General features: G+C 40.4%; 1 protein-coding gene and 1 long non-coding RNA gene across 7 annotated transcripts; both read left to right on the top strand.

Moving 5' to 3' along the window:
* Positions 1-26,747: 26,747 nt before the first annotated feature.
* On the top strand, positions 26,748-142,627 carry PIP4K2A (phosphatidylinositol-5-phosphate 4-kinase type 2 alpha). Of its 6 annotated transcripts, none has more exons than XM_054189362.1 (11): positions 26,846-26,932; positions 87,250-87,401; positions 91,435-91,532; positions 92,636-92,732; positions 109,551-109,703; positions 122,390-122,536; positions 125,174-125,212; positions 134,802-134,915; positions 138,002-138,245; positions 139,188-139,291; positions 141,150-142,627. In XM_054189362.1, exons 2-11 carry the CDS (start codon positions 87,282-87,284, stop codon positions 141,228-141,230), a joined length of 1,197 nt encoding a protein of 398 aa, XP_054045337.1. In that variant the 5' UTR covers positions 26,846-26,932; positions 87,250-87,281; the 3' UTR covers positions 141,231-142,627. The 6 variants fall into 6 exon arrangements, with proteins under 6 accessions (XP_054045336.1, XP_054045337.1, XP_054045338.1 ...); XM_054189363.1 differs by lacking the exon at positions 87,250-87,401 and adding an exon at positions 49,561-49,706 and having other exon boundaries at positions 26,847-26,932; XM_054189364.1 differs by lacking the exons at positions 26,846-26,932; positions 87,250-87,401 and adding exons at positions 39,055-39,273; positions 49,561-49,706.
* Positions 49,715-51,000, top strand: LOC128904740 (uncharacterized). Its single transcript, XR_008464621.1, has 2 exons — positions 49,715-49,833; positions 50,503-51,000. It is a non-coding gene; the product is annotated as an uncharacterized LOC128904740 (long non-coding RNA).
* Positions 142,628-144,179: the final 1,552 nt, after the last annotated feature.

Below are 144,179 nucleotides of genomic sequence, written 5' to 3'. Positions count from 1 at the left end.
GTATTCCTGCAAAAAAGTTTTCTCAGTATATTCAGAAAATCTCGCTCACCCCTATAAATAACATACCAAGTCACGAGGACTTCTAAGCCTCTTCTCTTTACTCAAGGACTTCTTTCTCTCTCGGTATATCTGGTATGTTGAGGCAGCTACTGCACCTTTGGGACAAACTTAGATGCAAGAAGAATGACGGTGATTACATAAAAGCAGCTGCATTCCAGTGTGATCATGCAAATTGGTTTGGGGGGGATCCCCTAAAAATTCTCTCCTGATATAGATTATTCTATAGAATGACACTATGAACCAAAAAACCAACTGAACTTTAAGTTTACCAAAATACTGTGAGGTTCGGGGGAGGGGGGGTTTCCCCCTTGAAAAAGATGCTCTAGGTAACTCTCTAGTTGCCAGTCACTACTGGCAAGTGATCACCCACTGAAGTATAAAAATGAAGTGCATATTTTCAAAGTCATAAAATGTAAAGCATTTGAAACAGAAGTAATTAAAAAGACAGCCAGTACACTTCCTATAAGGAAATTAATTTCTCTTGGTCGTAGCATTGACCTGTCCTTACTGTTCCCTGTAATAGGAACCAAATGCCAGATACCTGATAGTGTTACTGTTTCTAGGTTGCCTCATCAGAAACAAATCTTTCTCCATGTGTTTTTTTAAGCAGGCTGTTCTTTCTTCACAGCCCAAGCTTACAGTTTCCAGTGGCTCTGTTATCGCTTCTGTGGGGATAGGGGCTTTGGGAGGGCTTCATCTCCCCTAACTTTGGATGGCAACAGCAAGAGGTCTCTGTGAGACCAAGTCATCCTAACCTCTTTTTATATTCAGTTGAGAGGAAACAGGCACTTTCAGGGCATGGTCCGCCTGTCCTGCTCTAGGATGTGATGACTGGATCTTCAGTAGTTAGAAAGGAGTTCAGATGACTAGTTCAGATGAAGAAGACAACTCTTCTGAGTTGGAAAAAACCTCTTCTGATATTAAAATATCCCTGTTCTTTGCTGTTCTACAGATTTTAGAAACAATGTTCTTCTAAGCACCGAAGTGAAGTTTTTACAGAATTACAATCTCCCAAATCAAAAAAGAAAGGAAGGAAGGAAGGAAGGAAGGAAGGAAGGAAGGAAGGAAGGAAGGAAGGAAGGAAGGAAGGAAGGAAGGAAGGAAGGAAGGAAGGAAGAAAGAAAGAAAGGAAGAAAGAAAGAAAGAAAGAAAGAAAGAAAGAAAGAAAGAAAGAAAGAAAGAAAGAAAGAAAGAAAGAAAGAAAGAAAGAAAGAAAGAAAGAAAGAAAGAAAGAAAGAAAGAAAGAAAGAAAGAAAGAAAGAAAGAAAGAAAGAAAAATAGATGAAGGAAGGAAGAAATAGAGCTTGAGGCAAGTGCTGAAGAGATATCAAGTTTCTTTAAATTATTAAAAGCGACTGCATTTCTTTAAAAGATTATAATAGTGATATATTTACCTTCCAACACTTCCAAAAGAAAAAAGAAAATAGGTATATCTGAATAAACATATTCAAGACCATAGATGTAATGACTTGTAATGCTGATGTTATCCATGCTATAACAAGAGCAAGAATGAATGACAGCAAATCATATATGTTAGGGGCGGACATGCTGGGAAGCAGCTCTGAGGAGAAGGACCTGGGGGTCCTGGTAGACAGCAAATTATCCATGAGCCAGCAGTGTGCCCTTGTCGCCAAGAAGGCCAATGGCATCCTGGGCTGCATAGGGAAGACTGTGGCCAGTAGGTCGAGGGAGGTCATTCTTCCCCTCTACTCTGCACTGGTGAGGCCACAACTGGAGTACTGTGTCCAGTTCTGGCCTCCCCAGTTCAAGAGGGACAGGGAACTACTGGAGCGAGTCCAGCGAAGGGCAACCAAGATGATTGTGGGACTGGAGCACCTCCCTTATGAGGAAAGGCTGAAAGAGCTGGGACTCTCTAGCCTGGAGAAGAGAAGGTTGAGGGGGGACCTGATTAATGTTTACAAGTACCTAAAGGGTGGGTTTAAGGAGGACAGAGCCAGGCTCTTTTCAATGGTTCCCAGCGACAGGACAAGGGGCAATGGGCACAAGCTAGAACACAGGAAGTTCCGTTCAAATACACGGAAAAACTTCTTTACAGTGAGGGTGACAGAGCACTGGAACAGGCTGCCCAGGGAGGTTGTGGAGTCCCCTTCTCTGGAGATTTTCAAGACCCGCCTGGATGCAGCCCTGAGGGATGTGCTTTAGGCAATCCTGCTCTAGCAGGGGAGTTGGACTAGATGATCTCTAGAGGTCCCTTCCAACTCTGAAGATTCCGTGATTCCGTGATTCCGTGATTGAAGTGATGTGTTTTAATTTTGCAGATCAGGACATCCTTAAAATGATACTTGCAGAGTAAGTAATAGATGAACTCATAACATTAATATAAAATATAATTGAAATTACATATTTCAGCATATGAAATATGAAATGCTTCCCTGAGCATTTATTTTCTATATCCAGCAAAAGGTAACAATGCAGAATAATTGGCATCATTTTCTGAATATAATGGGAAATTCTGAAATTGCATCAAAAGTTCCTGAAATGAGAACTTAAGTAATTGGTTTGACAACTCAAAGAAATAAGTTAGAGTTTCTTTTTTGGTATTTTTCTTTGGTACTATTTCATAATAGTTATCTTTTCCATTTCAACCAATTTCTTGAAAATGGCAATTCACTGAATTCATCCAATCTCAGGAAAGCACAATTTAATCTGGGAGCGGAGAAATCATTCAGCTTTATTATAAGCTATTAAAAAACGCTCATGATGTGAAGAACAAGATACCCCCATTCTGTAAGAAGTGAATGGTGAGCCCAAGTGCACAAATTCTATGATGATTTTATATGAATTTTCCTTTATAATTTTTGCTTTTGCAATATCAATTATCCAGTCAAGATTTAAATAGACCACAAAATTATTTAGAATCTTCAAAATTTCATAGCAATTTGCAAAATAAATGTAAGTTGAAGACGTGCTTCAGATGTTTGGGTTTGATCTCAGCTATCGGTTGATTATTCAGGTTCATTAGTTAGTCAATTTACAGAAATGTCACTGAAATCATCTTATAAATGTCAAGCTGAATGACAGCTAAAATGGTGACATTACTAACATGCTTCATATGAAGGTACTTTCTGTTACAATAAAAATTGTTTCTGTCCATGGAGATGGCTGTGACTCAATGGTACCTAATTTTACGTGTACAGGCTTCTGCTTCCAAAGGCTGCAGAGGAAACAGTTTGATGAATCTCAGTATGAAGGTCTTATGTAGAACCTCTTCAACACTTCAAGTTGCACACTTAAAAATAATTACTTCATATGCAACAATATTATGTTCGTGACTTTTGATGAAATGAGATCAATATGTTTATGTTCCAATCTCAGTGTTTCTTTTTATATATTAATATAACCCCTAATTTGGGGATGTGGGGATTAATTCCACCCTAATTACCTAATTGTCTACCCACACTGAAACAAGCAGAGCAGCAGCACGGCACTTGACTGTAAAGTGGTGGAGTTTTTGATTCTGCTGGCACATTGGAAGGTTTTTGGACCATTGTGCAAATTATAGCATAATGCAATACTCTAGAAGAAATAATTATACCCAGCCTTTGCAAGCCAGGAACCACACAAAAAACTTGGGCCTTTTAATTTGGTCACATATAATGTATGAAATGCAGTTCTTCCAAAGCTAATGGAACCAGAGGGAGCTTTATGATTAGGACTCTCTTAATATATTTTTCCATTTAAAAACTGGGGTCAGACTTGAACAGAGCAAAATGATGAAGTATAATTTAAGTGCTAGACAGTGGCATACAGGACAATGTGAAGTGAAAAACTCCTCAGTGCTATTGCGTGTCTGAATATCTGCTCTGTAAACTGCCATTTCAATAGCAATATATACATTGCGGGTATGGCAGGTAATACTGAATCATTCCCTGTTTTTTTGCAAAGCCTTCAGAAAGGGTAAAACATAATATTATTGTGTGTGTGCTGGGGAAGGGGGTCTTTGTGGTTCTCTTTACCATTTCTTTAAAATAAGACATCAAAAAGCTACTTTGTTTTGTTGTGGATAAGGAGGATTATGTTTAGTTATGTACCAGTACGGTTCTCAGGTTTTTGAGTTTCTTTTATTTTGAAATCTTTGTAGCCAGCACTGTAGCAGGTTCCTGTATTGCAAGAGGTGCAGGATAAACTCTCATTCATTTAGTAATATTAAGTTGTACTTTATTTAGCCATTAGCACTTTTTGAATTTAATAGCAATATTTGGAGAATGAGGTGTCCCAGCTTGGCGCTTTGCAAGGGAGGGAAGCATTCAAGCATCCAGAAGTGCAAAAAAGCAGCAACTTTTCAAAGAGTACAAACAGGACATGGAGGCAAAGTGACACGCTGGCCTCTGAAACTTAAAACTGTGGTATTATCATGGCATGCATGATATATGTAAGATGCCTGTAATCCCAAAAGGCAGCTGAAATTTCCACACAGTTCACGGAATCACGGAATTTTTCAGAGTTGGAAGGGACCTCTAGAGATCATTTAGTCCAACTCCCCTGCCAAAGCAGGATTGCCTAGAGCACATTACTCAGGACTGCATCCAGGTGGGTGCTGAAAGTCTCCAGAGAAGGGGACTCCACAACCTCCCTGGGCAGCCTGTTCCGGTGCTCTGTCACCCTCACTGTAATGAAGATTTTCCTCATATTTGTTTGGAACTTCCTATGTTCCAGCTTGTGCCCGTTACCCCTCGTCCTGTTACTGGGAACCACTGAAAAGAGTCTGGCTCCATCCTCCTTAAACCCACCTTTTAGACACTTGTAAATATTAATAAGGTCCCCCCTCAGCCCTCTCTTCTCCAGGCTAAAGAGTCCCAGCTCTCTCAGCCTTTCCTCATAAGGGAGATGCTCCAATCCCTCCATCATCTTTGTTGCCCTACGCTGGACTCTCTCCAGTAGTTCCCTGTCTCTCTTGAACCAGGGAGCCCAGAACTGGACACAATATTCCAGTTGTGGCCTCACCAGTGCAGAATAGAGGGGGAGAATGGCCTCCCTTGGCCTGCTGGCCACACTCTTCCCTATGCAGCCCAGAATTCCATTGCCCTTCTTGGCGACAAGGGCACATTGCTTGCTCATGGATAATTTACTGTCTGCCAAGACCCCCAGATCCTTTTCTTCAGAGCTGCTTTCCAGCAGGTCCACCCCTAACCTACACTGGTGTCTGACATTCTTCCTCCCCAGGTGCAGGACCCTACACTTGTCCTTGTTGAACCTCATTAGGTTCTTCTCTGCCCAGCTCTCCAGCCTGTCTGGGTGACGCTGGATGGCAGTACGGCCCTCTGGGGTGTCAGCCACCCCACCCAGTTTGGTATCACAGCGAACTTGCTGAGGATACACTCTGTCCCCTCGTCCAGGTCGTTGATGAATACGTTAAACAATACTGGTCCAAGTATTGACCCCTGGGGGACACCACTGGTTACAGGCCTCCAACTCGACCCTGCTCCATTAATCACAACCCTCTGAGTCCTGTCACACAGCCAGCTCTCAGTCCACCTCACTGTCCCCTCATCTAGTCCACACTTCCTCAGTTTCCTAAGGAGGATGTTATGAGAGACAGTGTCAAAAGCCTTGCTGAAGTCAAGGTGGATGACATCCGCTGCTCTGCCCTCATCTAGCCAACCAGTTATAACATCATAGAAGGCTATGAGATTGGTCAAGCATGATTTACCCTTGGTAAATCCACGTTGACCACTTCCAATAACTTCCTGCTCTTGAACGTGCTTGGATATGACATCTAGAACGAGTCGCTCCATTACCTTCCCAGGGACAGAGGTGAAACTAACCGGTCTGTAGTTCCCTGAGTCCTCCTTCCTGCCCTTTTTGAAGACTGGAGTGATATTGGCCTTCCTCCAGTCCTCGGGCACCTCTCCTGTCCTCTATGACTTTTCAAAGATGATGGAGAGTGGCCAAGCAATAACATCTGCCAGCTCTCTCAGCACTCGTGGGTGCATCTCGTCAGGGCCCAGGGACTTATGAATGTCCAGATTGGCCAAGTGGTCTCTAAACTGATCTTCCTCTACTGGGGAAAACTCTTCCTCTCTCCAGACCTTCCCCCTTGCCTCCAGGACCTCGTATTCATGAGGGACAGCTTTAACAGTGAAGACTGAAGCAAAGAAGGCATTCACTCCAGCTTCTCTGTGTCTTCCACTACTAGGGCGCCCATCTCATTCATTAGTGGGCCTACATTTTCCCTAGTCTTCCTTTTTCTATTGATATACTGAAAGAACCTCTTGTTGTTATCTTTAACTGTGGTGGCCAAGATGAGTTCTGCTTGAGCTTTGGCCCTTCTAATTTTCGCCCTGCATAGCTTCACTACATCTTGGTATTTTTCATAAGTAGCCAACCCCCTTTTCCAAAGTTCATAAACTTTCTTTTTTTTCCTGAGGTCCAGCCAAAGCTCTCTGTTTAGCCAGGCTGGTCTTCTTCCCTGTGTGCACGTTTTTTGGGACTTGGGGATGGCCTTCTCCTGAGCTTTTAAGAGTTCATCCTTGAAGTAAGACCAGCCTTCCTGGGCACCTTTGCCCCTCAGGACTGTCCCCCAAGGGACACTCTCAACCATGCTCCTAAGCAGGCCAAAGTTTGCCCTTCGGAAATCTAAGGTGGCAGTTCTGCTGGCTCCCTGCCTTGCTTCACCAAGAATCAAAAATTATATCATTTCATGGTCACCCTGCCTAAGACGACCTCCAATCTTTACATCCCCTACAAGACCTTCTCTGTTAACAAGCAGCAGGTCCAGTAGGGCACTTTCCCTAGTTGTCTCCCTCACCAGCTGTGGTAGGAAGTTGTCTTCCACATGCTCCAGGAACCTCCGGGACTGTTCCCTCTCTGCTGTGTTATATTTCCAGCAGACATCTGGGAAGTTGAAGTCTCCCACAAGAACAAGGGTAAGTGATCGCGAGACCTCTGTCAGCTGCTTATAGAATATTTCATCGGCCTCTACATCCTGGTTGGGGGGTCTATAACAAACTCCCACCACGATGTCCGGCTTATTGGCCTTCCCCTTGATTCTTATCCATAAACACTCAACAATATCGTCATGCACATTGTTAAGTTCTTGGCATTCAAGACTGCCCCTGACATAGAGGGCCACCCCACCACCTCTCCTTCCTTGCCTATCCCTTCTGAAGAGTTGGTAGCCATCAATCACCGCACCCCAGTTGTGCGTGTCTTCCCACCACGTTTCTGTGATGGCAACTATATCATAGTTTCCCTGCTGTACAATGGCCTCCAGCTCTTCCTGATTGTTGCCCATGCTGCGTGCATTCGTGTAAATGCACTTCATCTGGGCCAACTGCCTTGCCACTTTATTGGGGGGACAAGCCCTTATTCCCACCTGTCCGTGCTCAGACATTTCTGCAGTTGCCAATCCATCACTACTCCTCATGTCTTTGCTAGCACATGGGTCATCATCTCCCACCTCCACTGCAACAACAGGCTGCAAGACCTTGATAGCGCTTTTACCCACCAGCACTGGCATGCTGCTCCCAGGCACCACTTTAGTTACTCTGGTTACATCCCCATCCTCCTTCAAACCTAGTTTAAAGCCCTTTCAATGAGCCCTGCTAACTCCTGTCCCAGAATTCTTCTTCCCCTTTTGGTTAGGTTTTCCCCACCTGTTGCCAGTATGCCTGGTGTCCTGTATATCAATCCATGATCAAAGTAATCAAAGTTCTGCCGGTTATCATTTTTATGATATGTGATTCTCAAAATCAGTGAAATTGCAGTGAAATATGTCTAAATTTCAATTCCTAAGACAAAATAGGAGAAGAAACAGAACTCTGCAGTTCACAGGAGGAGCTGTCTCAAGCAAATTTCAGGTTATTCAATTTCATTCTCACAGATGCTGAGCAATTAATCCATACCTTTAATTATAGTATAATGAGAGAGGTCAGGAGATAGAGAAATACAGTGTTCCTAGAGAAACAGAGGGTTCTTAAAACATTTGTGGATGCTCTCTGTATTTCCAGTAGCAACCAGAAAACCTACAAGTTGAACATAGGTTTACTGAAAGGGAACGCACCCCTAAAGACGACATTTTAGAGGCACAGTGCTGATGAGTTGACTCCTAGCTACTGTGGCCAAAAGACACCTCAGAGCATGCGTAAGGCTGTGATTCCCAGATAAATTAACCCTGCCCGCCTCCTCTCCTCTCTCTTATGTTGGTGTTCGTGCTCATCTGATCCGCAGCGTACCAGTTTATGGATTTAAACAAGCAGAAAAAATGTCTTCTTGAACTGAACGACCCCAGGCTGAGACATGCAGCAGTGGTAGCACAAGAGAGGGAAAGGGGACAGGTGGGTAGGGGTGGAGGGTGAAGAGTTGCTAAATTGTGATGTAACTGCAGCATAAGAGAAAGTTAAGACAAAAGATTGGTAGTGACATGGTTTATACTTGCAATTACAGAATCACAGAATGGTTGAGGTTGGAAGGGACCTCTGGAGGTCATCTGGTCCAACCCCTCTGCTCAAGCAGGGCCACCTAGAGCCAGTTGCCCAGAATCATGTCCAGAAGGCTTCTGAATATTTCCAAGGAGGTTTTCCTTCTGTAATTATGTAAATAAAATTTTTGTTTTCATATTAAGCTTTCTAGGGGTAAAGTGAACTCATGTGAAGCTGACAGATAGATGGTATGTTGCTTCCCTGAAAGGAATGAGAATGGCCAAGTAGTCTTAAGAGAAATGCCTTGAATGCCTGCAAAAACAGTGCAGATTTGGGACTTGCAGAAGTTGGGTGTCTCCTCATGTGGAAAAGTACTAACAACTGAGTACTCCAATTTCAGTTCAGAAAAACTGTTTCAAAGGATCTAGATTTTAATCCAAACTTCGATGCTCAGGAACCCTAAATCAAGTCCTTTTCTACCATCAGCAATTGCCCTGTGGGTACAATTAGCCCTGCTGTTGGTTGAGCAGAAACCGAGCCCAAAGGGCTGACCTTGCAAAATTACATCCCTCCTAGTAGGTAGGGTAAGTTTTGGTGTTGGCATCTGCAGATGTCAATGAAGTGAGCATCCTCCACAGAGAAGGGGAGTCCACCAGAGAGGATTTTTTTAAACTGTCCTTCAAGGTTGTGTGTCATCCAGAGAGACATGCAAAATGGATTTTCTGATTCCAGCCTGAAAGGGGAAGACTTATAGAATCATAGAGTCATAGAAGAGTTTGGGCAGTTCTAGTTCAACCTCCCCTGCAATAAGCAGGAATGTCTTCAACTAGATCAGGTTGCTCAGAGCCCCGTCCAACCTGACCTTGAATGTTTTCAGGGATGGGGTGTCTGCCACCTCTCTGGGAAACCTGGGCCAGTGTTTCACCACCCTCAGTGTTAAAAATTTTTTCCTTCTGTCTAGCCTAAATCTTCCCTCTCTTAGTTTAAAGCCATTACCCTTTGTTCTATCGCAACAGGCCCTGCTAAAAAGTTTGTCCCACATCTTTCCTGTAGACCCTCTTAAGTACTGAAAGGCCACAATAAGGTGTCCCCAGAGCCTTCGCTTCCCCAGGCTGAACAACCCCAACTCTCTCAGCCTGTCTTCATAGGAGAGGTGTTCCATCCCTCTGATCATTTTTGTGGCCCTCCTCTAGACCCGCTCCAACAGGTCCATGTCATTCCTGTGCTGAGGGCTCCAGAGCTGGACACAGGGCTCCAGAGTTGGACACAGGACTCCAGATGGCGTCTCACCAGAGCAGAGTAGAGGGGCAGAATCACCTCCCTTGACTTGCTGGCCATGCATCTTGTGATGCAGCCTGGGATACAGTTGGCTTTCTGGGCTGTGAGCGCACATTGCTGGCTCATGTCCAGATTTTCATCCACCACTACCCACAAGTCCTTCTCGGCAGGGCTGCTCTCAATTCCTTCATCCCCCAGCTTTCACAGTTTTTCACAAAGTGACGGCAGACCAAGTCACAGATTATAAACTGTTTAAGATGGTTCTATTGAACAGTTGCCCATCATACATGAAATGACTTGGCTGAAATGCAGAGATCTCAAAAAATTAATAATTTGAATCACACAAATCAGCTTATAAACTAGATGACTTTTTAGAAAGTGACTAAAAGGGTTGAGGATTAAAATGCATTAGTAAACCTAATTGCTGTGGATCAGGTCTGCAAGGCTTTGACAATGACGTGAAGAAAGAAGCTTGAACCTAAGCCTTGAAAAGTTAACAGTTCAGGCTTTTGCGTATGGAAAAAATGGAGTCCATCATGAGTAGAGAAGGCTGGGGTAGGACAGTGACTATGGCCAGACCATACCATGTGCCAGGATGAGGACCCCCCTGGCAGGCACAATGCAGTGCCTCTTGGCAGGAGGCAAACACGGAGCGAGCAAGCGCATGATACCATATAAGCCCATATTGTCACAGTGGCACAGTTGGCAAAGGCTTGTGCCCTGTTTGCCAGAAGATACTGATTCATGTTCCTGACTGCCATTAACTTGTACGGCCAATTTATTCTAACCTCTCAATGTCTGTTTTCCCCATCTGCTGAAAATCAGTTAATTAACAAGTCAACTATAATTTGTTCCATGCTTTAAAAAGCTAATATGATATATAAATGTCAAATAATACTAGTAACTTCCTTTGGGATGCTTTATAAAACTTTTCCTAAAATAACAGGTTCTGCATGGAAAGGACAAATGTGTCCTGTCAGCTAAAACTTCAGGTTTCTCTCAGCAGAACAAAGCTTGGGAGGCAAAATGTCCATTTTGGAAAGGGCCAAAATACTGGAAATTTCTCCCTATCAGGAAGCTAAGAATTCCCAAACCAGTTGTTTCTAGCCTTAGAGGTAGGAGGTGCATGGTTTCATTTCATTTCATTTCATTTCAGACATGAAGGCTGCCTGCAGCTTGCTCCTTCTTTTCCCTCTTCCCATTGCAGCAGTTTCCCATGGTGTGGTCGTCTGCAGTGCACTGAATCTGGCTGTACCTGACTCCATACCGGTTCCAGTGCTCCCTTCCTTTTGGGCTATGGCCTTTCCTTTAAACCATTCATTTAATTTCCAAGGCAAAAATGTTTTTACCAAGGCCACTGTAAGTAGATCCCAAGTCACCCAAAGGGTCTCACACTTCTTTGGGCAAAATTCTCCTCAATTAGAGTTGTTCTCTTGAGTGAAAATAAAAAGAAACGGTCCTCAGATGTCGTTACTCACATTTTCTTCTCTCTAGGACCAGCTTGAAGTTGTTTTACCATAGGATAGCTATTTTTCAGGTAGTTCTTTTTATCTGAATGTTTTTCAAGCGCAATTCTACTCTGGTGATAAATATATCATCAATGACACTTTCCAACTCCTCAGTTCCCTCCTTTGTGTGTATTTGGTGCGATGACTCTTTACTGAAGTGGTTCAAATAGTTACAGCACTTCACTACCACACGCAGCGCAGAGCTAATCTTTCTGAAAGGGCTTTGTGCGTGACCAGAATGCTTTACTGAGGTCCAACCTGGTCAGTTTACCCTCAGATGATGCGGGTATCACTGATGTTGCTGAACTTTTAGTACCAGAGATAAGGGGGGAAAAAACCACAAATCCTCAAATTGGAGTCTGAGTTCTGAGACTGATTATTACTTTTAAACTTGACAAATTTCACCTGGAAATCCTGGAAAATATAACTGCATATTTATGCACAATTTTCAGGATGAGATTTTAAAAACCAAAATTTTCGACTCCTGTGGAAACCAGTTATGAAACTCTCCAGGGCAGTGGTGGAGCTTTTAGAAACTGAAGCTACTAACTGGTTCAGCCATCAACCTTAATCCCTTATGTTCACATTATTTACATGGCTGTAAATTTTCACCATATCCTATACTCATATTTAATGTATCTATCCACTTTTTGAGACCGTTACCTAAAATTGTTAAAGCATAGTTCTTAAAACACTTAGAAGTGGGAATAATCTCAGGGCTGCAGTACAGAGAAATTACTTACTTTCTCCTGTTAATTGCTAACTGCTTTTGTAACGTTTTTTTTTCTCTTTTCAATTTTTAATATTAACTATATTCATAATTACTATTTAAGTATTACTGCTATTATTACCTAACAAGTGGTGTGGTAGTTGGAAGAACATTGAGAATTTAGTATATAATTTCCTGGGTACCAGCTGGGATACTCTAAAGCCAGACAGCAGCTACTGTCAGGGAACAGTGCCTTGGGGATGGTGTCTGTGATATTCCTAAAATGTAATGAAGAGCTGACCAGTGTCGCTTTCTGTGCATGGAAGAGAGGGGATTGCATTTCCTGCTGCAGCTTGTTAGGGCTAACCACGGCATGGACCATTCTTTTACCATACCCTGTGGTCTCTGACGTTCAAATACTATTTTCTTCATAGAAACCGAATTAATATACAAAAATTACATGTATTTTTAAATAGTTCTTCATGCAAAAGATACTCAGACTTGGCTTTTTTCCTACTTTTCCTTGGAGACTGTTAGAAGCAACAATATTTCAGACTTACTGAAATGCCTAGAGAAATACACCTTTCTCCTTGAGAGATTTGTTTCAAGATAATACTACTTTCTGCCAGTGAACATGATGAAGGACAGAGCCAAGAGGAACCCAGTAACTGATAGAAAATATCCCAGTAATGGATGAGAAAGCAAATTAATAAAATACTGACGTGATAAGTCATACAAATTGTTTCTTTGCTCTGAGCGAAAGGGGAAACATGACTTGCTATCTGACAGAGTAGGTCACTTTGATGGCATACTTCATGAGACCTGCTGTCCCAGCAGAAGCTATTTGATTTCATTTATAAGGTAATGCTAGTTTCAAAAGATCCGTCTCATTCATGCTTTCTCTGCTATTCCTTTTTAAATATCTAATCTAATGCCTAAATCTCCAAAGTAATTTTCTTGTTGTAAAGACCATGCAGAAGAGGAAAGAAAACACCCACTGCTTACTCCCTCTTCGTTATATTATTTACTCTTCTCTCCTTCATTTCCCTTTTTGTCAGCTCTTCCTGCAACAGTCCTTCTTCTTTCTGGCTGGTGTATTTGTGTATGTGTGTCTGCATAGGTGTGCAAGCAAGAAATAACATGGAATAATCTTTTCTTGGAATTTTTTTTAAATGGTGCCTTCACATTATTCTTTGGCAGTCAGATAATGATCCAGAAAAATAGATTCTGCCTGCCAATTAGTGAAAAGAGCTGACCTGTTTGACATGTGTCAGAATGGCTAAAGCCTCTCCTTTGCAATATTCAGCAGCCAAAATAACAGGGAAAAAGGACACGCAAATATCAGGTTACATGGTTATGTTTACTGGAGTTTTCTCTGCTTTGGAAATAGAAGAGACCCCACAATCTGCCACAGGTTTTCTTTCCTCCCCCGCTTTCCCTGCAGGAACCTGAACAGAAACCATGTGGTCTGCAAACTGTGAGCTGGATGGAAATGGTTTCTTTCTCCATCACAAATATTTAAGCATGTCTGATTTTTAATTTTGTTTTCACAATTTTCTATCAGTAAATATTGGTTCTAAACTGAAAAGTAGGGTCTGCAGCAGTAAGCGTGGTGGTGTTGGTCCAGTGTCACCAGTACTTGGACTCTGTATTCAGCACAGCCTTTAGGCCTTGGAGTGGTGTAAGACATTTCTTAAGCTTGAGGTCAAATCAAAATATAGTTGTTCAAGGAGCTGAAAAAACACCACACTGGAATGTGTGACTATTTCATTCATAGACCATTATTCATCCTTGCTTCAAAGCAAAACAAAGCCCGTTGGCTTCCTTGTTGTGTTCTTCAACATCAGATGGGAACTCTGCCTTAATTTCTGCAGGACTGTGCAGTACCTGACCTCAAAGACCTGCCATTTACTTACTCTGCAGCTTGCAAGCTTCTCAGCTGGCCTTTCTGCCTGCCTTGCAGAGGAAACGTGGCTGCAACTTCATTTGCAACTGTAGAAACAGTAAGAAAGTTGAGGGCCATATTAGCTGTGGGTTGTGGTATGTATTCTTTTATTTCCATTTTCTGCCGCTCTAATCCTACCCACCTCGTACATGTAAAATCGTATACTTTAGAGAGAGCTTTGGGCATATATCAGTTGTTCACCTGTGATTTCAGTCCTTTTTACCCCCACTGATGAATTAATCACCTAGCCTACTTTAATCACAGACAAGATGCTCTCCTGGTATTAATCGTTGCAACTTCTTCGATTTTAAAAGAACTATGCCATTTTATGCGAGAAAAGGAACTAGCTGGGGTTGAGATTTGTTCAGTTCTTAGAAGAAGCATTCCTTGTTGCCTGTAGTAACTCACACAGATAATTCCATAACCCGCCTTCCTCTGTGTTATGTCAATTGTACATCTACTCTCTGCTGGATTTTGCTCTCATGCAAAATAAACACAAACTGGATTCTTGAACATTTGACATAATAACTAATAACCAATTATGAGCCATTATAAATCCGTTACCTATATTGTGTCACTTTAAGTTTCAAATAAAGCATGGCTTATATTATTTGACCATATTTTTACACCAACAAAAAATGGGGGAGGTCTACCCTCGTTTATTTGTCAAAACAATGTCTGCAATGGAAATGGTGCTGGCCATAGCCGTTGCCATATCTGCCTTCCCAAGTCCTCCACTACATATTGAATAATTTTTGGTAGCAATGTAACACAATCAAATTGGAGCAAAGAAGCTGATCAGGCTCTTGCCTAGAATGGCTCTTTTTTCACTATGGGATCACTGGCTTTCTTCAAAGCTGAATTCCTAGAAATTATTATGCTTCCCTAGTGAAACTGAGAGAACCTAAAGCCTGTCAGCTCTGATAACAAACCCTGGCGATGTGCTGCTGAAGACTGCTATGAAGTTTTTTATGACATCGTGTAATTATCAAAGCTTTGTCTGCACACAGGTCACATTGTTTGAACAACGCTAATAATGCCTACTAATTAATCTCATACCAGAACTCTGGTTACTGACACCAAGCCATATGTGCAGGCTGAGCAGTATCTTATCATGCCCGTGATCACCAGCAAGTGCCACCTCCACTGCTAAGGCTTACCAAGGAAGAAACCTTGGGCAAAGAGGCACCTCCTCAGCTCTAGAATGGCTGCAATTATTTTGTTTAACCTACTTTTTAAAACCAGAATAGGCAAAGCGCTACAATTTCTTAGGGTAGAGGATGTCATACATGTAAAAAGGTGCTCTTATGGTATAGCATCTTCTTCTAAGAACAGGAAATAACCTACCTTTGCTAGTAAAATTGTTTAGTATAAGCAGCTGCAGTCACCTCTGCACTTGTATAACTATTTACATTAGAAGTTACACTGCTCGTTTAATTACAAAACATTAACAAAAAAGAATTATGTAGATCAGGCATCATACACATGCATTTTCAAACATGTATAAAAGTGGGGAGTTTTAGTAAACTGAACTCAACCCTTACCACTGCCTTACATAAAACAGTGTTGGTCTTGTGGCTTGCAGCTGCTTAATCAGATCAAAGGTGAGTCCAATCACAGGTTTGCAACACATTACCATACACTCGAAATCCTTTCTCTTTATACAGGTCTACAGCATTTTATGCAGTTTCTTGGAGACGTCACGAGAGTCTCTTTCAGTCTTGTGCCTAAGCAGCTCTTACACCATTCTTCCTTCTGCTCTCAGGAGAAATGAGTTTCATTTTCTCTGAAGTCCTTTGAGTTTTAGGTAGTAATTACGAAGTAGTTAAGATGGACAAGTTTTTCTTCATATCATTTGTTCTTTCACCTTTCTTATGCTGGTGTTTATCAAGCTGATTATTCCCATCTATTTTATATAAAATAGTATTTTAAATGTCTATTGGCATCAGGAAAGTTTTTGAGTAATTAAAGTAGATTTAAGGAAGTGACTTTGTCTGATTTCCATTTTCTTACAGAATATTTCTTGGAAAATGTGTATTTATTATGCAAATCACAAGAACGTGAGACAAAATTGTTACCTAGGGTAAAAATTCCTCTAGCAGATACATGTCACAATTTACTGAAACCTAAATATTGCAATTTTTTTATGTTAAAATACAAAATCCCTTAAAAGGAAAGACCTGATAGATTCTAACCCTCCAATAGTATATTAGGGTCCCATTGTCTGGTTTTTGTGGTTTTTTTTAGCAATTGAAGTAATAATATATTACAAACAAGCCATTAAGAAGAAAGAATGCAAGTTCACATCCATTTTGGAGAAGGACAAGGAGAATCTGAGGAACTACAGTTGAACTGCACTCCCTGGGAATGTTACGGACTGAATTCTCCTACAAGCCATTTCCAAGCGCAGGAAAGATAAGAAAGTGATTGGGAACAGCCAGCACAGAATTATCAAGGGCAAATTATGCCTGAACAACCTGATTGCCTTCTGTGATGAGACGACTTGCTCTGAGGTGAAGGGAGGAGTGCTGAATGTTGTTTACTTTGATTCTAGCAAGGCCTTTGATACGGTCTCCCATTACCTCCTTACAGCCAAATTAGTGAGGTATGGACTCTGTAAGTGGATGATAACATGGGGAGAAAATCAGCTGGACCACTGTGCTCGAAGACTTGTAATCAACAATATGAAGCAGAACCGGTGACTGGTTGTACAAGTGGTATCCCTCAAGGATTCATAGTGGGGATAATACTGAATAATATGAATAATATCTTTATTCATGACCTGGGTGGTGGGATGGAGTGCAGTCTCAGCAAGTTTGTAGGCAATATGACATTGAAGGGAGCAGCTGTTATGCTGGGAGGACAGGGCTGTCCTCCCAGGGACCTAGATAGACTGGGGAATAATCTGACAGAAACTCATGAAGTTCAACAAGGGCAAAGGGGATCTGGGGTCTCGCATCCGGGACAGATAAATGGGCTGTATTCGCCAAAGTGTAGCCACCTGGTTGGGGAAAGTGTTTATTCCCCTCATTCATCACTTGTGAGGCTGTTTCTGGAGTGCTGTGTCCGGTTTGAGGGTACCTGGGACAAGAAAGGCATTGACATACTGGAGCGAGCCCAGTGGAGGGCCACCAGGATGGTTATGGGGCTGTATGACGTGCTATGTGAGAACAGGCTGAGAGATCTGGGCTTGTTCAGCAGTGAGAAATGAAGGCAAAGGGAAGGTCTTACTGCTGCCTCCAAATACCTAATGGGATTGGAGACAGAACCAGGCTCTTCTCAGAGGTGCCCAGTGACAGGACAAGCAGCAAGAGACACAAGATGGAGCATGGGGAATTCTTATTAGATACATGGAAAAATCTTTCCCCTATGTGGGTGGCCAAATACTGGAATCATAGAATAGTTTGGGTTTAAAGGTCATCCAGTCGGACCTCCCTGCAATGAGCAGGGACATCTTCAACTAGATCAGGTTGCTCAGAGCCCCCTCAAACCTGACCTTGAATGTGTCCAGGGATGGGGCATCTACCACCTCCCCAGGTAACGTGGGCCAGTGTTCTACCACAGTCATTGTTAAAAATTTCTTCCTTATGTCTAGTCTGAATCTACCCTCTTTTAGTTTAAAACCATCACCCCTTGTCCTGTTGCAACAGGCCCTGCTAAAAAGTCCATCCCCATCTTTCTTATAAGCCCCTTTTAAGTACGGAAAGGCTGCAATAAGGTCTCCCTGGAGCCTTCTCTTCTCCAGGCTGAACAGCCCCAAAAAAGGGAAGGTTGCGGGATTTCCTTCTTTGGAGATTTCAGAACTGAAATGGATGACGTCTGGAGCAAACTGATGTGTGATGAAATCCTGACCCTGTGAATTCTTTAAATGTATGGAGGGCCAGATGTTTTAAACGTTACTTCATTTATATGCCATATGGATACATGTGAGACCTGGTTTTCACAAGGGCTGTGCTGCTAGAGCTTCAAGATTCAGTTATTGTTGTCAGTGCTTAGGTTCTTGGTTTTCTGTCCGAAATGGAAGCATCCAAAAATAAAAGGATGTTTTTGTAAATTGAGCTTTGAAAACTCTGTCTCTTACTTTTCCATGACTTTCACGAGACTTTTCCAGGGCTAACCTAATTGGCATCAGCATAGCTTTTCACTGTCTCCAGAAGGAAAACGCTAAAAAGTCCTACAGCAACATTGAAAGAGTGCATGAACATTACCTTCTCTTAAAACAAACCCCTCAGTAACAGTGGCAACTGTCTGTGGGAACAACTGCAGTTCTCTAACAGTTCTTCAGCTATTGTAGTTCCTGCGATTAACCACACTAAGCAAGACGGGCTAAAATGGCACACGCTAAGGAAGCTGTATTGCTGGGCTACACATCAAAAAGGCTGCTGTAGCAGGAAGTAAAATTCTTCTGAATTTTTACAACTAAGAAAAATAACCCCGAGAGGAAAATGGAACTTATAGTGGTTTTTACCAAATAAGATAAGCTCCGCACCAAGCATTTTTTATTAACGTATGTGCAATTTAAGAAATTAAATACTACATTTTATTTCTTAATCTATTATTAAAATGCGTGTCCTTTTATGTTTTAAAGGTTAATAAACCCAGATACAGGAAGCTTAAAATCTTTTCAATAAGAAAAAGAGCATCTTTTGAAGAAAGATCAGCTTTTAGACAGGCACAAGTGCAATTAATAGATTATTCAAAGACAATACCACCATTTTAATAGTGAAATCTATTAATTTTTATCTATTTGCTGGGGGTAAAAAAGGCTGGTATGTTTTTTGATGTACCACCTGCTAATCCCCCAGCTGGAGCAACAGCGTACAGCAACAGCCCTGCAATTCCCTAGCTGACTACACCTGATACAACAGGAGTTTGGATCAACGGAGAGACATTGGAAAATCCCAGTTACTCTAGAAAGCGGCACACAAACAACTCACAAGTTTGAGCTACAAACCTAGAAAGGGTTAAAAGCCTTCGCTAAAGAAAAAGGAAGAGGTTAGCCCTTAAAGACTATATAAGCTGCAAAACCTGGCAGTTGTGGCTTGTTAAACTGCTGGGAGGTGGAACTGACAGCTGTGCTGCCTAAGTGGGGGAAGTCATAAAAGGGAAGCAGAGGGCCCCAGAGGGAGTGGGATGGTTGGGCTTTAGAGTTTCTCTGCTGAGGGTGAACTGACTTTGTTTGAACTAAAAGGGACGCTGCTACTGCTGGATGCTGATCGTAGGGAGACTTTTCGGGGGCTTGTTTATGGAGAGTTGAACAAGGTGAAAAGAAGCTGTCCTGGCTTCCACCGCTTTTAAGATTGTGACTAAAGGAACTGTGCCTGGCTGTACTAATTTCCCAAGCCTAGACTGGAGTGGGTTGTCTATTTTTTCACCTATTAAAAAAAAAACAAACAACAAAAAAAAGAAAGCATCACCTAGGTTAGATGCTTGATCTCTAACTGGGGCTGGTAGTCTTTGCGGGCCTTTGGTTATGTGCTGTGCTTCCTGTTGAGGAGCAAAAGGAAATTGGTAGTGCTTGAAATGAAACGTCAGAATCTTTTCTCCTTAAGACATTTTACGTTGATCTCTGTAAATTAATTTTAATAATTTTGATTTTGTATTTTAAATTTTGTTCCAGAGACTGTTTGAAATCTTCTGTAATGGTGTAAAATTCTGTGAATCCTGTAGCTCTTGATGGCACCTCTGAAAACTGGCAGGCAATGCTTTCTGCCTCTAAACATATGTAGCCAGTAATCATTCCCACATACAGATTGTATTTGTTCTTCTGAACGTAGAGCAATTAATGAGTCTGCATTTTAAACAGTTTCTAGATACTAGTTTTCTATTTCTCCTCTTCTGTTTTACAAATGAAGGAAATGCTTTGTCTTCAAAATATTTGGTCTGGTCGTTATGTATTTCCAATAAAATTGTTAAAAATTTGACATCCTTGTAGGTTTCATGCTTTTGTAGAAGATTAACTCACTTCCGATATTACTTATTTTCATCATGGCTTTAAGATGTGTTCTTTAAAATGCGGCAGTATTTTAGAACTACAGGCTAGATTTAAAGTAACCCAGCTTGGCTTGAAGTGACATGTGCCCAGACCAATTTATAGAGTAATGGAACAATTTATGAGTCTGCCTTAGCTGAAATTAGTTTCTATGGCACTTGGCCCAGGGAAACTCTGTGGGCCTTCTGTTCTTTGCAGCTGCAGAGAATAATTGTAAAGGGAAATATTACCTTCCAGTAGCTAGGCAAAGCCTCACTTACAAACTATGCGATATCCCTTTCCTTAAAATTAGAGACCTTAATACACCAGTAGAATTGCTCTTGATGACCAGTGGGGAAAAAAAAAGCGCAAGTCATTCACATACATACTGGAATACAGTAATAAATTAGAAAGTGTTATATTTAAACCATAAAGCTAAACAAAGCTTTGCTGCAAGCGTCAGAAAGAGCAAACAGATTTTTAAAATGAGCTTGCTAGTCGTGGCTAATCCCGGGAAACTCAAGGGAGCTCACACCCTTGTTTTAATTTATTCTAACTATTGATGAAGTCAAGCAAGGACAGCCATTCGTTAGCACAGTCTTGCTACATCATTCTTTCTTCTTCCCTCTCCTGCGTCCACCAGCTTCCAACTGAGAGCATCTTGCACCAGAAGCGGGACAAAGCAGAAAATTTAGTACTAACGGCAGAAAAAAACTGAAGCAGAGAGGACAAAACAAAATAAATAGTTTTCGCCAATCCTGTCTTGCAACCTGTTACCAGCTTGGCAGATCTTCCTTTCAGTCTCCGCTGGAGCTTCCAAATACAGTCAGTTCCATCAAGAATAGTAAACTACTTCGTCAGAGCATGTTTTGTGCTTGCAAAAAGATCAGCTTAGTCCAGTAGCAATATCACACCTATTTAATGAAATTTCCAAGCACTATGAATTGACCCTGAATGGGCTCCCCTATTCAGCCCTCGTGGAGGGCAAAAGCTTTACATTCAGTCATCAAAAAAGTTCTGGACACACTGAAGGAGTCTCAAACACTTGGATATCTGTGGAGAGTGGATTTCTTTAAAGTCGAGTAGGAAGTGCCAGTCAAGATTTCAAATGTGCAGTAAGTCAGAGAATGAATCTCCTCTTCTGTTCTCATAAGTGCTCTTACCAACACTGAAACCTACAGATCCTGAGTAGACTTCCAAAAGCCAGCTAAGGACCCACTGCAACCTCAGAAGAGGTTGTACTGTCATAATTTGGCCCTGTCGGTGCCTGGACCATCATCGCAGCATCTAAGTTAGTTTGCTTACAGGTTATCTGTGAAGTGAAACAAGCAGCTTTGCCTGCAGTGCAGCATGAATGCAGTTGTGGAGATACATTGATCAAGAGATGTCCCTCTGTGGGTATTACAGTCAGCACTGTACCAGGTTTGGTCTTGGCTCTGAAGTTTTTCAATACTGTCCCGGAAGGTCTTTCACCTCCCAATATTGTACATGCACCGCGACTGCTGACTGCAACATAAACTCACAGCGTCATGCTATTAAAAAACTGTTAATGGACTGAAATATAACCTTCATGTTACGCCATTACGCTGTATGAATAAAAACCTCCCTCACACGTGCACAAAGATGTCCATAAGGCACAAAGGAACAAAGAGAAGACCTGGGCTGTGAGCTCCCTCTGAACACAGTCGGCCTGTGTTGGAGTGGGGAGAGCTCCAAAGAGGCCACCAAAGGAAAGGGTAGGCTGCCAAGGTGACATGGCCATAAAGAGAAGGTTTTGGTGTCAGCATTGGAAGAGGTCTGTGTCCGAGGCACAGCCTCCAGTAAGGATTAGGGCTACAGTTAGGATTACGGTTGAGGGAAGGAGAATGTGCTGCAGCAGCTGGAATGGGGTTACAAAGGAGCTTCAGAGAGAACTTGGAAGGGGAATTTTTTCTGTGTGGGCACTGGTGGGGTGTCCTGGTCTAAGGTTCACCCTGTGGTCACAGCTAGGACTGAGAAAAAGAGAAAGCCAAGAGCTCCAGCTGGGGGGAAGACATGAAAGGGACTGCAAAAGGAAAGGGTGGGTTGCAAAGACAATGTGTCTGGGAGGAGTTCTTGGTGTGGGCACTCGCTGGGGGGCTTGGTCTCAGCATACGGTTTCACATGAGAGTTAGGGTTGAGAGAAAGGGAGAGCCTAGAGCTGCAGCTGGAGTGGGGTTTGAGAGGGCTTGGCCTTCAGTTAGTTTTATTGTTAATGTTTGTGTTGGAAGAAGGATCCTAGAGATGCAGCTGTAGAGGGGATAGAGAGGGGAAGCGTGGGCAGCAAGTAGAATTTGGCTGTAAGAACTTGGTGAATGCACTGAGGGGGGCTGGGATAGGGCTCAGCAACCTTGGGTTGAGAGAAAGAGAAAGACTACTGGTGCAGTTGGAGAGGGGCTAGAAAGGTGCTTTTGAGGGAAAAGGATAACTTATCTGAGAGAACTTTTTGTTGTGGCATCTCCTTGGGGGTTCTGGTCTGTAGCTCAGTGTACAGTTAGGTTTAGGTTTCAGAGACAGAGAGCACCAGTGGGACTGGGAAGGAATGGATAACTGGAAGTGTAGGCTGCAAGGAGAATTTAGTTGCCAGAACTTTTTGGTTTGGCCTAGAGAGTTCTACTCCAAGGCTCAAACCTTTGTTTGTGTTTGTTGATATGGCTAGGGTTAGGGTTAGGGTTGAGAGACAGAGCCCAGAGCTGCAGTGGGAGTGGGGTTAGAAAGGAGGTGGGTTGCAAGGAGAACTTGGCTGGGAGAATTTTTTGGTGTGGCCACTGAAAGGCGGGGGGCTAGGGCAAGTCTCAGCATAGGTTTACATCAGGGTGAGAGTCAGGGTTGGGAGAAAGAGAGATCCTAGCATTCCAGCTGGAGGGGAGACAGAAAGGAGCTTTGAAGGGGAAATCTAGGCTGCAAGGAGAACTTAGCAGGGCTGCCTGGTCTGAGGCTCAGCCCCCCATTAGGGTTGGAGTTACAGCTGGGGTTAAATTTGACAAGAGAGAGCCTAGCACTGCAATTACAATGGGCCTAGAAAGCGCGGGGTGCAGGAGGAACTTGGTCCCAAGAACTTTTTGTTGCTTGGCAGTCCTGGTCTGAGGCTCAGCATACAGTTAGTGTGAGGGTTAGGGTTAGCGTTGGGAGAAAGGGAGAGCCTACAGCTTCAGTTAGAGGGGGGCTTGAAGGCAGCTGGTAGCGAAAAGGCTGAGCCACAGAGATAACCTGGCTGCAAAAACTTCAAGGTGAAGGCACTGGCTGAGGGGGCTGATCTAAGGCTCAACATAACTGTCAGGTTTAGGGTGAGGTTTGAGGTTTTACTTGACAGAAAGAGCCAAGAGCTGCAGCTGGCTCGGGGCTAGAAAGTGACTGTCCCAGGCAAGCGTAGGCTGCAAGGAGAACTTGGCTGCAAGAACTTCCTGGTGTGGGCACTGGCTGAAGGCCATGTCCAAAGCCCAGCATATGGTTTGTGTGAGGGTTAAGGTTAGGGCTGAGAGAAAGAGCGGGCCTGGAGCTGCAGCTGGCATGGAGCTAGAAAGGAGCTTTGGAAAGAAAGGGTGTGGGGTAGAGAAAACGTGTCAGAGGGAACTTTTTATTGAGGACACTGTCTGGGCGTCCTGATCTAAGGGTCTGTGTTAGCGTTAAGGTGGGCGTTCGGACAGTGACAGCCTAGAGCTGCAGCTGGAGGGGAGCTTAAAAGGGAATGTGCCAAAGGAAAAAATGGACTGAGAAGAGAGCACGGCCGTGAGAATGTCTTGGAGTGGGCACTGGTAGGGGACCCTGGTCTGAGGTTTAGCGTAAGGTAAGGTTTGCTCTCAGGGTTGGCGTTAGAGCTGGGAAAGAGAGAGCCCTGGAGCTCTCACTGGAGGGGGCCGAGAAAGAGGTTCGAGAGGGAAGTCTAGGCTGCAAGAACTTGGCTGGGGAAATTTTTGCTGTGGGCACTGGTTGAGCAGCCTGGTCCCAGACTCAGCTTCTGGTTAGTTTTATTTTAAGGGGCAGAGTTAGGCTTACGGTTGAGGGAAAGGAAGAGCCTGGAGTTCTAGTTAAAGCACAGCCAGAAAGAAACTTCCCAAGAGGGGCGTAGGCTGCAAGCGTAATCAGATGGAGTCTCTCCCTGTGTCCACCTGCAGGCATATCATGGATTTGGTGGAAAACCTGTGCCCACAGCGGTTGCTACCAGACAGGCAGTTACAGGCAACCATCCTGTTCTCGGTGCTTAAAATTGGAGAGGACAAGTCTTTGCCCCAGACCTTGTCAGGGAGATAGCCCTTGATTTATTTTAATTCTACTCTAAAGGCTATGGTCAGCATCTTTTGTTCCTCTGATGAAACAACCTTCCTTGGTAAGGATTCATATTTGCAGGAGAGAGCTCCTTAGAATCTAGGCCAAGATGACAAGAAAGTCTCCTGGAAAAAAAGAGCAACTTTCTTCCTCAGCCTTGCCTTCCCTGTAATAAACCTACCAAATTGTTTGCTGTTTATTACACATTCATAAACCAAAATGCTTCAGCATATGGATTTACTCTGGAAAGAGGATGAAAGACACGTATGTGACAGGTGTTAGTCACGTCGATGTGTGCAGCATTGTACGGTGCTCAGGTGTCATGTCCTAAGCATAATGTAAGGAGTAAAACAGGTATCGAACTCTTCTGGAAGTCTGACTTCAAACCTATATTTAGGCATCTAAGTGACCTGCTTTTATTCAAAGGTGCTGACTATTCAGCTTCCATTGACTGCAGTAGAAATGTAAGGGATTTTTTTGTTGTTGAATCTATTCTCAAGACAAAAATTACAGTTTAGAGTCTCTCTGTAACTCCTAAGTAACTCCTTCCTCTAAAAAAAAGAAAAAAAAAGAATGACAGAAAATGAAATACAGCATCTCTGTTCTCTCGTGCTCCCCATAAGATGCAGAAAAGGGACGATATAATAAATCCCAGTAACTGCTTCTATGCAGGAGGGAGATTAAACACCACTGGTTTGGACTCCAGCGTGATAGATAACTTCTCTATTGAGATCACAAGGGCAAAAGAGAAATAACTGCTTGGTGCAACAAATTTTTGCAGCTGTATAGATCTGTGTCAGGGCCCTGAGAGCACCTACTGACATTAATTGCTCTGAACAGCCTCACCTGGGAGCACCCTCTGCCCACGACCTCCATTTAAGCCCAGGAAGGGCTCACTTTAGGTCTTTGCCTGAGCTATGTTGGAGGAATACCTGTCTCCAGTGCTGTCTTCTGGCTACGCCTTGGGCCTATTCTGTAGGTCGCTTGCCTGCAGTCCTCTTTCTGACCCTGTCTCTTGGATGGACCCTGTGCCTATGTTGTTGTGCCTTACTGGATGGACCTGGTCCACCACCTCGGCTTCTCTGGGACTGCTGAGGTGTTGCTTTTGCCAGCACCTGGCCCTGCCCACAGTGCGTGGACCCTGTGGGACTGGACCCCATTGCTGAGGCCACTGTCTGGACCGGGATGACCCCTGGATGCTGGTTTGTCTGCCCTCATGGAGCAGCCCTGCTCTCGCTTCTCCCTAAGGACCTGGTCACCCTGCTGAGTGATCAGCTGATGAACAAAGCGAGGTCTACAGCGGGCAGGTCAGTGTGTGTGCTTCAGGAGCTGATGGCTGACTTCCGTAAATGCACAGAAGATGTATGCTCTGCGTTACCTGTGTGTATTGACCCTGAGCAGGGACTGCAGTTGTCATTAAGGTTCCTCGTTATACAGTGGAGGGACATGTATGTTGCGTACAGTGTTTCCCAGCTGGGCAGATGTGCCTCTGCACAATGTCGTCCCTCCCTGACCACATCCTCTGTGGCCATAGAGGTAGTTAAGAAATATTTTAAATTATTTTGCTGTGGGTATGAATAGAGGAATGCAGTTCACAGGGGTGCGATACCTTTAAGGAAGTGTGAAACTTGTGCAGGTGGCTGCGTTTTCAGTATTTGCCATATCCCGGCTGAAACAAGTCACTCCTCAAGTCCTGCCTCAGAGTGTCCTTCTCCAGCACTTGTAGAACGGTTTGGGTGGAAAGGACCTTAAAGATCACCCAGATCCAAATCCCTGCCATGTTCAGGGACACCTCCCACTAGACCAGGTTGCTCAGAGCCCCATCAAAGCCTGGCCTTGGCCCCTGTCACTCCTGGAGGTCTGGAAACTTGAGTAAATATTAAAAAAAACTACAGAAAGTTAATGATGCGTGTGATGAGTTAGGTAAAGATTAGGAGGATGGTGGGTTTTATTTCCCAGAGGACTTGGAGATGAGGGTGGCCAGGGGATGACACTGGCACAGGTTGCCCAGGGAAGCTGTGGATGCCCCATCCCTGGAAGTGTTCAAGGCCAGGCTGGATGGGGCTTTGAGCAGCCTGGTCTAGTGGGAGTGTCCCTGCCCATGGCAGGGGGGTTGGAGCTGGATGATCTTTATGGTCCCTTCCAACCCGAACCACTCTATGACAACCACCTTCTCCGGGAGGGTGCCGAGCCGGGGTTGGCCTCCGCAAGCCCCTCTCCATCCCCCCGGTCCCCGCCGCCTCCCCGGCAGCGCATGCGCACCGCGAGGGAAGGGGGGGTGCGGCGGCGCACGCGCGGTGCGGCGGCAGGAACCGAAACTCCCCCGCCGTTCCCGCGCCGGCTGGGGGGGGGGGGGGGGGAGGGGCGGGGCGCGGTGCGTGGCGGGCGGTGGCTCCCCCGCGGGGGAGGGGGGGGGCGGGGCTGGGGCGCGCGCGCGCGCGAGCCGGGGCCATTTCAGCGCGCGGCACCGGCGGCCAGGCCGGGATGCGCGCGGCATCCCGCGGCTACCAGCCCGCCGCCGCCGGTCGCCGCCTGCCCGCGGGGCTGGGGCGCTGACTCGCCCCTTCCTTTCTCTCCTGCCTCCCTCCCTCCCGCCCGCCCGCCCGCCCGCCGTTTCCCCCCCCCCCATCCTCCTCCCGCCCCGCCGGCTGCGCCATGGCGGCCCCCAGCAGCATCGTGCCCGTCATGGCGAGTAAAACCAAGACCAAGAAAAAACACTTCGTGGCGCAAAAAGTGAAGTTGTTCCGGGCGAGCGACCCGCTGCTCAGCGTCCTCATGTGGGGGGTCAACCACTCGGTAAGCGCCGCGCCTGGCTCCCCGCCGGGACATCCCTCCCCGGGGGGATGCGGGGAGGAAGGGGGGGGAGGTGGCGATGCGGGGACACGGGCGGGAGCGGGGAGGCACGTGCCCCCGGGAGCCACCCGCCGGTTGTCGCCCCTCTGCCCCGGCGGGGGGGGTCGGGAGCGCCGCCACCGAGCCGGGGGGTGCCGGCGGCAGCCGGTGTCCCCTCCATCCGCCGCTCCGGAGGGTGCGCGGGTGGTGCCCGGGAGGGGACGGGGCTGGCGGCGGAGCCGGGGCCGCTCCGCCAGCGGGCGTTGCGCAAATGTACTGCGGTGAAAAGACGGCGGGGGGGGGGGGGGGAATAATAAAAATAAAAATACCCGGTCATTAGCGTTTAACCAGCGAAGTTTTTACCGTTTTCCGTGCAGTTTGCCCCAGCCGGAGTCTCCCGAGGGGTGGGGGGGGACGACAGAGTTGCGGCGTCCGGGGGCGCTGGGTCACCCTGCGGGCGGCGGGCTGCTCCGTGCCCCCGGTGCGGCGGCGACGTCCTGCCGCGGTTCAGCCTCAAAAACGAGGAGGCTGGGAGAGACGTCACATGGTTGGGGCATTATGAGGCTCAGGCGGCAGCTTTACATCTTTAAATAGCTGCGGTGGCAGGTTAAAAGTGCGGGGCCCCGAAGATCAGCTGGAATCGGGTATCGGGGCGGTTGAGCCCAAAACTTCTCTCCTCTCGGCGGTGCGGAGTCGGCACGTTTATATTGTCGCTTCTGGTTGCTCCTGGAGACCTAAGAATAACTGTCAAGGCGCAATTTGGGGTTAGACTACGAATGTTGTAACAGCTTCGTGAAACAGGCAAAGCAGTCTGTTCTATTAAGGTGATGTTCCTTTTGTTTCCTACACATACAAATCCTGTGGGGTTGGTTGTTTTTTTTATCCCCTTTGTGTACATTTTGGTAGTTTTTGCCCCAAAGCCTGGAGGGTGAGCATCAAGGCTAAGCCCTGTTATGTCACAGTGCCTGAAGTGATGGTCTGGGGGAAAAATGCTTCGGCTGTACGTACCAATGTGGTATGGATGGCAGAGAGGAAGCTCTGCTGAGGTTAAATAGTCTGCTTAAGATAGCCCCGAGTCGGTAGGAAATGGTGACAAAGGATCTCCAGCTTTCTGTAGGTCAGTTGTAAGCACTGACATCCTATGTCACGAACCGATAAGAAACGAGATATTGATCTGCCAAGCAAAAAGATGTCTAGCGGTGGAAGTGCACGCTATGCTGTTTGCCAGAATTGGGCTTAAATACATGATTTCTTCTGAGCCTTCTTTAGTGGCTAGCATTATTCATAGCAAAGTTCCCAAACAGGCCTCTTTGGTGAAAGGAAGCAAGCTGATAATTACAGGGTGAGAGACTTCCACTGAATGGCAGCGCGGTAGCTGTCGGCCGTCTCCCCGGGGAGAGGGGGAGAAGATCTCTGACGGGAGCGGAGATCTTCCTGTTGCAACAGCTTGTTGCTACATGTGCTTGTGCTGGAAATACCACCGCTTTCAGAGGAAAGACCTCTCCAGTAGCCTGCAAATGATAGCAACGTGAATAGTGACAAGCACAACGCTGTACGGGACTCCTGCGATCACATATGATGGTGTACATAGCTGTCCCCATTAGAAAATATCATAAATAAGCATACTGGTTCATGGATATACAACTAAAAATTGTAAACTAAAATACTTGGGGGGGGGGGGGGCGAGCTCACAGAGCAAGCTCAGCAGTACCACAGGCTCAGAGAAAGGTGGTTTTGTGGTCATAGAAAGATGATGGTTGTAGGCGTGAGTGTCCGCTGTGGCTTCTGCAGATATTCTTCCATTTCTCTTACCCTGCTGCAAGGTGTAGTCGTGAATTGGGTCACGTGGAAGCACAATCCCTCCGAATGAGAGAGCGTAAAAAAAAAAAAAGTTAATTTGATGTGTCCAAATCTAAACATCTCTCCTTAGCCAAGAACACAGGGTTGAAGTGTTGCAGGCTCCTCTGTTAAATGCTTGCCCTTGTTGGTTTGTAGTGTTTGATGTGACAGTCCCCAGCAAATGAATATAAGCGTTTGGTGTGGCTGGAGCAGACTCTGTTATCGCAATTAAGAATTTACCATGGGAGAAATACGAATTTTGCACGTGGATTCATTAAGAGCAGGAATTAAGGATCCTTAAGTTTCTGAGCAGAATAAAGAGAAATCCATAAGGAAAGGTTAGACTAGGAAATGAGCAGAGATTGTGGTTCGTGATGTCAGTAATTAAATAAACTTAGAACATAGTAGTCATTTGAAAAAAATCTTATTTAAGGCTACTTCCAGTGCGGTGCGTATCAGTTAACGAGATAATAGCAGTCTCTGAGTCTACTGTCTTGGGGGATAAATACGTATTGAAATGGAGAAGCTGAGATGCCATTTCCACGTTTTCTGACAGGATGCGGCATATACTGGAAGGAAGCACTCGGGGAAGACAAAAAGGGAAAAACAGATCTTTTTTTTTCTGTAGGCTTTTTAACTTTTTGATCTTAGGGCCAAAATAATTGATAACTGAGTTCTGGAGGGTTTTCAGATTTTAAATTGCATGTCTGAAGAAGCTCCATCTAAAGAAAAAAGTTACAAGAACTGTTATCTTAACGCTCCTGTCCTAGGAGGAAACGTGACTCGAGAGGGAGATCTCGAGTGTTGGTGTCCCCAAGCAGAGGGCTTGCGGCAAAGGTGTGAATTCTTAATGCAGGGAGGTGTCCGTTACCCAACGTTCTTATAAATTACACCCCCCACCCATCCAAGAAGCTGTAAGCACATTGCTTTGGTGTCTCAGTAGTTGTTTAGGTAGAAGTAGAGAGATACCTAATGCAAAATCCTCCTTGGTAATGCAGTCAAATTCAGTAATAACTTAGAACAGCATGCGAGGGGAAAGCACATAAGCATTACCCAAGTATCTTTAACAAGAAAATAGGTGCTCACATTCAGAGCTGCAAATTCGTTTCTCGGTATGCTGAAATACGCTGCTGAACGAAACTTTCTGCTAAGTGAAAGGGAAAGCAACTGTGTCCCATTTTGCAGATGAGATTATAATACTGATGACTTGTAGCAGCAAAGACTAATTGTCAGTGCGCTTGGATCTTGCAGGCATCTGCATCATTAAGAGTTGATCTTATCTCTGTCTTTTACCCTGTGTCAAAGATAATCTGGCTGTGCTGCTGAAACAAATACTTAAACTCAGTGGTTAGTATGACTTAAAGCCATATTTTTAGCTAGTTAACATAATTGTAATAATATTTCATTTACAACTGGTATGGTTAATAACATCCTTATTCTTACTTCCATATTGTCGCTGCTGCTGGATTTCCAGGAGAGGGAAGGGAAGTGGCGTGTAACTTTTTGCCTAATGCTTTTGGAAGTAATTCTTCCCTCCTTGCTTTCTGTGCCAAAAATGAAAGCCGGAGGTATTCTGTGTTTTCTGCAGCCTATGATGGTCGTCCTGGGCACAGTGATGGTGTGTCTGCTCTTGCTCGTGTCAGTTGTCTGCTTCTGTTAGAAGCTTGTTAGGAAGGCATGGAATTTGTAGGGAACTACTAAGCTTAGGTCTTTTGAAACATATCACCCCCAAAGATGGAAGAAAATTAATAGAAACGGGTTTGTTCTGTTTTTTTTTTTTTTTGTAACTAATTTTGAGGTAAAGAATGGACTGCTGGAGACCTCACCTACTGTGTCAACCATTAAATTAAATATATTTAGGAGAAGAGAGTGAATGCCTGATGCAGTTATGGACCATACTGTACAAGTCGGGGGGGGGGGGGGGGGGGCGGGAAGAGCAACCAAAACCAAACAAACCCCCCTCCCCGCCCCCAGAATCTGTAATCGCCATCTGTTTCTTGGATGATTACAAGCTGATCTAAAAATTTAGCAGCGCCTGACTTCTCAATGGCACTTGCTGCCTAATAAGCAAGTGGAACAATAAGAATACATGGATCAAATGACACCCCCCAGCCCCCCCCCCCCCGGCATATTGCAGAGTACATCAGAAAGAGCACACTTTCCGTGGGTGAAGATTTCAACAGATAATAAACTCCATGACTGCCGTCAGCTGCTCATGTGAGGCAGCGTGAGCCCGGTGCTGCTGTTGCGCTCTCGGCTCTGGCTCGATCTTTTTAACAACAGTGGAACAAGACAAGGACAGAATCATGAGAGCGAGAGCGGTGGGACTCCTCTCTCCGCCAGCGCAACTCCTGGACTCATTCACTGATACAGTTAGGAGTGGGGAGGGGGGAAAAAGGTGTGACATGTAAATGCATCTTTCCCCCTCATACGTACCAGGGTCTCTTTGGTCACGTTAGGAAATCCTCTGTATCTCTACAGAAAGCTATAAAACGTCAGTGCTTTTGTCATTTTTCAGCTAGCATGCTTGTTTTTTCTGTTACAAACTTTTATCCGGGCAAATATGCAAATAGCTCACTTATTCAAGCCTGTCCTTATGTTTTAGCATGGCTCTGGAGAGCTTGTTAGGTAAATGTGTACCTGCTCGGTTCGTGGCATAAATCAAGTTTCTTAGTATTGACTTACCTAGCCTCTCTCCGGAGAACTTCCTATCCTGAAACATTGTACATCTAGGAAAATGACACTGAAAAGTACTTATTGAGTATATCCTTAGAAAGATTAAACTCAAAATAATTAAAAACTAGGTTGTGCCTTCTGGAATATGATGTACTGACTTATGTTTATGATCAGTTTCCTTTAAAGAGGCGGGGAATCCACAAAACCAAACTCACAGCACTTACTACTAGCAATATATCTTCGTAAGTTATGGGAGCTGATAACTTCTGGGTTCATATTTTTAATATACCCATAAGCGATGATGGGACTGGTGAAACCCCGAGGACGTGGAACTATAACGTTGACTCATGGCATCAGCTGTCGGCACAACAGGTTGGTTGGGAACCATCTTGAGATGGAGAGGGCTGCTTGGACGTCGTGTTGTCAATTGTGTTCATAGTATTTGTATTTCATGCAGAATGTCATTACTGCAAGTGTGGCTTTTCAAAATGACTGAAACAAAATAAAGCTAAAGTTCCTGATCTTAGAGTTAACTCGAGATTTGTAGCAGTGAGCTTGGGAAAAAAACCCCAAACCTTATTAATTGTTTAATGGCCGTGGTGGTAGACTACATGGGAGAAGGCTCTTTCGAAGAAGCAGGAAGAAACAATGTATTAAAAAGCATTGATTACAGCAGAGCAGGTAATAAAGCAATTAAAACTATTTTAAATAAAGTCAGCTGGGCACGCAGCCCAGATGTTTGTATATAGAAGGAAGTAGAACAGGAAGAGCTATTTATTGAAAACTTGGTTCTTTTTTGGGTGTCAGGCGCTGTGTGCTGCAGAAATTAATTTGGTACTGCTTTTGCAACTGAGTGGATGGACTAGTAAAAATACAAATTGTAAATATTTATTGTGGTTCAGTTAAAGGTAGTAGACATTCCTGTATGAAATACAGATGGGAGTGATACTTCATGTCCTTCTCTGAATTATTGATAGGGACATGTGCAATAGCCCCTATTAGGGAAGAGATGGGAAGAGCTATGGAAAGAGCTCTGACAGCAGTTTCACAGCTACTTTCTGTAGTTTCTTCCGCTCCACAAGATAAGGTGCTGCAAAGGCTAGAGTTGGGGGTTTTTTTTGCCTATAGGTTTTCGAAACTGAATTTCATTAACCACGGCGGGGAGGGCTGGACAATGTTCATCAAAGCAAACAGGCGGCACAAATTTGTTTTGCTGACTCAACTTTGTCATTCTATTTGAGTGTCCTGTACCAGTTCCCTTAAGAAAGAGTCTCTAGGGGATTATTTTTTTAAATTCCTTGCTCATTAAAGCAGACACTTGTATTATGCCCATTGGCCAGAGCCTGGTAGGTGTTTATTTTCCTCCTGTAGTTTCAGGGTGACCAACCTTGTTTAATATAACTGACTCACCTCATTATGCAGTTCCTGCTGTACAGTCCTGTTTTCTGTGCTTCCTTGAAACCATCTTGTGCCGTAGGGTTCCATAGGTTAGCTGTAGGTTATGCTGCTTCATGACGTCTTTAGAGTACGGTGAAATTACCTGCTTACAGATCCTCAGTGTGATCTCGCCAATGCGAAGCGCTCAGAGTTGTAGTCATGTTGGCTTACAGATATCTTGACTTGTTGCGAGGTTAGTCATCTTTGTTGTTGAACTATGAGGTTTTAAAGGCTTGAAAGAAGTACACGTTCATCTTCATTTTCTCCTGACTTTTAAGTGATGATGACTACTGTTATGGGTAATGGACTCCAATATGAATTCATTATTTAGTGTTTACTCCCAAGGCCTATTTCCATGTTTTTCTACTTCTTGATGCTTACTATTCAGGTGTCTAACAAGTCTTGATTTCTCTTCCTCATTTCCGCTGTTGGTAAAGCACAAGTTTGCACTTGGCAAAACAGCTCAAGCAGTCTAAGAAATTGCTGCCGCCGCTCTGGGATGGTAATGACAAACCTTGTTAGTTTTCATGGTCTGCATCCTGGTATGTGCTGAAATGGGCTAGCTTTGAATTGTTGAGATGGTAACTTCTTGCATGTGGCTTGCTATGTGAACATCTGTCTTACGATCTTCCTAGAGAGCCTGGGCTGCTCTATAATAAGTTAATTAGTTTTGTGTTGAGAGATTGTTTAATAAGGGTGTTGTGAAAATTGTTTGAAGTAGCTGAATGCTGTAGTGATGGCTGTCACAAACTGAAAAGAAAACATTAGCTTTGTCTTCAAAGAGCGGGGTTGAATAGTTTGCAGTAGAAATACTTAATGGCCATACACCTTTTAGAGTACTTCTTTTTCATCAGACTTGGTGAACAACTACCTTGTGTACCAAGGCAAGGTAATTAGTCTAATCCAGCTCTTTTATGCGCACTGTAAGTTCCCAAGGCAACCTTAATATTCTTAACACAGCTGTGAGCGTATGCATGATCCTTTTAGATTGTAAGACAAAACTGAAAAAAAATCACATTCCCTTATGTGGTATTATTAGAAAGCCTGTGGAGCTCCTTGGCGAGGCTGGGACATACAGAACCACCTTGCAGCTGCTTGAGCTAATCGGTTTAATCTGTCACTTTTCCCAGTCTCTCTCTTGATGCCTTGGACATACACTGTCTCACCTCTCACGACGGTGCTATTCCTGTGTTTGCGTTTTATCAAACAAGTCTCTGCCACTCCAGTCTTCCTGGTTAACAAGTTCAGCCGTATCTCTCTTCCTTATCAGTCATTACCCAGTTCCAAAGTAATAATCCAGCAAAAATAATACATTTTGAGGAGTTTTTAATGGACCGTAATTCACTGAAGTTCGTTGTCCAACCGTGCAAACAGTTGTGCTGGCACAAAGAATGTGGAGTTGGTGGGAAAGCAGAAAAGGTGGGGCAAAATGACCTGTGTGTGAGGAAGTGCCCGTTCGTGCCGGCTGAAGGTTAGTCAAACCCCAGCCTCCACCGTGCCGAGGCCAGCTAGAGCTGGGGCTGCTGGAATTTTTTCCGCTTTCTCTCTGGCTTTGGTCTGATCCTATGGTAAGTTCCTTCAGGGAGATGCGGTAGATGAAAAACTCATGCAGAAGAGTGAATAAGTAGGGGTTTTATACCACAACAGGCCGTATCCACGAGTGTCGGCCCCAGCTCTAAAGAGGAGCCGCAAAGACGCTGCGGGGAGAGTGGAGGGAAGAGGCTGATCTATGTGTACTTTAGGGTGAGTTTTTATAGTTGCTTAGGACAGTTGAAGGGACTCAGATAGCTCTGGTGCATGCTCTTTGACCAGTGATCTATCTACACCTGAATTTTCGTATTTGGTAGCCTGGCATTATACTGTTGCCCACAGTAAAAAAAGACTCAAGTAGAGAACTCTCGCTGTGGGATTCTGCACTTTCAACACAGAGACATTTCTCAACTCTTTTAACATTTTGAAATAGTCATGTGTTTTGTAAGAGACAGAACTGTCTATATTGTACCTGTTGGTCTCTGGTCATCTCTTCAGTCTTGGTTGTTGGAACATGCTGAACCATCTAACCTCATAATTTCTCTATCAAGGTAGAGGGTAAATGTCTTTAGAAAAGTTGTAATGGCTTCCTGGGGGATGAAGTTTTTGAAGTTGCCTTTAGAGGTAAATACCAGCATTTGGAAGACCTTCTAAGCAATAGTAACTCTTGAGAATCCTACCTTAAGTGTTCTCTTGTAGGATCCCAAGCCTGTGGCTGTAGCAGTCACTGACTCTCTTTTTTTTTTTTTTTTTTTTTTTTTTTTTTTTCTCCTTTTGGGGGAGGAAGAGAGGAAAATACCCAACTTGGTTAGCCTAAGACTAGTCAAAATAAAGCAGCTTAGTAACAATTTTATTACACTGAAGGGAAACTGAGCAATATCTGATTAGCTTGTGGTGCCAAGCCTCAATAATTGTTATTAAACTAATAATTCTGATATAATGCCCTTCATCTGTGGCATGTCCTGTTGCAAAGTAGACTTGAAGCTGTTTTTCAGAGTTTAGTTCTGCGTTGGTCGTGTTGCCCTGTTTTTTGTAGACCCTTGCTAGATCGTTTGGGTACCAAAGCCACTTTTGGTACAGCTGGTTCTGGTGTCGCGGTGTTGCTGGCTGTGTTTCTATTTGTTCAGTGTACTTGTTTTCTTTTTTAGCTGTGTAAGTTGCCTGTAAATAGAGCATGTGTTACGGTGCGGTGTGACCCCCATTGTGGGTTGGGTTCTGGATGATTATGACAGAAAACTTTCTAGAAGAGCTCAGAGAGAAATACTCTTTAAGTACGTAGTTGTCAGGGCCTTTACAGTGTGCAGGCCTGTTGTATTATGCTTGCCTGGAGGTGAGCAAAAATGAGAAGACTGGCATAACAAAAGCAAGGTTGCTGATCTCTGAGCTTCCTGCTTCAGTCTTTCTGGCTTTTTGTATTTTGATCTGAATCTAGAGCTAGTTTTGGGAGCCAAATTGCAAAATACCAAAACCTGAGAAAGCAGTTGAGTTGAGGAATGGGATATCTATTTTTATTTTTGTTTTATATTTTGAAGTTATGATCCTAATACGGTGTTCTGGTTATTTTTGCTTCTATGGAATTCTGAGAACAGTGGCAGGAACACTTGCGTTCAGGGTAGTAGTTCTAAAATTTGTGCCTCTTTAATGAAGTATTGCATAATTTTGTTTTGCAAATAACGAATACAATCACTAAGATGCTGTTTGGGTAGATCTCTCTCCTCTGGAGTTTGTATTTAAGTACTATTCTGTTTATAGGGGTTTTCTGTAACCTTTCCCATCCTGAAAGAAAAATAGTGTGATCTCTTCCATGCTTACTCAAACAGCATATATAAAGATATACAACTCCAGTTTTAAAGATGATATGCAAATCTGTTCTTGATTCATAAAGTGCATATCTGAGACTGCTTGGTCCAAGTAGTGATAATATTTAATGGCTTATACTTGAATTAAAATTATTTTTACTGTAAGTCCTTGAAGAGGAAGTGTTTTATCAACACGTTCTGTCTCAGCTGGCTATTCAAAAGAGCTGGTTGTCTTTCTGGGAAAGATAGCGGTCTCAAACAAGCTGACTTCACTGGAAAGCCCTTACCCGTCCTCCTCCTCCTCAGTCACTGCAAACTTGCAGTTGGAGGACTCAGAAATGACTCACAGGAACTGAGATGCAGTGTCAGATGCTCAGCGAGGTGCAGCAGCTCGGCAGCAGCTTGGGGCTGATCAAACTAGGGTTTCCCTGCTGCTCTCGATGTTCCCCCCCCTCCCTTCTGGTGATAATACGGGTAGCAGAGGAGGACTGAAGAGAAATTTTTCTGGCATCATTATCCTTTTGGGTCAAAAGCAGAATTGTCAGACCTAGTGAGTTTTCAGTCAGACTCATGCTGTGCTTGCAGTCTGTGGCATGTAAACCAGCCTTCTCCTGTGCTTGCACAAGGGACAGGACCAAACAAACAAGAAAAGCTTTTCTGGATGTTCCCCCAGCCCACGGAAGACAAGTGGTAAGACTGACTTACAGAAACAAAATCTTAGTGCTTGCTAACAAACACACATACCTGGTAGCAGGCAAAAAAAGCACTGCAGCCACTGTTTTCAGAACCTCTTTGCTCATTTCTATGGATGCAGGGAGTTCCTGATATAGCAGTTTCTCCAGCTGTTATTTTGGGCTTCAGCTGATTCAACAATGCTGCTGTCTGTCTCCTACCTACAGCTGCAGGCGGTTGTAGCTGGTTATTTCGTTTGAGTGAGCAATGTCCTTTGGGCTATGTTGGCTCAGGGATGTTAATAGGGTTCAGATGTCTCTGGGCTCACAGAATCCTGTGCTCCTTGTCCCTCCTCAGCATGTTCTTTTGCAGTACATCAAAGCAAAACAGCACTGAAGTCTTGAGCATCTTGAATCTTGCTAGTGCTCTACACCTATTTCTTGGTTGAAGGTTTTTTCCTTTTCTACCACATGTCCCAGTTACCATTTGTCAGGATTCCTGTCCCCCCTCACCCCACCCCCAGCAATTATCTGAGGTTGGCAGTGGTGGTTTTAGTTCACTTTTCAAGCCAATTACTCTACAGATACTGTTTTGTACTTGCTGAATTTTTCAGAAAAGGTATATGGCAACTTTCTCCTTGGAAGGTGTCATATGGTAGGATATTTTTTAATATTCTTGTCTTGTTGAGGAAATCTTTCAGGCTTTCATATTTAAGTTATCAACTTTTTCATTTTCTGGTGAATGACTTCCTAAGGTTTTCTGGTTGAACATGACTTGCTTCACAATAAAGGCTGAGCACCTAAGAATTTACTGGAAAAGCCTGAAAGAAGTGGTTCTTCCTGCATGATGCGTTGATCACCTGAAAGATGAAGAAGGTCCATTGGGATGTGAACAGTGGTAACCCTTACAATGGGCTTTTCTTGCTAACTAATCTGGAGTGATGTGCCTGAGGTCTTGTTCACACCATTATGAAGGCCCTTCAAAATGCAAAGACTTTTCTTTACTGAAAAGCCATATTACTAACCATTTTACAGTAAAACGTATGTAATGACAGGTAATTTGGAGGGTGTCTTTGTGTTCCTGAAGTGGCTAAGCCATCCTTATGTTACTTGGCATGCAAAAATGCTTGTTTATCTACATATCTTAAGAGTTATTAGGGACAGGAATACATTCCTCTTGTTTGGCTTTGTCACAGGATACCATACTATTTTTGTGGCATAATGCTGAACGAAAGTTCAGAAATCAAGTTTAATTAAGAACAGAGGGAGCTGAGGGTTACAGAACTATGGCTAGCTGGCAGACAGTAACTCCGTCACTTCAGTAGCTGTTGCTATGTCTGCGTGTTTACCTCAATAGCAAGGCGGAAAGTAATTTCAAAACTGCATTCATAGCTTAAGGGAGCCCGTGTTACTCTGCTTGCAAAGTGGAATTAAAATGTGATGGTTTAAATCAATGTGTATTAACTTTCCGTAGTTGAGTTGGCTGAGGGCGTAGACATCCTTGCACTCAGCTGGGAAGTAAGACCTGAAGCTGAAGTAACTTGCTTGCTTTTATTTGGGACCCCTTTCTGAACAGAAGACATCAACCAGGAGATTTGTGTCACATATAAACACATAACTAATATTTCAGGGTTGCTTGTTCTTCAGTCAGACTTGCATTCTGACCAATATTAGCTTCTTGATAAGCAAAACCGAAAGGAACCTGAATCATCTGTGTCGTGCTGATATGTGTCTTGTGACACACGTATAGCCTGTTCCTCAAAGGAAAAAAGGGGAGGTGTTTGAAATGTTCTGTGAGGGTTGGACTTACTGGTCAAAGACTTTGAATAGGGTTAACTTGGGAGACGAACCAATTTCTGACACGGCAAGAACTGTTAAAATATAAAAAAGCCAAAGCCCTTTGTTAAAGGAAGAACATAGATTTGGTTGTGTAGAGTTCTCAAGATGGAAGTGGCGCGGCTGCTCATCAAGACAAGTGTTTTTACTGCAAAGACTTCCCTGCCTTTCTTCACCTGCTACTGAAAACTGACTCAGTGGGGCGAGCTGGCGTGCATCGCTTGGATGATGAAACTTAACACTACATCTCCAAGAAGCAACAGGGAGGGCTGAGATAGTAAGGCATGATCCTTAAGCTCCGTGTTCTCTGGTGCTTACCATTGCTACCCGAGCTGACCAGTTTGAGCTCAGAATTGGTTTGTCAGATTCATGCTGGCTATGTTTTGTGCCAGTTTTCCCCTTATTTGATAGGCTAAGGAACTGAACCCTAAAATAAGGTTTTCGCAGAAGTTACTGTTGTGTGTCACCTTCCTTGCCACCCAGCTCTGCTGAGGGATGCAAAAACTCAGCTTTCCAGGTACTACCGAATATATCCGAAGCTTTGCTCCCTGATTCTTATGCACCCCACTTTTTCCATCCCAGATTGCACTGTGGGATAATAGTAGTTGTCTAGTGTGCGGAGTTATGTTTTTCCCTCTCCTCATGTGCTTGATCTGCCAAGTATTTTAAATACAGTTCTGCAGGCTGTAACCACATAGGGTACATAGTTTATGAAAATGATCTCTTTGTTGTTGAAATGTATTTAGTCCAGGAATGCTAAACCTTGTTATAGTATTGTTGTTGATGCAGTCGTGCTATACAGTAATCTCCCTACAACTTGTGCCAAACTCGTTAACCGGTCTTTGAAAAACAGGCATGTGTCTGACAAAACTAACTTCCAGTTAGTTTTAGCCAAGTTTTCAGCTATATCTAATGGCTTAGAGCTTGAGGTAGGGTGGGCAGAAGGGGTCCAGTCCCACCTTCTGCATTTGATTTTGTTTAGGATTGTTTTACCGTAATGGCTCTTCCAAATTGAGGCTTTATAGACCACTTTTTCAACAAGCCTGACAAACCAGGAATGAAAATGCTTGGCTCTTAGACTCTGTGAACATAAAATAGTTTGTGCGGTGAGTCACAGCACTACCACTGCATAACAGAGGGGAGCTTGCAGTTTTTTAATATTTCAGGGTTTGTTTTTTTTTTTAGAAATAGACTAGGCAAAAGATTGCTATTGTTGAATTTAACTGTATCTTCCAGGACAGAACAGCTGATTTCCTGCCTAATTAACCTATTGCTTTGTGAAGTGTTCTCTAAAGCCTTGAGAATCCTGTGCATGTACATATATTTGCTGAAGTAAAGCAAGGAGGAAGGTGCTCTGGAGAATCTGACTGGGGCTTCTGGTGGAGTTGGCAGGATTCGCTGCTGCGCTAACTGCCTGTTTCACAGCTCCCTCTGTGAGCAGGCAGCTTTGCAGCTCCTTCGGGAAGGCATATCGAATAAAACAGTTATAGAAATGCAGGCAAATAAATCCAGCCTAGAGCTCTGCTCCTAGGCCAGTCACCCTGCTCTGGTTATGGGCAGCGAAATCTGTGCTTACGGGGTGGATGTCTAAAGCTTCGGAATGGTAATTGCCACCGAAAATCTGAATTAAATAAAAAATAGTGCAAGATTGCTTCAAGGCTGAGTTAAGCTTACAACCAATGGAATCTCTCCACAACATCATTAATCGTCTTTTAACTGTCCAGGCTATGACTTCAGAATTGTTGTGTTGCTTTACTGGAAATATAAAATATTTCCTGTGTATAAGCATCTTTACACAAGTGATGTTTTCTTTGTCACTTAGCTCCAGCACTCTGAAACTGAAGGCATTTAATTAATCTTGTTAACTTTGCACAGTGATTTACTAATGAACTATTTCAATTATTTATTAGCTCTTTTTTCTTTTTTTTTTTCCCCTTTCCAAGGGGTACTTAAGGTCAGGAAGCATGAAATGACTAACCTGAAGCCAGTAATGCTGCAGTGTAATGACTTTGCTCCTAAAGATTTCCAGAGATCTAAAGCTGGCATTGCACCTTCCCTCTCTCCATCTGGGAGGGGGAGAGTGTTTCCTAGGACAGAGGGGAATTTTATTTGAGGGTTTACATGTTTTTGGGTGCAGTTTTGTTTCTCCGATTTCTGGCCAAGTTTTTTTTTTCAATAAAGGCGTGGCTTTGTTGTCAGAGTGAGCAAATGGGATGGAACAGCAGGGCAGGGGGGGGGTCCTGCCTAAAATCTCTCCTTCCCGTGGTCAGGGGACAGCCCCTTGGCCAGCAGCCCAAGCGTGGCCGTGTGGCCACCAAGTCTGCCCTGGGTCCTGCTGAAAACTCATCCTCTCTGGAGGTGGGAAGAGTGGAGAGGACAGGGATGGGATGCGAGTTGCTCTTTCCTTTTTTTAAAGAAAAAAAAAAAGTACAAAATGACTCTTCATGTCCTTTTTAAGCACTGGTAGGAGCAGTTAGTGGTCAAGAGAGCACGTTGGGAGTTGGGCTGTGTGATTCCTCGCTGTAGAGGAGAAGCTGAGTCTTGCTCTAAGCCAGCTGCGAACCAGATCCTCTTCTGAGCTGTACTGGTTTCTCTCCCTGCACAGAGGCCGGTGACTTTGAAACTTGGGAAAGTGTTACTTCTGGTGATGCTCAAGAGGAGGAGCAACAGAAGAAAAAGTGAAATCTCTAAGTCAGCTGCTACTTGAAGTTTCTGCTGCTTAAGACTTTACCAACAGACTTATACTAATAAGCCAGTTTATTCTTGAGCTTGTTGTCCTCTAACAACAGACACCAGATTCTGTCTGATCAGTCTCTTCTAATTAGCTTCACTCCTCTTAACATTTAATCAATATTGCTCTTTCTCTGTCATGAAAAGAAGCAGTAAAATCTGATGACTCTGATATTGCCAGTTTAAATATCAGTTTCTTAGTGGAAATGCTTTTCAGGCATATTTGCAGCAAATGCTACTCAGCTAAAGTATAAAGGAAATTAAGGTGTAGTCTCTGTATGGGAATTTGTTTAAAAAAAACAAAACACCCCCCCCCAAGTTTTGGAATACAGATAGTCCTTATCCGTGGTAGCTTTTGGGGCTCTTGGAAGTGCTTCTGGTTGTCCCAGTGGGAGACACTGACATCAAGTCTGAGTCTGTTGCTGAACCTAAAAATGAATGTATTGGACTTAATCCATCTTGGTATTCTGGTTTTAATGCTGTGGTTTTTGCAGTAAGTGGTAAAGAAATCTCAGCAAACTGTTCTCCTGCATCTTTGTCAAGAAATGGGAAAATTATTGTGTTCTTTTTTTCAATTAGTTCTCTGATGACACTCCTTCCTGGCATTATGTGAGACTATGGAAAATCTTCTTTCTACAGAAAAAAAATTGTATCCTTTTTTCTGTGCTTAGAATCTCTTCCCTTCTATTTTTGAATGTGCATCTCTCATGCTTGTGTGGCTATGTCCCTTTCTGCTTGTGTGGCTATGTCCCTTTCAAGTCTAGTGTTGTGTCTTAGTAAATCTTTCCCCCAAGGGACAACTTATGCTTACTGTGAATAACAATTTGCCCTATAGGTAATGCTACGTTAGATTGTTTGCATCTATATGTCTTTAGGGAATGTGACTATGTGTTCCTGGTTGGATTCTTGGAAGGGATAACTTTAACCTGTGGTTCGGTTTTAAATGTTACTTCACTTTTACCTCCTTTCGGCAGCAGGAGTTGTTGGTCTTGGTCCTGTTCTTTCCTTCCTTTTTTCACTGTCCTCAGTGTTGGACCCTTGGCCAAGCTGTTTTAACTTACCAAATCAGCAGGAAAAGTATCATTTTGGGGAGGAGGAGATATTTTTAGGAAATTAAGAGGCAGTGCAAAAGGGGTAGGCAGGACTGCCCGGCAGGGAGCAGCTGGGCAATGAGTGTCCCCCTCACCATGGGAGCGAGATGTTGGGTTTGGTGTCTCGCATCCCTTCTGCCTCGTTCTTTTCAGTTTTAACTTCAGCCATGCTGGGTACACTTGCAGACTCTCACAGCGGTACTACTCTATAGCTGTCTTGAGCAAGCAGGTATAATGTTTACATGGGCAGAAAAGGTAAAAGGCCTCTACTTGAAACGACACACATCTTTTCTGTGCAGCTACAGCGTGCTGCTGTGTGTTCTATATGGTACATCTAGTAGTTAACTGGTTTACTTAAAAAAAAAAAAACAAAACAAAACAAAAACAAAACAACACTTCTCTTCTGCAGCTACTGCTGTCCAACACACCGTTTTAATTTGTGTCTTTGTTCAGACAGGCATAAGTCTCTTCTCTGTGCCACTCCAATAAAAAATGTGCTTCAAATTCAAGTGGTTTCTCCCCTCAGTGACCTATTTGTCTTTTCTTATGTGATCTTTCTACTAAACTGTGTCCCATCAGTACAAATCGCAGCAGATCAGCAGCACTACCTGTGGTATAAGATAAAGGGGTAAATAACTCTGATGAAGCCCCTTCTCAACCGTGTTTGTGGTTTTAATAAAAGGAGGCCCAGTTCCTACTGCTTAGTTCATGCTGACTCTGGTATTTGTCTGATCATCCAGTAAATCAATTCAGTTTGTTAAAAGACCAGAGATGAATCTGGCAAGAAGTCTGTGTTTTAGGCTTTTGTTTTGATCTCGTTTTTGCTGGGTTCATAAGCTGAATCGACTTGCTTTCTTATCGAAGGGGTTGGTAGAGAGGGGAAGAGGAGGTGAGACTCTTCCCGCTTGCCAAGTGGCAAACCATGTCATTTGGCTCAGCGGAGAAGCAAGAGGCTGGGAACCCGCCGCCTGAGCTGATCTGACTGCTGGGTGCTGCTTGGGGCACCCTCCACTAGCTGAGCTCCACAAAAGGTCTCTCAAATGCCAGCGGGGTGGGTGGCTGGATCTGGCTGTCAAGATGGCTCAAGTGGCCATCGAGCTACAGTCAGAGATGATGAACAAAATTAACGCCGTAGTGCAGCATTGTGTTGTACAGTAGTCTTCTGAGTTTCAAGCAGTTATTCTGACAATCAGTATTTTCACTTCCTAATGCTGATAGGCTTCCATACATCAAACCTGATACCTGGCAGTACTTGTGTATTAATGTGCTTTCAAGACCAGATTCTAGGCTATGCATGAGTTACGATGCACCCACTTTGTGCAAATATTGTAGCTCTGCCTTTTCTTTAATGATGGCAGGTCTCAGTGTGGGCTTGAGGACTCTTCAGAGTTGAGTTGACTCCGCATAGGGCATGTGCATCAAATACTTCCAGAGTATTCTGGAACCGCTACTGAACCAGAGCGTTGTGTTCTGAGTTTGTTTTTTTTTCTACTATTGTTTCCGCAAGAGTAGTTTTACTCACGGCTATCTACCTTGATCTTCTTTTTCATAACCTGGATGTTTTCTGATACCTTAGATCAATAAAATACTGTTGTCTGAAGGTCTCCGGAGAGAATTGTGACTTCATGCATGTACAGTTGTTCGTGGGAGATGTAACACTCTCCAGCTTTCTTGGTGTGTGTCTGAACTAGCTTATCTCATTTTGATGTTGTATCATAAAGACTCTTAGTTACTGTGATTGGTTTTAACACTTCCTCCTCCTTTTGGCATTTTCTGCACAATGCTATTGTAAGAGCTATGCATCAGTGTATGTCGTGACTCCAATGAGCAGTAGACTTGGATGAGGTTTTTGGACAAGCATTGTGATGGTTGGCTCTAACAGACTTATAGACAGTGCTGGTAAGTGCTTGAGAACTTTCATTTTATCCCCATAGGTTAAATTTTGTACTTGAATTCAAATCTTGGATGCTAACTGTAGTTTGTTCATGTTAGGTATCACTAGTGCCTCGCTTTCCTATGGTTGAAGAAGTCTAGAAGTGTAAAGGCTAGTAGCAGCTTTGCAAAAGGTACCAAACATTTGAAACTCAGGTGATGTTGAGCATGTCTGTGTATGTCTGTAAAATGCAAATGTATTGGTGGTGAGGTAGACAGCTACTTTTTATGTGTACAACAAAAGAAAATTGTAAATACTGTACCAAAATTGGAGAATGGGCATATTCGAATACATCCTTGTAATTTCAGGGGACTTAAAATACTATCAGTGGTCTTGGCAGATGGCCAAGGGCACAGATGGCTTCTGGAACTCTTCCAGCTGCTAATGGAGTGTGGATTCTGATTAAATTTAACTGTGGCCGCTGAGTCTTGGTCTGCATGTTTCTGTATGTGTTAAAATGTATGCTTTTCTAATGAGTAATACTTCATTTAAAAATCTATTTCAATACTCAGAACAGCTGTACAGTATGCTCATGACATGGATCTCTCATATACGTTAAGCACAGTAAAGATTGAGACACCAGCATTATATGAGTGGGAGGATGCAGTCCACCATATCGCATTTTCTAGCTTTTAGCTGTTCTAAAAGCTTTAAAGTCTTTTTGTGTTGGCAGCCTCAAATCGTCCCAAGAAACACTGCTGCGTTAACTATATGCAGTCTGTCTGTTCTATTGTTGACGTAATTAACTGGTTAAAAAAGATAAAATCTAATATAGCTGAGTTGTGGTGTTGTGGATAGGGCCCTCGACAAGACCTCAGGCTTGTAGTCTGGACACAAGCCTGGATCAGTTGCCTGCTCATCCGTTTTGCTGTGGCTGAAATGGTTGCAAAGAAAAGGAATGGTAGGATGGTAGGGTGGTCCCTCATACTTCAAGATACGTCGGTGTAGGGAAGAACACATTAAAACAAGGTGGTAGGATGAGGTTATTCTTCTAATTTGGTAGAAATGGGAAATTTTCTCAAACTTCAGACACCAAAGAGTAAATGCATAAGAATTGGTAGGCTAATGTCAAAGACCAGTGCAGTTCCGCAAGTGCATTCCTGTTAAAATACTTAAAAAATGCTTTTTACTTTGGTGCCACAACTAGTTTGGGAGAAGGGGAAAGCAGATTTCTGTAGCATTTGTGTGAGTGCTGGTATGATCCTATGGAGTAGGTGGCTATACATATTGGATTAGTTCAGCTCTCTACGTGCAAATACGTTAGGATTGTATTTTTTTTTGCATTGTGGGTTTGTCAAGTCAAGAAGTCAATCTAATTGAATTCAGGAGCAGTACAAGGTGAGGTAATACTTTTTCTGGAAAACATCTTAGACAACCAATGCTAAAACATAACTGCATAAGTGTCTATAAAAAGGAATGGCTCTGCCTCAGTAAACTTGTGAAGAATCGTTGATGAGAAGACTTCAAATAAGGCTGTATCTGTAAGAGAAACAGTCGTCCATCTGAATGATTTGAGAAACTCCTTAGGTTCTTGGCTCCTGATTGGGTGGGTTTTGTTCCAAATTATTAATATATTGTTTTACAATACAGTGATGTAATTGCAGTGATGTCATATAGATAGGTTTTAGTGTCTCTGAACTGCCCTTGTCATTCCTTCAGTGTTGTTAAATTCTGCAATAAAATTTGCAATGTTTTAGTGTGCTATTACATATGCTGTGTTATTATAGAGGTCTATGAATTTTAAATAATGGACCTTTTAACTATGAAAAAATGATGGGTCTGATCCACTGCTGCATTTTCCTCTTCGGTCTTACTTTCGGTCCTTGCACCAGTTTGTAGTTCGTTTGCAAGCAGTTGGAAGTGAACAGGCAGAAGTCTATTGATGCAGAGCCAGGCTTCCCAGCGCCTGCTAAACTGCACGGTGTTTCTCCTGAGACTCCAGCAATACTTACCACAGCATATCTTTATGCAAGACTCCTGTGTCTTTGCTGTGCATTTCTTTTTCGTGCTGAAGAGATGAACAGAGACTGTATAGTGAGGGGAGGCTATCGTGTGCAGAATGGCACCTTGACTCTTACAGAAACGGGAATGTGTGTTGTGCAGAGGAGCGCGAAAAATGAAATCATATTAAGGCTAAGGCAATTATAAAACTAATCCTAAAGCTATGGGAGGTAAAACTAGGGAGCTGTGTCCTGACCCTTACTGGAAAAAAAAGCGTAAGTGATTTCAGTTACCATGATGCGGTGATCGTTCTGGATACACTTACTTCAGTGTGCTTTAAAGCCGATATTCAACTTCCACGTATTCAGTATTTCTTCAGACTAGAAGTCAAGTGTGAATGTCAGTTGGATGTTAAATATGCTGAGTACTAAAATCCTATTATAAACGCTGAGGTTTTGGGGGAAGACTAAAAGCAAGAGGTGAAGGGGGTCTGGGGGGAAGACTAAAAAAATCAAATTTATTTTTAGTATTTCTGAACTTCCCTTGTGTCTTGTGGGTAAATCAAGATCCTGCCTTCGCATTCTGGATCTACGAGGTAAACTTTTGAAATGCATTAGCCTCATTCTAAGCACCGCTATTCTAGAAATGGATGAGAACTAATTCTATAGCTAATGCAAATTTAATGTTGTGGTGTAAACTATACTGCTCATATCTCTTTTATATAAGAAGTGATGCACAGTCTGCAGCCTGTGGGTGGGAAAATGAACAAAATTAAGACTGCATGACACTGTTCAGGTCTTTCTAGTTCTTGTAGACTTTAACTGTTGTTGTTCAGCACAAGTTTTGTTTTATAATTTGAATGTAACTTTATAGTTTTTCTTATGTAAAGGTCTTCTATACATGGGATGATAGTTACCTGTCACTACAGTGTGTGTGCATGGCGTATATGAACTAACACCCGAAATGGGGAAAGAACAGTTGTTCTTGTATGTAGCTGGATTAATTTTTTCCAGAAGAGTTTCACTTCCCTGTCAAATCAGAACTGAGTGTTTTAAAGCCGACATGGTGTGTCAGGTAAATCTAACCTGAGTTAGGGGTTAGGGCCCTGAGTAGATAACACAAAGCACTCCTCTGTGAAGCTAGTGTTGTGAAGAAGCAACAAATGTGTGTTTAATATCATTTAGTGTTTCTTAATGTAAATCTCTTAATTGCGTAAGATTTTTTTCTTCTTTCTTTTTAAATCCTGGATTTAACTCCTGTTTTGCAAAAGTGACTTGGGGAGTCTTCCCCCCTCCCCTCCTTAGAGCACAAACCTTTAAAATAAAACAGTTTGGCGCTTCTCAGAGATGGCGATCTCTCCAGCTTGTGGAGCATCTTCTGTTCCTTCATGTTCTGCCTTCAGATTATCTGTGAAGGGATATTCTCCAGCGTATGGATAGTCCGTACCTTTTGCAAAACCACTGGCTTGCATGAAGCAGGGAATTTGGCTGGTTCCACCCCTTACTCTCTCAAAAAGCACCAAAAGGAGCAGCATCGTGCCCAGCGCCTGGCCTGGCCTGGCCTCTGCTTTTCCTTACTATGGAAATCACTGCAGGGGAGTGGGGGAGAAATACCAACTTAATTGCAGTGGTAGTTGCAGGAGGCAAGCTTGCTAGAGCAATACCTCTAATGTGTGGGTATTTCCAGCTTTCTCAGCATAGTGCTTTATAATTTCAAAGGCTGAAGTTGCCTTTTGGCTGATCAGAGCATTCATGTTCTAAAGGGCTCTCACTGCAACTGTTTCCTTACTGATGGAAAATGAAAGCAAGGTGAGGTTGAGCAGGGAAAATACACCAAAGGAAGGTGATACTCTGCAGCCAGTGGTTAATGTCTGCAGTGCACTCGCGTGGGTCTGGCTGCTCTTACCCCAAATTGTGTCAACAAGCATAAATGCAACAAATAAGTGTCTGAATAACCAAACGTATGTCTTCCTATACTTACCAAAGTGAGTTCTTATGACTTTTTTTAGTAATTTTAGATAATCCATTCTCTTGTCCCATCCTATCTTTTAGCAACTATTGAAAAAGACATGCTTTATCAAAAATCAAGGACTCTAGTTAAAATTAAATTTGTGTTATGTGGCTTCCCTCTCTTTGTGGGGAGGGAAGATAGGAAGGGACCATTTAAAAGGCAAAAAACCCCACTTCAGCCATGAGGTGCAATCTCTTAGTTTTTGCAGTTGGTTTCCTCTGCACTAAGTAATTCTTGGCATTTTGAATGTTCTGTAAGGGTTGGAGTATTTTCTCTGTGCTGGGATCTGTAGGTCTTTGCAGTCATTTGATTTGTGAGAATGCTGGTGTATATAGTTGCATTGAAATAAACACTCTATTATGCATGTCAGGCTTCTACCTGCTGATCTGAAATAGCTACGATGACCCCAAAAGACATACTGAAAATACATTTCTCCATGCTGTGATGTGTGTGGAACTTGCAGTCAAAAGTAATAGTTGCTTAGTAAGGCATCTTAAATAAGACTTTTTATAAAAAAGAACTTTTTACAAGGACTACACTGGAAAATGAAATATTGAGCTGTATTCTTCTCCCTGGTATAGCTGTAAAGCTCTTCGCGTTTTGTGAGTTGTCCCAGCTGGTATACAGCAGTGCCACCGATATCCATGACACTTAACTGCCTGTTGCTCACAGCCGGTTACTCAGTGCATGTACCTGACCAAAACAAAAACATTAACTTGCAATATCATCAGTTTTAGTCATAAAACATCTTCTTTTTTTTTTTTTACCTAAATTACTGATTTGTGCAATATATCCACAGATAAATTTGAAGCAGTTAGAGTAATCCGTTTTATGTGGAGTTAGCAAAAATTCCTGAGGGGCATGGGAGCTTCCATTGCAAATTTGTGTATAACAGTACATATGAAAGGATCAGGTTAAAGACAAGCAGTTACTAATTCCTTTAGGAAACGCTTCAGTTTACAATCTGTATAAATCTGATCTGCGGACTTAAATATGGCAAATACCTGCTGAAAATGGTCTTAAGTCTGCTCCCTCCTGGACTTCCCATCTATATTTAAACCAAGACCCTGACTCACTTGATTTACTTCTTTTGTTTTAGACCAGTTGCCTGCTGTTGTACAATGCTGAGACTGAATCTTCTCAGCTTGAGGCTTGGCTAATGAATGCACGGATGCGCAACGAGAAGCAGCGCTGCCCTTCTAGGGTCTGTGGCACCCTGATCGATAGCAGGAATCCCACTAAAAGGTAGACTTATGTTGGAAAGAGAATGAGATTCTCGTACTGGCAGAGAGATGATCTGGGTCTCAGGAGCTGCGGAGCGTTGGGCACAAGTGGTTTGACAGCAGCACTTGATTATCAGCCAGTAATTAATGTAAGCAGCTCACCTCAGCTTGAGTTGCTGTGCGCTGACTGCTTGTAGTGCAAGCTATTAGTTTAGCACCAGCTCTGGTATCTCCCTGCTGTCTTGCAGCCTCTTGGGCTTTTTTGTTTGTTTTCTGTGGTGGGGGGTTTTGTTTTTGGTTTTTTTTTTTTTATGTTAGTGCTCAGACATACCCGTTACCAGAAAGGATGATGGAGGTATTTCTTGTGGTTCTTTCTGAATGAAGTTCTTTCAACCTCATTTCAGAAGGTTGAAGAGGATGGTTCTGTTCATCTGCTTTTGACTGGTATACTCAGGAATCCTTAACTCTATATTCTAAACCTTTTCTGATTGTGAAGGAACTTCTCCAACAGGCAGAAAGCAAGAGCTCAGCTGCCCCCCTCGCCCTTCTTACATGCTTTCCACATGTGAAACTTTGTGCACAAGGGTGGTTCCTCCATACATTTGTCCCTCTGTCGGCTCTGCTCTTGCTTTGCTTCTGCTGGGGAGCCTGACTTTGGCTTCCTTCAAAGCGCCATCTTTAACAGAGAGGGAAATAGGTAGCTTTATCGCTTGCTTAGGAAGTAACCTATGGGATTAAAAGAGGAGCAGGTCAGATTTTCAGTTAGTGCAACACCATGTGTGTTTATGAACTGCTGACTTAGCTATATTCTCTTCCAGGGGAATCCTTTCCATTTCCCTACAAAGGGATTTCATCTTCCTTTCCTCCCTAAACTCCTGTACTGCTCCAGATTTCGAAATCATTGCATACTTAAAATGAAAATATGTGCTGGTACTTCTGTATCTCATCCCACAACTGTAAATTCATCAGTATTTAAAAGCCGGCACATATTTAGCCTATCTGCAAAAACTTTTTAAAATAAATGTGATAGCATTGACCTAATGCTTGTAACTAATCGTATCTTGGAGCACGAATGCACTGTTCCATCCTGACACCTCTTCTTTGACAACATGTTTCCCAGATCAGTCTTCTTTCTGTATAAAGCTTTTTGAAGCCTTTTAAACCTAACCTCGATTCAGTATGTGTGCCGTGTATGATCGATGTAAAGGCGCTGTCTCTCCGTTCAGAGTGGTTCACAAGTAACAAACTACTGCCGTGTGCTTGTTTCCTGCAATAGTCTGGGTTTGTAAACGAAATAAAGTGTGCTTGTTTGTGAATGGTTTTGTCTAGTTTGTCAATAATCCACACGGACCCTGTCTATAAGGGTATGTCAGTTGGTTTGAATTTATTGACTTTCATTGAACTACTCCACAGTCTGGATTATAAAATTGTAGAGTTGGGGGGAGGGGGTGTGTGTGTTGATTTGTTTGGGGTTTTTTTAAATTCACATATAAATTACTTATGTGGAAACAGGATTTATTCCAGTGCTGGTATCTTGCAGTGAGAGAAGGAGTTGGTGAACAAATAAAGTTTTTAATATATAAAATGGTTGCTGAATAAATATATTATTAATAATAAATATATTAAAAACAAAACCCATCTAAATAAACCATTCTGGCAGTGATTTAAGAGAGCCATAAATCTAACTTTATCAAATCCGTGTTTCTGTCTTTGGATTTTTTTTGTCCTCCCTTTTTTTTAAGGCATTGAGGCCTATAATTTAAGAGTCAGTGGAAGTGTCAGCTTGTGTAACATGAGTACAGTGGTGTGCACCAGCTGTGCTTAGTACACACTTGTTCGTCACACAGCATCGCTAGAAGAAATGGTAGGTGAGAGTGGACTTTTGTATTCTTTAAAGAAAGATTTAAGCCTTTCTAACCTTTTGTACATCACCACATACTTGTGTCAAAGTCTACTTCATTCAAAGAGATGCTATAAAAAAAGAGAGAGAAAAATAAAAGCTGCTTAAAAATAAAGTAATGAGACAGTTCTTAAATCTCTCAAGGTGACATGGACCATAGTGAAGGAGACAGATACAGGACATGGAGATCGTATCTGAAGCAGAGTGCCAGTGTGTGCCACCCAGCAAGAGAATTACAAAAGGGCAGAAGAAAGCTGGAGAGGATGAAGGAGACAACTAGAAGCAGGACAACTGCCTTGAAAACAAAAAAAGCCATTTTGAGATGATCCCTCACCGAAGTCTTTAAATGAAGCTAGTTAGCCATAGCATAAAAAGGGAAGGCCTTTGCATGCATAAATAATTCCCTAAAAGATAAAGAACATAGGGCAGAAGTAAATGCTTGGCTGTATCAGTAGAAAAAGTCACTTCCAGGCAGCACAAATTACTATTGGCATCTAAGATTTTCTAAGAAAGCTTGAGGTACAACGGCAAAGAGCCACAGAAGAACTCCAGTGACTGAATTTGCAATGTTGTAATTTATCAGAGTAGCTTCCCAAAAGTCACGCCTTGAGGAGGACAGCCCCAGTTCTGCATACGGAGTGATGGATGCTAAACTGGCCATAACCATTCGGGAGTGAGGCTTTGGTAGTATGTCAGCATTCACTAGGAGCCAAACAAGCAGTAGCTGTGAGTTAGTAGAAGAGGAATAAGGAGTAAGATAGAAAAGATTGTCATGATACTTTGTAAATCCAGCTTGCAGCCACGTTTTGAATGTTATATGCAAGAGGTACAGTAGAGCTTAAAGCTCAGTTTGAGGGCAACGAGGATGATCAAAGATACGGAACAGCTTTGACGTAAAGAATTGACTAAGAGTCAAGACTTCTCAGGCTGGAAAAATGATGACTGAAGGAGATGTCAGAAATCTGAAAATTCTTAAGTTAAACTGAGGCCTGGGTAGGAAACAATTTTTGCCTTTTTTTCATGAAAGACGTAGAAACCAGGTTCAAAACAACCAAGCGGTGGTTCTTGCAGCAAGCAGCCAAAGTCATTGCTGACGGGTACTGTGGATGCTAAACATCTATGGAAGCTCAAGGCTACAGTGGATGGGTTAGTAAGACTGACCCATTGAGTGGTACTAAATGCATAGAAGCTACCTTCTGTGCTATGCGGAAGCTGACAAAAGTTTCTTGTGTGTTCAGTTCTTACACTGCTCCCTGGGGTATTTATTTCCAGTCAGTGCCATGCAAAGTCCGGGCTAGATGAACTCTCCGTTGAACCACAGTATCTGTTCTTGTGCCGTGTTCTTGTTGCAGTGTGACCTTGAGGTGTATCTCAAACAGGACTGCTAAGGAAAACTGGGAGATCAGGTCTTTGAAAGTGCAGTAACTCAAGGTTGTTACTTTGATGTTTCCACTTCACTTTAAAAGGTGGATACAGAAGACTTTTTATAGGATTTTGTGCCTTTGGACCAAACATAATTCAAGTTTATCTAACATTTGTTAACATAGGACTCTTAATGTGGTTTCAGGAGAGATGCAAATTTAAGTTTTTAGAGGATATAAGCTAACAATCTTTATTTAATCTTTGATCACAAGTCATTGTGACGTACTGCAGACTTGCTGTCTATATTGCAGGAAGAGCACTGAATTTTAAACCATCAAGGTGATAGACATCTGCTTTGTCAATGATGAGTTCCTGCTATTCCAGTTCAAAATTAATATGTTTTCTGTATTACTTCTTAAATATCTTCAGCACAGTAGAAAATATAATTCTAATGATCTTGATGTAGTGAATTTGAAACCAATCCAAATACAGTTTTACTCTTGTTTTTATTGTTCCTTCTCTTGCTTGCCTTACAGGCTTTCCTGGCTAATTCTTTGCGGTTTGGTTATGTATTTTATATTTGTTAGTACTATTTTTATTCAGACTATTTTAATGATTGAGAAATGTTGCAATAAGTAGTTACTCGTGAGAATTTGCACTCGGGATGCTACTCTGATATAACGTAATGTCCCCTTCATCAGTTCAGCCTGTGAGACTTCAATCAGTTTTGTTAAACACCATACAAAAGGCTCATCACTGTGAGTAAGGGAGGCAGCTGATAATCAAGACCCGTGTTTAGTCTTTGCTTTACCATCTAATCTTGGTGCTTTCAGTTGTCCACCTGGATAATTGAAATGATGAACCTTGCTTTCGCCTGTTAAAAGGACAGATGGAGGGAAAGCTCTGCCTAAGGAGTTTGTAAGAAGTAAATCTTGCCCTTGTCCTCGACACACCACCTCAGCTAAGATTAAAGATTGTTTCCTTGATTCAAGTAATGTAATTAGCAGCTAGGTTAATGGCTTTTTTTCAAACACAGGATTTTTACGGTTGACAAGTTTCAAACCTTTACCTCAAGTGCTGCAGATCCAGCAGTGAGTGGGTGCTTGCGGACATGGACCACTGGCTTCCTTCAGCGTATACATCTGCTGCTGTTAGCTTCATCTCATCCTCCTTTCTGAAAATGTAACTAAAAATCTGGCCTTGCATGGAATGATATCATCGTCATTTACTTTCTGTGTTGAGAGATGTGTAAGAACGAGCTGCAAATTTAATTTTTTTTTCCTATAGCTTTTAGCTGAGGAGATGAATAAAGTACAAAATTATGAAGTGACCTTTTATCAAAGTCCAAAGCTGCAGCTTGTTCCATTTGAGTCCTAATGAAAAAATGTAAGGCTGAAGTGAAATAAAGGAATTGCAATGAGTGGTCAGAGGTGGACACCGTGTAGTCTCTTAGCACTGTCTAGTGAACCCGATAAAACTGCTTTGATGCTTTTACTTAGGCCTTCACAGGATCTGAGCGGAATCACTAATCTGACTTTTATGATAAAAAGCATCAAATTATTAACAGAAAGTAATTAATGATTACTTACGTACTTCTCTATAATGTGTGATGTGTAGAGTTAAAGGCTTTCTGTTCAGTGTACTCGTTATTTATGTGAAAGTTTTTCATTATTGATATGAATATTTTAATAAATAAGAGGTTTTCATATGACAGCATGAAGTTTACATGTCTTGCATTTGTTATGTTCATGATAGAGTTGAAGTCTCTGGATAATTTGCAATCAAATTCTTGTTGCCCTCTTATCATAAAGCACATCTTATGTGCTGTGTAAGACTCATTAAAGTTGGTCAGTTAGACTGAGCTTATAGGAAAAGATAACTTGAAAAATCAGTAATTGCTATTGCTGGAAGTTAAACACACACTTCTCAATATAAAACCTGTTAACTCTCACTGGTGTTACCATGCGTGGTCTCAGTTAAAAGTCAATTTCTATGTATTCTCTACAGTCTGTCATTAGTTGCTGCACCTGAGAGAGGATGAAAATGTACTTCATTTTCCTTCGTGTGGTAACTTCTCCCTTTTTATGTGCTTCTTGGTTATTATTTTATTTGCAATTCAAACATGTTGCCTGCACACCGAGGCACTACAATCTTGTCATATACTGTCATCTTCGGTTTGCCTGTAACTTTGCTTTTTAGGCTCTGTTTCTCTGAGCAAGCATTCTGTGTCAAAAGTTGTACTGGTGGGTCTACAAATTGAAATTGAGACACGGTGCTTTTATTTTTCTTTAGTCAACTTGAATCATCTAAATGTACAAAAGGGAAACTTGACTTTATATCTTCCGTGACTACCTGTAAGTGAAGTGAGTTGTTCGTGTCACATCAGGGTGACCAAAGGCATCAGTAGCTTCTGTGAACTTCTCAGCGTCGGGCTTCACTGACGTGAACATTGTTGGTTCTGTTCCTTGACGAAGTGGCATCATAGCATATTATCAAAATGTGGAAAAACTGTTCCATTTAGTGGTCCTGAAATCAGGTTCCATTTAGTGGTCCTGCATCATCAGACTTTTAATCTGTCGCTTTATTTGAGGGTATTTAAGGTATGGTTTAGGGTTATAATAGGCTCATCCCCTTTCTCTTGCCACTTAACGTGACTTCCTAACTCTAAAGCGGTTATTTTATGGTTGCACATCACCTTTGTCTCACAGAGGGCTGCAGTGTTCTCTTGTCAGAACATGGTCATGTTCCTGATGTTTGTTTTAAATTGCTTTAAGGCATCAAAGTGTATAAAAGAACCCGGGCTACAGTTCAAACACCTGTAGTTTACTCACTCATATGCCGAAGTATCTTGTTAGGTCCAGCAACATCAGTGTTTATAACCATTTAGGGATAGTTTAAAAAAAAATGTTTTAGGGGGATAAATAAAAGCCGTATTTGTCGACCAGGGTTATTGGAAGAAGGTCAGAAGACAGAGGTATTGACTTGCAGTCAGGGAAATGAATGGTAAGTGACCTTGTTCCATTTGAAGATCTGTAACATTTTTGAAGAGGCCCTTTGATAGCTTTTGTTGCACAAATTAATTCTGTTATTCCTGAATTAAGACTCTGTCAGTTTAAAAAAAAAAAAAAATTATTGATATCTGTATATCACTAAGTCTGTAGGAGGAAAATCTTGCCCGGGAGGTGGGATAGCTAATCATCTTTTGAGTATGCACTGTGAAACAAATGGCTGTCTGGAGGTAGCTGCACAGTAGCAGCAGGAAATGAAGCTAGATTTTCTTCAGCCCCAAGTGCCAGCACGGGTGGGAGGGGAGACTGAAACTGCTATGCCCTAATACCTCCACCTTCCCTCCTACCTGCCTGTATTTATAAGTCTTTTAGTCTAGTATCGTAGAATCACGGAACGGTTTGGGTTGGAAAGGACCTTAAAGATCATCTAGTTCCACCCCCCTGCCATGGGCCGGGACACCTCCCACTAGACCAGGCTGCTCAAAGCCCCATCCGGCTGTGATGGAGGATCTGTTGCCTATTATCCTTTTCATCGCTTTAACTTGTTGTGTCTGTTCATTCCTTGACCATTCCTCTAGTGATGCTGATAAATGTGAACGCATATAGCTGCTTTTTTTTTTTCTGTCCTGAATTTTGTACTCAAAATTACTTTGCAATACTTAAATTTTAACAGAATGTAAAATACCTCAGACGTAAGAAAATTTTAATAAAATGTTTTAGGGTTTTTCTTAGGCTTCTCTTAAAATCCATCTTTTATGGAGCTGGGAGGGATCTGTCAGAGCTTTCCAGACAGACAAATATATTTTTGATTTCAAATTTGATGCGTGTGCCGTGGAAGTAATCTGCGTGCTAGTTGGGCAGAGCGCATCTCTACTATTTGCTGCGCGGGAGCTCAAAAGTGACGTCAGGCTGCGTTGCCAACCATCCTGATCGTGCTTAGAGAGAGGTAGGCTCCTATAAGCTTTTTTCACTCTTCAGAATAGCAGAAAAGTGTCCCGTTTCTCCTCCCCACTCGGAAGTTTGAGGAGCCGGCCGGCGGCCAGCGTGCGGGAGCGGGTGGGAGGAGTCAGCTGGAACTTCCCTTTCTGGCACTGCTTGAGCTGTTATATGGGCTCCATAAAAAGCAGTGAGCCATACTCGCAAAATCCTCGTGGATTTTCAAGAATTTAGCGCCTTCTGAAGTCTGAACTTAAACCATTGCTAAAATTTGAAGCCAGACAACGGTCTTTAAAATAAAGAAGTCATTACTTTCTTGTTCTTTTTCCATGCCTAAATGCGAGAGATTGGAAGAGGCAAATGGGGAATAAAATAAAGCCTTGTTGTGAGACAGTGCAATAGAGGAATACCAAGTCTCTTTTAGAAGTTAAGAATCCGTTACTTTCTCTCTGGTTAGAGAATCCTATCCATGCAAAGCTCCTCCAGTCATTCAGTAACTGTCAGCTCCTCAAGCTCTGTGTTGAACTCCTGTGTTCGACTTAATTCTGATAATTTGAAGGAAAAACATTCTAGTGCAGATTTGCTTATCATAACCAAGAAAAGGCAAGAGGAAATAGCTTGTACGTTCAATCTTATGTAGTGGCTTCTCTCTAGAAGGAACACAAGCTTAACTTGATTTGGCAGTGCTGACTGGGTGGGACACACTCGCTGGGTGGTGGCTAAAGGGAGAGGGAGGAGATTCTGCAAGGCTGATTCCCCAGCAGAACTGACCTTAATAAGGAACAAGTATTTTTGGACTTCAGAAACGTTTTGAGAAGCTTTAAAAGAAGTATAAATGTGTCTGAGTCCAGAAGAAGGCTCTGCTTGCATTCTTCAAGACTTCTTGTGCAAAATTAATTGGAGTATGTCCTCACATATTAATTATTGATTACTATGTGCTGGGGTGGGAGGGGGTGTGGAAAAATATGCCTCAGATTCAAAATGCTGTGTGTTGAAGTGAATGAGAAGGTCAAGTTAGTCCTAAATTAATGGTACCAACAAATCCTTAGAAAAAACTTCAAAATTAATTTCCTGATAATAAAGCAAGTTAAGTTACTGTCTTCTGTTCCCCCTTGACACATGTACAAACGCATGTGCAATTAAAAGTAAGTGGAATGAGAAGACACATTTAAAAGCCTCGTCTGTTCCGTCCTGCTCGTGGCTGCACCAGCAGCTGCCCAGCAGAACTGTTTGGCTGCTGATTTAAAAACAGAGGAGCAACAAACCATCCACTGCCGTCTTTCACCTGCCCTTCACTTGCTCCTCCCGTCTCTCCTACAAAAAACGGCCCCCCATATCTGTATTACTAAAGGCTGAGTTAAAGAAATCTGAGTGATTTCACATCAGGCTTGGAGGGGAGATGGGGTGGGACATTTTTCCTCTTGCAGACATCCTTTTCTCTAAAAGTGAAAAATAGTAAACATTAGTACGTACTTGTGTTGTTTTGAGGATCTGAATTAATCCTGCTGTATCCAGTTCCTGAATGCACAAGGCAAATGTGGCCAGCAGCTCAGGCCTTTTCCTAGTGGGAAAGACTGGGTTGCAAAGGATAAAAGAGACTGAAAAATAAAATGGACCATTTTTTATAAATAAGTGCTTCTTTAAAACCTGGAAGAAAATAATCCTCCTGTTTAAATTCCCTTCAGGTTCCTACTACCTACAAAGCAGCATCAATTGGCTGGTTCCAACTGGAAAATGCAAAGACTAAACATCAGTAAGAGCAACACTGTCAGTTCCCAGGTACCTGAAAATAAGGAAAAAATTGAAACTCGTTCAGAGGTTGTTTTTGGCTTCAAGCCTCTAGATTGTATACTTGGGCATCTTTCTACAAATGTGTGGGCTAGACATTTTAACATTGCTTTTATATCAAAACATATGCCAACAGTGATCCTAGAAACTGGAACTTTCCTACACGGTAAGACTTTTTATAAATTAGCAGGAGTAACTTCAAGCCAATGTTGCTGTGCTGTAAAACTCAATAGTAACGGATCTTCATACATTGTTGGAGCAAGTTAGGATTTTACGTAGCAGATATATCTGTTGTGTGTTCTTTCTTTAGACCTCTGTAATAGTGGGAACAATTTTGTTGTCTTGGGAAAAAAAAAAAAAAGACATGCCTTTACTTTTTGAAGATAGTAACTCTTTTAACCTCTTGCAACTATACCATTTCAGATATCTACCAAGAGATGATAACACAAAGCATGGTGGAGGCAAGTGCTCATGGTAAAACAACAGGAAAGCTATAGTTGTCAGTTTGTCATAGATTTGCCTCGGATTTGTTTGGCAGAAGGTGTGCGTTCGCCTGATTGCTAGTGCTGCCTGTGTCTTTCTAGCAGCAGTCGCCATCAGCTTGAAAGTGTAGGAGTAGAATCCGAGCTTTTAATATTAATGAAACATTCTTGAACACATAAATGGCTGCATAACTCATTTTGGAGTAGGAGAGTGAAGAACGTGGTAAAAGCATAAATATGTCTTATTTTCTGCAATAAATTTATATTCCCATTTGACACGTGTTCACCGTTACTGGTTGTAAATACAACGAGAACGGAAATGACAGCAAAATAGTGATTCCTATGAGAAGACGTACCACGGCTTCGATGTAGAAGAAGCCATGGTTTGACTGAAGCAGGGTAGAAAGCACTGTTATGGAATCAGATATCTAAGGCTTTATCTAGTTTCCAGTTAAATCAATAAGACTAACTGATCATAATGGAGATTTGATCCTCTCTCTGCCCATTCGCTGATGGGTATGGGAACACAAGGGACTTCTTTTCTTGTCTCAATTTCCGGCACTACCTTCTCGTCCCAGATCTGACTCTGCTGCCAAACGGACGATTAGCAGCTTTGTCTGGACCCAGAGTTTGGATTGCAAGAGCAAAGTGTGGCTGGGATGCGCGTTTGCTTTATTTAAAGCAGAAAAGTGCAGGCACGTCTCTGTGGTGCATCCCCCTTGGCTGCCACCTGCCTTTGGAAGGTGGGCTCTTCAGACGCAGTGCTCGCCAGGTCTCCCCACGTGAGGATTTCTTGTATTACTTCAGGAGGTGAAGCGTATGGTTGAAGAATAAGAAAACAAAAAAAGAACAGATTTTGCCTAGAGTTTTAAAAATAATAAATTTGTGAGATTCCTCTTTAGAAGGAGATGCCAATGCAGGCATCACCTAATGCCTTCACCCCAGTTAACTCAAGCAAGCAGTCATCTCTTATACAATATAGTTGAAAATGCATTTTAAAATGAAGTTTTTTACTGATTAATTGTCTTAATAGGGAACGCAGGCACAGTGCCTGTAGCTACAGCAGGTTGAAATTTGAAAGTATTGTATGCTTGTTTCTTCAGATTTTAAAGATCAGAGTACTAAACTTGAATAAGAGATCATTTACAATAAGAACTTTGATGCAAATTTTAGTCTGTTAAAATTACCTTTGCCTGGCAGAGGCCTGTTCTGTAGGTGTCAAGAAGACTTCCATTTCGTTTTAAATTTAATCTTATTCAGCTACATAATTTGAAGTTGCAAGAGTTTTTCCTTCTTGCTCCATATATGAATAAAAGTGAGGTATGAGAGAGTCAAATATGCTGCCTCAAAAATCTTGAAAGATGGTGATTAAAAGAAATCAGCTTGGATAGTAAAGCACGGATAATGGCTTTGCTAAAGTCATTAAAGTATAGTCAAGACTGTTTAAGGAGTTATCTTTAGCTGGTATCCACTTCTATTTTCTTTTTTAGTATATTATACAAATTCTGAATTAAACCGCTACTTTTTTGTAAATAATTGTCAACTGTAATTTTCTAATATTCTAAAAAGCCAAGGAAATCTAATTTCCCTGTCGTCCACGCACCCTGTTACACAGCAAAAAATAAAAAATAAAATTATTTAATTTAGTAAAGAGTATATTCAGTCGCTGGTAAATGAAAATAATAGTTAAATCTCAAGCATTAAGATTAATATGTATTATATAAATCAAGGGATTTTTGATGTAGGTGATGCATCCCTTCATGTTACACCTGTGACATGATTTATTTTTTTTTTTATTTTGTTTTGCTCAACGGAAGTCTTCTGTTCTGAAACAGGCTTTTCCTTTGATCTGTTGCTGTTTCGCTACCAGTTAACCAGCTTCAAATGGTTAGTTGTGACATCCCAAATACTGTTTTCAGATTGAAACAGCGTATATATACCATGGGGGATTTAGAGGCAGAGGCAAGAGCAGAAAAAACAAGGTGTTGTGTGTTTTCTGTCTCCTTTGTGTAGCAAAACTAGATCACAGAAAAGCTTGAAGACATCTTAGAGGCTTAATCCTTTAAGCTCATCGTGAACTCTGTGGTCATTTGAAAAAGCTGTGGAATTGTAGAGTTTTGTAACAGAAACATTAAGATCGATAGAAATGCAGCATGAATAGAAACGTGCATGGTAAGGATTGTAGAAACCTGCAGAATAAAGGGTTAAAAAAATGGCCGGTGTTGATAACCAAGGACACCATCCCTTGCTGTAAAATCTGAGGAATGTGTTGTTTATGTCAAGACCAACAGGCTAAAACGGCCGGCTGCCAGAAAACGCTGCGTCGTAGCACCAGGAGAAGAGTAATGAAGCTGCAGCACGTCCCACATGCTCTCCCTGTTCCTCTTAGCTTGGGAGGAAAAGCAGAAAAATGGGGATGCAGCCTGACCTAGTGCTGACAGAAACTGAAGTTAGAGTGATTTTGAGACAAAGGACCACCCAATATTAATTAGTGACTCCGAAAAATCGATCTGAAATTCAGTTTTTATCACCAGTTGGGAACCCCCAAAATTTCAGGAGGACAAGACGACGAAGTTTCCTTCTGTGGCAAAACCATGTGGTGGACACAACATCTTGGGACTTGGGATTACGTGGGAGTGAGCAAGTGAAATCTGAGAGTGTGAAGGCATAAAATCAACTTGCCTTTTTTTTTTCCCCTTTTAATCTTATCCTTCCTGTAAAACCTTGTATTGGGCTGTGTGGTGCTAATTTCCCTACAGAAGCTTTCTGGAAGATGGTGAATGTATAACTTTCTTCTCTTTTATTGTTGTTGACAACTGACGTTGTCAGGCAAATTTATTTAAGTTTGTTAAAAACGGGTTAAGAGATACCCCCCACCCTTGTGAAGGGAAAAAAAGTATCAAGTAGCTTTACTTGCAAAATCCAACTTTCTGCAAGCGGGGAGGTAGGTATACAGGAGGATAGCTAAGAACGCCGTGGGCTTTATTGCACAAAAAAGGAAATTATCTTGCATTTTGGGTTCTTTGTCGTGCTGATAGTACTTACTGCAGGGAAGTAAGTCCTGTGGGAGAGGCTAAGATTTCCTCTGGGACTTGTTAAGATACTCAAAGTGATAACACATTGTAAGTATCATGACCCTCATCCTTCACATTGCATCTTCTCTGCCGTCCTCATCTAGGGGTGGGCTTTTCTAATGCTCCTGGTGAATCTTGTTGAACTTTCAAAATTTGTCTTAGCAGCACTTATGATGATGAGCTGAGGATAAGACTGAGGTTAAGAGCATCTAAGTTGTTGCTTGAGTACGTTAGTTCTGAAAGATCTCTGGAGAACAATTTGCAGTAAAGCATTTGAGGGCTCTTGCGTCTTGTCTAAGTGGTGTATACTTCTGCCCTTGTGGTTGCAGCATTACACTGAAAGCAATGATGAACGCCAAGTGGCATAATAAAGACGTGCCAGATGTATTGGCATGTGAAGCTGCCGCATTAGACTGTAAAATAACGAAAGCGGGGACAGGAACTTCCAAAACCTTCAGCCTCCGAAAACAAAGTATGTTCTAATTTGCAGGGGAGAAGAGGAGGGCTGGTTCTTGTTGGACCAGTGAGGAAATAAGAACTGTGGACCTTCATTTCCAAGACGCTACATGGCTGAATATAAGGACAGGGAGAAGGGAAAGCTGTATCTCTTCCTAGGAAATCACCTTCTCTTTCTTGCTAAAAGCAAAGACTTGAGTCAAATCTACTAAAGCCCTGAACAATATTTAATACTTCTGTGGAACCAAAAATGCTTATATTACTATAGCAGGATTATAAGTATGCAAAGATGGTTTATGAACTCTTAAGAATAATTTGCAGCAAAGCATTTGAAGGCTCTGATATCTTCCCCAATTGTTATGCTATTGCAGTTGCTCAGAAATATTGATGAACATAACTAATTCTTATTTGTCTGTCGTCATCATGATTGAGAAAGGAGAAGAAAAAACATTCCAAAATTCTCTAATGAAACCTTCGGACGTTGTTCTGTACAGCCCTGGGGAAATTGATTAGAAAAGTTTTGCTTTCTGTTTCCTCATATTAATAAAGCGTTTTCATTAAAAAAATCTGAAAAAAGCTGGTTTATTAAACTACCTGCAGCAGGCTCAAGACTTGCTGCCTCTGTTGAAAAGAGAATTCACGGTCACGCAGCAGATACTCAGTGCAGATGTTTGGTCTACAGGCGAAGCTGGACTTCTGCTAACACCGCGCGTGAGGGCAGGTCAGCGTGCTGCTGCGTGAGCCCAAGTTTAGCCACTTTATCTCAGGGGAAGGAACTGGTGCGGACTGGTTGTTGGTGGTGAGGTATAATGTCTTAAATTCCCATAAACTGTGCATTTTAATCCACATGCATTACCTAAAAAGCAGTCGCTTTGGCAGTGCTCCTTGACCAGGTGTTTTGGGATAGAGATTTTGTACGTTGTAATGCCAGCATCGTATTCTGTTTTATTTTCTCAGCTGAGTTTTATTGCAAAATTCTTGTCCATGCAGGGTAGTTCTTGTGACAGCATCTGACTCAAAGTTTGGATTGTGGTGGGTTTTTTTCCTGTAAGTAGAAAAGGGTCAGAGTGTACCGTGGTTCTGTTTAGGATTATAATCACTTTATGCTGGAATTTGCCATCTTGGACTGGAGGATTACAGTTCTGTATGGTTGCCCTTAAAGCATTTTAATCTAATTTTATTACTGACTGTTCATAGTGCATGTTTTTTAGCCATTAAAAGGAAGTTGATCTTCACATTGTTCTTATAGGGGACAATCTGGATTAAAATAATAATGCAAGAGTTTTAAACAGATCATAAATAACATCTGTAACAACTTCATCGTGCCTACTTTTTAAATGCCTTTTGCAAGTGATGAATGTTTAGAAAAACATCATTCTGTTACAGGAGAATTGGAAGAAATCTAGTTTACAGAACAGCAATTAATTGTTTTAATGTGTAAATCAGTCTAGATCCTACAGTTGCTTCTGTAGTGAGGGAGAAAGAGCAGAAGCTGGACAAGCCTGACTCTGTTTATGCGGCCTCAGAGCGCTGTGTGTGACAGTTAATGACACCATGTTCCTCCCGAGACGGGAATGGCTAGTACAGATCCAGCCTCAATGGAAAAACATCCTTGTGTAAGGAGGCAATTGAAGCTTTTCATGAAAGAGTTCAAACTGACAATAATTTCCATTGAAATCTCATTTTAAACCCTAAATATTGAGGCCGCAGAGGAAACAATAGCGAGCCAGCTGTAACATAAGCTTTACTCAATAAGTTAATTGTTTTTTAGAATATAGTGGTTTGTTCACAAGTTTCTGTGGAAACTTAAAAACATGGGGAATGCGAAATTCAGAGTTAAATGGCTTGTAGAGACTTGAAGTCTAATGGAAATGGAATGGAACATCAGTTACTGCTTGCTTAGGGAACGGATGCTCTCCTTCAGGAGAATCTGCTCCCGTAGTAAGCGGCGCGGCTTCCTGCAGCAGGAATTGGCGCTGCTCTCACAGCACGCGTGGGGACACAGTCCAAGGTGACAGATTTGTGCAACAGGCCATCCCATCCCATCCCATCCCCACCTCCCAGTCTGCCCCTTCAGACACCTCCAGGAAGAAAAGAATGAGCTGTTGCCAGATGAGAAACTTGCTGCCCAGACCCTCCTTAATCAAACGGTCTTTACACACATGGTAATGGATTGAATTTATGCTCTCTATCCTAAATATCTGTTATAATCAAAAAAGTACGTTTATAATTGTTCTGATACCTGGTTGTGGCTACTTCTGAATTATGTCTATGAAAAGGTTTTCTCATCCTTTTTTTAAGCATCTCAGAGGTAGAGATTGCTTAGCAACCAACACCTGAGAAAAACTTACTGCGTGGCGCTCTCTTTGTGCTTGAAACAGCGTGCATTTCCCATTTTTACTGTTTCCTTAGGGGTTAAAAATGCTAATTAACCAAATGGTATATCACAGTAATGATGTTATCTGTGCTGCCTTCTCCTTCCTTATGAAGCTTTATCAGTGAAGGTTTAAAAGTTTTTCTTGCCGTGTGAAGTCAGAAAAAAAATCAGTCCGTCAGTCTGCTTGCCTGAAGTTTGCTGCTATATTAATATAACAGTTTGTACCAGAAGAAGCACAACTGGTGGGTCTTGTTCCTTCTGTAAGTAGCTCTCCTTCCTTCCTTCCTTATCCTCCTTACTCACCGTATGTCTCCTGCTAGATAATAAAATACGGGATGCAGTGAGGGAGAGAGAAGTTTGTTGACTTTGCTCCCCCTCCTTTTTCTCCTTCCTTGCATTATTTATACACTCCTGTGGCCTTAATCCCCCCTTTCATTTTCCTAACACTTTTGGTTGTTTTGCTTCCGTATGTATATAGTAGATGTTATTTTATATTTTCTTTAAATATTGAAAAGTTACGTTTTAACCTTAGAGTTCTGCAAGCCCAAATGAGTTGGATTTTTATCAGCGATGCAGTAACTGTGTGGAATGAGTCAAGGCAGTTCAGAGCTTCAAGATGAAAACTGCCACCTCCCGAAGATCCATTTAGTCCACGTCCTGCCAGAAAATGATGTGTGTTGAGAAAGAGGGTGGAAATGAAAAATGATAATGTTTCCCATTACTGGCAGTAGATGGTTGAGGTGTGAATTTGCTTTCCTGAGAAGGACCTCGCTCAGTAGTGGTAATTTCTGTTGTACCAGGAGGTGTTCCATTGCTTCAGAGCTGAATCTCGATTGATTGAGATTAATCAATTGAATTAATCACCTGATTAGTCCTCCTTAATGTCTTCCCTTCTTTATAGTCTATGAAACTTTTGCGGTAACATGGAGTTACAATTCGCTGCGGGTAGACCTCAGGAGTTTCAAGCATCTCTGCGTCTTGTCACCTGTTGCTGCTCTTCCATGTGCTTCTATCACAGTCTGTAGAAGCTGGTTTCTTTCTATGATACAAATAACCTGTAAAGAGATTTCTTTAGTCATCTGATTGCAGAGCATAAGCGGAGCCACCAAGGACAAAAGGTGGAACGCTGGAGCGTATGAATGCTGCTGGTAGCTGCTAGCGAGCTGTAAAGTTTTAAAAACAGGAAAGGCTCCTTAAAATGGTGATGTTCTGCATTTTTTCTGGAGAAGTGTTTGGAAAATATGGCGGTTTGATCAAGCACCAGAGCACACAAAATACACCTGTTTTTATGGGTCGAAGTATGTAACAAAAATAGAAAATTCAGTAGTGTCAATGAAAAAATCCTACACAGGCACAGTCATCTTCCTAAGAAATATCAAGTCATTCCTGTTGCGTTATCTTTCTCGAGTTTTATGTGCATCCTTGTCAGAGAAGCATCTACAGCTGAACTGACAACAAGTGGTTAGCAATTAAATGGATCCTTTGATTTCTACGGTGTTGTCAGCTGATGGTAGTCGGTGTGAAACAGGACGGGGATTCCTGTGGTACTGTGTCATCTCTCCAGCTCAGGATCGTACTGAGGGGAGGGAAAACGCCCCTTGTCATTCTGGCATCGTGCGGTAGCTGATAGTCTGCTTCTGCTAGCCTGCGCTCATCTCCGATGCTTTAGAAGAACAAAGTCACTGCACCTTTCTAAGGTAACTTCTGAATATTGTCATTGTCCTTTCACTTTCTTGCTGCAAGAGAGTGGAAAGGCAAGTGGTCCTGGCTGTTCCAAAAACATTGCAGCAGCTCCAGTGGTCGATGGCGTTGGGAGTTCATCTCCCAAAACTGCCCTCATCCAGCAGCCTCGCTCGAGCTGTTCAAGCCGCTGCATTTTCCGTGTCATCAATACGTAAAAGTATCAATATGTAAAAGTAGGAGGAATAGCAATCTCGTCTGTAGTAATCTTGGGGATGTGGAAAATGGTGCTTTCTCCTCTAAAAGAAAAAAAAAGACGGATCAAACTCTAAGGAGCTAACTGCTGCCCTGTTGTATTGTGCTCACTGGTAGCTCAGGTGAAGGGTGGTGGGACTGGGGCAAGCTCTGGGAAGCCTAGGATACCCAAACGCCGTGGTGATGCAGTTCTAGGAAGGAATAAAGGGATTTCTTCCGTGTGGAAGAAATGATTCCTGTAATGAACAGCCAGCCTCTTACTTTTGATGTGCCTAGTTTTCTTTATCAAACAGAAATTATATGAAGGCATTTCAGAAACTATATTAATTTTATTTAACAGGTATTTGGTAAGACAGGACAAAAACCAGGTCTGCAATATTTTGTTATATTGCCTCCTCTGAATTTTATAAACTCTTCTTCAGTATGAATCTCTCAACATCTGTAAAATACAGGTTTTCTCCATCTTCTGTTTCCTGTTTATTAGGCACTGGTTTGAAAGAGCTTATCAAGTGAAATATAGTCAACCTCTACAGTCCTCCACCATGTCTGCTCTAGTCCCCATCTGCAGGCAAGGACACAGGAAGAATATTTTCTGGTGTGATTTTACTGTTCATATTTTTACGTTCATCTTTGTTGCTTTGAAATCTTTGGGATAATTAGTAACGCTTGGCATTTGTTCCTTTTTAAGAGAAGGTCTTTAAACCTTTGAATCAGTCATTGCAGATGTTTAGCTGCAGCACCCTATAGTTCTCAAAACCCACAGTAGGGATGCATAAAAGTCAAGAGTTGGCAGAGCGTGTGCCAATATACTCCTGTAGGCTCCCACAACAGCAAATCGAATGCTCGTCTTAAACTTATGCTAGTTTTTTTTCATTGATCTCCAAAAAAAATTGTATATCATTTGTATACAAGACAAACCCCTATCCAAAAGACAGAAAAAGACTGAATTAAATATGAAGAAAATGACTTGTTAGGAAAGTCCTCAGTAAGTTTCTTATGTTCGTATGGAGTGATAAAGATTTATTGTAACTACAAAACTGTTGAGTAGTTTCAAGTTCTTGAATTGGGGGGGGGGGTGTGTTGGTTTGTTTTGGTTTTTTTTTTAATGTGCTACAATAATGGAATATCAATAGTTGAAGGCAGACTCTACCACTCTGTTTTTGTCATAATTCTTTTTGCTTTGAGATTACCCCAGCAGTGGAAGGTAGCATCCAGCCCAAAGATGTCTCCTTGCTTGGTTAGGGATTTCTAATGTGGTTATGGATACTGGTGCGTCTGCGTTCGAGGTGATGGCGTGTTAGTAACTTGGACTGCTCTGTTGCTACTGCTAATCGTGTAACCGCAGGAGCAGCACCTACTTCTGTGCTTACTAGAAGTGTCAGCTTTATAGCTCCTGGGGTGGGTTTTGTAGCCTGGGTGAGGCTCTAAGTGGGCAACATTTCACTAACGTGCATGCGTGGGCTAATTAAATATATGCCTGTGTGAGCTCCTATTGGATCTGTCTAGACCTAAGTAAAATTTCAGGTTTGATAAGGTCGAAATTGCTTCTATCTGTGTTCCCAGCTCTGCAGCTGGCTTCCCAAGTCCTGCTGGAGTAAACCTGAAAAACTTGCCTTGTGTTTTCATATCTTGTTGAAGACCTGCTTTTATTGATTTATAGGATCTGACCCAACTCGGGGCTGGGGGTGGGGGGATGGGCGGGCTTTTAACACGTTTTATATTTTCAAGTTGGGGGGGATACTTTTAAATGCATTTTTAAACTTTCAGGAAGATAAGTGCTGTAATTAAATAGAGGATTTTTCATGAGTCTCCCCGAGTTCATTGTATTTTCCAGTGAAATAGGTGTAGCTTACTAATCAAGAGTCTGCAGTTCCATACTGTTTGGTGTTATGCTGTCTTAAAAACATCGAACTCATATCAGGCACTGAGACATAACTGTTTAAAAAAATGTTATTTTTTTCCTAGTACTAATGATGCATTATGGTTATACTGTAGGTAGTATAATGGGAGTTACTACATGAGCTTAATACCAACCCGAGAATCTGGTGGTTCATAAAGATTTTTATTTTATGTCTTTTCAAATAAACATAACTTATCTAAAGAGGTAAAAAAAAAAAATTGAATATACTCCATGTAGAGCACTAAACGTCCTGTTAAGGCGGTTATAGAGTGATTTGGTGCAAATACTTATTTTTGTTTGGGGTTAGTTGTTTTTCATGTAGATGAAAAGCACCCTGCTTAACCAGAGATAGCCCAGAATAATCAGATAGGAGAACCTATTGCTAGCATTCTTTTCCAACTAAAACTGTCAGGATAGTATAGGAAGAATTAGTTTTACGAATTCAGTGTTCAAAAACTAAAAGTAGATCTCAGCAGCTTCTGGAACTTCAGAAAACGATGTGGCGTGTGCTCTGTCATTTTCTTTTCTGTAACTGTGGCCTGACAAATGAGACTGTCACAGTCCTGTCCCATCCATCTGCTGAGAAAGTCCCCTGCAATTTGAGGCAAGACGCTGGTTGGTTAGACCCAGTCGATGACTTGGCACCAGAAATAAATGAATGGAAATCGTTGGTACGGGCTTACCACAGGGTTATGGTATGGACTGCTCAGGATGAAATACTCTACCGCCGTATAATATTCTGCCCAATTTACTGCTTGCCGTCATGCTGCGTATCCCCTCCCCCCCGTCCTGCTCTCCTGCTGCCTTGGGTTGATGTGGCACTGTGGTGAGCCATTTCAGCCTGTTAACTCACTGAAAGGAGGAGGAAGAACCACAGTAATTGTCCTTGCGGCTCAGCAAGAGCAAAGCCACCAGCACTGGGGACAACGCGGGGGGGAGGATGGGGAGAGGCACAGAGCCTGGACGCACCAGACCTGCTTAGGCTGCCTGCAGCTCCCCACCTTGACCAACACAGGGCTTGGTGTTAGGTACAGCAAACGACTTCTGTGGAAAGTGGTTTTCAGGAAAAAATGAAAGGCCACTTTGAGGGCCCTTTGCCATTTCTTCCTACCAAGGCTTTAGGATTTTTGTTCAGCTTATAGAAAAGCAGTTAAATTTAATTCAGAAGGCAGCTGACTCAGCTCTTCCTTGCAATAACAAGATTTGGGTCAGAAAAGATTGGAACAAGAATAATGCTCTCTTCTGTTGAATTTGCAGTGCTTTACTTATAATGCAGAATTGCCATTTTACCCGTATTATTGGTCAGTCTCCTTTTGTTTCCTTTCCAAATCGCTGTGTATGAGAGGCCAGGTAAGCTGCTTCTGTTGGCTTATTTATTTAGAAACATTCACAAAGATAGTCAGGCAGGTGTTGTGCCCAGAACAACTTGTAACTCCAAAAATAGATGGTTTAGGTTGAGCGTCACGCTGATAGCTTGGATTTCGCCTGCGTTTTTTTGGCTTTCTTCCTTCCTATCGGTGAGTTTCTCTCTCCTTCGTTTACTTTTTTTCTAGAGTTCTTGGCTTTTCTTCCTGTTAACCTGTCAATGTCAGTGGGAATTTCCATTAAGTTACTGCAGTTTGAGTACGGCAGCCTAGGCCTCACTCTCTTGCATAGCGGGAAGGCAAACACTGAGAGTCTGATTCACCACCTTTATTCCAGTTTTGTTTCAGCTGCATAGATATCAGTGTCGATATTTTTGATGCACAGCCTTTGGGATGAAAGACAGTCAGGCCTCTGATCCTCAGCAGAAGCTTTTGACAGGGTGACTGTGCATCCTCTCTGCTATCCGGAGACACCAGAGTCTGATGCATTTGGGGCGAAACACTCATGGACATCGTTATGTCAAACTCAGAACCATTAAGGGTGTCTTCAGCGCTGCTGTGCCTGACCACCGAACTTCAGTCAAAGGCACCTTTACTCCAAATGCCTTGTCTTTAAAATATCTGCCCCACGTTGTACATTTCATACGGTATTAGTTTGTCTCGAAACTGAATATTGACATCGGCATTAAATCTATTGTGCAAAATACAGTGACTTTTTTCCCCCGCTAGATATAACCATTGTTTCGTTCTTTTCTTTCTGTTTTAAATGTTTTAGCTTGTTTTATCTTGAATCCAATGTCTTGGTGTAGCATTTCAGAGAGAGGGGAAGGCTACCCACAAAAAAACTGCTGTGACACTGGTTTCATTTGTTCTGCTTTCCTTGGTTACTGGTGGTTCAGCAGAAAACGAAGAGATTATTTTGGAAGAGAGCCTGACGTGCATTTGAAAAAGAGACCATTGAGATGAGTCGCCATTCTTGAATGCCGAAAAGTGTTTGTGAGGATTCTTTCTTCTGACTGTAGACTTCTGCACACTTTTCATAGTAATTGCTCGCTTATCTTGATTATGTCCACAACCATGTATTTATGTGTCACACCCAGCCCAAGCCTTCCTGCGGAGTACAGTTTGGGACGGCGCAGGAGAAGGAATCAAAGATTTTGGACTTAAATCCTACATTGCCCAAAGGCAGAGATCTTCACTAGAGCTGTGAGACGAGTGACTCTGTGTTGTGAGCAAAACTTCCTCCTGGGATTGTTCTGGTTTTCTCAAAGAGCAAATCCAGCCTGTTACCCGTTGATTGTTTACATTGCACATAGAAACTATCTTTAGGACTTTATCATAGTTTCATACTTCCTTTTCTGTTAATACAGATTTCTGCTTCTGGAGGCTTGAGTGTGCTTTGATTTTTCCAGAAGAAGAAAACGGTGGTTATTTTTAGCACAAGCCTGCTTTCCAGGTTGCTGTTCGTCACCGTTTTGCTAAATGGCTCCTCACAAATGTGGCAGCAGGTTTTTGCCTCTGTGCTCTTAGGATATACGGGTGTTGCTTTTTGTGAGAGTTGATCCAAGTCCTGTCAAATCCTTCCTAAAGGTATGGTTAAGCTCCTTTGGTTCATTAGCCATTTCTCATGGGTAATACTCCTGCTACAAATAAATATCTTCATCCAGACAGTAACAGATAAGAAAAGCATGGCTTCTCCTTGAATGGCAGCACTCTTCATTTTTTTGTAACTCAGGTTCCCTAACTAATAAGCGAAAAAATCTCACTAAATTAAACTTGATGTCGTTATAGGTTAAATACTGCACCCAGGATTTTTTATTTAAAATATTTGGGAGCCTTTCTAAAATTTCAGTGAACGTATGCATGGATTAGTGCAAGAAATATAAAAGATTTTGCATGGAAATGATATATGGTAATAATTATATACTAATCAAAGAATCAGGCTCGCTCCACATGAGGTGGGAAGTCTTCTGGGATGGTTAAGACTTCAGACATGAAGAAATATTTTTTGGTGGTATAAATGTGTTTGCTAGTTGTTCTTTCCAGTCTAGCATTATTTTTGCTAATGACTTTTTTTTCCTTTTCCCTACCTGTCCTTTTATTAAAAACTGGATAACAGTATATGGTTGGTTGTAAAATACAGTTTTATATCATCAGAAAAATGTTCAGGAGGCGTAATCCACTGCTTTAAAAAGAACAAATCTCAAGCTAGCTACGGTGTAAGTGACTGATAATTCAGATGCAAATTTAGGGCCAAGAAAATATCTTCTGTCAATAACACTGCATATTTCATGTTGAAGTGTGTTGACAGTTACAGGCTCATGTATAAAAGTCGCATCAAATTATTTAAGAAACCAAAACTGAGGCTTTGTATTTTTTCTCGTCTTCCTTCCTTCTCTTCCCCCTCCTCAGCCTGCAGTGAACATTACTACTAGTTCAAAGCGCTTGCACAGGTTTAATTCTCACAAAAAGGGCAGCTGCTCACAGACCTTCTGCTTCTTGTGCATCTTCCCAGCGCTGACGGTTTGGGTTTTTCCTCCCGGCACCTTTGCACGGGCTCTTCGCTGTTTGCTCATGTGACTTTCTATATTTATATTCTCTGCGAGGTAAGAATGTATTTTGCATAAAAGTCAACAGTCTTTATCCTCGGCCTCCAAAAATTGTTCGTACTACATAATAGTTCTCAGTAAGTAGGTGCTTTGCAAATATTTGATTAGCAGAGTAGCGAAGGAGTGATAAGTGAAACCCAGCCGGCCTCTGCAGTAGCAGACGTCTGGAGCTGAACTAGTCGCCCTCGGCTCCACTTGGAATTAACACAGAGAAAGAGGTGCTTTAAAGGCAGTATCTTATGGCCTGTTTTAAACACTTGACCATGACAAGGTCAGTCGGGACTCAGTTTGTTGTTGACTAGATCTCCATCGTGGTAAGTGCAGCTGAGTCTTATTCCTCAGCTCATGCTATGCCCGTAGTCCATTGAATTCTGCTCTGTGTGTGTGAGTATTGCTGCTCTGATGCTTTATTAATGGTTGCAAAAACTATTTACAACTTTAACTATTGCCTTAAATCTTAAGGCAGACTAAAGTTAAATCCTTCAATCAATGTAATATCTGTCTGGGGAAGACCGAAGTTTGCCAAAGGAGGACGGAAAGTGAAGCGAGTGAGAAATTATTTAGGTGTTTGCTGTTATTTCCTGTAAATTGGGAGTTACCAAAGGCTGATCTTGGTGGAGTGGACTTAAGGGGGGAGGAGGTTAAGAGACTGGTGACAACCCGGTATGGACACTTCAGGTGCTTCTTGGTCAAGATGTAACTTGTGAGCTGGTAACAGATTCCAGCAGTTTGGATCTTCTTGTGAATGGGAACTGCTTGATAGCAACTGAAACAGCAACTGGTCTGAAAGGTAAGTAGCTGCTAGTGAAGCGTCTCCTGGTTGGTTTGGGGGTGGGCTGTTTCTTTTTTAGTGAAAACGCACAAGTAAACGGCTTTGGAAGTGCCCCCACCTCAGCTAGTGAACGCCAGGTTTGCTTTTGGTTTTACTGCTTGCCAGGAGACACTAATGTAAGCTGGGTGCACACTGTTAAAAAGCACTTTGCTGCCAAATTCAGCCTGCTATCCAGATACATTAGTAGCGTAAAAAAGGAAGGCAATCTGTAACTCGTAGTAAGGTAAAAAGCAAGTTACATAAATTTCTTTGTTGAAACAATTTATTTAATGTTTCGGATATTATTTTCCTCTTTATTGCACCAAATGATTTCAATATACTTTTAAAGTGTTAACAGCGAGGTGGATGTTTTAAGGATGAATTACACTTGTAATTTTCCCTAGCTTCTATGAAACAACAAATACAGTAATTTGTGAACTCAGAAACATTTTTCCTTTAAGCACTCTCCTTTCAAAGAAATTTAAAATGACCAATTGTATAAAGATGGGCTAGATGCTGTTAAAGAGCCACATAAGCATTTCAATAATTTTATTGCAGATGCATTTCTTGTCTCTCTCGGAGTGGAGCATTAAGTCTTTCTCATGGTCTGGACTTTTCACTTCCTCCAGAGCACTCACTGAACCAGAGTTGAAATGTCTGGTGTGCTGAGATGGGCTTGGGAGCTGAAAGAGAGATTATTGCAGTGATGTTAGTTTTAGCAAATTGTTCCTTTTTTCGAAAGCAATAAAAAAAACCTTACAGCTGGTGACAGTTTGTGGTTTAGAGGTTCTGAAAGGGAAATTGGACAACAGTGGTTTTAATATAATTTTAACACTCTTTCTAGCATTTGTTCTATCTGGAGATTCTTTAAATATCAAAATTCATACTTTCTAAAGTTGAAGTTGTTCCTGTTTTATGTCACTGGCTTTTTGGTACTTTCCTTAGGCTGTAAGACCTCTATATTTTATAGAAAAACAAGATTATTGGCTTGAAGGGTACCACTAGTCAAGAGTAAATTCATCACTTATTGCTAACTTATTTGCACAAGTATTTGCCTACTATCTGTTGTGGATTTTTATTTTGATTGTAACTGGCAAAGTTTTCATAGGAAAGAGATCTCAGCAGCAATTAATGCTACTTCAGTTTGAAAACTTGAACCTAGATAAATCTCCACTGGTAAGGTTTGCCTTCATATTCAAACCTCAATCAGAACCATTGTCTGGCTAGCTCTTGGGAGTATAGATTTCCCCAAATTGAACAAAAGTCAGTGGAAGCTGTTTCTGTGGGGCACTCCTGAAAACCAGACCAGAAATACTCTAACGTGGGAACCCAAAAATCCGTGTCAGGTTGGGTGCTGAAGATGCAGGTGCACCAGCCATGCTTCTCATGGGAACTGGTTTCTGACAAGCAGAGCTAATAGACAGGAGTCGCTGTGCGTTTTCAATTTGCCTGTGAACCATTCTCCTTCCAAAACAGCTCGTACCCAGTGTCTCCAGCTGACGTGAGATGAAGCAAGCTACAATAGCAAAAGTGCAATTTTTTGCTGGCACAAATTAGACCAACACTGTGGTTTACTGGTGACATTTTTCAAGTGCAGAGCTAGCTCTAACTTCATCACATCCTGGATAAAACTACTGATTTCTGGATGGTAAACCAAAGGGAAATATTATGAGAATACAGCATTCTGTATATATAATTTTCATGTGTACTAAAACCTCAAAAGAAGCAACTCACACGTCTTTCTGGGTGATACTGGTCCTTAATTCCACCTTACTGTAGAGGAAACTTGGCTGCTTTCCTTATGGGTTTCATCTGAGCTAGTCATATTCAGTTCTCCTTGACATGTTTGATTTCATTAATGAGTCACTGAGAAACGAAACCTCTGCTTCTACAGAGTGTTGGTGGATAAGGGAAGAGCAACTGACATCATCTACCTGGACTTCTGCAAAGCATTTGACACTGTCCTGCATGACATCCTTGTCTCTAAATTGGAGAGACATGGATTTGACGGATGTATCACTTGATGGGTAAGGAATTGGCTGGATGGTTGCACTCAAAGAGTTGCAGTCAACAGCTCGATGTCCGAGTGGCGTTCCTCAGGGGTCAGTACTGGGACCGGTGCTGTTTAACATGTTTATTGATGACATGGACAGCGGTATTGAATGCACACTCAGGAAATTTGCCAACACCAAGCTATGCGGAGCACACTGGAGGGAAGGGATGTGATCCAGACCAGAGGGACCTGGACAGGCTTGAGAGGTGAGCCCATGCAAACCTCATGAAGTTCAACAACACCAAGTGCAAGGCCCTGCATGTGAGTGAGGGCAATCCGATGCACAAATGGATTGAGAGCAGCCCCGAGGAGAAGGACTTGGGGATGTTGGTTGATGAGAAGCTCAACATGAGTCAGCAATGTGCGCTTGCAGCCCAGAAAGCCAAACGTATCCTGGGCTGCATCAAAAGAAGCGTGTCCAGCAGGTCGAGGGAGGTGATTCTGTCCCTCTACTTTGCTCTGGTGAGACCCCACCTGGAGTACTGCGTCCAGCTCTGGAGCCCCCAACATAAGAAGGACATGGACCTGTTGGAGAGGGTCCAGAGGAGGGCCACGAAGATGATCCGAGGGCTGGAGCACCTCTCCTGTGAAGACAGGCTGAGAGAGCTGGGGTTGTTCAGCCTGGAGAAGAGAAGGCTCTGGGGGGACCTTTTAACGGCCTGCCAGTACCTAAAGGGGCCCTACAGGAAAGGTGAAGAGGGACTCTTAATCAGGGAGTGTAGCAATAGGGCAAGGCGTAATGGTTTTAAACTGAACAAGGGTAGATTTGGATTAGATATTAGGAAGAAATTCTTTACTGTGAGGGTGGTGAGGCACTGGCACAGGTTGCCCAGGGAAGCTGTGGATGCCCCATCCCTGGAAGTGTTCAAGGCCAGGCTGGATGGGACTTTGAGCAGCCTGGTCTAGTGGGAGGTGTCCCTGCCCATGGCAGGGGCTTGGAACTAGGTGATCTTTAAGGTCCTTTCCAACTCCAACCATTCTATGGTTTTTAGCACTGGCAGATAGATGGTATGTTATTTTTAGAAAGTATTTATTTACTTTTTTATTTGATGGTATCTGTGTTAGTACTTGAGGTCACTTGAACCAGGCCCATATGAGTCATCTTTATCCCATTGAGTTTACGCATTGTGGTCTAAAACATTTCTTTTTAACATCATTTTTATTTTTTTTTTCCTTTTTTTCTCTGGAGTATGACCCTAGAAAAACAACATATTCCTCATGTTGTGCCAAGTGCAGCTCTCCTGAAAATTGGCTTTAGTTGATCTGTCTTGCCTTCTGGGCTTATCTACTACTAGACAGTAGAAGTGGGAGGAAGACAGTACAGAAAGCCTGAAGACAAGAAGACATTATTGTACTGCTGGCAGCCTTGCCGTGTTTGAAGCCTGCAAAGAAGTCTTCAGTCTAAGGAAGAAAAACAGAGAGGAGCATTGGAAAGATAATCTTCCTAACCAAAAGTTCATCAGAGCGTTTAGTTTTACTGCTGTTTGAATTCAAATTTCGGAGCTTGTGATATAAAGTTTGATGGCTGATAAAGAGCTTATTGATGATCTGAAGGTCATACGTAACCGCAACTGTAAACCTAGGCAGAAATAGAGTGCACTTCAGAATTTATTAAATGCTTCGAACGTTGAAGTTCTACAAACCTAGTCTTAAGTTTTTCTTTTTACACTTAGAGTAAATGTATATCTGGGTGCCCAAGATAGGATACCTCTGTTTTGCATTTGATAAATAATGCAAAACTTGGCAAGAGTTTTCTTTTATATTGAGACAGTAAATTTACCTGGGAAAAATTTGTAAATATTGAAAACTTGTCATACAGACCTGAATTTAGTGAGTGACAATATTTTAAGACTTAAAAAGAAATGTAAATGTTTTTCTTTTCAAGGATGTATACTTTTTCGGTCTTGCTGAGGCTTAGTCATGGCAGTTGTTAGCCAAGCATTTGGGATTATTTAGTTTTCTTAAGTACTTGTTAGCAGTTGTATGTATTCTTGCTGTGAATAGATAAAATTCTGTTTACTTGGGAATTAGAGAAATCTCATCCATTGAGATTCCAAAAGGTAGCATGAAACAAAAAAACATGTCAAACAAGGCTCTCCTTAAGTGAACCTGTAGAGCTGAGGCAAAAGACTATAGTAAATTTTAAAGCAGAAGTTTAAATTTAAATGAAGCTTAAATTGATAATCAATTTATTTTTGTTAATATATAACCGATTTTAATTCTGGTTTACATTTGTATTTAATGAAGTGAGCACTGTCTTTCCAAGTAGGAAGGTATGCTGTATGCCTGTCTCCTCTGAAGATTCTTGACAGTGGGTTGGCAGGCAAAAGTTTGTTTTTTAACAAAGAGATCCTTTTTTTAAATCACTTGTGTCAAGCTCCATCTGATAAATTGCAAGCAATGCACTAAATGGGCATTCTTTTTCCTAAGTTAAATAAAACAACCTTAAATATCCTGGATCCACAAAGTGGAAAATAAGTTAATCAAAGCGATTTTTATACTTGACATCGTAATATTTTTTTAAAAACAAAGGAAGTACTATCTGAAGTCTATAATCAGTTCAACTCATGAACATGCCTTAAGATTTCAAAACTAGATCTCGTCTTCCATAACATTTTTTAATTAGGAGACCAGAAAAGGAAAACAAGTCTTTTTGCTTTTTTGACTCCCAACTGGTTACTCAACTCTGAATGACCTATCTGTTCAGCTCTGTTAGCTGAATGAGCAGAAATGAGGGAAATATTCTGCCTGCACCTGAAAAACAAGTTAGTTACCCAAAGCTGGTTTTGCAGTTCAGCAAAATGATTTTTTTAAGTACTTAAGTGTTGGCAGCAAAAACAGACGTCAAAATTGTTTTGTGTGCATGAAGTCCAGTCATTAGTGCACGTTACTGTTATTTCTCATTTTATGATACATTTTACAAGGTATTGAAGTTAAAACTTCGCTTAAATTTCAAAAATACATTTTTGGATTAATTTTTTCATCCAAAAATAGAATTTTTTTTTTATTTACCTTGTAATAACCAAATCTAAGACTGATGGCAGCACTTCCAAATTGAGGGGGTTTAGCTCAAAAACCTGTTGTAACCCAAACCTTTCAAGCTAAGGAACTGCAGAAAGAAGTATTTCTGTGCTGCCTTCGCTCTCCTGCGACCTCGCCTTGGCAAAACGATCCAAATGAACAAAAATCCTTTCTGGCAGGTTTGGGTTGGGTTCTAGCTTTGGTTCATCACACAAGCAACCACACACCCACGTAAGTCAGATGAGGAAAAACGATGGTGTAAAAGCAGGGAAAAATGGGGAAGATCAGAAGTGCTGCTTGTGGGGGTGATGTAGGCAATGCTGACTTGTTTGAAGCGTGAGACTTTATATGCTTTTCTGAAAACACCTGTGGCTCACTAAACCTGTTTTCCTCTTGAGTCCTTTTTTGTAACTAGGTAGAGGTGTCTCTTCTAGATTTCCTGAAAAATACCCCAGTTTTAACTGTGCATTTTCAGTCATAAGTTTGTATAAAATCATAAATGCTTCCATAAATAATTGGGGGCGGGGAAATCAAATGCAAGAAAAAAAGCCTGAGCTTACAAGCTTGAAGGAGATACTTTTAATCTGTCCTAGTTTTTTTATCTTTCCTGATGGCAGAAAAACAAGCATGTTTTTTAATGTGCTGCGTGTGCGCTTCACTCTGACTCCTCATGGCTTGGATAGCCACTACCTTACCCTTCAGCCACTCCACCTTTCTGCCACTGTAGAAATCAATTAACAGTAGAAATTAATGGCTGTCTCGTGTTCAGGAAGTCCAGTCATTCGTGCAGGTTACTGTTATTTCTTATTTTTTGATGCATTTTACAAGGTATGGCAACTTTTGGTCTCAGTTTCCGTGATAAAAATGGCAATAGCTTTTACTGTGAGTCTCTCTTCCCAAAAAAATTATCTTTTTTTCAGTTCTTCAGGCTTATATTCAAGTTAAAACTAAGGGCAGCGTTGCCTTTCTAAACACCGTTTTTCAAAAAATACTTCTTAGCAAGACTGAAAATGGAAAAATGAGTATGTGTGTGCGGAGGAATGCGGAGGGCAGAAGGGTGCACATTCCAGCTGGCCTGTGCTGGTGCGGTGATGCAAAGCAGCTGCGACTCCCGTTAACTGGCCCTTGTACTGCACAGGCAGCCCGCGCATGCCTCCGGTCCCAAAAATATCACTTGGTTTGATACTACGTGGTTTCAGATCTTCAAAAATGTGCTCACTGTGGGTGCATTATTCAGAACTGTTTAAATTTTATTTATTTATTTATTTATTTTGCGTTGGAGAATTTTATATATTAAGATTAGCATTAATGGTTGAAAATGCATGTTGGTAGCTCAGGGCTTTTTTATTATTTTTAATGTTTATGTATATGTCTATGTATGTGTAAAATATTTATGTATGTGTAAAATATTTATATCTGTATATGAAATTCTTGCTTAAGGGATAAATTAAATCTGTTAAATGTTTTTAATTTGGATTTTTAAGCGCAGAGATAATCAAAAAGGTAGCTTTCCTTTATGGTACTATTCATCAGCAATACATAACCCAAGTCCAGATGTCGGTGATGAGAGAGAGTTTCTTTGGGCTGGTTCTGCTCTCTGAGTCTTGGAAATGTGATCGTGGAGTCCAGGAGAGAAAATAAGTGGCAGCTGACCCAGTACTGGCATCAACCACCTAATCGTGGGAAAATGCTTTTTTGACTGGGTTTGAAACAGCATTACCATGGATAGTGTAGTAGAAACTACTACTGAAAATTTCTTATCTTTACCGTTTGTTTTAGTCTTCATCTTTCCAGTAAAAGTGATGTTTTGTTTTCGCTGTGTTTACTGAATGGCGAAATTTGGTAATTTGTGTTTTGATCTCCCTTCAGAGGCACCGTGACACTGGAGCATGTTCAGATTAACGGCACTAAAACTATCAGAGTTGCTTTTTATTTATGGGCTATGACAAATATAAATAGAAAGCGGATTTATGTCCTTTTGCCTATTGAACGTGTCCTGTTGTTCCCCTAAGCCCATGAAATCCGCCGGTAAGAAAGGTCTGACCTGTAAACTGAGGAAAAAGGTCGTGCAACTATTACGTTGCTTTTAACAAATTATATTTTATTTCACATCAAGGGATAAAAAATATGTTTACCTTGAGTTGTTTAATCATTTCAACTTCCAGTTTAATCGGACCAGGAGCGTGATGGGACTTCAGAGCCCATGAACCACCGGCGGCTCTGCTGCACCCTCCCCTCACATCCCTCTTCTCCTGCCAGGCCGGGAAGGCTTTCTGGGATGTGAAATACCAGGCAGTCATTTAAAGAGTCAGCCTGCAGCAAAATGAACGTTGCATTACCATGTATCTGGGCGGTTAATATCCAATAAGTAATGATAATAAATCCATGAAATTTTGTATATGGCGTTACCACCAAAATAAGTTGGGATTCGGTGTGGAAAAGGGATATCCAGATATCCTGAGTCATTGTAAACACACCAAGATCCTGTTCTTTTCCGAATACCGAACAACTGGCACATAAACACGTGGCATCAGTGTCAAGAAGCTGCAGAGTATATACATATATATTATTTTTTTTCTATATTTAGGTCAGCATTGATGTTTGAAAATGCGTGTTTCTAGCTCAGGGCTTTTTTTATTATTTTAAATTTTTATGTATATTCATATGTGTGTGTAAAGTATTTATATCTGTATATGAGATTCTTGCTTAAGGGGTAAATATATATGTGTGTGTGTGTGTGTGAACGTGTATTTTTAATATATCTGTCAGAAGGGGAGAGTAATGCATGTTTAGAAACTATTTGAGAGAACAAAGATTCCTGCCTCCTGGACCACAGAAGAGGGGGACGCTTCTTGCAATTCTTGCACTTCAGCAATCCCAAATGGCTGTTCTGAGGTTGCCACCCAGCTCGGGCTCTTTTTGGATTCCTTGGACCGTGAGGCCTTCCACATCTCCTCCCAGGAGCTGTCGTGCTGTCTCAGCTAGCGACAACTTCTGCTTTTGCCCTGGCAGCATTTTTATAAACAAAGCCCATTAGAGTGGCTTCGTGTGGCAAAAAAAAAAATGCCTGGATGGCATCTTGATAAAAATCTATGAGACTCGTAACCCTCCCGGGTGGCTACAGACCCGTTTGCCTGAACCTCAGGCGTTACACTGCTTTGAAGTTAAAACATTCCATGGTCAATGCAAGAGGAATACAGTGCAACCAGGGTGCACCAGGGAGATAAACGAAGGGATTCCTCTAAACCGAGGAAATGCAATACTTACCTTACCCATTTGAACTTTGAGTACGGTATTTTGCGTGGTGCTGCACAGAAAATTATTACTGCTCCTGGAGGATATTGGCTGAGAGCGGACAAATGGTTGTAGCTGACGGTTAACGCGTGTCAGCAGAGCAAGTTCTGTACGTTGTGCACTCCGATTGCTCTGTAAGGTCCGCGTTACCAAGAACAACTGCTGCACTGCTTTTCCGAACAGTTAAATACTTGTGGTATGACCTCTGTGTACTTGCTTATGGTGTCACTCGTGTTCAGTTAATTAATTTCATAAATTAGATTTATGTAATGCAAATGGTATTGCTTCTGTTTTCAGAAAATTTGCCTCCCGGTTTCAGCCTTCACTTAATCCATAGTCAGAAATGGCCAGAAGGAATCATGTTTTAATGTCATCTTTTGACAAGCCAACGATTTCCGAAATAATAACATATTTGTGAGGTTGGAATATATGACAGCACATTGAAGTGTGTAACCAAAAAACCTATTCACAAGTTGGTCTTCCTTCTTTAATAATAATAATAATAATTTGTGGTTTCTACATTTGTTATTGCTTCTGAACAATAATGAAGCCCATCTGATGCCTTAAATTGGTGCTTTACGGCATTTATTCTGCCACCATCCCAGTTTGTCACTCTTAGGCAGGATGCTCTTAAAGGCTTTCTCTTTACTGAGCATCTGAGTTGCATGTGTTATATGTGAAATGGTTCCTTAGGTTTCTTTTCCCATTATATTTTGCCTTACTTTGTTGAAGAGATTTTTTTTCTGTTTAATTTCATTTTGCAGTTATGGCACTCAAGTAAGGCTACAGCATCTCCGTATTTGTTCAACTGCTTACTGGGATTTTATGTTTAACCTCATGGACTCATTTTTCCCGATCAGAAAAGTTATACTTGAAAAATACGATCTTAAACGCTGTTACAAGAGATAAGCTTTATTTAATAGGCTCCTTTAAGTATGTTTTCTGGTTGATTGGTTGGTTTGGTTGTTTTCCAAACCTGAGTAACATGATTCATGGAATGTAAGTGTAATTTTATTTCATTTTGTTCCTGCTTGTTGAACTCTTCTTCCAGGATCCACAATAGATCATTTAGAAAATCAGCAGAACATTTATCTGTGTGTTGTGTATTACTTTTACGTAGAACTGAACTTATTTCTGTTAAAATTTTCTCTATGTTGTAAATAAATACTTGGTGCCGCCTAGCATCCTTCTCCCTTTAGATACTCTCTTGTGAAGCTTCAGGACAAAGACAAGCGAACTCCAAGTTTATCTGTTGCCAGATAAGGGGTTTGTTCCTTATTTAGAAAAATATAGACGAGATTGCTGTCGGTCCTTGTGGCAAGTGTGTGTATTTTAATTCAGTCTTTCGAACAATAACTGAAGATACCTACTGCTATGAAAGATTGTATTAAACCGCACCAACTTCCCAGCACACAAGTTGGAGTTTAAAAAACATGGCTTGAGATACTTCTGCTCAAAAATTAAAATGTTCTTTTACCAATTTTGTGGCAAGCCCACTAGCTAATAGCTTGCAAATTGTTAAGTTGTCTGAGCTGCATGCCTTGTCTTGCTTTCTTCTTAACCATTCCATTAGCAAACAAGGAGGAGATAATCTGTGTTGTGTGCATCACAACTCATCCAAATCTGAAGGACTTCCACGGCTTTACAGTTTCCCTTCAGACTGCGACTGCACTTTATTTTAGTATGCCGTTTGCTACTCAAACTGGTTTACATGTGAAAAATCTCCACTGCAAATAAATCATATTTCTATTCTATTTTCCATTTCATTAATGTGCACTAGTATCTTTTACACACTATTGCATTTCTCATAGCTTTTTGGAAGAGTGAGGGATTATCATGACAGGCATTATATCTGAGCTGCTTAATTTATATTTGGTCTTTGATTATTTGGCACATTATGAAGTGTTAATTTTTGCACTCACTGAAAGGTGTAAGCAGATTCACAGGAAGTTTAACCAAATCTGTAGAAACGTGGCTTTACGCTTGTCTGACAGCATACAGCAGATGTTCTGGATTTTCTAGGCTGCGCGAATGTCTAAGAGACTTGAAAGACTTAAAAACTTGCAGCAAAACATTTGTGAAGGGAAAGGGATTTTGATGCTTTTGTTGTAGGTCCTTTAAACACTTTCACTCCAAACTATCTGAAGAGGAATGATAGCCAAGCTATAAAATCCTTTGTTTGGATTTTGGGCCCTGATATTCCAAATTTAAAGACAAACACCAAGAAATTAGTGCTCTTCGAAACCATTTTTTGTCCTGTGTTTTGGAACTATATTCGGTATGTCACAATATCCTGTTCGGAGCTTTCTTGGGTATGTCACAATATCCTGTTTTCCACATGGATGCATGTACTACAGACCTTCCCTCCTCAAAGATATCCTTGTACTTTTCAAAACAGCAACTAAAAAGTCTCATGAAAACATCTGGGGTTTGCTGGGAAATTTTTTGGTTTGGTTTGGTTTTTTAATTCAAAGTCAGACTGTAAGACTTCAGAAAAGTCTTGCTACTTTTTTTGATAAAAAGGAAATAAGCTCTAATTGATGTGTTCCTTTCTCAGAATTTCTAAATCCATGAAGTGTATTTAATATTTTTGCAAAGTATTTCAGATATTCTGTGTTTAGTATTTTGGGGAAAGTATGTCTTTCTGCGTTAAGGCAATTTGAAAAACATTTGGTTCAATTGGGCCTACTTTTCTAGCATTAGATTATTCAATTTCATTGAAAGCCAGCAATCTAATGACAGGTATCACCTGAACTGTAAAAACATGAAGGTGCTCTAGTAATTACTGGTAGATGTTTTGAGACATGTAAAACTTAAACACCTATTACTCTGGCAGCTAGGTGGGCTTTTATGTTGGTTTAGTTTTTTTCTCTCCATATACCTCTAAATTAAAATGATCCTAAAGACTCAGAGAAAATTAAATACTTTACTTGGTGTTTTTCTTAGTCATACAATTGCTTTAATTTTAGGACTTGTTTCTGAATAGGTAACCAGAAATGACTTATATAGGAGAAGTCTCCTATGCCATTTAAACTCCTAGCACATTATGTAGTTAATTTAAAAAAAAAAAAAAAAGTCTGGGTAGATATTTTTTACCTTGTGTTTTTAGGAAAAAAAAAAAAAAGAGATGAATTTTTGTGTGATTGAAATGATGAAAACCTCATTTAAAACAAATTAAGGAGTATTTTGCTGAACTGATTTATTTCTCTACAGCAGAACTTAGCTTAACCTTTTATTTCTCTTGCAAGAATGGCTTTGAGTGTAATTTAAACTGTCAAATGACATTTATCAAATGATGGTTTTGCCCTGTAACAGGCAAATGTCTTCCACAAAATTGATTAGCTGCTGACCTCATCCACCCTTTTCAGACCCTTCAAGGTAGATTTCAAAGAGTTGTAAAATAATCACTTCACTTTCAGTTTATACTTCAACACAAGGCGTTTACTGTCCCGGTAGCGATGCTGCAGCGGGTTCCACATCTGGGAAGGAGAGGATGTAAACGCCTGCCTATAGCTCTGCCTGTCACCACCCGGCCCGTTGCGCTTTAGCCTGAACCCCTACTCCTTGCAAAGTAGGAACAGCTTTGGAAGTGGCTTTTTACTGGATAATACAATGAATAAGATTAAGAAACTTTATCTTCTAGATGACTGTGCTCAAGTAATCAGGAAAATGCTCTGTTTGGTAAGACCTGTAGGGTGTTCAGTTATCAAGAAGGTGCCGGAAGAATGAAGGATAATAGTCTCCTAAATGTGAAATTTTAGACCCCCAACAGTTTTCCTCTGTTGCGTTCTTGTTCTCTAGCCTTGTTTTGTAAGAGCAATCCATTAGAAGCCAGTAGGCTTGCTTTTGTAAGCATTAACCTACCAGTAAATGAAATAACTGTGTCTTTGAAGAAGTTTGTGGCCCTGTCAAAATGGTCGCTCTGTGTCTGAACGAAAAAGTACTGTCGGATATTTTTTTCTCTTCGGAGCAAAGTTTCCTTGCCAAAGAAGAAACTGAGATGCAGAAAGTAAACAATGGACATAAAAATCTCAGAACTGCTGGTGGTGTTAAAAGTTCAATTCTATTTTTAGACCTCAATAATTTCTTTCTTCCGAAGTCTCTTCCACTCCCACTTCTTCCAAAATCTGTGTTTAAAAATACACAAATTTGTGAAGAATGCACTTGACTTTCTCTCAGAGTAACAAACCAGATGTAGCTTGTTTGTCTGGGCAGAACAGGCTGCTGTGCCCTGGCTTTCAGTGCAGAAAGAGAGCTGGGAGATAAGCAGAGCTGAAAAGAAAGTAGCATTTCCACGACTTCAGCCTCATCCAGCATCAGGAGCAGGGATTTTCCTGTGTGAGAAAATGCCTAGAGCCGTAACTGCGACCGAGATGTTTTATCAAGCTGTTCAGTGTGAAAACGTGTAATCCCTGCGTAGGTTCAGCCAGTGAGTCTGGCTGGCTGATACGTTAAATTAAAAGTATCTATGCTGTGTATTAAAGCTGAGATATTAAATGCAAGAAACCACGTACACAATGAAGGCTTTAAACAGGAGGAGAGTTTCAAAAGCAACCAGGAGGCATTGCGAAGTAGTCTGCGTGTGATTTGTGATGTGCTTGGGATGAAATTTTGGACATTGATGTACATGGCTTCTTTGATTTTGCACGAGGTTTTTGTTGTTGGGTTTTTTTTAATAATACCAGCTGTAATGTGTTACGCAGGTTTCTTGCTGCAGCATCATAGTGATAGGCATCAGCTTGTATCTGTTGGAGAATAGGATCATTGTTCTGGCTCCTGTAGCTAAACATGCAATATGTGCTGTAAATTGCCTGTATTATATGCTGCTTAAATATCTCATTGTCTGCTTTGCATATAAGCAATTTATTGCTGCTTATGTTCTGACAGAATGAAAACTAATGTTTAATTATGCATTGCCCAAGTAATGTGGTGTTTAGGGTGAATGTATCTGAATTAAATAAGGGCCATTAATAATGCCTAACAATTTATGATATATTCATTGCTTGATTTCAAATCATATAAATTAGAGAAGCTTATTTGAAATGTCACCAATGTAAGATGGCTTTGTGGGAACACCTCTCTGTGTGCTAATTTCAGAATCATTACCAGCTGAGTCTTACTATTTATTCAATGTCCAGTAGGCTTTTATTATTCCCTTATTTGCAGTTTAATTACAACCTCTGTTTTCCTGACAGTGTGAATTCAATCCTAAACCTGCGGGAGCAAAATGAGTTGCAATCAGTGGGTTTTTTGCCTGAAAGCCTCCTCCGGCTTCGCCCCCCTCCCGCCTGCCATGACCCAGCCACAGCTCTGTGCACATCCCGACAGCCCCACGTTTTTGTACCAGGTGTTTAAAATTTTAAAATTGTTCTTCCTTAAAGCTTGTAAGTCGTGGGCGATGTCTCCATCTCACATAACCCCGTGGTTTTATGCCAATATCACAGAAGATAATTCGAATAAATTACTTAAAGGGAGGTTTCTGGGTCACTTACTCATATCTTGTGTACATGAGTTTACGAATGTTATTAATAGACATGAGGTATTTATACATAATATGCATGGTTACTGTGCAGCTAAAATCTTAGTCATTCATATTCAAAATAATCCATGCTAAGCCATTTCTATGTGGGATTTAAATTCCTCAAAGATAGAGTAAGCATTGTCTCTTTCAAATAGCAAGACAAACTGCAGCAAAATTTTCTATTGGCTACAATAAATCGGGGCAGTTAAAGGATGCGGGTTGCAGGACTAAAAGAACTTTCTCAGTATGATGCACATGCATTTATTGTAGAGACGCTATAAACGTGGATTCTCTTAGAAGTAATTGTAGTTAAATAAATGTTTGATCCCGTGTTCTCAGCAACAAGTCAGTCCTCTGTCCAGTGAGCTCTTTCCGCTTCATTTATGCGTTGTGATTCTCTCTGGTGGGAAATTATTTCCTATGATTTTCTTACATTCAGAAGCACTCCTTAGAGGAAAATGGGTATTTCCTATTTCTCATGTAATTATTACAGCTATTGTAACACAGTTTCAGTTGTAATTGGAAATACTGAACTTTCATCCTCAGTCACATTTCATTTGCTATTGCTAAGGGAGCCCGCTGTATTTAACTGGCAACATGAAGAGATGCACGGAATACTTGGCAAAGGTATCACATGCATCTTACTTAAAACTTTGTGTCACACTTGACTTTCAAACAGAAAAAGAGGCACAATTTTCATCTGAGATGAGTCAGAAGGCTCAATATGTCTTCTTTGTGCTTCATATTTAGTGTCTTTCAGATGTGACTGTTTCTTTACACGGTGATGGCAAAGTGGAGAATTGATCCCTCTGACCTTTCCCTTTTCTTTTAGCTTTTCAAGAGCTGTTTGTGGGGGAGTTTTGGATATTGTTTCTTCTCCCTTCCCCCTGCAATGTGGTTCCAGTTTCCAGCAAGATCTAATGACATGGGTATTCCTTTCTGTCTTGTGTGCACTTTCCAATCTGGCCTCATCACATCTATCCTAAAAATGTACTATTGCACAAAGAACCAGACCTTATACTTGAAAGGTTTAAATTAATTAATGGCCTGTGCCGCTGGGACGTGCCATTACTCAGCTGTGTGCTATACCAAAGGTCATTTCTACTGTGTGTTCATCACCTGCCTTTTTTTCCCCCCTCTCCTGCTAGAGAGGAATTCGCTAAAATATTAGAGAGATCGCTTCTACATACCTGCAACTTGAACGAATCTCAAACCTACATCCACACACACACCCCCGAAAAAAACCCCAGCCCTCCCCTCTCTCCCCTGCCCTACCCACCCCCCCCCCCAAAAAAAACAAAAACAAAACCAAAAAAAACCCAAAACCCTTCTGTTAGCCTGCATTTTTTGCCTGATTGGGGGGGGTGGGGGGTGGGGTGGAATGTGTGTGTGTATGTATGTACGTTCACATCTGTAGGGAACTTCCTGGGAGAATTATTTTGGAATTTTTGTTTAGAATAAAAGAATCTCTAAAGTATGCAAATATGAGCCCATTTGGCTATATTATTCTACTATGCAGATGACATTTGTAAGGCCTACAGGCACAATTAGAACTGTGCAATTATAGCACAAATTTGAATATTCACAGCGTGAAAGCAATTCTGTAGGTGTATTCAGGGATTTTACATTCTATAGGTGTATTTCAGAGATTTTAATTTACATTACTAAATTAAGAAAGTGAATGCATGTGAAATTTTGATCAATGCAATTTTGATAATCTAAAATCCAAATTTTTAAGGAAACTTGGGAATTGTAGGTAGGTCATTTGAAGATGTGTGAATTCAGCATTATTGAGAGTATTCAATGGAAGATATTCTTGGGATCACTTTTGGCTGGGGTGGGGATGCACGTAGGTCTCTGTTATCCCTCCTTCAGGTGTGCAATTTGTTGTACAATCCGACCGTTAAGAGAGTAGGTAATTCCGTATAAGCAAATCTAAAGTTTCATATCTCTGCATAATATACCTACTCGTCTGTAGTTTTATTTGTACAACAGCTAGACTAGTTCTGCAGACTCATGATCCTGCCCTGTGATTTCAGGGTGAGATTGATGTACAGCGATATCAACTGTAGTAAAGAGCATGTATGTTAGATGTAGTGATTTTCGATCAATGTTTTGTTATTTTATGTTGTATTTAATGAGGTGTCAGCGTGATTTATTAGGTTTGTACAGCTGTGTTTTCAAAATTTTACTGGAGTTTCTTCTTTCTCTCCCTTAGAAGGAGGAAAGAGTGTTTTCCCTACAACTCCAAGGAGCAGAGCACATTGAGTGCATCCCAGACATCTTTCTGTCTGCTTTCTCTGCTCTGCTATAGAACTGCTCTGCCTCTATCTAGAGCTTTTCGGGGCTTTGTGAAGAAGCGTTCTGTAAAGTAAATTCAACGGATTTTATCAGTTTTCGTGTGGGCTGCAGGGGTCTGAATAATGAAAATGAGACATGACGGGAAGCATTACTGGGACTTCTGAAGGTACTGAAAAGCGATGAGGCTGCCGGACCTGCCTCCTGCTTGCCTTGGGTGCTTTCCGCTGTTTAAGAGCAAAAAGGCTCCTCAGCTGTTTTCTTATGTTATTTTGCAAAAGTCATACTTGCAGCGAGTGCATTTTTTTCCTCTGTATTTACAACCTATAGCTGCTGCAGTGAAGGTTTCTCCAAAAGCCTCTCTTAAGCAGGATAGCTTTCATAGGCAACCAGCAGCTTCCTAGTTGGAAAACAGTGTCGGATAACCAGCGCTGAGAGCAGTGGAGCACCCCTACATTGCTCTGTCCACTCCCAGTCTGTGTTTGTATTCGTGTAGGGTGGGTTTTCCCCTAAAACCTGCAGAAAACTGCTGAAGCAAAATGTGCTCCGCATGAGCAAAAGTATTTAAACCGGGGAAATCGAGATGCGTGACCAGGGTGTAGGGCACCCTAAGAACATAGGTAAAATGTATGTCATGGGTATTTGGTGACTGTTGTTGTAATGGATATTTCATTCGTGGTTTGAAAGCACCGTTGCAAGCTCACAATTCTACGTTTATCATGTTTTAGTTAAAATTTACTAAAGTAAGGATAGATTAATACCTGCAGTAATTAAAACATGCCTACAAACTAGGTAATGGTAAAGTTGTCTACATTTTATCATAAAGATGTGTCCAGAAGTGGATTTCAAATATATATGAAAAATTCTAATCTTGAGAAGACTGACAATACTTATTTCAAAACCAGAAAGAATAGGTGGTCCCCATAAATAGAACAAAATAAGGACAACCTTAGAATTTACTTCTGCACCTATTTCTAAGCAAAAATTAAGCTATTTAAGTAGTTTGTCCGACTTGAACAATCAAAAAAATGCCTAAATGCTCTGACTTACAAAAACTCAGCTGAGGTCTGCACTACTGGAAGAAGCAAGCTCTGCTTATTGAGCATGTAAGCAAAATTGCATTTTATTTTCACTATACAGACGTGTAAGACTAGCTCGTAAGCTGCAAAGGTAAATAGTTGTTTGATATACAGAATTTGAGTTATCTTTGGAGACTGTAGCTCAGTTGACAAAATAAGAACAGTGTGTTGGGATTAAAGACCATTTTGTTGGCATCCTCATTGACCTTCCATAAAAAGTAAACTCCAGGTGTGCTTTGAAGCACTTTTTTTTCTGAAACTAGTATAAATATGGAATGCTGTCTCTTCTTTTCCAAAGTGTCTGTTTTGGGATCGTACTTAATCTGGAAATAATAAATTTCCTTGTGAATTCCTCTTTTACTTACATTCGCTCCCAGGACGTACGTGCAGGAAACAGGAGACTGAATAACATTTTCATAATTAAGACACATGCAGCATTTTTGCAAAGACATCAGCAACTAAATATATTCTGTTTTCTCTAGATCAATGAACTGAGCCATGTTCAAATCCCCGTTATGTTGATGCCAGATGATTTCAAAGCATACTCAAAGATAAAGGTGGACAATCACCTTTTCAACAAGTAAGTACAAGCAACAATTCTTCGTAGAAGTGGGTAGTGGCAGAGATATTTTTATGAAGTACCGTGAACTCTGTTATTTTTCAGTTGATGGGACTGAAGTTTTGATGATTAAGTTAATCCTGCGATAAGCGTAACCATCTGTGCTGTTCTGAAAAGCAACAGCAGGGGCTGCTGGGTAGTATTTTTTCCTCCATATGGTTTATTATTGCCTTATGAGTATCTTACGTATTGAAGGTTATCCTTTCTTGGTATTTACGGCTGATATAAGCGTTTATTTGGGTATTTTTAAAAACATAAATTCACGTGCATGTACTTTTTATTAAATTAAATACTTGAACAAGAGCAAGAATTTTAAGCATATATCGAAGCTGAAAAATGTTCAGCTTTTTATAATCCATAATAGGAAATCATACCAATCATACAGAAGCTCCAAAAGTATTAAGATCATTTCATGTAATATCTGTGTCTCTTAAAAATAAAGCGGTCCATGAACAGTATGTACAAACATACAAAACTATTAATGCTGTTTTGTGTATAACCTGAATTTTATTCAAGAATATATTTGGAAAAAGGAATAATTCTGCTACTTTGGATCTCCTCTTCTATGGCAAAGGTCAAAATAACTTTTCTCACATATAAGTCTGAAATTAACACTAGGATATTAAAATTAGCCCCGTACTGAATGAGTCCATTTTTCTTGAAGCTTTGGCACTGTCAGTACTTTCTGGTGTCACAGATGGTATAGTAATTCTTGTGTAATCCAATCTAAGATTTCACCTTCGAAGCAATTTTAGGGCAATGGGAAAACATCCTTTTCTGCTTTTGAGTCCAGGTTACAAAGTTAGCAAAATATAGTTCATGTTTATTTCATCCAGCTATGTTGTAGCTTGGTAGAGACAAATATGTATAAATTTATTAAACGTTGTAAAGAAAAAGAATAGGGTGAGACCAAATCTCATTGGGGAAAAAAAAAAAGCATTAGAAGAAAGATTGTAAATCTCCTTATCATCTGCTTTGTATGAACAGAATGGAGACAGAATGCTCTAGAGTTACTTATCGCATATGCAAGTGAATGAAGTTGATTTGGTTTTATGTTCTTTCAGAGAAAACATGCCAAGTCATTTCAAATTTAAGGAATATTGTCCAATGGTTTTCCGTAATCTAAGAGAGAGGTTTGGAATTGATGATCAAGACTTCCAGGTAAGTTCATTTTCAAAACACCTGAAGTGGTGATGTATACAGATTTTAAAGGTTAGTAATGGTGCAGCTGTGAACAAACGGGCCGATGTGCTGAAATAAAGTTATTTTATTTTTATATAAGTTGGAGGAAAACTAAGAGAAAAAGAAGACATTCTTTGTACTCCTTCCCCCACCTGCAAGCAGAATATTTCTATTTCACCTCTTTGCCTGCCCTAACTGCCTTCTGGTTCCTATCCTGCTGCTATCTTCAGTCCCCCTCGTTTCCCGTTAGAGTACCTCCCAGTCATAAGCCGTATTATTAAAACCGCGGGGTGATACCTCTTGCAATGAGGAATGAGGAAAAAATAATGTCTGGACACTACTGACAAGAGATGCTATATTCAGCTGGGTCACTTAGATAACAGTTGCTTCAGTGGTGTGTCTGTGTGAGATGTTGTTTCTGAAACGACCACAGCCTTTTTTTTTTTTTTCCTCCATGCTCTTTTTGTTTAGAAAAGAGTGACCTGTGGGCTGCCAACTTCATACTGCTTCATTATGTCTCTATTTCCGTTGTTAAGAGGATCTGGAAACAAATAGCTTGCGTAGAGCAGATACAGCAAAACAAGAAATGGCTCTCGAATTTGGCAGGGTTGTTCCTTGCAGTCAAAGCCTCTTTCTGTCTTTGCGAAAGAAAGTTCTTGAACTCTGCTTCAGTCTGATTCGCCAATACTCACTGACATTCCCTTTTCCATCAACTGCTCCTAATGCACGCTATTTCAGTCACAGGGACAAGTCCTTCTGCATTCACACGAGATGTCTTGTCCTAAAGAGCACTTGCTGTATAACCCAGTGCCGCTTCTTGTCGTGCTCTTTTGCTCTTTAAAACTATTTTGATGTGGGCTGCAATTGTGTTTGTAGCCTGTCACTGAGATATATTAGGAGAAGGTATTTAATAAATGGTTTCGAGTAGCTAAACAAATTGCACAAAATGCATTTGCCGTAACGCTCCCGTTCTTGCTACCTTGAGCAGACAGAATACTGCAGCCAAAATCACATCTAAGTCCTTCAACTATCCCCTTTACCAATTTTTCCCCTTTTCAATAGCAAGCAATGTGTTAAAAACGCATAGACGGGTTAAAATCTGCTTGCAGGAGTGGAGTTGGAGATTAGGTTATGGATCTCAATATATATCACTGTAACTTTGGTAAGACATTTTCACAGTTAGGTGGAGAAGAGGGTTGGGTTGGTTTCTTTTGGTAGAGCTGTCGTGATCGTATCCCATGGTTTTTCATTATCCTGTTTACTGAAGAACCATTTAAGAGGAAATACACCAAAACTCAGGCCAACGCTTAAAACAGTTATATCAAATTGCATTCTTGGTTCAATTTTCCTGATGGACCAAAGAGCATCCCATTGTTTGGGAAGTTATTTGATCCCTTTATATGAAGATTTCCTTTTTCTTGACAAAGGAAAAGGATCAGTATGTCAAAGAGGAAGGACATGTGATTGCTTCTAAACTTAAAATTACAGTGTCAGCTCATGCTTGATATATTTTAGAAGATGGGGCAATGATGTTCCTAGGCAATAAAAGTTACATTTCAGTAAATGCATTAGAAGGCAAGATGCTGGCATTAGTTAAAACTGGCAAACTTCGCATAATCAAAAATGCTGCGTTCCACACCACTGTGAGATTGTTCTACAACAGAAATTCCTGTTGTAACTATGTTACACTGCTGTTTGGATTTATTGATGGTAACAGTGATAAAACAAAGTTAAAGGATTGACACTAAATTAAATGTCCGTATTTTCAGATTAAAACCAAAAATACTTGTTGGTAACTATGTGTTTTGGGCTTTTTTGAAAATGTAACAACATCCTGGTTTCTGATTCAACAGAATTACGTAGTAGTTAGAAAAAATTCTTAAATATTATTTAGTACTTCAAGTATATTTAGTGAAAAACAGAAGATAGTATTAATTTTGATCTAAGGGAAGTCAATGTCTGCATTCACTATTCTTTCTTAGCTCAATCCAAGCAGTTTATCACTCTGAATTCTTATTCTACTGGACTGTTCTGAAAAAACTTTTTAAAAATGCTCGTAGTAGTAATGTATTTTGAACTCACTTTTTAAACTAAATTATTTTTACAGAAATACACATAAATGAAAATTCAAGTCACCCCATGTGAACAATGGGGATTATCCCTATTAATAGTAAAAGTTGCTTTCCTTTTGATGTTACATTCTCTGTGATTTAAAAACAAAATCTAATTTGACAAAGGGAGAGTCACTGTATGTATTTTCAGATAATCATTGTCTTCAAGGAAGTTGTTCCAATGAATATTGTATACTCGGAGCCAAACATGAATTGGAAAAAGCCTGTGCGGTATGGAACTGAGGGAAAGCTTCGGGAAGAGATAGTAAATAAATTTCTCTGGGTAGTTTTTCTTATATAATGATTTTCAGGAAGGGAGTCCTAATCAATTGCGAACAATGTCATTCCCATTATTGAGCAAGATAGGATCGGTTTAGATAAATAAACCCAATTACCTTGTTCATTAGTCAGACACATCAGTTTAAATCAGGAAAAACATTAATTTTAAATGTTTTTATTTTCAGAATGTTCTGCAGATATCCTTGATGAGTTGTTCCAGAGGGCAGATAGTGCTTACTTATAAGGAAAGACTAAAAAATCCCTACCTCATGAGAAGAATTTGGTAGTGTACGCTCTAATTGCTGTGCTGTACTAATTTTAATTCTTGACATTGTGTTATTCGCTTTGTACAGTAATTTTGTAGACTGCTTAACACGTAGGCTTAGTTCACGTATGGAATGGTTAATGTAGGGATCTTCTCTTACAGAGGTCTCCTCTTATCCCTAAAGAGAGATTTAAATCTCATAAAGTACTATTTTTTCCTACAACCCAACCAACTTCAGAGTCAGGGGAATTCCTTAAATTGTATATGGTCCATGCCTTACAGGAAGCCATTTCTAGTAATGGCAATTATGATTCCTATAACGGACTCCCTCCCTTCACATGATGAAAACCAACTCCTTTTTTTGAGGTCTCTTTGGTAATCTGTCCTACATCTGTCTTTCATAGCTGGTTGAGCATCTCTGAGAGACGTTTTGATTAGTACTGAACCTAGGATTAAAGTTCCCTGGAGATACATGTGTGTTTGCTAATACTGAGTGGAGTTTTTTTGGTGATTCATTCTTTACTATGGACAGCAACGTGGAAAATACAGTATGAAGTTAGTTAAACCCTGAGTTTTATTCAAAGGTTGCCTATAGAAACTTGTTATGACAATTTAAGTCTTCAATCTAGGTTAAGAAACTTTGTTCTTATGTCAAAAAAATCTTTTATTAGACCCTCATTTTCCTTCTTGGTGATCTTGTATTAGGAAGATATCTGTTGCATCAAATTAAAGATAATTTTTAAAAGTGTCAAAGTAATTCCACAAGCCAGAGCGTTAAATAATGGCCGTTTTTGCCTTGATAGGGTAAATTATCTTGATCTTGTATTTTTTAGTGTCTTCTGTTTCACTGAAAAAGAATCCCTAACTCTTTAAAATCCTCCTAACATTGACAAGAAAATACTTGAGAGTTTCTAGCAGAAAAGAACAAAAAAGGGATTAGAAAACAAATGTAGTAAAGTAAATCCCTCACTACAGTGCTAAACTAATTTTCAGTTTCTGCATTCCCCCATAGCTTTAGATATCAGTTTGGCAAAGGTTATTCTACAGAAAGGCCTCTTTTTTTCCAAAATACATGGGGTAGCTCTGGTAACTATGGGGTGTCTTTTCAACATGATTGACATAATTTCTTATGTTACAGAATCCAAGAGTGCAGTTCTGTCAGAAGAATTACAGGAATAGCTTCTGTAAACTGCAAAATTACGAGGGATTAACAGGCAAGCAGCTATTTTAATGCCCCCCAACAAACTCTAGAAAAATAGCATCTACTACAGTTACAAATGCTTCTGTTGCTGTTGCTCTGGAAAGGGAAACTTACTTTACTATGCTCCAGCACATCTGTTCTTGCTTAAAGTTACTGCTGAATCCCACATCTGGATTTTGCTAGGCAAAAGAGGGAGACTGGGTTCTTGCCTAATAAAACAGAATTGCTCTTACCAGAGGGCACCAGTGTCCCAGGGTACCTAATGAGCTTTCTACTGGGGATGGGGGAGAGCACAACTGATTTTCCTTAAATTTTTAGTACCCGATGTAATAGGAGACATGCTCAGATCTGACTTTGCCTGTCTGCGGGAGCAGTTTGTGGAGGTTCTCTGTACACGACAAAGAATTCATGAAGAACTTTTAGAAGATGGTCTTTTTAATGGTCTTTTAGGAGAAGTTCTTTTTAATTTAGAGATTATTATTATTTCTCTATGTGCATTTTTCCACAGAAAAGATTGAAATCTAAAATGAAAATTGAGAATTCCTGCTTTTAAGCAATTTCTTTAATAGCAAACCGTATTAACTCAGTATCTTTCACTTCTGATATGGGTGTCTCCTTACATTTCAATATCTCTCGTAGTTTTCTATATAGAAGGATTTATAGTTGAGACCTAATATGGCATCAGGTAAATAATGCAAATTCTAGGTTCATTTTTCAGAAGTCAGCCTTTAATATAATTTTCAAGTATCTAAACTTCAGTTCACCAAAATTCTTGTCAACTTGTGAATATTTTTGCTAATTCTGTGTGACTTATCCATTCCTAAGACATCACATTAAGATCTTAAAAACTATTTTACAGTCTGGGATGATATCTTTCTTCAGAAAAACAAATATTAATCAGAGCTCCCTGCTGGTGCTTCTGCGCTGAAATTCATGCCTCCCATTTATTGGCCCTTGGTTTGGGAAGGAACAAGCCACCTCTAGCATCAAACTAGAGACAACAAGGTCAGCAATAACTATGTTAGGAGTGGGATCATCTTCCCACAAGATCATTCATGATCTTCTCATTGGACATTTAATAAAATGCATAAAAAGTCCTGGAAGAAAGAACTTTCTTGAAAATAAAATTCCTGTGCTGGTCATTTTAGCATGGTAAGTCTGTCAGTGCATGAAAAGAGTGTCAGATGAGGTGCCTGTAGCAGACTATACAGTTTGTGGATCCCAAATGGACACTGGCACCAAGATATTCAGAACTGCTGACGTCTTGTTTGACGTGGGCATAGGCATTAGTGATAGTAAGGTCTTGAGCCAGCTATGCTAACAAAATCTATGTCATTTGTGGCCTTTACAGCATGTAAAAAATGAAGTTTGCAATCTGAATATTATGTTCTAGGATTTGGTGCCTTAAGTATACTCTTTGCTGGGTTAAAAACTGGCTGGATGGCCGTGCCCAGAGAGTTGTGATTAATGGGGTGAAACCCTCTTGGCGGCCGGTCACCAGTGGTGTCCCTCAGGGCTCAGTTTTGGGGCCAGTTTTGTTTAATGTCTTTATCAATGATCTGGATGAGGGGATTGAGTGCACCCTCAGTAAGTTTGCAGACGACACCAAACTAGGTGGGAGTGTTGATCTGCTTGAGGGTAGGAAGGATCTACAGAGGGACCTGGGCAGGCTGGATCGATGGGCCAAGGCCAACTGTATGAGGTTTAATAAGGCCAAGTGCCGGGTCCTGTATTTCGGTCACAACAACCCCGAGCAATGCTACAGGCTTGGGGCAGAGTGGCTGGAAAGCTGCCCAGCAGAAAAGGACCTGGGGGTGCTGGTGAATGACCAGCTTAACATGAGCCAGCAGTGTGCCCAGGTGGCCAAGAAGGCCAACAGCATTCTGGCTTGTATCAGGAATAGCGTGGCCAGCAGGAGTAAGGAAGCGATCATCCCCCTGTGCTCGGCACTGGTGGGGCCTCGAGTGCTGTGTTCAGTTCTGGGCCCCTCTGTACAAGAGGGACATTGAAGTGCTGGAGCGTGTCCAGAGGAGAGCTACCAAGCTGGTGAGGGGTCTGGAGACCAAGTCGTATGAGGAGAGGCTGAAGGAGCTGGGCATGTTTAGCTTGGAGAAGAGGAGGCTGAGGGGAGACCTCACTGCCCTCTACAACTGCCTGAAAGGAGGTTGGAGAGAGGTGGGTGTTGGCCTCTTCTCCCAGGTGAATAATGACAGGACCAGAGGAAATGGTCTGAAGCTGCGTCAGGGGAGGTTTAGATTAGATATTAGGAAGAACTACTTTACTGAAAGAGTGGTCAGGCACTGGAACAGCCTGCCCAGGGAGGTGGTTGAGTCACCATCCCTAGAGGTATTTAAGAAACGTGTAGATTTGGCACATGAGGGCATGCTCTAGTGGAGAGATTGTAGGTTGGTTGTTTGTGGTGGTTTGGGGTTTTTTTTGTTTTTTTTTTTTTCTTGGTGTGTGTATCATTGGACTCAATGATCTCAAAGGTCCTTTCCAACCATGAAGATTCTATGATTCTATGATTCTAAGTGTGAACCCAAATAAGAATTTAGTGGCTGTGGGACTTAACCTTAGTATGTATGGCAACAGAAATTTTAACCTCCAGTTTCTCATATTCTTCCCTAGAGAAAACATTTAACTTGCCTTGCTTTCAGCAGTTCCTTCCCTAAACTTAGTGTCATTCACAATTGGGTATTCGAACTAGGAAAAAAGTAATTTAGCATGTGCTGGCAGCATCAAAACAATGAGCTGATAGGCACTCCCTGAGCTCCTACGGAGACAGCCACTGGAAGTGAGGCATCAAGCCAAGCTTTTCAGGGTTGAAGGAGAGAAGCTCCCAGAAAAAGCCCTAGCTCTTTCCAAAGCAATGGCTTAAGCTGACAGCTCCAAATCCAGACCTACAGTCTGGATAGCTTGATTTAGGAAAGAATCACATGTTTTATTCATTAAACTCTCATTCAACCAAGTCAAGGAAACCATAGCCTTTCTCTTGGAAGGATAGCTCAGTGCAAAAAAGAAAAAGTTGGTGTTTTGCCTTTCTTTTTTTCAGTGTCTTTCACCACAGTAATCACTCCCTGAATACAACTTGCTTATAGGTTCATAGGTTTTCACATCTTGTGAGTGTTGTGCATCCGCATCTTGACGAGATCATAGAAGGGACGCTATATTTCTGACAGGTGTACCACAGGAGCAGTGGTGGTCTGTTCTCGTCTTTTGGAGGCCCCATGACGTTTACCGTAAGTCTTTGGAGAGCCCTGCTTTTAAGCTCACAAGAAGTCATCGTGCGGTATTGTCCATACAGCTGCCAAAGGCAAGGGCAGGTCATACCACTGACTGTGTTTGTAGCATATGTTACCTGTCAGGTACACTTCATTACATGCCGAACTTCTTAAACACGTGTCAGTGTCGGAGATCAGTGTCTCCTGATCATGTTTTCTCATCACTGTTTCCAGAGATGAGCCTGCTCAATGGCAGTGGTAGAATGCACGGTGCCAGCAGACAAAGTAAACCCCAGAGTCTTCCCTGCTCTTCCCCGTATGACAAAACCAGACATCTCTGGGTTTGGTGCTTCTGTTGTTACATTAAAATACTATCTGCCTTTCTTCTCTCTAGAAATCACTGGCGAAACACTGTCCTGAACGCCATCCCAGAAGCGGGCTGTTTATTTCAGATTACAGCAAAAAAAAAACAACTTGGAGTGTCTGTGTCCAGTTGTATGACACCGTTATCTCTTTGATGTGCTTCTTAATCAGTAATCCATGTCTAATTCATCCATATCCATCATTCCTGAGGTCTTGTAACAAGAAAAAAAAAGGTTGGGGGGAGCTGCAGGCTTGTCTTCACAAGAAGCTGTGCACGGGCCAGGCAGCACCACTGTAGCTGCTGTCACAGAAGAACGGCCAGACCGTCTGTACATGATTCTCTAACAGCGATGAACTGCTGCCAGCCTTTTCCACTGACCTATGATTTCAGTCATCACAGAGCATCATCTGAGCACTTGTTTTCGCCTGTTCGTTCATGCAGAGCTTGCCCAGAGGCACTCTGAAATAGCCTGGGATAGGATCTGATTTGTCTTTAGGGTACATTGGGCTTGTGAAGCTCGTTTTAGCCTTCCACGACTTTTGGATGAGATCACAGTACCAGAAACTGTTGTTTGCCTTTGTCCAGACATCACAAAATGGGAAAGATTTAAATCAATGAGAAGCTGTTAAGCCAGTCAGTTTGAAAGATTACTGCTCTTCTAAAGATCTCCACACTTTATCACCAGAATTTTCCTATTGCCCTTTTTCTCTTTTTTAGGAAAAGCTCTGACTCAATGACAATTTTTATTAGGCTCCCTTTTTAGATTAGTTACGTGAAGTATTTGTATTACATCCAACACATAGTTTGTATGTTCAAAGTTTCTCAAATATAATCTTGTCTGCTAAAGTAGCAGTTAGAAAACAATGACATTTACATTAGATGTGTAAGAGATTAGAATGAGCTAATTAAATTGACCTTTAAATCTCTCCACCCTCTTGGAGGCTGTGGCTAATCCTTGGCCTCCCACTGTGGAGATAAATATCCGTGCTGTGAACGTTTTAAGCAAAGTGGGCAGAGGAGGAAGAGCCTCGCCGGCAGTTCGTCTTTGAAGAGGAGGGCAATACTTTGCCAGTTATAAATATAGCTTACAATTATGGAGGGAGTGGGGGACGACAAGCTTTTCCTGTACTTCAGTGGCGCTGCGCCATGTGTTTTCTCACAAAAATGGTCTCAGTTGGAGAAAATAGCTCCAAACAGCTTAACTTGTTGCTCTTAGAAACAACCAGAGTCTCTCTGGAAATCGGTTTGCTATTTTTGGTGTCTGGTGTTGGCACAACTAGCATTATCAATAACATCATTCATGTTACTTCATTACAGCAGGCTGCCATTTTTCTTGACAAATGTGCAAGGTAAAAATAGACTTCCAAAGGATAAAGCATTAGGTGGTATTTTAGCTGGCTTCTAAGGACTCTTGAGGATGCCTCTTACAAAGTATTTGGCTTGATATTTTGTGACTTTGATTTTTAAAATGCCAGTTATTGTGGGGCTTTATAATAAAAAATAAAAATTATGTAAATAATTGATGATTAAATGACAACAATCAAAATCTAATTGTCAGTGAGCAGCTGACATTTCATGTAGTGAAAACCTGCAGAAGATGCAAAATCCATCCCAATGATAAAGTGGGATAAAGACCAGGATTTTGTACAAAACCCACTTTGATCACCTGGCATTCTGAGCCTGTCCAAATTAGATGCTTTTTAATACAGTCAGATGAATAGTTATATGACTAAAAAGGAGTGTAGAACCGCAGAGCGGGGAAGGCTGCATTTGGGGAGGTAGTAGCTCTGAGAAGGAACAAGAGGTCAGAAAGGACAAGAATTCAGCACTATTGTGAGCTCCTGACTAGGAGTAACTGCACCCTTGGGTGGATAAATTGGAAGGTATAAAATAAGACCAGACAGAACTCTTAACTTTTTTTAACATCTGTTTATTTTATACCTGAAGCTAATACTATATATAATTTTGGTGCTAGTCATCTTAAAAAAGGATGTTGAGAATTCGAATATAGAAAAAATGCAGAAAAATGGCATCAAAGGTATTTAAGGGCATAGGGGATGCCTTGTGGTGGGAGTGACAAGAGTTTGACCTGCTGCATTTGCAAAAGTTAGAATTGGGAAGTAAGTAGTATGTGAGCATCCTTGCAGGAAAATCCTAGATAAGAATGAGTGAGAATGACTGGAAAAGGAAAGAAATAAAATTCAAAGTTAAACTCACCTATTCAGCAATACAAATGATTAAATACTAGAAAAACTACAGTGGCGAATCTTGGTCTTCTGAAGTTGGAAAAATCAAGGCTGCCTTTCTGGAAGTTGTACCTTGTCCAAAAAGCAGAGATTGGAGTTCAGTTCAGGAATGGCTGGGTGAACTGAAATGGCTTATGCTGGGTAGAGGTTGTGTTGGATTCTAGTTTATGAAAATGTGTTGAATGCTTTAGAAAAGCTCCTGTGAACTTCAAAGAATTGTGGATCAGATCCTAAGAGCGCCTTATTCCTTACCTAATATATTTTTACTTTAGCAAATAAAACTCTGCGCAGATTGCTGAGAGTTTGGGAAAGAGATGCTGAGGGAAGATAGTGGGTCTATATTAAAACTAAATAACCTGACAGTTAATCTGCTAAAGATTGTGCTGTTCTTGGGTGAAATGATGACATGTAATTTAGGTGTGCTGATTAGATTTTTCTATCAAGAACTCTTTGGGAAATGAAAAAATAGGAAGTGGTGAAGCTTTTGCCCATTTATATAAGCTGTATTTTTATTACTTTATCAGAAATTAATTCTGTGGTACAGTACAAATTCTTTGTGATTTGTAGCCTCTCAGTACTGAAGACCAGATGAGTATTTCTGGTTGCCTGCTACTCAGTGCAATATAGGTGATATTTTTTATATAGGATTATATAAGGGCAGTGAGACTTCCAGCCAGCGATTTCTCAGAGGGAAACTATTTGGGAGAGAGGGGGAAGTATGTGAAAGAAATTTATCCAGTAGAGGTATCTTTGAGCTTGGCATGTTAAATGTGTCTTTGGTTGTATGAGTAATTACACAGGTAATTTAGCGTAGTCTTTAAATGACCTCGTAAAAGTATTCACACTTTAAAAGTACAAAACCTTTTCTTTCTCCTGAGACAAAAAAAACCCAAAAAACCAGCAGGTGCAAGATTAAAACTTCACAAATGAGAAGTGGATGGGGAATTGGCAGAACAGGCACACTCGGAGCAGGAGCCTTGCAGTGAGATGCTGAGTGAAGCCGTGAAGCGGCACAGGATACGGAGTGGCTGACGGATGTTTGAGTTGTGCCGGAGGACCGATAATGTTGGGGAAGGCTGGGAAAATCTGAAAGGGACAGAGCACTGTGACCCTCTTTTCTTTGAGTTTTGGGCTCACTAACGCTATAGTATAAGCAGGTGATTTTTATTAACTACTTCTGACTACTGCTCCAGCGTTGTATGGATAGATAGATACTCCACTGGTGCCTCCTACAATATCGAAGTTCTATATATTAGCAGTAAGTGATGGTAAAAATGTTGTTAGATCATCAGATCTGTATCTCTTGGAGGGTAAGAGTCGGACATATTTTTTTGTTTATATCTGAAGGATATCCTCCCTGTTCTGGCTTTGTGGCTCATAGATCTGTGTTAAGTGAGGAGTGGCTCATTTCCCATCTGTTCATATACCACTTAGTCTTCCCCTAATTAAGAAGCAGAGCCAGAGGGAATCTGGTCTGGTATTTGCCATGATCTGTCTCTCCTTTCCCTCTCCCTCAACCTCGTTTATATTTTCCTTTTGGAAAAGGAGATGCTTGAGTTTCATTCTTTATTTCCTTCCCAGTCCCCTGCGGAAGCCTCACCTAAGGAGGAGACAGAGCAGCTGGGGACGGCAATGGCTCTCTCTTAGCGGAGTTCACTGCTGAGCAGAGGAGAGCCCTACACGGCTCTCTTTAGGCAGGTTCAATCAGCTTTTCTTCCAAGGTGTTTGTGCACAGATGTCTATAGTACAACTTACTTTACTCACTTTTTGTACAAATCTTCCCTGAAATTTGTCTGTGTGATCTCACAGAAGTCATCTGGATCACAGGAGTGTTTTACCATGTATTGTCTCGCAAAACTGCATTTGACAGTAAGAAACAAGTCTATACAGCGTGTCCAATAGTCTGAAATACAGAGCAGAACAAGTCAAATAAATGCATATCTTCAGTCTGTCTGATGAGCACTACTATGTTTCTTATTACTGTCTGTGTTAAGATGACTAACTTAAAAACTTGCATTAGGTAACCTCAGAATAAGTTAAACTTTTTTACTTATGTAAGCTATGTCTAAAGTCTCATTTTAAAAGAGAAAAACCCACAAACTTTCCACAGTCTTTGTGGTGTAAAGTGCATATTGGACGTTACACATGGTGTTACTCGTATTTTTGTCTGAGATTTCTTACCAGTTACAGGTTCGCAAGTGGCTGTGCTTTAAAGAGGCTTAAGTGAAGGACCTTCTTGGCCATTTTGTGTGTTAACTTACAATAAACATTTTCCAACAAAGAATCTTTTCACTTCTAATATATGTGTTATTAATTTGTTAGTATTTGGCAGGGTTGAATGGGGTGCAAAATGCTTTGGTTTATACTTAACAGTGTTGGGTCAAACATGTAAGTTAGCTTTACCTACATCAAAAGGGAAGGATCTTAGTGTTTTTAAAGTATTTTTAAATAGCCATATTTTTCCCCTTTGAAGCCCCTAAACTTTTCTAGTTTGATCCTTTCAGTGAAGCTGTTCCTTGATCTTACTTGCCAATGGTGACTTACCAGTGCAGGCCAATTTTTGTCATCTTTTTATTTCAAGATTCATTGTCATGATCAGGCAACAGTATATGTATTTTATTGAAGACTGATTTCTAACTATAAGCAAATATAACTAGTTTAGTTGAGAGGTAAGATACTTTGCATCATTCCCAGAAGCTTTACTTTAGAAGGAATTTGAACTTTTCTCTGTTCACAGAAGCGAGAGTTAACCATTACAAATAAAACCGTCCGCAGATAAAACTCAGCCATGCTTTTATCAGCACAAGAAAGTGCTAATGCAGTTACTAGTAATCAGCACAATATGATGTAATGAGATTTTTTTTTTTCAGCTTTTAAAACTGTACTTATTTAATAAGCTTATGCTTTAATAAACTTCTGGTACTATAAAAAGGTATCAAAATAAAGCACAGCAAATAGTAATATTAACAATATCCTTCATGTTCCACCACTTTTCCAAGTTCAAAGGGACTACAGTCCGTGTCTGAAGGGAGCATTATATTGAGAGAGTTATCACAGGAATGGAGAGTTAGTAAAAATAAAGCGCCAAAGAGGTTGTTTAATTAGACATTGGCTTTATCTTAAACATGTTTAAACATCTGATTTTAAGCTCTGATTTATTATTAGAGTCAGAGTATTGTAGAGAGGGCACTTGGGTTACCTGTGCATGTATGTAAAGGTGCTGCTTAGCATAAAGTGAGTTGGTTTATTGTAACAAATTAACATGCATGTCGTAAAATGATAGGTGTCTGCATTCTTAATTAAGCTTGATATGGATAACTGATAATAAAATAGCCATCTACTAAAAAATAAATGCATCACCATTTCTTACCCATTAAAGCATTAAGAAACGGTAAAGTGTGTGCAGAATTATTATCTACAGATGTATTATATTCTCTTGTTAGCGATGTTTTTGGTGTGACAAATTAACATGTCATTATAGTTAGCAATCAGGCAGAATTCATTTCCATTAGAAAAAAATGCTATTGCTGGAAAAACCAAGAATCAGTAATAAGTCATTGACTTTACAAGATTTCCTCCAATTGATTTAAAATATGACTAAATTTATTAATTTCTATTTGAATCGGACTAGTTTCTATTTTTTTTTTTTCTGTCTAGCCTGAATTCCTGAATTGTAATCAAAGAAGCGTGATAAAAGGGCTACTAGTTGATTCATTCTTTTAGTGTAACAGCTGGGGTTTTTTTTAAAATCAGAATTTCTTATTGCTTATGCTATCCATATTTTTAAATGCATCAAGTATCATATTCCATCATGGGGAATGAGTAAATTTATGTTTGTTTTGATGGGCTGCTACAAAAATATACCTATATACTAGATATTCCTGGTTAATGATGGGATGAAAGGAGGTTCCTGGAAAGCAGGAAGAACTTTATTTTAAGACCTAGAACTTAGAATAGCTCTCCTGTGCAAATACTGCTTATGAAGACAAAAGGAGTCAGATTTTAGAAGAGCAAACAGTTATAGGAATAGCATTTGGAAGGTTTTACATCAAAAGTGGTTATTTTTGTAGCTTTCTGGCCACAGAATTAGTAATTGAGATTTAGCAACTGCAAAGTCCAGAGAAGTATCATCTCCCGTGTGTTGTATCTCGATCAAGACATTGCTAGCAAGATACCGAGTGCTCCCAGGTCTGAATTTCACTCAAATCTGACAAGTCTTTTGGTGACGAATGTTAAAATATACCTCAAGAGTATTTGAAATCTTGGAGAATAATGCGAGTTCAGGTACTCCTTACCATCTTCCCTCTTTCCCTCCTGCTTCAGAGGTTCAGTGTCAGACTGGCAACTACACCTTTTTGCAACTTTTTTTAGCAAAACAGCTTAAGTCTCCCCCCATGTTAATTGCTTTCAAGGTTTCTACCACATGGCTTTACAGTTTGAAGACTAAGGTTCTCTGCGAAAAACGCACTCAGAAAACTGTGGTTACTGCTTTATTGCGATAGTTAACCTCAGAATAATGCACCTTTTTCTGCTGGGAACAATAACAAACAATTACTCAGTATACTGCCTTCATTATTGCTAAGTGAATTACAGCCTAACTTAGCAGTAGTTGAATTCAGTACCTACACTAATGACTACCCATGCTTTAGCGTTTTTCAAAATTAAATATAATTCCTATGTTACATCATATTTTACAGTTTGTGATGAAGGTAACTGAATTTGCACAATTTTTTAAAAACTTTTATTATCAGTTCTTCATCTTAAACTATTAAATATAAATCCTGTCAATAAAGCCAAGTGCTGACTTTAGAATGGAGAGGGTTTCTAAGACTAACTCAATTTATGATTCAATTTGAAAATTGATGAAGTACTGATATCAAGTGTAGCATTAAGAAAATTCGATCCGTTTATGATACCTGTTCTCTTGAATAGACTGCATCAGTACATACAAAACATTTCAGTGGTGGAGTGGTGGCAAATGCATTTGAATAGTGAACATCTGAAAATAGTTACAAGAAAACTGCAGTAACACTTAAGTTCCCTTCTCTAGTATCTTCAATACCGTGTGAAGTGATGGTGTATCACGACTCGCATCTGTTAAAATTGTCTGTCCAAAAGCTAGTGCAGAGAAGGAACAGAGTCTGCAATGATTGTCCCTAAAGTTTTGTTCTGACTGGTCTAGAAAAATTCTTTATTTGTAGACATTAGGGAAGCACCCACATCCTTTCTTTCTTTAGTGAATAGGGAGGATAATGGAGAAAGACATGACTTTTTATCACAGGCATTAGGAATGATTCTACTTCATTGCACAAACCTAGAAAAATACAGGGAGAAGTGTGCAAAGATTTATTTCTCCTACCTGTCATAATTAAGGTTTTCATTCTAATAAGACCTTGTAGAGCTGTGTGCCTTTAGGTGATATACTGTTATTCCTACTCCTCCTGAGTATTTCAGTTGAACAAAGTAACTGTGTGGGAAAATGGTTTTGTTTCGTATTAAACTGAGTTCGGAAAGCATCCCACATTCGGGATAAAGTTTAACTACACTGAAGGCCTGTGGAAGTCAATGGGTCTCCAAAATCTGTAAACATAATTGTACGTGTTCAAGTGTCTTCTTAATCTGGGGCTATAGTTGCCCTCATCTCTTGGCTGAGGTTATTACTTTATAATAATTACTGACCTTCTGTCACTGAGGTTGAGTCTGTGTGTCCAGCTCCTGCTGAAGGCCACAGAGTTTGTGAACAGATTTATCAATGGTAAAACGTCCAAATAAGACATAGCTCCGATAAAAATTAATTTTTGTGGGTTTGGTACCTGGTTGTGGTAGTCTGAGCCTATTCGTAATTACTTTCTGAAAGCATCATCGCTCTTCCAGTGTAAATCTGTTTTGTGACTTAGATCACAGTGCCTTATCAAACCGACAAATGTGACATATTCTGTAGCTGCTGGAGCTGAATTTTTGCTGTTCAGGAATCTGCAACGTTTATATACAAAATTTTAGTAAAACTCTCTGTGAAAATGGCTTTTCTTCTAGCAGGGAGGACGTTATACTATGTGTGTGTGGAAGGGGGAAATTATATTTCAATTTAGCAACAGCTGCTTGTGCAGTATGGTACAACGAGGAGCCATAGCAGGAGCTGGGTATTCTGCCACCAGTAGGGATATACCAAATAGGGACTGCAGGTTTATTGTGATTAACTTGATTAACCTTTTCAGAGTATGGTCCATTTTTGTGGAAATACACATGGGGTGTAAGAACATCGTTGTGTTTTCTCATGGCTGTGCTACCACTGTTGCTACTTATTTAAAAAAAAAATAAGTGGTGTGATTCACATATGCAACAATTGGCGTAAACTCTTACTGGTAAAGAAAGATGTTTCCATCCAAAAGCAAGTTGTTACACTTTGCCTAATTTATTATTGTTGTTCTTAAATATATAAAAAAAAAAATCTGAATACTTCTCATTTTCTGAAAAAATCAGTAGCTTTTTTGCTACTGTTGAAGCGCAGATAGTCTCAAGCTTCGGTCTAGAAATGATCACTAGCCTCTAGAGGTTTTTCTTCTAACTACTGTACAGTCATTAACTAATCTTCCCCTCTTGAGTCTGTAGGAAGGTAAGTCTATTTTACAAAAGGAGGATCTGTACAATAATATTACTTGCCTAGTACTAGATATGAAATCGATGGAGTAGCTCTGGTAATAGAACTCAGAAATCTAGCTGTGATCTTGTTTATGTGATACTTCTACTACAGGTGAATCCTCTATTTATAGTTATTATGGTGTAATACAGTGTTGCTTTGGGATTTTTAATTACTGTATGTTTTCTTCCCAAAATCTAATAACGTATATGTAACAAAGTGCAATAAATTATCACTCAGCGTTGAGAATGACTTTTGAGCCACTGATGGTCAATATCTTCCCCAAACATTCTTCTGTTCTCAGAATATTTTTGAAGCGATTTGTCAAGATAATGCCGTCTGTGATTACATGCTTTGCAGAATTCAGCTTGGAAATGATTAAAAAATAAATGTAAACGGTTTATATTTGTTCTAATTAAACTTGCATATTTTTGTCTGACTTGTCGCTTTTTTTGTTTTAATCCAATTGACAGAATTCATTGACAAGAAGTGCACCCCTTGCCAATGATTCCCAAGCACGCAGTGGTGCTCGCTTTCATACATCTTACGACAAAAGATATATCATCAAAACGATAACAAGTGAAGATGTAGCAGAAATGCACAACATACTGAAGAAATACCATCAGGTAATACACTCATTATTATCAGGGTGTGGGATCTCTTCTTGAATATTATAATGCCAATCTTTTTTAGAGTGTTAAAAGCTTTAAATGAATGCTTATGGAATAAGAGTCACTTCAGACTTTTTCCCTTTTGCATGAGCAATTTAGTATATGTCTGCAGTTCACAAGGCTGCACTCTTCTAAATATCTAAGCTAGCTTTCAGTAAAATGATACATCTATGTGATACAGAGACACTAACTTGGAGGCCATAAGCTCCTTTGCATTAGTAAGAAGATGCCCTTTCTTTCAGCTAGTCCAAGGCTTGAAGCTACTTTATCCTGGGCCAGCTTGCAGATGTCTGTGTACGTGTATAGGAACGGTGCAGGCCACCTCTTTCTTCCTGGTCTGATCACTGAACGGTCTGTGTTTCACTTACAGCAGATTTCAAACAATAAAGGTTGTATTGTATGAGAAATGAAAAATCGGGTATGATTAACGTAAAATTCCTGCTAATAAAGAAACAGGTTTTGCCGAGGTGAAGTTCCATAAACAACAGTAAAGTCAAAAATGAATATTGGAGATCCCTCAAATCAGCCTTGACAGCTGTCAGACACTGCCAGTGCGTAATTTGTGTGGATGGCACAGGGGGGGAGCAGAACTTGGGAAATACGAGAAGCCTTAATAAAATCAGTGCTAATTTTCTTAGCCCCAGATCTGTTTGAATAAGCTCTAAAGCTGCGCTAATCAGAAAAGCCTCTAATAATCATCTAAAATATGACACCCAAAATGAGGGGGGGTTTATCCTTCCTTCCATCTTCCTGCTCACTTCCATGGGTTGGAATTTCAGGTAGAGGCTTCAGGATATTCACGGTTGGGAGGGTTTTTTGTTGTTGTTTTCGGTGGTTTATTTTTTTGTCTTGCAATGTTTAGTAATTTTCTGGGGACTTCAAACAATGTATAATACGAATTTCAAACTCCAGTTTGAAGGCAACACTGGATGAATATAAAGCCCTTGGGTTGACTTTTTTTTTCCTTTTTTTTTTTTTTTTTAATACTGTTACTTTCATAAAACCAATTCTAAAGCCATCTTTTGAGGTGGAAGGGAGGCAAAAGCATGATTTTGGGGTGCTTGGAACTAAAGGTATTGCCAGCCATCTTTGTGGTGCTGCTTGGCTGCCTCCCTCTCTGCTCTGCCAGTGTTCGGCAGAGATCTCCGAGTTCCCCCCGAGTCCAGAGTAGCTTGGGAAGCCTTCAGTGAGTTAGATATGAACAATCTTCTCTTTATGCATGTTGTTCTTCTGTTTAAATAAAATGTAGGACCACTGTGTGTTTGTTTAAACGTAGCTAAATATCGTCACTACCAAAAACGTTCCCAAGACCATCTTTTAATTACAATTTTACCAAAGATAAATTTTAAACTATGATCTAGATGTAATTTGGGGGTTATTCTTTATTAGAGTTTTCAAGCTTACAATTTTAACTTTGATCTGAAAGGATTTTGATCTGTGAAGCAGTGCAATAGAATTAAAGTTTTAGTCCGTTTCATATTTGGCATTAGAAGCTAGAATTAACGATCCAGATTTTGAGACTTAATCCAGATGAACAGTCATACAGCTTTTCAAAACAGTCATCTCCTTCCAAGAGTGTCAGTGAAGACAGTGCTAACGTGAATGAACTTAATAATTTGGAATCTTTTTTCATTAATGCTTTCAAACATCAGGGTTCGTAATAAGCTAGGTCACAAGGAGCAATGATCTGAGAGTTATCTGTACCAGGCGTCTGATTTCACTTAATACTGGAAAACATCCATATAATAATGCAAGCATGCGCTTAGTATTAGTACCATCTTACACATTATTGCTTCAGTATCTTTAATAGCTTGAGTCTGAAAGCTTTCAGTGGTGCCTCCAAGAGATTCATAAAGATGCAACTTGCATTTCTTTTTGTTTCAGAACTCACAAGCACTTTATAAAGTGTAGTAAATGCTGAGTAACTCAAGTACAGAGGCAGTTTAATAATTGAACTTTATAATTAAATACATTAATTTCAGTATCTTCAGTAATGTACTGTTAAAAGAACAAAATTGTTCGAATTAATTAAAGGAAATCTAAATTAATTGCCACTAACTCTGGTGACGGCTGATACTGTGTCCTGTGTGTTGCTCCTGGAAACTGAATGCTTGGAATTGTTAGGTACAGCAGCTTGTCCTCCCATTTCTCTAGATGTTTTTCAGGCAAGTATGTTAGCCTGCTGGACAAAGTCTAGAGAAGCCATTGTCCTGGTGGGAAGGTTTTAAATAATTCTCTTGACCAAGTCATCCCACACAGACTGGCCTTAGACTACATTTCTAGTAGAAAACAGTGCAATGCTAGATAACAACCATCGGCACTGGAGCTCATTAATGGTCCCTGCTGTGGTTTTGCTTTGGTCCAGCTATCTGTCTCCCAGATAATTCTGGGCAAGGCTCAAGATATTAACTCAGGCCAGTTACTATTCCTACTTAGGATTTTGAATGTGAGCATCCTGTTCAATTTGGGTGCACGTTATTCCATTCCAGCTAGAACTGATCCCAGAGGAGAGTCCAAGACCCATCTAATTCACTAGTATGGATGTAACTTTATGGTTCTGGCGGATGGCTTAGTTGTAGTAGTAGAAGGCTTGTCAAGTACTGTACTAGTACTCCTGTGGAAATCTTTGTCAATTAAACAAGTTCTCTCGAGTTCGGTTTTATTTTGGCATACTCTCTTCTGCCAACAGACTAAATAAAAAAGTTCCCTATACTGATTTACGTACCTATCCTGCTGCTCAGTATCTTTCTTAATTGTAATTGTTGCTACAGTTAAGAGGCTAATTTTAACTACACACAAAAGGACCAAGATTATTTTAGGGAAAAGTCTGCTTTTTAGCTTTTTTCTAGTTTCAGTTCACTGATCAACAGCAGCACTTACCACATATGTGAAAGTTCCTGGCCCAGTTAAGTTTACTTCACAGCCCAGGTGTGACTGTGTTTGGGACTAGTTTGGGACTTGTGGTGGCGTGCCCTTCCATCACACCCGGTGTGGTCTGCTCTTAGAGCAGAGCTGTATTTGAAAGGTTCAGCCTTCCACGGAAGGGAGCGTGCAGATATGTTCAGACCCAGTTACATAGTGCAGGGACCATCCTGCGAGGAGCAACCTTTCTCAGGTGCCTGAAGACTAGGGAGGTGATTCATGTGAATTTTAGAAGACTGTTTCTCCCTTGTTAGAGGTTTAGTACCCCCAAAGGACCCGAAGTTAGATCATGTGTGCAGTATGTCACTTGTAAACACTTAGTATCTTGCACCCTCTTTCATCTGCCCAAGAGGACAGTAATTATTTTCCAGTTACCTCTGACATGAAACCTGGTCTAGCGGGAGGTGTCCCTGCCCATGGCAGGGGGATTGGAACCAGATAATCTTCAAGGTCCCTTCCGACTCTAACCGTTCTATGATTCTATGATTATGAGTGAAATTCATTCCATTTCTGATTGATCATGTCTTTCCTCTCTCTTCCTCAGGCTTTTTTTTTTCCCCCTCTACAAATTCATTCCAGGTTTCTTCCACAGGTTGAAACTCTGAATGAGTTTCATTTAAACCGTAATATTTACTCACCTGTTTCCTGATTAAGGCTAACAGCTCCAAGCTGATAGAATCATTCTGGACCTTGGAAATACCTCGTTCCTTGCTTAGGGACAAAACAGGCCTTATCAAACGTTTTCCAAGGCTCCTTGAACTGCTTAACAATAAATACAAGAGGACAGCTATCTTTAAAAAAAGAATACTGGGGAGGGGACTGTGTCAAGTCGGAAGTGTGAGAGACTGGCTGTGTTCTTCATTCACCAAAATAGTCCTCATCCCTGGCACTTGCAAAATAGGTGACTTTTCTCCTTGCACCTTTTTGAACTGCAAAGCTACCGATGAGGCATCTGGGAGTTGGTGTGGTCAGCAGAGAAATGCAGCAGGGCTGTTTTCTCATGAACACCTCCAAAATCCAACTCCAAGTACCAATGATTTTTTGTAAAGTCACCAAAAGGTTAGAAAGAGACATGTACGCTGCCACTGGAAAGTAGAAATAAAGGTTATTTTATCAGTAACTGGAGGTTATAGAGATGTATGGTCCACAAACCCATCCAGTTTTTTCTGTCCTTCCTCTCTCCATCTGTCTGAAGGTGCAATAGCCTGTCTGTTCTTTGGAGCTGTGAGGAACTGAGGTTATAGTTACGCACTTTATACTTACGTATGTACAAAAGGAGCAGGAATTGTGCATAGTTGTAAACACTTGTAAGTCTAAACATACCAAATCTAGTTGCCTGGGTTTTAATTAACCAAAGTTATAATGGATCTGACTGTACACCTTAGAGAAATCAGGTTATTTTCAGGAAACAGGATAGCTACTGACTTGTTAGGAGTAAAAATAAAATAAGTCAGTTTGGCTGAGTTTTTAGCTTTCTCCTTTCTGGGTGGAGTTCTATTGCAATATCACATGGCCTTTTTTCAAAAGCATCCCAGTTTACAGTATTATTACCACTACGTGAAAATTCAAAAGAACACCGAGCGTAAACCCAAAAAGATCAAATTCCAAGCCTAAGGCTACATACTAGAAATTTATAAATAACTAAAAGTGAACCACACTTGAAGGGGTGTCGAGAAGTTACTATAGAAACAGCATGTAAGTATAGATAGCAATTCCAAATTAAAGTTGTTGAACTGTAAATAATAGTCCTGACAATTGTAAATTATAGTTGCTATTCAAAATTATGAGTTGCGTTCGTTCATTTACCCTGTCTTACGTGATGCCTTTTTTTCTTTAGTGGCAGTCAGGCCTACAACCTCAGACAGGTGGTGAAGGCTTCAGTCTATCAGTCTAAACACTGACGCTTTCTGTCAATTCATCAGATGAGTCTGACGCTTTTAGTACTGAGTAGGAGCGCTAGAGATCATTATTTTCTCTTGCAAAGTTTAAAAAAAAACAAAACAAAACACTAAGCCCACCACTTCTACACAAATAGGGGGGAATAATGTCTTTCTCCATGTTTAAACTTGCAAAGCATCTTGTTATTTATGACTAGATTATAGAGTCCATCATGCATGGACCAGCTTTCTATTTACATTTAAAGACAAAATGGCCTAGAGCATGCGCCAGCTAGGTTTCTAAGTGTTACGGTAAATACAAATATATATGACATATTAGGTTCCTAACGCTGTGAATTTCCATGCTAACCTGTTTTTAAGTGTTGTAATATTTTCTCTTACATAGTATAAAATGCTGCTTTTTTAGTCACATTTTAATGATAACTTGCAATTGGTTTGGGCTGCTTATATTGTCGTTATACTGTCAGTTAGTAGAACTCTTCTTGCTACTCTTACATAGCACTACTTTAGCTGAGGGCTCACTTCACCTGAATATCATTTACTTGTCAAATGGAGCATAACCATCATTATGCTCAAACAGGTCAGACTTTGAAATATTAGAAAAGTCTTTAGACTCTTAAACTTTTCTGGTTCTAAACTTTAGACTTTTCTAAAATACTAGAAAAAAGCTGCATGGGCTTACTTACTCTTAGTCCTAGTTTGACCATTCAAAATAGCGTACGTTAATCAAGCACGTTCATGTCAAATACTTAAATAGTATTATAAATAAAATATTCATTTGAAATACCTCCAGATCTAGTGCTGTTTTGTTTTAAGCCTGTGCTCCTGACCCCAAGAGCATGGACCAGTAAGCTGGAGTTAAACCTACCACTCCCTTTGGCATTGTTAAAGGAGAGCTCAGCAAAGTCATCTGTGATAAGTGCGTTGCCAGGATTTCACCCTACATTTAAGGAACAGGTAATACCCTGCTTCCTCCTAAAGGAAAACTTCTCATTTCAGCACAAGCTACGTTTATATGTTTATTTTGGATGTATTTTCCTGCTCAAAAAATGTATTGAGTAATTTACATAAAATACAGAATATATTAAAGTAGGTACTAGTATATATGTAGGTATTTTATAAACTACAAATATGATTTTCAAGGGCAGAAATCAGTGGCAGTTGAGTAAAATTCTGTTCCAGTTTCCGAAATGCCTGAATGAAGGCACCTTGTCCTTCCTAGTGACCTAAACTTGCTTTAAAGATTAAACCGGTGTAAATCGATGTAAAACTGGAGTCCTGTGCTCTTTGAGAATAGACGATGGGCAGGCTGGAAATTTTTAAAAATAAAATGAAAGCAACTGGAGCGTCTCAGAAAAAAACAACACCGTTTGCACACCTTTTCTTTTTTTTCTTTTTCATTAAAATGGACTTCAAAGGGGTTTTTTTTTATTCCTCAGTGCTGACACCCAGGTAGCTTCAGTAAAGAAAAGAAACTGGGAAGCCATCTCGAAGCAGGTGAAAAAGAGGGAATTGTTAGTGTACAAGCCTTCCAGTGTAAAACTGCTTATGAGTGTACGTACCCTTTGGGTTTTCTATAGGTGGCTGTCCCTGTTGACTGCACATTCTCTTCCCTACACAGGTAATTGTATGCAGAACTGACACCTATTGCACTGCGTGTTTGTCTCCCTGGCAACCGGTAGAAATAGTGAATAGTGGTAAAGGAGAGAGACTGCCCGTTTACCGGAGGCAGGGAGTGATGGTGATGTGAATGGGAAGAAAGGAAAGAATAGAATGAGCTAAAAAGGGCAGACAACAGCATAAAGGAGAAAACAAAAGCAGAAAAAAAAAAAAAAGAACTTATCTTCTGGAGAGGAAAAAAATATGAAAGAAACAGGAAGACAAATGAAAGGAGGAAAAAAAAAACAGACAATACAGAGAAAAAAGGGTGAATTGCACCGAGAGCAGGGTTAAGGGCTGCACAGGAATCAAGGAATAGCACCAGGTTATTGAGCAGGAGGTAGGAGAAAATGTTAAAATTGTAAATAGATGGAAAAATGGTACTGTAGGCTAAAAGGAATTTTGTCACAGACGTGGTGGTGACATAGGCTGGGGAATACCCCAGAAAAGAAAGTGGGGACTAAGTGTCTAGGAATGTGCACGGAGACGGGCTGACATCAAACCAGCAGGTTGCTAAAGCAGAGCTACAGTCAAGTTTGTGTCATCCTCCATCCAATGTCATTACTTGCACGGGTTATCGATGGCTTGCTTCCCCCCAGCTCCCTCTGTTTCTTCATGAGTTGCATCCGTATGTATCACAAAAAGAAGGGAAAGGGTAGGTAAAAAGGCATATCAAGGCAGTATAATGTACTGTTATTTAAACATAAATGTGGATTAAGGATGCATACCATGTAATGGTGGCACTGACTCTCTGTATGTCTTAATGTAGTAAGAGGTGAAGGTATACGGGAGGTTTATGAAGAAATGCAGCTGAGAAAAGCCCTTCAGCCAGTTCCTTGTGCGAATCAAGAGGCTGCGCAGAACGTGGCCTCTGCCCTGTGCTAAGATAACTGACCCATAAAGTAGCTGTGATACGAAAAACCAGGAGAAGCAGAAAACGTAGAGATGAGAACGTAACTGTTCTCATCCAAACAGTCCACGTTCCACCTGCATCCATGGGCCCACTGTTTCCTATAGGAGAGGTGACCCTGAAAACGGGAAACTCACTAGCCTGAGCGTTAGATGGAATTGCAAAAGGGCAATATGCCAAAGGGCCGTACCACCATGGGCTGGAAACACATCGAAAATCTTCCCTGAAAGATGTGAAATTTCATAGGTAAATATCTAACTACACGAAACGGTAGAATGGACTTGGCTGCACTGGATCTGTTGAGGCCTGGGTTTCACCAGCAGGTGTTTTCTCTATAGTTATTGTATTTTATATATATACGGTATTGGTGCTGTGCACGGCACTTTCAGAAGAAATCTGTGATTCATTTGATTGTATAATGTTCCTGGTAGCAGATCTGCAGCCCAGATTATCACATGTGGTGGTGACATTTAGGTAACGTTGCACTTGGAAGTAAAATTAGCGCTGGCCCAAGTCTGAAACAACATGAAATGTAAGGCTGTGACTCACAGGGCTTGTATCTGAAAACCTGTGTATTTATTAAACACTTCTTACAATGAAATTGCTTTCTTTCATGACTTCCTAGAAGAAAGCAGCTGTATATACCTTGAAAATCTTTAACTTTCTGTTGTGTGCTGTAGTTCAGCTAATTAATCCTTTCAATGTATCACATAAGTAACCAATGGATAATTTTCCGTGAAATTACTAGGGTTGAAGAAAATGGCAATAATTGGGATATTCTGAAACGTGACATAACTCTGGACAACTTCTCAGCCTCCTTTTTGGGGAGTGATTCCACACGTCAACACACACAGCACATTGGTGAAGGATATTTCTGATTGCAGACAATACAGTTTGAAAGAGAAAGTTGAGCCCAAAAAAGGAGTATCAACTTCGTGTCCTTCACAATGTCCAAAATATTTTCGAATAATTATATTGCTTGCCATTCAGTTTCTTTAATGAAAGTATCCTAATGAATGTATAGATTTGTCATGTAAGGGTTTGATAATTCAAGCATGATTGCCTTAATGACGACATAGAAAATTGTGAAGATAATATATAATGGGATAACAGAGAATGAGCATGTTGTGTATTTCTGAATTAATTTTTACAAAATAGGGCTACCAGTGAGAAATAGCAATGTTGAGTTTTGACACAGAACCGAGATAGATATAATTCAGGATTTAGTCTTCATTGATGTCCAGTCATTCCATGGATTATCCCCAAGGGGAGGAGGAGAAATAGCAGAAACAGGAATTTTATCCTGTGTTTTTCCAAAAAGAGCCAGAAATGGCATAACTTCTTTGCCAATAAATTCTATGCGCTATGTTATCTTTTAGTCATCCTGATATCTTACTAGCATTACCATGGGGAAGCAAGAAGCTAAGAATCTTATTTTTCATGTAAAATGAGATAGGAAAAGTTCTGTTCTTATTGAGGAAACTTGAAGCTGTATTTATACAAAAAATTAATGAGAATGTAGGGTCATAAAGAATTTCTTATTAATTTTCAGCTTTAAGCGTGGGCTTCAAGAGAGCTCAGAAAATTACGTATTTGAAAACTATGCTGCACAGCCGATAAAACGTGTCAACATGTTGATGATTCTTTATTATGTTAATGGTAATATTGTCCTCATGCTGTGCAGAAAAACGAAAATTGTCTGAATCAACAAAGAATGATGGGGTGTTTATTATAACACTCTTTTTTAAAAAGATGGATTTTGTTACTGCATATAAGGACTTGTAAATGTATTAGCAAAGTATTACAGTATCGTTTAGCAAGGCTGCTTGATAGAATTGTTTTAATGTTCTTTTTAGAAAGAGTTAACGTAAAGGAGTGAAGGTCTTTTCTGTCACTGAAATTTAGCAGTCCTGTTAAGCATGTATCGGCTTATTTTCTAGGCTCACTTTTATCCCAGCTGTGAGTGGGAAACTTCAGGAAATCATTCCTAAAAAGCACCTTGAGGTGACTAAATTGCTACTTCATTTATATCAAGATGGACAAATTGAAAATCTGCCAACCACAGTCACCAGTGCAAGTCCTGCTGGACTCCCACCCAAACAGATGACACGTTTTGCCTCCTCTGTGATGCAGATATGGGGGATTGATAGTTTCAAAGGTAGGAAGTTCTAGACCAACCTTGTAGATGCTGAAAGCAAGTGGCATTCCTCCCTCTTTTCCTTTGTCTCCCCATCAGGATAAGATATGGGAAACACTGAAATCATTTTAGGGGCTTTTCTTTAAATTGCAATGGCATGAGTGGCCGCAGTCAGCAGCGAGTAGGAAACAACTTCCATGGTACATGGTCAGCTTTGAGAAGGTCTCTTAGAAGTCTGCAAGAACACGGCCAAGTCCCTTTTTAACAAGTGAAGAGCAATACTTGCAGAGCTTTTCATGTCCTGGGTTGCGTGCTAGTGACGCTACCCTTTGAGAAGGCTTGTTTGCAAAATAGTAAAATGAATCTACAGCCTTAGCAAATGGCTAACCCTAACTTGCAAATAGAACTTAAACGATTCTCATTAATTGCCTTTTTTGCCTTGTCACGTAATACAGAACAGTTTGGGAGGGGGTTGTGTGCTGCTAACCAAAGGATTTATTTTATGTTATTACAGTGGGTACGTTGCACATGTTCTGTGTTAATGACATTGCTGTTTTACAGATGAGAACACTCAGGACCAGAAAGGTTAAAATTGGAGAGTTAGGAATAGCTAAGGTTGAAGAGATGGTTTAAATGTCAAGACTATGCCCTAGCAGCTGAGAGGAGGGGCAGGGACTGGAGATGCCTCGCTGCTCATCCTTCACGTGGCACAAACTCTGTGATTTCAGACAAAGCTTCTGCATCTCAGGTCCCCGTATGGAAAACTGGGGTAATAGTATAATAGTTCTTTTACTGCACAGGAATTCAAATTCTGTAGTTAAGAGCTGTAAGATAGGAATGGGTGGATCCATGTAACAGTTGAGTGGCCTGAAATTCTGTGGCACTAAACTCTTCTTGGAAACTAGATTCATTTTTATCATCATTGCAGAAATTAATAGTCTCACTTAGAGAAGGAATCACTCAGTAAATGTTTTTGTGAGAACAACCCATCCCACTTCTAAAGCATTAGAAAAGTATTTACCTTTAGGATATATGCCAAGTACTTTATGTTTATAACGAAACAATCAATGTAGTTTGAATAATATGGATTAGTATTTTAAACAAGTTTTCTGTAACCTCAGCATTAATAATTCTAAATTCACTTTATGATCAGATCTTTAAGAGAAGTTACTGATGGCCAGAAAGAGCTGTGTATCCTGTAACATGTTGTAGTTGCTCTGTGAGGTTGATAACAGCCCCATGATTGAAAATCCTTCCATTCGAGAGCTCCATCTTACAACTGCTGCATCTGTTAAAACAAGAAGTGCTTCTCAGATGCAAAATGATCAATCTTTGTGCGCTGCTCAGGACTGACACTGCTTTTGTGGCCTTCTGCCGTCAAGCTGCTTTGTATTTTGGAGCATACAAACATCTTTCCTTCCTATGGTTCTGATTTGCGTTCACTGAGCCTCTGCAGCGGCTTAAGACGGTTTTGCCCATTCATAGGCAGTTTGAGTTTAAAAATGCTACTCTGCGAAGTGGCATGACTGCGGCGTGATGGTGTGTTCTCTGCTTCGGGGCTTGCGACCTCCCGTAGAGCTGCAGGGCAGACAGAAAGGGGTGTTACAGCCCGAACCGTGCCGGCAGGATTCAACAGAGCTCATGCGTCAAGAGTTGTTAGTCAAAATTACCTTCAGTTCACAGTCCGCCGTTTCAGTCTTTGTCATACATTCCCTTTGTTTCTTGCCGGACAGGATTGCTTTCAGGACTCTTTAAATATTTCTGGTTTTATTTTGCCATTTAAAAAAAGTCTGTGTGTGATATGTACAGATTCCGGTATTAAGTTAGTGTGAGGAATTCCTTAAGATTAATGGAGGAGCCCAAAATTGCAAAATCTCCAGGGTTCTAAGAGCTTTGTTATATTATTTGTTACCAAATACTAACTACCTTTGTTACAGCGTTCAAATGGCTGATTCAGTGAATTTGTTCTAAAGTCTCCTGTATTTTAGAATAATGTGTTTCTAATAACCAGGTCGCTCTGGCACAAAAGAAGCAGCCGCTTCAGTATTTAATGATTATTTAAAAGCTGATCTGCTTTAAAAGCTGACTCTTGGTTAGTTTTCATGTTGTCCTATTTGAGGCTTGAATTTTTAATTTTTCTCCGAGTTCTTCTGTTTGAGACTTGGCAATAACAGAAAGAGGAAAGCTGGTGAGTCCTTTTTCTGGTTTATATCATTGTGGCTTCACTTCTCCTTCGTTCCACAAAATATGAGTGGATACCTTTGTGTTGGGTTTAGGATTCATACAGTATGGGCATTTTTATTCTGGGAATAAATATTCATTCTTCAGTAGTTCTCGTCATCAGTGTAGTCTCTACTTTCTGCTTCCTCCAGTTGCCTTTCCAATAGTACTTCCAACTATTAGTTGTAAGGCAAGTGATTTTTTTAAAAAAGTCAGTTTTCGGGTGCAGGTGGCAAATCTTTTCAAGGTTAATAGCCCATTTGTAATGGAATATGGTGACCTTAAGGAAATATAATGGTCCGTAAATAAAAAAATACAGGGATCTTGCACTTGAGTGCTCAAGTCTATTGACCCTGAAATGCAGCCATCACGTGGGAACTTGCAGAAAGTTGGTGATAATAAATAATACCCCTTGCTGGTGACAGCAGCATAAATGTTCATCGTAACAAAAAAAAATATTGAGAATGGAGAAACATACAAATTAAATGCAATGTAGGACAACAGAGTACAGCAGTGCGACGTTTGGAAAAATACTTCTGTTTTTTGACATCGGTATCAAATATGTTATCTGCATTAGGTGTGACTTTTGGACCGTAAAAGTGGAAAGGTCTGTCAAATAGAGCCTGCTCCTTCTATGACATCGTCTAGAGAAGTCAGGAGTTATAAGTTATGCAGTTCAAGATTTTCTTTTTTAAACACTGACCTGATAGCAGGATAACCTCCTGACGAAGGGGTTTGTTTCGGCTTGGTTTTTGGAAGGTTTGTCTCCACATCAGTACATATTCAGCAAATAGATGTGTTGTTTCTGTGTGTTTTATCTTTAAAAATGTATAAACATATGTATTTATATGATATATAGCCATCCTTATTTCTCTCTTTTCTTTTGCTCCTGCAGTTTATTGTGGAGTGTCATGGGAATACACTTCTTCCCCAGTTTTTGGGCATGTACCGGCTTACTGTCGATGGAGTTGAAGTATATATGATTGTTACAAGAAATGTGTTCAGCCATCGTTTATCTGTTTATAGAAAATATGATTTAAAGGTGAGAAATAACTGCTGATGAAATAACTGACGAAGTAGCTGAAAATCTTTGCTGTCAATGTTAGATTATGCTGGTGCTTGAATATTGCTCAGACTTTCAATTAATTTAAAAATTGTGTTATGTAAGAGCCAGCATTAACTGGTTTACTTCTGCATCTAGGTTTAGCAAAACTGAAGGATGCTTTTATAGAAATTGTACAAATGTATTTGTATTGTACATTTTTAAACGGAGCAGTTTAACTGGATTCGTTTGTTAAATGTAACTAAACCTTTAACAGGTAGAACTCGTCCCGCAGATATAGTAACAATTCTGCTTCCTATAGGTTTTTATCAACATTATGGAAAGCCACAGCTGATTCTGTAGAGGGGTCTTATAAAATAATTAAAACACATCATCATTTAAACCAATAAAATGCTACTAACAAAGTGCATCACTACTACAAAAGCTTCATATTTCATTCTATATTTTTGAAATAATTCAAGTAAAAAATAGAAGGTTCTTAAAAAACTACTTTTCTGTTGCTTTTATCATAAAGTGTGTTTCAGAAGGTTTATCTGCTCATTGTAGTTTTGCCAATAGTTAATACACAGTGCCTACAATGAATGCCCAAAATATAGTCTTAGTCTTTCTGCCTAACGGATTGTATTTTAATTTCCTCCGTAAAGTCTCCCCTTAGAAACCTACTTCTTTCTAATACATTTAATTTTTATGTGTTGAACCACTAAGTGCACCTGCAAACTTGTTTTAATATGTATATTTAGCGTTCTGTATTGAGAGATTTGTATTGCTATGTACTGCACCATCCTTTCCTACTGTCAAGTATCTACCTAGCAATTGGTTAGATCATTGACTGAATGTGATTTATAAGAACCGATTTCCAGATTGTCACAATTGACTTTTTGGTATTTAGTATTCTTGGCAGCAGAGCTTATCCGAGAAAGATATTTTTTTTTTTGAGAAACTGTGTGGTTTAGAGCATCATAATGTCCAGATGCTTTAAAAAAGCGACAAAAGCACAACAGAAAGAAACATAAATGACGTACAGTAGATTCTTAGCAATGATGTCAACAGCTCTTGCTATTATTTACCTCTGCGAATGCGTTTGTATCTATGCAGTTTGTCGAGCTGGACAGAACTGCTTTAAAGATAAACTTCTCTTGCAATTTAAATTTAACATCAATATCATATTATTCCTCAAAACAAACTCCTTCACTGAGCAGATCTACAGTGACACTGCATATATAATAAATCATTTTTTCTTGATTTTCATTGCTACAACATCTGCAGTTGTAGGTTCAGAGTCCTTTTTCCAATGTGAATATTTTTGACACCAGCTTAGAGCTCACTTGTAGCACAAGTCTTTACCTGTGTAGATACTAAGAAAAAGAGACCACAGATCAGCACAGGATTTCAAAGGTATTTTCCTGGACACTGAGGCATTTTATTAAAATGATTTCAATGTCAAATTTGGCAATCTCCCTAATTTTTAGTATTGTAAATCCACTTTTTTTTCCTCCGGGTTGGTTTTCAGCTGGTCTTTTTTCAGGCCCAATAGTTTGTTGGAGCACAGAATACAACATAAAAGGTGTACCATCAGTAAACTAAACTGTCAGACTTTTACCAGGCTTTATTATCAGTTAATGATATAACGCAATGAAATCCCTGGTTGCTGGGCTGCACATAATAACTACGGCGTACTGTCCCATTTATCTTTCCTCTCCATCCTTTCTAAGTTTTCTAAGTTTCTCTCTGCAAACAGAATAAAACATGGTGTAAAAAGATGTGGTTGGGAATCCTCATGTTCTTTCAACTAGTATGACTCCACTCCAGCGCTTCTTTACACAATGCACGCCTTCCAAAAAACGATAGAGCTAATTTACCCGTCTTTCAATGTCCAATTATCATGTTTATAGTTATTATTTCTTGCAGTGTTATTATTTGATAAGTAAATGCTGGGTACTAAAGGTGTGGTCCTGCTCCAAGAAATTTGCAAGGAAATATATACAGCCATTTTTTGTCACCTCCAGCTTATTCAGAAAGGACCATATTGCCTACTAGTTTTAAACTAATAAATAAATATCCAAAATGTCTTGGGCAAGCACTGTAAATCTTGCAAATCCACAGCTGGTTTCATCTCTTCTTTTGATTTCATGTTGCTGTGAGGTGCTCTGTTCTTGTTTGTACTTTGTGATCTTTTAACATTTTTATGTGTTTATATTGTATGACATCCTTTTTAAATGTCTATTACATACGTTCGAATAGTTACATAAAATAGGCTATTCCATAACCATACCGTTAAACTGGCACAAAAAGATGAGAAGTCTGCCAAGCAAACTGAACTTCCAGGATGGTAGTCTCAAAATGAGGAAGAGACGTGAGGAAGAAGCTCCAGCAGTCAGGAGGACAATAGATGTAGAGCATTTGAGGATTTAATCCATCTTTCTTCTCTCATGATCTTCTTCAAGTGATGGCGGCAGTTCAGCGGCCCTGGGCATTCTACCTACTGTATCACCTTTCTTTAAAACAGCTCTCAAGTTCAGAAGGATGCAGTTCATCCGCTTTTTGACCTGTTATCGTAACATTTTCAAATTAGTTTCTGACATATGCACATTTTTAGATCCATTTTTTCTGTTTCAGGGCTCTACTGTGGCTCGAGAAGCCAGTGACAAAGAAAAGGTATGGTGCATTTCTGTTTCTTTTTCAGTTATCTAACCTGCTAGCTAGTCTCAGGACAAACATAACCAGCACTGTTCTGCCCCTTTTCTTTGTTTTCTGTCATATTCTCCCCTCTTGAGTTCTACCTTGTTCCCTCCTTTATCTTTCCTCTATTTTCTGCAGACCTTTGAATATTGGTTTGCAATGCTGTTGAGATTTCAGAGGTAAGTGAGCCAATCCTCTACCTCCTCCTTTTCCTTTTTTCTCGTCTCTTCTTAGTTTCTTCAGGGCCTGCCCTGTGGTAGGAAAACATCAGGACTTTCTTGTCTTCCCTCCTGCTTCTTCATCTTCTTTCTCTTGCTCTTTAATATTGAGATTTATGGATACTCAGTGTCAGTTAATGGAATGATGTGATGTGGCACCACTTCTAAAGCGAATGCAAAGATGAACCAAACCTTGAATTGTGAGAACCTTTGGGTATGTAAAGCTCATATAAATGAGCAAACAACTAACAGACTTGGATGTACATGTAGCCATAATGAGAGACGGTCTCCCTCAAATTCTAGGCTGAAACTTTGCTCTAAAAGGAATTTGATCACTTTGTTTTTCTCCATCTCCAGCTTCAGTTCATTTGGAAAATTTGATGTTCTCAAAATCAACATTTCTCTGAGCTTTCAGTGAAATAGCCTCATGGCACTTTAAGATAGGTTTGTCTGCAGATTCTGCAGATAATTGAAGGTGGAACATAGTCTCCATCGTCTAAGACTTCTTAGATTTCCAAATTTGGGTGAAGTCGAGGAACCCATGACACTTGTTTTCTTAATTTTTCCAAGCACATTCCTTCTGAATTAGCATAAGATCATTCAGCAATTCACTTAAAAGACCTCATTTTATGTAGTCCCTAAATTCCATTCGGATGATTTATTTTTCTCCTGAGCATTAGTTGTACCATACCTGCCTCTCTGAGTCTTCTACAGATCACACAACTGCACTGAGGAGTAAGGGACATGCAGTAGCTGTCAGTCCTACAGTTCTCACTGCATGAAAAACTCTGTGCGAAGTTTTTCCACTTCGTCCTGAGGTATGACCGAACAATTACATTTCTTCTTCCAGCATTAGGCAACTATCGTGTCCCAAATGCCAACTGCAGTTACAATAGTCGGCATTAGCTCTCTTTTGCTGTATTGGGCCGTTAAGATCATGTCTTGAATGGTCTCCATTCTTTTCTTGTGGTCTATTTTTGTTCTTGTTTAGTAGCACAAGTCTAGTGTTTTTGAAGCAGGGGGATTAACCCTTCAGCGTCTTACAAACGATACCTAGTGTCATCGAAAACCTCTGCTGGTAGTACTAAAATAATCTGATGGAAATGAGGACACATAATTTGGATGGGACTACTTCAGGTTGCAATGTTAATGCTTGGAACAGTAATGTAAAATTTAATGATATTACATACATTCAGCTATAAAGGAGCTGATACTATACAGATAGTTAGTGCAGTAGTTTTGAGCACTTTTAGGAATATGTCTCATAATAATAAATAGATAATAATAGTACCCACATACTGTAGTTAATACGTTGAGTGAGAACCTCAAAGAAACAGTGCCTTGATTTTTTCCCCAGATATGTTCATGGCAAAATTACTACTGAACTTGATTATAGCTAAGTTGAAACAAAGTTGTGTAGTTTTGTATAACTGTATACAATAATTATTTTCTAAATTTAATGTGAAATCATAACTTCAGTAAGGCCAATGACAAAAATTCCTATCACCTTCAACACATCTAGAACCTCCCTTTCATTTTGAGTACTTTTATGAAAGTAATGAAAAAAAAAAACCTGGTTCCCTGGATTATTCTTCTGCTATTTCAAATGTCTCACATTACTTCCTTTCCAAAGGAATTTGATTTCTTGGAGATAGAACTACGTTAAGCTTATTGATGTTGCAAGCAGACGGTCTGAGGCCGTTAGAACAGCCTTCTGTTACTCATGGTTCCTTCAAAACGCCAGTGCGGTGCAGCAGGGAAGCCACAAGCTAACACTCAGAACAAACATTTCTAAGAAAGGGGATTAATTGGGTAGACTTCTAAGTTCATAGAGGGAATGACATTTTGTAAACACTTTTAAAAAAACTCTTAGGTATTCAAGCAAGGGGAAAATAATATTTTGCTTATTACATGGTTTTTGTCTAACTTTTGGAGTCTGCTGTTTGATTTGAAAAAGTCATAAGAATACACTACTGCATGTCTCTATTGTAGATGTTCAGCACATTCATCATCACTGTGATCTGAATTTCCTGCAATAGGCGCTAGAACTGCAGTGGTTTACTCATCTAAACTACTCAAGTGTTTCTAACGCAGAGTTTTTAAGCTTAAATAAAAAGGGGGTTGTGTATTTATACAGATAGGCAAGGAAAGTTCGCTTTTGAAGTTCTGAGCAGTGCTAAAGACCTGCTGTCATGAGATGTATCTCTGCATGTGTGGCGCTGATTTCAGGGCCTTGAGGACCGTGTGGACATCAGTATAGAAATGGTCCGTTATTCGTAACTGGCAAGTGAGAGCTCTGTAGCATGCTTTTCTCTTCCATTTTCTCTTAAGTAGATGTCACTGCTTCAGAATTTTTTGTTTGTGGTCTTCTGTGAGAATCTCAAGCCAATTTTAAAGACATTAAAATGCCTGGAAAATTTTTGCTTGAGAAGGGGAAAAAAAAAAAAGACATTTTAGCAAATGCTCTGAAGAGATTTTGGCGTCTCCTGTGTTAGAAGAAATTGCTCTGAATGGTTAAACAAAACCAGACAATATCAAAAACTTAGCTGATGTAGTAACTTACTAGCTAATTTTTAGCCAGAGGCAAGTTTAATCATCAATTTATTAATACAGCCCTGAAATTACATTAATAATAATAGAATTTCAATTAATGGCAGCGTTATTTCATTACTTACTATAAAGGTATCCACTGCTGTTCACATCTGAAAAACAGAAAAGTAATAAAAGACAGGAAGCTTTTGGTGCTAAAATGTACGGCTAAAACGTCTGGCAAAGCTGTAATTTTTAAATGGGCTTTTAAGTAATTCATATTTAATTTCAAATGCCAACATTCAAGGAATCCAATGGGTTTCAGAATATCGAGCATAATATGTTAGCTTCTTTTAAAGCTGCAGAAGCCAGAAAACAGAAGAGCAAGTATTTCAGTCACATTCTAATGCAGACTGCAAATTTTAGATAAATTACTTTGAAATGGCAAACTTGGCTAAAGTTGTGATGTTCTTGAACCTTTTTCCTATCGAACTACTCTTTTATTATTTACTCAGTTAATAAAGAAGAGGCAATTATGCAGGAAGATTTAATGGACTATAAAATAAGGAATCAGGAAAAAAAGTATTTTTCTACTTTAGTTTTGTAGTGTAAAAAAGGAGTCAATGTTCAAACATATCATTTTTTAAAAATCAGTTTTTAGGAAGAAAAGCTGGCTGGGATGACTTTGAGAATGTTACTTTTTTTGTCCTGTTTTCAGTTTATCTCCTGTGCGACTGTCTTCAACTGTTTAATATCCTAACATATAGATGAGAAGCTCCGAAACTTGTCATTTCAATATTTTGTGATAATCGGAGCGGAGACAAGCTCCATCCCTTAGATTTCACCCTGACACACAATTCCTCTCATTTGCATTATAAGTGATATTTTTAATAATAAAGGCATCACTTTCTTGGCAACAAGTATCATAACACGCGCTTACAGATGTCTTGAATTTTAAAAGAACGGTATGTTTCAACAGTTGTCAAATTCTGACAGCTGCTCCTTTATTTTTCTTTAGGCTTTAGTTCTTTTTATATTTTTATTTTTATTTTTTAATAGAGGGCATTTTCTATTCATTCCTTGGACAATTTTGCCCTCTTAAGTGAAACCAGGATAATGCAGAACTCCCCTGGTGGTCTGCCTGCCTGCTCACAATTACGCTCTGCTTGTAGAACGACACCAAATTAGCAGTTACAGCTGAATCTACTTGTACGTATAAAGAACTTAAGTGTCTTGCTTGTGAGCGAGCAACCCAGAAGGAAATTTGAAGAAGAAAAATAAAACCGAACTGAACTGAAGCTCACCGTATTTTTTCTTTCTTGAGCAATTTCAGAGATTATTACCTGTTTCTTAAATTAGTCTAAAAGTGGTTGCATTTTCCCCTCTGCGGTACGTGTTGTTTCATAAATAAGCATAAACACAGAAAAATTATAGTAAATACATTTGAGCAAAGGATTTTCTATTCAAGTTCCTTTTTGGAAAAAAAAATTGCCGTAGTTGGCGGCTATGTTACATCGTAGTCGAATTGTATGCAAAATCCATAGCTCTGATAATTAGATTGGAAGATGCTGCTAGATGTAAAAAAATCACTTCTTAGCTTTATTTTTTATGTTGTATATTACAACATATAGTAATTAACTGATTTCTGAGAGGACAATTATAACGAAGAAGGATTTTAGTGTAGGAGCATAGCAACAAGATTACTCAGTATTGAATTAGTTTTTTTCTTTTCATGTCAATCGGTAAAACTTCATTCAAGATAGATCATCCCAAAATCTGAGCTGTTTTTTTCTTGCTATTTTAAAATTGCTTATTTCAGAACAGCATTTTTTAACTTAATTCTTTTAGTGATTTCGATCTGCTTCATATGCTGATCTTGCACAACAGCCGTGTGAAGCGTGTCTGAGATTTCTCTGTGAAACAAATCTCAAGGTTGCATATACAGAAATTATAACTTTCAAAACGTCATGCTGCAATACATTGCAAAGATGGGACCAGACATTCAGAGTTCAGATTCCTGTGTCAGCATTTAGCCTTCGCATGACACCCGCCCCATTATTGTTTTTCAAAACAAATCACTAGTTTGCCTTTGTTTGTTTGGGTTTTTTTTGTTTAAAAGTCTGTTTTCCATATGTTAAAAGAATTCAAAAAAAAATAAAAGGGGAACTTTGTCTTGCATTTTATATGTTGCATGTTCGTTTTGCAGCAGGAAGACATTAACCGTAGGGATAATTCTGGATGCATTTCCCTGAGCATTGAAAAGATGTATCGTTACTATTTCAGTACACGCTCAAATTCCTAATCCGTCTACAACGTCCTGCACAATTTTTTTGTCCTACAAAAATGGCTGTTACACTGGCTAAAACCACTCCAGTGTTCTTTCTCAAACCCTATTTTGGGGTTACAGCTCAATTTCTGTTGCCATTTACAGTCCTGTGATGCCAAGCAGAGCTGCTGACCCTCGTTTGGTTAGAAACCCCCGCCAAGGACAAGGCAAACTGTCCAACAAAATTTTGTCCCCAGCTCCCACAACTACTGGAGGGAAGAAGTTTCAATCTCCAGATTTCCAAAGAAAGTTCTAGTTATTCTTCTGCCTTGTAGATCTAGTGACTTCAGACTTTTGATTCAGTTCAAAACCACCTGTGCAAAATAATTGCAAGCTATATTTAGCATAATATCCTTTTTTAAAAAATACTGCCTTCCATATATGCTGCTGAGCACAGTCAGTCTAAAATTAATCTAACTGGTTTAATTTTTTTTGTAAAAAAGGTGCATGTGAGCCATGGGCTGCGGAAAGAAGCCCAGGGTGTGGAAATTCACTCTTGGCAGACTTTTATACCATTTTCAAATGTTATAAACTGTATGCCCGTTTTTGCCATGATTAGCTGTGTAAATAACATGACTCGTGGCTAGTTCCAAACAATAAGACTGCTGTGCAACATTTCTCCTACAACCTGATCTTTGCCTTTGTTAGGTGAGAAATTGCTGCCAGGTTGTGAAGACAATTAGCCTTTTTCCTTTTTCAGTCCAAGACTAACTCTAAAACTTAAATGTCCTACAGCTGGTTTGGCGAGCTTCTTCCAAAATGTCAGCATCAGTGTTAGCCATGATCATTATTTTCGGTCATGATGCACAAAAATCCCTTTAGAAGAAAAAAAAAATGCTAATATTCATTTCAACACATTCGGATAGGATGCTGAATTGAGATGTGTTAAGAAATCTGCAAAAACTATTTCCATGTTCATGCAGAAATAAAACTTCACCTGGTTCTTACCTTTTAAGATATTTTTTTTTAATTCAAAAACAATGTTAGTGGGCTGTTTCACCACGATTTTAGGTTTTGAATCAGGCTTTACACATTCTGCCATCTTAGTCAAAAAAATCTTCATTGCTTTTTGAACTTTTCAAAGGCAGTGAAATCTTCCTGACATTAAAATTCTCTGTGACCATGGCAAACTTTGGAATGAAAACCTGAAGTGTGCAAATGGCATGCATTTTTAATAAATAAATACTTCATATTTGCAAAATCTATTGTGCCTTTCTTGCATTTTTAAGTAGGGGATTTAAAACGATGGGAGATGTTTCAGAAAGAAAACCTATTATTAATTTAGTGGAAGTAGTTAGATGTTCATCTCCTGTGCAGCTCTTAAAATATTTAGTTCTTTAATGATAGTAATATGTTCATTATAATGAATTACATTCTAGGAGAATCGTTTTCCAACAAGGATTTTGCTTCATTGGAAATATTTGAGACTTCATTAAAAATTAACCGTATCAATTATTTCATTAAAGCTAAGTCTCCATTTTTTCATTCAGATAGTGTTTTAAACTGGCACAATGTGGTTTTCTTTGTATTTATTTCTTTCAGTGCGTGAGAAGAAAATGTACATATTGGGATTTTTCAACAGGAACACTTCTATTATTAATTTTAAACAGCCACAAATAATGTGGTGAGGACAACCACTGGCACATCGCTTTTTAGCTTCGGTTTCTTACATGGGACCCACTGTTTTTCTTTCTTCCTTCTTTTTCTTCACATGCCTCAGTACTGGCTTTTAATTTATGCGGTTCTGCACTTGCCAAGTCTTCGCAGCTACGGGCGTTTGGGTGAGGAAAAATGACCTCGAATAAAAATCCTCAGAGCGATTATTGAGGACCAGGGGAGCCTGCGCACAAGGCAGGGAAGAAAGAGTCTGGCTTTTTGGGAGAGCTGATTCACTGCCCGGCATGTCCTTGGGAGCACCCCTTGGGTCTCGTGATGGCAAGAAATGCGGCTGTGTCAGCTTTGCTAGCTCACTTTTATTAAAAATAGATTAGAGGCAAGGTTAAAGCGGACTATGGCACCTGCACGACTGGCTTACCGGCTCTAGCGTCTTCCAAAAAAGACATTGCTCGTAATTTAAGTTTATTTTTACTGAAGATAGGACTGTCTTCAGTGGAGAAGCGCGCTTCCCCCTCCCACCGCCCCCAGGGTCCGCCTGGCTGGTGCCGTGCCGTGCTGTGCAGGAAATCTGGCAGAGCCTAGAGATGAACCTGCATCTCGGCGTCTTAACCACAAGCACATCCTTCCTCTTTACCCATCCCCCAGCTTTAAACAGCGTCAATAGGGTGGTTTTTTTTTAATGTTAATGGGTTTGTTTCACTTTAACCTCTGCCTTGTTCAATAAATAACTTGGATACCCTAGCTGGAAAGATAATCTGAGGATTTTTTTTTTGTGACTTTGGGCTAGAAATGAAGGGAGTTTGGTTTCCTGCATTCTTTTTGTTATTGTTTCATCTTAAATTAATTCATCCAAATCTCCTCTCCATTCTTAAGCATCCCACGCACTGGATTCCATCCTCTGGTGTTGGCAACATCCCTGGATCCGCAGTCCCGCCTCTGCAGAATTAGCCCTCGTCCAAGGGACAGTTTGCTCGATTGTGTATGATAATCTCTACAGCTGTTAGCCTGGAATGCTTATCTGTTGTTTCCCCTACCCATTTTTGTCCTCAGCCACTTACTGAGTAGGCCAGAAAGAAAATCGATGCGCGCTGTGCTGTCGTATTATAGTGAGCAATTCGTTGGGAGCTTCAAGAAGTGTCTGTCGTCATCTTTAAGTAAAGCAGCGGAGCACGGCAGGATGGCTCCTCCGTGGAAGGAGTCTGGGACAGATGAATGGTTAGAGCTCCATCTCAGCTGCTTGGGTTTTTTCCTTTCATTTTAAATTAGACAGTCTCTATTAGAGGGTATTTTAATGAATCAGAATGTTCTAGATGCAACACAGTAGTAATTCAGAGCAGCCAGATTATTTTTTTCAGAGCTCGTAGGTGTCAGGATGCAATGGATTTAACATGAATTCATAACAATTTAAATGTTACTAATTGCTAAAGTGTTTTTGAGCAGTTATTGTAAGAGAAGTGTTACATTTCTAAAAAAAAAGCAGCATTGTGGGATCTTGAGCAATTCACAAATTCCAGGTCCAGAAAATAAATTTGGACAGTTGGGGAACTGAGTATTTCAGCCACTTCCGTGCTCAGCCCAACAGCGAAAAGAGCTTTTGGCCATTGTGAAGATCTAGAAGGGCATTTCAGGTTCTGCTGTGATGCTCACATTTTAATGCTGCGTTTTCCAATATGTACATTTTGGAGCAGAGAAAAGAACCTCTGAGATTCTTTTCCTTATTTTGTCATAAGAAGAAAATAAATTTTATATAAATACCATCTTCAGTAAGTTTATAAGCAATGTCTGACTAGTTAAAGTTATGGAGGACATTCCAGTAGGCTGATGCCTTTTGTTCCTAGTGGGAGGACTTTCAAATTAAGGGGAAATTATTTTATTCAAAGTACCCATTAATTCATGGTCATTGAGGGTTGCAGCACTCGGTTGTTCTGCAACACTGTCTTTGTAAAGTAAACCTGTTCTTCCCTACTATTGATCAAAGGTGGGGGACAGGGAGAAAGGCTGTTCGTCGCTCTTAATGGGCCAATTTTTTAAAGGCTCTGATTGCAGAAGCTACTATCACTTCTAGTTTGCTTGACCACATGCCCTAAAGGAAGTGCTCTTTTGTTGGTTGGCTTGCTGGGGTTTTCTAAGTAAACTTCCAGTCACTGCCCATTGAAAACAAAGCCCATTTGAGGGGTCTTAGTGCTGAATCCAGTGATCACTTTATCTGGCTTTCCTTAATGCTGTTGCAAATCACTTCATGGGAGAGTTGAAGATAACCAACTAATGCTCCAACATCAAGAATGTTTAATTACTTATTAAAAGGCCGTGGTCTTCTCTGGCATTTACCACTTCTAAGGAGCATTACATAATTCATGTTCAGTTGATGCTTTTTAAATGATTATTTGGTATTAGGCACTTATAAAAATTCACAGTAGCTATGTAAAATGCAGTCCAATCTGACTTCATCTATAAGATCTAATGCAGTAGCACTTTGTTACGAGGTATAGATTGTGTTTCGACTTCACTTATTGCCAGTCACTTTGACAAACGACATCTTGTAAGAAGCTCGATGCCAGTCAAGGTTCGATGCAAATCACGTATTGAGTCGGAGATTTTGTCTTAGCTACATTTGCTGCACGCCCAGTAAACATATACCTTCTAGGCCATTTACAGGAGGGATAAGCAAAGGAAACGGCTCCGTGGGTGCAGTTACGGAGAGCTGCATGTGATGGAGGTGCCTCTGCTCCCCCCACAGCGGTGGCTCGGTGGTGCCCTCATGGGCACAGGGGAGTTCTGGAGGCATCCCTGCCGGTGGGGACACCGCGCCGGGACAGCAGCTTCACCACGCGCCTCTTCACGATCCCGCTCTGACAGGAGTTTTGGTTTATTTTAGGCCAAAGAGCTGCCGACGTTCAAAGACAATGATTTTATTAACGATGGCCAAAAGATTCATATTGATGAAAGTAACAAAAAGATGTTCCTTGAGAAACTCAAAAAGGATGTTGAGGTAAGAATTAAAATGTGATTAAAATGTGTGGCAAATTACAGATAGCCCAGGAAATCATACCTGTAATTCATTAATGAAAACTCTTGTTTATAAGACTGTTTTAAATGAAACACAATTTAAACTTTCAGGAGTTGATCACTGCTTTTGCTGATGTGGTAAATGGCTTGCTGCCATAGCTGGTTGCCATACATTGTCCCTGCCTTGACGAGGTGATGTTAAAATGATGGTACTGCTTAGTACTTAAGCGCTTTACAAGCCTAGTACTTCCAAATGCCCCCGAGAGAGAGGTGAGTATTGTTAGTTGTGTTTTACAGGCTGGGGTACGCCACAGCTGAGGCCGTACACGGACTGTAGTCCGTAACAGAGAATGTAGCATCCCCTATGCAGAACCATGCACGTTCTATTTGTCTCATGTTAGTAATCCAGTTTTAAATCATCCTTAGTATCGCAACGGTAGAGTGCTTCAGTAATTTGTATACAGCAGTTGGACTCGTTATCTTAATGTAGTCTTCTCATATAAATTTGTAATTGGCTGAATATAGTCAATGCGTAATAGAAAAGTGTTAAAATGTGAATTTAATATAATATTTTATTGTAACTTACTTAGTTCAGCAAGTAAAATAAATATTGGGCTAACTAGTTCACACAGCTTGACTTTGGTTTCCATAATTTAAAATATTGTCACTAAATGCAATATTTTGTGATCCCTACACTCAAGAGCCTAAAATCTGTTTTCCTTGTTGGAAGAGACTTGATAGCAAAATGTGTCTGTGATTTAATAACACTTTCAGCTATTTATATCAAAGTGGCTCTCAGAATTGACTTGTCTAGTTCTGAAGATCTATGTCTCAGTAGTCACACAAACAAAATACTGTAAATTTAGAATTTACCCAACAATTTGCTTTTGAGGAATTCTAATTTCCCATCATAATAATGATGAGAGATTCGTGGTGATGATGATTATGAAAACATAAATATTTTGTGAAATATCAATATTTATTTTATATTTAAAATATCGTGCTGGAAAATTGCTCTACTGATGTCCCAGCTCTAGAGATAAGTTTATTTGGGTTTAAGTTTTTTGCTCTTCTAACGTGTGCTGCTGTTGCTGACTAACGCTTTTACAGTGAGTAGGCTGCAGACAAGATCTTACGTATGTGCAATGAACGTGGAAGATACTTTATTACCCCAGAAAGTGGATTGTGTGTCATCTTCTACATCATTTACCGGATTGTAAATATAATGGCAGATTCCCGGTCATGTCTTGAGAGGCTATTTTTTATGGTTTTGAAATTGTTCAATATCCATGTAAACCAGTGTGAAGTGATCTGGCACCTGATTTTAACAACGGCGAGCTGCTCTTTAACCTTGTTTTTCTTTTATTGGGCCTTCCCTTGTTAGATAACTGACAGTATGTGGTTTGTATCCGATGTGTAAACACTCAGATTTCACTACAATGGAAAGAAATGCGTGGCACTTGATACATGATTATCTTATCACACAGTATTTATGGTTAAACATATTAACGAGTAGTATTCTAAACTGTGTGCCTTTATATCCATTCTCATTTGTCATCGAGTAATTTGTGTTACTGTGTTTCTCTCACAGTCGAGTCTTATGTCTGTCTGTTTTCCTGCCTCCTCATTCCATTGAAAATGTCCTGAGAAAAAGCGCATAAGGATACTTTTTCCATTTTAAATTAGATGATCTTTTCCTTGTGCTGATCTCTTTTTGCTGTCAGCAGCAGCAATCTTTTTTCCCAAGAGCCGTTCTCTTCTAATTTGCAGTTCACTCTTTTTCCCAAGCGTCTGTTCTCTTTCATGCTTTTTGAGTGATTATTGGTAGATTTTTCTCCTGTCTCTCTCGGTATTTGTCAAGTACCTAATGATATGCCTGGAGTCCTTCCACTCCATCGCCTTTGGCCAGTCTCATCTGTTGTTCTTGTATATCGTTGTACATCATCTCTTCAAACTTAGATCTCTTCTAGTCTTGTGAAGAGTCTTTTGCCTTATTGTATCAAAATTATTAGAAACCAACTTCTTCCTAAAACCTCTTCTCAGTCTTACAGTATTTCTTCTCGCACTTGAATTTGCCGTCACTTTGTTATCTCTGATGTCCTCTTTTTTCTCAGATTCAGGATTTTGACAAACTGTAGTTTCTCATTTCCTAGTATTTTATACTCATCTCTTTCATCACTATCACTATTCCAAAGTCTGGCTTAAACCCCTTCTTCTCCGGTCTGTTCTAACTTCCTTTTTTGTAACCATTTAGAGTTTCTAAAATCACAGACAATTTGTATTTTCAGCCTTTTTCTCTGCATCCCATAAGCAAGGTCTCCACAAGTTCTACACCCCTTGAACTGTCTATCCCATCTTCCTGTCGTTGTACCACCCTTATTTCCATCCTCCTCTCTTAGCTTTCTGCCTTATCCTGTTCCCCTCAACTAAAATAACACTTTGTCTACACAAAAAGTGTATTCATCTTTCAGTTTTCTAAAACCTCCCATCCTTGGTCTTTATTCAAAACCACCCTTTCATTCACATTCATGTGATTTAAATTGTGAGCCTGCCACTGTGACGAGAATATAGCATCATTTCATGTCTTAATGCTGGAAAACTTCACAACTTTTCACTGCAACAACATTCAGACAATTTCTCACGATTCTTTACTAAGGCTTAAAAGGGAGTGAAGGGGCAGATTTAGCACCAGATTGTAGTGTGCTGCGTGCCTGATAGCGCAGAGGCTGCCAGGATAGCCCTGGTTGAGACAGGAGACAGGGGTGACAGTCATCGGCTCACGTAGGCACTGGTCTTCACTACAGGAAAAATTATTTTTCCCTGAGGATTTTGGGAGGACCGGCTACAGCTTTTTTATAATACAAGTTGCAAGTGACCCATGTGCTCTCGCTGCATCTTGATAAATTCAAGTAGCTCTCTGCTTGCTTTATCACTTAATCCGCCCTTCTGCTCCCTCTTAGAGGTGCCTGTTTTTCTCGACTGATGGCATCTTTGTGTAACTTCTCCTGTTTGTAAACGGAGTTTGCATTTTTCAGTGATATTGATAAATTGCTTATCATCGCTTTCTAGTTCCTTGCTCAGTTAAAACTCATGGACTACAGCTTGCTGGTTGGAATTCATGACGTTGAAAGAGCTGAACAGGAAGAAGTAGAGTGTGAAGAGAATGATGGAGAAGAGGAAGGTGAAAGTGATGGGACCCACCCCATTGGAACCCCTCCGGACAGTCCAGGGAACACGCTGAACAGCTCACTGCCCTTGGCTCCAGGGGAATTTGATCCAGCTATTGATGTTTATGGAATAAAGTCCCATGAAAGTAAGCAGTAATAAATACTTTTATGTTGTTTTGATTCTTACACCAGAATCCCGAAGCCTTCGCAACCACGAATGCTCAGCACCTATACACAAATACAGCTATAATGCTCAGCATTGTTATGAACATATGTTCTTAAATATGGTGATGTGTGGGGATGCAGTCAAATAATTTGCCTTCTACACAATCAAATCAATATCAAAATACTGGCTTAGCTATTCAGATACAGCAGTTCTCAGTTAAGTCACAGGTTTTTTTCATCCCTTTCGGGAAATCTAGTATCTATAATTGTTCTTTTCCTGGCAGGTAAGTTAACACTGCTAAAAACAGTCTAGAAAGGATGAGAAAAGCAGCATTCCAACTTATATTTCACTTTTTTGATGCTTTTTGAAAATTTGTGCGCTCATACCCAATTGCTGTGTTCCAGCTAAGAAAATTGTTATAAGGAGTGTGTAAGAAGCCTGAAACTGGGTTTGATGTTAGCATGTAAAACTAAGTATAACTAGTTACCTGTGGCTGTTCAAGACAGGAAAGTTATCTTTTTCTTCTTTTTCACAAGCATTTGCATGGATAAATACATGCTTTTATTCATAAATAAAATATGATCTTTTCTGTTGACACAGACACATTACCTTTCATAAAACTTCCTAGTTTTTCCACAAAGGAACATGAAATCTACATTACTTGAAGTGAGCAATAATTCCTATTTCTGTATGCTGGTGGTTTATTTTACACTCGTTTAGGGGTTTTTGCATTATATAGGAGTGCAGTTAAACTCTCGTTGAAGAATGGCTTGAGCCTGTGGTCCTTACAGATCTGTGATCCTGACTGACGTTAACCTGTCTTTGCTGATTGAGCCTTATAAAGTCTCCTTTGTTCGAAGGAGGACTCGTGGTTAAGATGCCTCAAAAGTCGTTCTTACTGCCATGTATTTGCCGTTTGCAGATGCACCTAGGAAGGAAGTATACTTTATGGCCATTATTGACATTCTTACTCATTATGATGCAAAAAAGAAAGCTGCCCATGCTGCAAAAACGGTAAAGCATGGGGTAAGTATCTGGGCTGGGTTTTTTCCTCTGATTCCATTTATACTGATGCATTTTTGTTGTTTAGTGCACCGATACAGCACAGTTCAGGAAATCTAGGGCAAGGGGAAATAGATCAGAATTTTTTCAGGTTTCCTAGTTTAACATGATATATAAAAATACAGAGTAACTGCTACCCATTACATACTGAGAGTGGAACTCCCTTTTCAGCTATATGCATAGCTTTCTTACCCACAAAGAGCTCCAGTGAGATGCCTTGTTAGAACTTTTTCCCAGATTTGTGAGATGCACCGTTTTCTCGCGAACAAAGCTGTTCACTAGACACCCGTAGTAGTATACAGCTCTGTGAAAGCTGTTGTGAATGATATTGCAGATGCAGGGCCCTAGGGATGGTCTCGTTGTTTGGTACAGTCTGTTGAAAGGTAAATCTTCAGCACGTACTGTAGCTCACATGGCAAGACTTCTTAAGAAAAAAGTTGCAAAATTCAGCATATAAAGCATATTAAATACTTGGAGACCATTAAGTGAAGGCTTCTGTTTGTCTGCCATGAATTTCTTTATTTTGACACCAAAAAGAGTGGTGAAGAAGCCCAGTCTTCAGAATTACAATTTCTATCTACCTTTATCACTTCTGTGGTGATTTAAGGTTCAAATTTCATAAACTTTTTAAAAAGAGCATAATCGTTCATGAGGCTAAAATCCCTCCTCTGTCTAAGTACCTAAAGGATCGCGGCATTGTGGGGGGTCTGCAGCAAAGGGCTCGGGGGCTTTCAGTTTACAGTAGAGAGATGTGGAATGCTCAGCAATAAGCCCTGCACAGGCCTGTAGAGGGTATTTTTTGTCTCTCTAAAACAATGCTCTCATTACTCTCTCTGCTCTCAGAGCAGCTGAAAGTTGATGCAGACCATATGCAGCCATTATCTGGCAATTATTAATGAACTTCGTATGTAGCAGACTTTAAAACCTCACACTTATGGCTTAAACAAGGGATAGAAACGTATTGTAAGTAACAGCTATGATTATTAAAGCTGACTGTGATTAGGACTTATTACAGAACGTTACTTTCGTACAATCGTTCTGTTTATTTTGCCTCCTATATCCTGAGCCACCCTGACACTGAAGTTTGTTTATTAATTGCATGCGTACAATTTTCCCCTTTTGTAAAATGGGAAAAATATACATACCAATGTAGCGTAAGGCTCTGAAAACCTCAAATAAAAATATGAATGGAATCGAGACTTCGTTGAAATAGCAATTGTACAGCTTATTCAGTGAGTCCAGAATTAAATGCACGTATATTGAAAAAATGTTGCTCGTTGTTACCATGTATTCCAAACCAGGTTATTTAGCATTTAGATAGCAATATACATTACACAAGTATTGACACACCAGATCCGAGTAGGATAATTTAGTCTTCTCTGTACGAAGGCACTGCTGCTCAACAGACCAGAACCTGTTGATGCATCAGTGGGTAGCATGGTTATATATGCCGTAGAAATTATATAGGAGACTGAAGTACTACGAAAGTAAAGAGAAGTGAGGAAAATACAATTCAGAAATGGAAGACGGATGCCCCACAGTTCAGGTGGTGAGTACTCAGTATCGGTGTACTCACGTGAAGCCTAAAAACGCATCAGTAAGATTCTGGTTGAGGGCCGTTACACTTTTCTCAGATCAGACACTCTGATCTCAGAGGTCCCTTCCAACCACTAAGATTCTGTGATTCTGTGATTTTGTTTATAGTGTCCGGTTCTAAGGCTGCAAATGAAATTCATTGAGTAAGAAAGACTCGCGGTGACAAAGCATGAAATAAAACGCTGGCTCTTCCTTCTTTCCTCTCCTCTCCCAATTCTCCATATAGGCTGGTGCAGAAATTTCAACTGTTAATCCTGAACAGTATTCAAAGCGCTTCTTGGACTTTATTGCCAACATCTTGACGTAACCTATCATGTTACATAGGACAGACACGAGACCTGGGGACAGCAGCAATGGCTACAAGTGTAGGGAAAAAAAGGAACTCAGAGAAGCGCTCATCTTGCGGAAAGCAACCCCTTTGTTTACATCTGCTGGCAAAGATGACTGAAGTGGGGTGGAGTACTCGCTTTAACAGCTGCCTGATATTCCCAGCATAGTTCTAGCTATTTCTGACTCTTTTATGTGTGCAAAAAAGAAAAAAAAAATCAAAATAAATTAAATAAATAGAACAGCTTACTCAGAGTGCACTGTGACAGTAATGCTCTGATGCTACCAGCTGAAATGGAATAAACGAGCAAAGAGGTGTGGGGTGGGGTTGGGGAAGAGTAAATGCATGTTAAATCTACAATATCGATATCAAATTGTAAACTGTGGATCAGTTTATTTTTTGAACTAAAAAGATACATGACAGTATTCTTCATGATGATGGTGATGGCGATAATAATAAAAACCTTACTGCGAATGTTACACTTACACCCTGCACACTGGCACTCCTTAAAAAAACAGCTGCAACAGCCCTTGGTGCCGGAGGCTTTTCCCATTCGGTTCCAAGCAGTTGGGTTTTTTTTTTCCCTTTTTTTCTCCCTCTCCCGTTTCTGTCTTCTTTTCAGCACATTGCGTCAGGAAGTTCAGCCTCTCAGACATCTGAGAGATGGCGTCTCTTACCTTACGAAGAGCTAACGTCACTCATGCTATGTGTACATTTTTGCTACAGGAAACTTATGTTAAGGGAAGACTTTGCTTATTTCACTTTATTACCTGAAGTTTTCATTTGTTTTATATTCTTGCAATATAGGAACTAATAATGTTACAAGTGGAAAAAAAAAAGCTTATCTGAAGAAGTGCATAGTTTTGGGCAATAGTAGCTCCATCTTTCACCCATCGTGAAAGAGGCGCGCACTGATAGGAATTCCATTCCCTTGTAATCTACTGGGAATTTGAAGTTTAAATGCTTATGTTGTACTGTTGAAACAGCGGTGTTTTATTATAGATTATCCCTCGAAAAATGAAACCTGAATTTTACTGTTTACATTATTAGGAAAGCAGGGATATTTCTGAATTTCAGAGCCGTGTACAATATATGACTTTTGAGTTTACATGTAAAGTTATTTTGCAGTACAAATGAAGTAATATTTGTCATCTTCCAAGGTGTGATGTGCAGTAGTGTACTAAAGTGAATGTCTCGCTCACCTCCGTGATGGACTCTTTTACAATAAAACGAGAAAGGCTATTTCAGAGGGATTTTTTCCCCAAGGTTGTCTTTAGGATCAATGACCTGTCCTGCCATTTACGCGAGTTTGATTGTATAGTACATTGCCTAAAACTGTGCTGATCATGTTTAACTTGTTTAAAATTTTTAAACAATGACATTGTATTTCTTCTCTTCTTGTATTTTTCCCTGGAAGACTCCGTGCTTGAAAGAGACACATTTACATATGCTTAAAAGTTTATCTACTTATACACTGTGCTAAAGCTGTGCCTTTAAAATTTCTTTATTGAAATTGTTCGATTTTGTAGGCAACGTTGAGAGAAGTCACACCCTCCCCGTCACGGTTTATAGCTCAGATCAGGAGTGCCAGCATGCCTTCTCCGTAACTAACGTCAGTGCTGTTAAGCCTGCAACTGTGCGTAACACACGTAGTGGTTTACTTCAGAGGAGCCTATACAATAGCAGCCCCATACACTCTCTTCAGCGGCCAAAGGCAATACTATCCCTCTTGCTGTGTACTAATTTTTTTTCCTCCTTTCCCCCGACCTTTCCTCCAGGAGTTTTTGTTACGTTTGACTTCGTGATGTCCGCAGCACTGTAATGTATGTGTATACTTTTGTATTGTATGTATTTAAATAAGTTGGTACTGTGGCTTGGTTTTTGGTTTTTTTTCTGTCCTCTCCCTCCCTACCCCAGTTGTCTACATTCCCACCCAAGATTCGCTTCCTGAAGCATTCCGTGGCTTCTGAAAGTACGAGGCCACGTGGAGACCCTGAAGTAAAAATGAGGTACACATACTTGGAGTAAATGTTTAATTGCGGCCAACGAGTGTACATTTTTAGACAATTTTAGACATTTACAGCAAAGCATTCTTTTTGTCTGTGTAGCAGTTTCGTCACTCATTCTTGTTGATAAACTGTTTATTTGGACAGGGCAAGGAAGACTCATTATTGTGTATGTTAGTGCTTAGATTACACTCCAAACATGAGCAAGGCTTTATAAAATAAAGCACTTTGATGACTCACTAGGTAAATCCTTTGTTTTGTGTTTCGACTATGGCTTTGATCGCTTACAGATGAATTTTGGATATTAAAATGAACGCATAGTCTGTATCGCAAAGAAAAAATAAGAAGAAACTTAAAAACTTTTTCATCAGATTTTACTCTGCTTCTATGCTTTAAGTGGCTTGAAACATGCGGCCTTTGGGTTTTGGGGCTTAGGCTCTGCTCTGAGAGCAAATACTGCTGTTTGTAATTGACTATTCTATGGACTAAATCATAATATTACTACAAGAACAGGAAGATCATCTGCAATAGTTAATTGATAGCATTGGCAGAACTTTGCTAACGTGTGTAAGATCTTACGCTAAACCTGTTATTTAAAAAGTACTGGAGAATAAACCCAAATAATTCACGGGGAGGAGGAGGGGGGCTTTCTGTTCTAGAGTTTCAAGACTTTATCAGGGCTTTCAGAGGATGATACAGCCTGTGCCGCTCATGGTGGGCAAATGACAGAAAGGTGTATTTTTGTCTTTATTGTGACTAACTTTTAATTCTCTTAATACCTTTGGCCACTTTTCAGTTCCTTTTGATTTATTGCACAAATATAGCAAGACAATATTTTCAACAATATTTTTACCTGTAAAATACACATGACAGAATTAATGATAAAGTAGACATTCCCCACAGGGGAGATGGTTGAGGAGCT

The sequence above is a fragment of the Rissa tridactyla genome, chromosome 2 (genome assembly GCF_028500815.1).
Source record: "Rissa tridactyla isolate bRisTri1 chromosome 2, bRisTri1.patW.cur.20221130, whole genome shotgun sequence".
Lineage (NCBI taxonomy): Eukaryota > Metazoa > Chordata > Aves > Charadriiformes > Laridae > Rissa > Rissa tridactyla.
The sequence above is the reverse complement of the archived record's forward strand: the minus strand, read 5'-3'. Positions and strand labels throughout refer to the sequence as shown.

Bases quoted from the DNA above. Each gene is read 5' to 3' on its own strand.
- PIP4K2A (XM_054189361.1), top strand. From the start codon at position 26,792: ATGGCGGCCCCCAGCAGCATCGTGCCCGTCATGGCGAGTAAAACCAAG. The intron at 26,933-91,434 runs GTAAGCGCCGCG...TGTTTTCTCTAG, and splicing joins TGTGGGGGGTCAACCACTCG to ATCAATGAACTGAGCCATGT. The intron at 91,533-92,635 runs GTAAGTACAAGC...ATGTTCTTTCAG, and splicing joins GACAATCACCTTTTCAACAA to AGAAAACATGCCAAGTCATT.